The 113,323-nt window shown below is 42.5% G+C and overlaps 1 protein-coding gene and 1 long non-coding RNA gene across 5 annotated transcripts; one reads left to right on the forward strand and one right to left on the reverse strand.

Annotated features, from left to right (window-relative positions):
• Positions 1–2,978: 2,978 nt before the first annotated feature.
• Positions 2,979–85,431, reverse strand: RNF38 (ring finger protein 38). 4 transcript variants are annotated; one of them, XM_061364064.1, is made up of 12 exons: positions 84,921–85,431; positions 51,380–51,450; positions 32,844–33,037; positions 25,343–25,556; positions 23,715–23,882; positions 19,650–19,820; positions 17,684–17,845; positions 15,618–15,724; positions 14,199–14,283; positions 12,603–12,724; positions 11,033–11,132; positions 2,979–6,472 (listed from the first exon to the last, which is right to left on the reverse strand). In XM_061364064.1, exons 1-12 carry the CDS (start codon positions 85,429–85,431, stop codon positions 6,410–6,412), a joined length of 1,968 nt encoding a protein of 655 aa, XP_061220048.1. In that variant the 3' UTR covers positions 2,979–6,409. The 4 variants fall into 4 exon arrangements, with proteins under 4 accessions (XP_061220048.1, XP_061220051.1, XP_061220050.1 ...); XM_061364067.1 differs by lacking the exons at positions 51,380–51,450; positions 84,921–85,431 and adding an exon at positions 46,008–46,021; XM_061364066.1 differs by lacking the exons at positions 51,380–51,450; positions 84,921–85,431 and adding an exon at positions 45,996–46,021.
• A 1,509-nt stretch (positions 85,432–86,940) lies between these two features.
• Positions 86,941–90,729, forward strand: LOC133218032 (uncharacterized). The gene is made up of 2 exons (XR_009727038.1): positions 86,941–88,607; positions 88,938–90,729. It is a non-coding gene; the product is annotated as an uncharacterized LOC133218032 (long non-coding RNA).
• The last annotated feature ends 22,594 nt before the right edge of the window (positions 90,730–113,323 follow it).

Raw genomic sequence — 113,323 nt, forward strand, 5'->3', positions numbered from 1 at the left:
ACACTTCAGGGACTGTGATTCCACCACTGCCCTGGGCAGCCTGTTCCAATGCCTGACCACCCTTTTGGAGAAGAAATGGTTCCTAATACCCAGTTTAAACCTCTCCTGGAGGCCGTTTCCTCTTCTACTATCACTTGTTACTTGGGAGAAGAGACCACCCAACCAATTTTCTATCCATCTAATTCTCTACTCATCCAACCTGGATGCAATATTGTAGCAAACAGCGCTGAAAGCCTTGCCACGGTGGGGACAAAAGGCATCTCCATTCTCCCTCCAGGCATAAGCCCAGCTGCTTTGCCACAAAAAAGCATGGTAGAGGCAGATGCAGTCTGCATGATTTACATTTGGTAAATCCATGACAACAGCACCTCCTCTTTGATGTGCAAAGAAATATGTGTTTGGAGGAGTTGCTCCATAACCCTCCCAAAGTGAGCATGACCAACCTGTAGTTTCTTTGAGCATCAATCCAGTATTTTCTGAAGGCTGGTGGAAGGTTTGACATTCTCCAGCTGTTTGGGACCTCTCCCAGTCTGTGAGATTTCTAATTTGATAGGGAGCATTTTCATAAAAGGCAGCTCTCTAGGCACCCTCGGATGAAGCACATCTGGTCCAACGGATGGGTTATTGTGGTGGAGAAAACAGTAACATGAAAAGCCAGCTCTGTTTGGCAGTCTGAATATCTTGTTCTTACTTGGATTTCCCTGGAAATTGGCAGCACTGCATTTTGACTGTCCATATTTGAGATCATTACAGAAAGAAGCTCTCTCACCATAAAATCCCACTGCTCTGTTCAGGGGAAAGAGGAGGACCTCTTTGAAGACTTTGATATTGTACCAAAATCTGAACATCATTTTCCTGAGACCTCATTAAGGCCAACTCTTTGCAATCACAGGAAACAATGTCACATAAACCCTTTCATGAAGGAATTTAAGTTCTTAAAAGAGTTTCTTAATCTCACTAGTCTAGCTGGAAAGCTGTTTGGGACATTTTTTTCTAATTTGTCTCCTAAGCGCGCACGCACACACACACACACACACATATAACTTTTATCCATTTGCTTTTGGACGGACACTGTTCCTTAACTTACAGCACTCTTCTCCCTCTTTAATGTTCAGTCTCAGTAATTAATACATAATGATTTTTCTCTGTATTTATTCTGTTGAACTGGAGCACAAGGTTGCAGCTTTGGCTACACGTATGTTGGGTTCCCTATTGCTCATAGCATACAAGCTTCCTCCCAGTTTCAATTTGCATTGCTTGGCTGCAGATGGCCAGAACTGTGCATGTAATATTGAATACATACCATGACTTGGTAGACCATGAAAATACACAGAAAATAGACGCAGAATTTATGTGACATTCGCAGATCGTCAGTATTCAATCTATTTGCATGTTTTTATACCTTATCACATTTACCCTGCAAGAATCACCAGGATATGTCATACATTTAAGTTCACTACTAACCAGGAGGAGCTGTGGTACCCCTTTAGAAAGGCCTTACAGATTGATCTGGGTAGACCATAGAGCTGGGCAATCACTAACCATAGGCAATTTAACAAGGGAAAGTGCGAATTCTCCCCCTGGGATGGGGTAATCCTGGTTATACACAAAAACTGGGAAGTGTGAGCCTGGGAAGCAGCCCCATGGAAAGAGATGTGGGGTCTGGGTTGATGACAAATTGAATGTGAGTCAGCAGTGTGCCCTGGCAGCCAAAAGGGCAGCTGTACCCTGCGGTGCATCAAGCACAGCACAGCTAACTGGTTGATGGAGGTGACTGGCCACCCTGCATGGCACTGGTGTGGCCTCATCTCAAGTTCTGGGTACAGCTCTGTGTGCCTCAACAGAAGGACATCAAGGGCATGACTTTCAAGAAGCGGCTGAGGTCACCTGCTCTGTTCAGCTTAGAGAAGGTTAAGGGGTGACCTCATGGCAGTCTACAGCTTCCTCAAGAGGAGCAGCAGAGGAGCAGCTGCTGATCTGCTCTCTCTGGTGACCAGCAGTAGGAAACAAGGAGATAGAATGAAACTGCATCCAGGGAAGTTCAGACTGGAAATGAGGAACAGGCTCTTCACTGAGAGGGTGGTTGGTCACTGGAACAGGATCCCTGGGGAAGTGGTCCTAGCACCAAGCCTGTCACAACTCAAGGAGCATCTGAACAACATTCTCAGCCATATGACTTAGTTTTAGGTAGTCCTGAGAGAAGCGGGGAGTTGGGACTCAATTCCAACTTGAGCTATTCTAAACTATTCACCAGGAAGCCGTGCCAGTATCAGGGCCTTGCCAGTATCAGATGTAACCAGTCACCAGGCCTGTCATGTTTCATCATTGTCACTGAGGCTCTACAGGCATCACCGACACCAGTGGATCTTCAAATGGGTCTCAGGACCACCACCACCTGCTGTTGAGGAAACTGTGTAAATGAAAATCTTTTAAATAACTACATTTGTCAACATAATTTACATAATCTCATTGAAACCAAAACCAAACTTCTTGTTTCATCACCAGCCTTGTGTGGCCCTGGCTAATGAAACTTCCTACAATTCAGTTTCATCCTCAGGATGCCTTTTTTACCATTGTTATGGCATTGCAATGTGTAACACATGCATCTTCAGCTGAAAGACAGCACAAATAGTAAGTCTAAGGAGTGCCTCCATTCCTGCATGTTTCCTTTTGACTAGTAATATCTTGAGAAAGCCGATGGTTTAGGCAAGACTTTGAGTTCTATGAACTAGTTTTTTCATACTTTCAACAGTATGTCACAACATGTTTTATGGTTTTCTTAATGATCTCCCAAAGAGGATTAAAAAGGTCTGTCCTACACTATGATTAAAGTGGCAAAACTTCCCCGTCACGTGTCTCTGGCCAATACCTAGAGTTGTACGATCATGCACAGACAATAAGAGCAAAGAGAGGAAACACCTCTCATTGCACCATGAGAGTGCACCTCTTCCTAAGAGAAAGAACAGGACAGAGCTGTGTTAAGTGTACATCACACATTTATTACTGAACAACTCTCTCAACTCTGAAATTGGGCACAGGGATTAAAAATAATTCATTGCACTACCTAGTAAAGCATTACTAGTAACTCTCATAAAAAATGTACAAATTTTGTTAAAAATTTATCAAGCCTTCAAATGATTTGGTTACAGATATTTATAATACATTTAAAACTACATGTTAAATGATACAATAGCATATGATTTAAAGAAAACCCTTGACAAAATACAATTCCAACAAAACCCATAAGCGATCATTATCATCAGCAAATCTGAAACACACGTAGGAAAATGAGGTAACAATGTACCAAAGGAAAACAACAAAGCTTTTACAAAGGCCCAAAGATAACTCAGTCAAAAATGTGTTGTCTACAGTTAAAAAAGTTGGTAAATCTCATCCCAAAAATTACACAATGCAGTAACAGCTGTGAAATCACATTCAAGAGCCTGTACAAAATTGCATACAACAAAAAGGCTTTATTTCTTTTTTTTGTAAAGCCACAAAATGAGACATTGGAATTATCTGTAGGCCTTGATATCTACCAGAATGTCAAACTGGCAGTTTATGAAAAAAAAACAACCCCACAGCAGTGACAACGTGATAAAGCAAACATGTTACAGTTTTTCTCGTTTTCATTGGGAAGAAAGAGTCAGCTGATGGCAGAAAGGCAACAAACACCAGAACAGTGTTGCTGAGTTTGGGGGCTGCCAGGCACGGTGTCAGGCTGCGGCACCGCACACAGATGTGTGCAGCACCTGGATGCGCACCCCCTCCCTCAGTAGCAGGAGGACGCGGCCGTCACTTCCTGCGCTGTCCTGAACATCCCCATGTGCTGCCGCTCGCACACACCAGCCACAAGAACCAAGTCCACAAGCATCTGCAGGAGTCCCACACAAACCACAGGACCCTTCCAGGAGAGATGAGCCATGAGAGTGCAATGATTTATTTCAGGGCTTTACCAGCTTGGACCCTCCATCTCCCACCCCCTCACAGGGTTTTAATGGGGAACGAGGGACATCACACACCAGGATTTCTCCAATTCCAGAGAAAGGACCACTTTCCCTTGGCCTCAGAAAAATGTGTCTTGTTCATCTGTATCTAGCTTAGAAGAAGTGGCCTCTTTCCATGCTTTGAACTGACTACAGAGCACAGCCGTGATATGCTGAAATCTGTACACACAGAACTTTCTCTTTTATGGTTCTATAAAAAAGCCTAAGTTTTGTAAGACATACGTGGCTTATGCTTCTTAAACATGATTTTATATTTGTTAAAAAAATAAATTCTATTACATGTAATTTAACCTGCTATGTGTTACTGTGAAAAGCCTGTTCTTTAACTCCACTGCAGTAGGGGAGAAATTCTAATACTCTGAAGTTCACATAACAGTGTTTTTATTTATTTAGTGTTTTTAAGTATGGACAGGTATGGAAAGACTCATTGGTTCTGAGAATTACCTGCATAACTAAACAAAAGGAAGAGCATCTGAAACAGGGCAAAATTGTGCTTTCACTTTATCTGCACCAAGAGCCGTGGCTGGTCTGTAGAATCTTCAAAGAGGGATATCAGCATGGAGAAAATCCAATGTTGTTCGAATTATAACTAATACTAAAGCATAGCAGCATAAAAAAGCATGAGAAATGATCAAGAATGGATGTAAAGCTGAGTCTGGCAGCAAGATGCAGCAATATTGCTGATTGTGCCACTTGCAGTGCTGCAACCCAAGCAATGACACTATATTTAGGAGAAGAATTTTGTCATAAAAAGTGCATCCTTTGAGTAGCTACGGTATAGGCAGACCTAAATATTTTGCTAGAACATATTGATGATGTTCACAGTCTGAATGTTATAAAGAAAGCTCTTATATTTTTCTGCAATAGCTCAAAAAAAGGTTATTCAGAGCACCTGAACAGAAGTTATCACCTCCTGTTCCACAGCACTGTTCTAGAAGGTGCTGTTCCAATCTTCTCCTACAGTAGAGTGCTTTGGAAACTTGATTGCAAAAATGAAGGGAGGTCCTTCTTCACAGTACACTCACGCGTGAAATAAGGAAGGGCAGGAAGCAGCATCATGGCAACTGAATTTTGCAACTAGTGACCAAAACCCATCTTCTCCTGTAGTACAATGAAAGAAATAAGAATTTCTGCTTCTCTGAGAAAATGCTAAAAAAGTTCTATTTTATTCACAAAGTTGCAGAAATAAAACTCTAACCTTTTACAAGTTATTTTAGTTTTATACAAACTCCCTTGTAAATTGCAATGAATGTATGCAATTAAAGCCAATGTTTATAAGCTAAAAGATTATGTTCTTAGCAAGTACAATGGCCAAAAGTGAAGAGCTGTTGTGTAAGACCCTCAGTCCTTTCTGCTTCCTTTCATGGAGGAAGCACGTAACTGGCAAACCCAGCTGGAAAAATTTAAAAAGATAAAAGCATTGATATTCATATTAGCAACTGAAAGTATTAATATTGCTAAATGATTTGTGCGATATTGCAACTTTATATTGATAAAATAACTTGTAAATAAGCCGTTTAAAAATCCAGACTTTTAAATGTACGTTAATAACCCCAAGGTCACTCATGTATGAACAATCACTGCGCTCTTTAGTGGTACACATTTAAAGCCTCCAATGAAGGGGAAGCATAACAGCTGTTGGAGTAGTAGGTAGAAAGGTCTTTATACCTGTAAGTACATTGGAGAGGAAATACTAAATGTCTGTAATTGCTGCACCCATCGCATTCAGTGTGCAACTGCAAACACAAGGAAAGGAACCAGTGTACAGTACTAGTACTGTTTAAATAACACACAAGATTATACATTGCAGCATAATTATTACTACACACATACGTTCTCAGTACATGCTGGTATATAGGTTCTCAGACACACGTGCACACTCAGACACAAGCATGCACCACGCACCCTCTCACAAGCAAACACACGTTCGCACCATTCATTCCCACTCACAGTATCTGAAGGCTCTATATAAGGTAGATTGCTATATGGTCTGGAGCTACCACTTTTTTTTTTTCTTTTTTTTTTTTTTCCTCATTTTTTTTTATACAAAAGCACATGCTAAAAGATCACATCCACAGTAATCTCGCAGCAACACTCAGAATGATCACACAAAAACCAGGGAATGTTAGTGCACACACAAAAGTAAGCTAAAAAACCCAACCAACCAAACAAACCCAAAAATAAAAATCTTTGGAGTTCCACTCACTCTGTTAGTATAACAATCCCATAACTGTGAAGACTAGTTATAAGCTTTATAATTGATTAAGTCACACAGTGCAAAGTAAGGTCCATTGACCCTTTTGTGTAAAGGGCAGGATGGAAGCCATATGGGTAAGTTCAATAGATAGTTCGTATATACATGTGACAGGAACACCCAAACCAGGTTTGTGCTCTTAGATTAGTCACTCTGAATCACGGTGCACTTCTGAAGCATCAGCTCTACAAATCGGGCAGGTCCGATTTGCCTGCAAAAGCAGAAACAGAAGAAGGTTTACTGCACTGGCACACACTATTGGGGTGATCTGTACATGACACTGACATCTGTGAGCACTGAAAAGCTACTCAAGAGTACGCAAAACAACAGCATGATTAAGGTATGATGAAGTTTGCCAATTCAGAATTGTGAGTACAAAAAAAAAGGGCCTTTTATCTTTAAAGCAAAACTGCAAATGAGGCTTCATGTAAGTGATGGTGAGTTTATTCATGAAGATTCTTAGTTACAGTATATTGCAATCAGGTGGATGCAACTCAGAAGATTACTATGTCCTGCAGAGAAACCCATCAAAACCAGACTTGGGGTGCAAATCAGTGTCTTATATAAGGGTGTCACACTGTCACAAGCTCTAGCGATCAAGGATCACATCTCTTCATACCCTGCTCATTCAGTTATTCTCATAGAAACACACCACATAGACTTGCTCAAAGCTGGAAGAAGACCAGGGGAAAAGTGAAAGGGTTTTGGCAAAGAGAGAGGGAAGGGGAAGAAGGAGGAGGGAGACGACGACCTGATGGAACAGGTATTCAGATAATACACACCATGAGGGCTAAACTGAGCAAAGCACTCACTGAAAATAACGTCCTGTGACCCCTTTACTTTTATAGCTTGCTTAAAATGATAAGGAAAAGAAGAAGTAGCATTCCTTAAACTACAGGGAAAGTATTTCTGCCTTTTCATTCCCCTTTTCAAATAAAGGCTAATTTCATTTTACCAAATGGTGAGAAAAAGCCCTAAATAAATATGTAACATATTTGATAAAACATTTCCTTAGTGAAGGGCTGAGTGAAGAGAACTATACCCTGTCCCAAATCCCGTATTTTTATAGTTCCCAGAACTGCAGGACTAACCACTGTCAACTCCATTTTTCTTCCAACATGGCCAAAGTTTTCAGTGAAGATACAAGTGAGGGCATCAGAAACGTGACTCTGCAAGCCAGACTTCAGAAACCACTGTCACAAACCTCAAACCCAAACAATAAATTCCAATAAAAGTAACATGTTATTACTGAAAACCATTATTTAATGATGCAAGTTAAAATGAGGGCATATTTTTGAATGTCAATTACTACTGTTATTATTGTTCTACAGTTTATATCGCAGTTACTACTTCTTATTTTCTGTAAAGCATGAACTCGAGAATCGATTCAAAATTCTTTTCTGGCTCTTTCACTAGCACTTCTGAAATTACTTGAGGATGATGCCATTCCTTGGTCACCACTTTGTGTTCACATTATCCCCAATATAATGCAGCTAATATAACTTTTCAAATAGAAAGGCATGTTCTTCAAAATTCAATGGAGTAATGAATCATGAGGTATTTGCTTAGATAAATAATAAAGCATCCACCACTCGTAGCATGAAACAGAGCATTCAGTGGGAGTAATGTCCTGACAGGAACTGACAGAAATAAATCCACTGTGGCAAGGTAAAACGACAGACACTGCAGCACTGCCTGTTGAATAACTTAAGATCCTACATGAACACTGGGTTTAAATATAGCTGCATTCTGGTGCCTTTCATGGACCTTATTTCCTCTTTCTGGCATTTAACATGACTCTTTGGTGCAAAAAGAGGAGTAAGATGGACATAATACTGTTATATTGACCTTCTAACTAGCCATTCTGCCAGGCAACTTTATTTTTATACTGCAAGAAGAGAGCTGCACAATGAATTAACCCAGTTAATTATAAAAACATGGCTAAAGTGAACCACATGTACAATAATGAATCTGTAGGGCTACTGGAATGCTCTAAAAAGCACTGCACTACTTTGGTGTTACTGTCTTTTTCCCATATATATGTACAGCATTTCCTAGGATGTGAAATACAAAGGCAAGTTGTCTTTGTTCTCTGGTTTTAAACCCTCAGGGTGATGACAGGTCAAGTTATCAAGCTGTCCTTTTGAATGACTAACCCTTACTTTACAAAAACCAGATTTCTGGTGCATTTATAGCTAATTAAAGGATTTAGGATACTAACAAATAACTAAAGGCTGTGAAATTTAACAGCTGACAGTATTTTGAAAAGCAAAAGGATAACCTCCCTCTTGTTCATTCTGTTTCCTCCACTGTATTACATCTTCTCTCACAAGTCTTTACCCTTGCTTTGGAAAGCGTAAATTAAAGTGCACTTAATGCACTGTGGAAGAGTATCGTCTCTCAGTTGCTCACATTACCTAAGAAGGTGGTACTCTTCACAGGGCAGATCAAACTTTTTTATGCATCAACAAGCCACACACTTAATTGTAAGCAAGTTTAGACATAAGCTGTAACTAAAATAGGCTGGTGTTACAAGTAATTTGTTATAATCTACAAAGCAAAATAATCTTTATTTCTATACACCATCTTCGTACCAATGTACCTAAACCATACATTGTAAATATACTGCCTCAGCAATCTTACGCTACAATGCTTTAATCTTGTCTAGCTTACCTTGCATCCAGCTCTGGTACACATGTTGCCAAGGCAGGCAGTTTTAGATGGGTATAATTGCACCCATTTAGATTTAGATTGTGTATTATTAAACTCATTGTTCCACCTAGCTGACACTAACAGTCTTTCACAGAATCACAGACTGGTTTGGGTTGGAAGGGATCTTAAAAGCTCACCCAGTTCCAACCACCTGCCATGGGCAGGGACACCTTCCACTACACCAGATTGCTCCAAGCCCCATCCAACCTGGCCTTGAACACTGCCAGGGATGGGGCAGCCACAGCTTCTCCAGGCAACCTGTGCCAGGGCCTCACCACCCTCACAGGGAAGAACTTCTGCCAAGAGCTCATCTCAATCTCCCCTCTGTCAGGTTAAAGCCATTCCTCCTTATCTTGTCACTACAGGCCCTTGTCAAAAGCCCCTCTTCAACTTTTATTGCTGGCCCCTGTAGGCACCGGGAGCTGCTCTAAGGTCCTCCCCAGAGCCTTCTCCAGGCTGAACCAGCCCAGCTCTCTCAGCCTGTCTCCAGAGCAGAGCTGCTCCAGCCCTCACAGCATATCTGTGGCCTCCTCTGGACTCGCTCCAACAGCCCCACGTCCCTCTTGTGGTGTTGGTCCAGAGCTGGATGCAAGACTGCAGGTGGGGTGTCTCCCCAGCATGCAGCAGATGGGGGAGAATCCCCTCCCTCAACCTGCTGCTCAATCTCTGGGGATGCTGCCCAGCACATGGAGGGGGTTCTGGGCTCAAGCACACACAGAAGCCAAGTCATGGGGAGCTTCTCATTGACCAACGCACCCAAGTCCTTCTCCTCAGGGCTACTCCATTCAGTTTGCCCCAGCCTGTGTTTGTGCTTGTGACTGCCCTGACCCAGGGGGAGGACCTTACACTTGGCCTTGTTGAACATCCTTCTGCCCTCTGTAGGCCTCTTTTTTATGATGCGTTTTCTTCAGCAGCTCTTTGTTCCTCCACACAAGCCTCCTGGTGTTCTTGCCCAACTTCCTCCTTCTCAGGATACATTGCTCCTGAGCTTGGAGGACTTGATTCTTGAATACTGATGCACTTGCTCAGGTTCCTCTTCCATTTTATATCCCAGTCTTTAAAATCCTTCTCATATTTGATATATTGTTAGCCAAAAGAATGCTGTCAATATTAACTTGGTTTTTTTTCATTCCCTGCATATTTTAGTGTATGTCCAAGATATGTGTTTTCTGGCTTTTATGAAATCATAAAGGCAAGCGTTTTTCTAAAACAACAAACACTATTTGTCATTCTCTAGGGACTGTATCTTGTATTAACATAGGATCATCACAGTTGCAAATGTTCTACACAACAAACTACACAGAGGTTAAACTAAAGATGAACAGATTAAAATACCAGAAAAAGATGATGCAAGATGAGAATCAATACCTTGCTGAGAGTAGATCTAGCTAACACAGCTTGTAGAGATGTCCATGTATCATCATGACCGTGTTTGTATTTCCTTTTCTTTGCACCATCTGTGCTGCTCCTATTTTCTCTCCCCTCCTGCTTGGTTGCCCTGGTTCTAGATCTTTTCCACTCAACACTCTCGTGGAAGGTTACGTCATAGTTTTGTAATGCTGTAATTTCTATTTGTATAAATTGCATTTCTATATGTATGTATATATGAATAACACATACACTCATAACACATTTGCCCCAGCACGTAACATTAATAACAAAACGGAGGAGGAAGGTATTAGTGTTCATTTTATGATTTTTGCTATGCAGAATATGTAAAACAGTTTCTGTGACGATGGTGGATGATGGTGGCTCTAATTCATAATTCCTATACTATGTTACTGTGCTGTGCAAATTACTGTGCTGTGCAAATAGAAAACAAAAAGATCAAAGAAAATAATTCTCTTCATATTCATTCTTCCTTGAGCCAAAGATTATAAATAAGCATTCTTCACCAATTGTTATAAAAAGATCATAAGTAGACAGTGCTTCCACCCTGTTGGCATTTCTAGCCTAAGCATTGGAAAATTGAATCAAGATAAAGTGTAACAGCAAAATACCCTCCTTTGAACACAAAATTCCGGTCCCATAGGGATTTATTTGTTTATTTTTTCCTTACCTTCAGCCATTTATCAACACACTTGGCATGGAATTCATGGTTACAGGGTAAGACTCGAAGTAGCTGCCTTGACTCAAAATCACACATGCACACCACACACCTAAAAAAGACAAAGTTCAAATGTATCTTGTGAGAACAACAAATGTATGTTCCACAAAACCTTACAGGTATTGTGACATGGGTAGCTAGTTACCTGCATCTGTGGTTAACGAAGTGTAGTGACCATGTAAACTGAGAATTCCTTTATTCTATTTCCCTTCCTTCCCCTGTGCTTTCAAACCACAAATCAAATATTCCTGCTCGTAAGAGCACACAACCAATACAACAAACATGTAATCAAAATTCAAATGGCAGAGATAATGATCTATCAAGTTCACCCCTACTGATACTAGTAAGTCACACTGAGAGTCACTGAAACTGGAAAATGAAACTGGGCCCCTTGCTACAAGAGAGACAAACACTGAGGTGCTGGATCAGGTACAGAGAAGGGCAACGGAGCTGGTCAATGGCCTGGAGCACAAGTCTGATGAGGAATGGCTGAGGGAACTTGGGGGGGGGGGGGGGGGGGGTTAGTCTGGGGAAGAAAAGGCTCAGGGGAGACCTTATCGCTCTCTACAACTGCCTGAAAGGAGGACGGAGCCAAGAGGCTGCTGGTCTCTTCTTCCAAGGAAAAAGTGACAGAACAGGAGGAAATGGCCTCACGCTGCACCAAGGGAGGTTTAGACTGGATATTAGGCACAATTTCTTCCCCAAAAAGGGTGGTCAGGTATTGGAGCAGGCTGCCGAGGGCAGTGGTGGAATCACCATTCCTGGAAGTGTTCACAAACCATGTAGATGAGGCCCCCAAGTGACATGGTTTAGTGGTGACCTTGGCAGTGCTGGGGAATGGTTGGACTTGATGATCTTAAAGGTCTTTTCCAACCTAAACAATTCTATGATTCTATTTTAACGTACACTAATTTCCAGGTGACATGTCTAGTATGCTGAACAGAAACTGTGACATTTGTATTTTATTTTAAATCCCAAGGAATTAAAACTGAAACACAGCTAATAATGTGAGACTATATAGAGGTTTTAAAGTAAGGATAAATAGTATCTGATCTGAAAGCAATCCAAGAAAAAAAAATTAAACTGCTTACTAACACAGAATCATAGAATCATAGAATTGTTAGGGCTGGAAAGGACCTTAAGATCATCCAGTTCCAACACCCTGTCACAGGTAGGAACACATTCCACTACACCAGGTTGCCCTAAGCCCCATCCAGCCTGGTGTTGAACATTTCTAGGGATGGGGCAGCCCTGGGCAACCTGTGCCAGGGCCTCATCACCCTCACAGAGAAGAATCTCTTCCTTATATCTAACCTGAACTTCACCTGTTTAAGTCTGAACCCATTAACCCTTGTCCTGCCACTACAGTCCCCGATGAAGATTCCCTTTCCAGCACCCATGTAGGCCGCCTTCAGATACTGGAATGCTGCTTGTAAGGCCCTTCTGGCTTAGCTGAGGCTGCAAAAAAAAGAAAACATAGCCACCTGAATTATAGACCTTTGAAAGAGATGAAGGTACTTACAACGTCTGTTCTGACTGGTGGTTGTTTGGATTGAACCTGTAGGATGGAAGCTGTTCAATATCTGCCTTTGTCAATCCCCGTGGTTTGGCTTCTCCTAGACGTTCTGCCAAATTCAGAAGCGCCTGCAAAACAGAGAAAGTGCACATTTAAACATCTGCTGCTTAGACAGGCGCTGGTCCAGCCGCGGCTGCCTCACGACCTCAGCTGATAGCAAAGAACAGCCGTCTATCAAGAAATGTCAAGAACCTTACTTCTCCCCTACAACTCAAGCCCCATGGAAAGTCTTTCAGCCATCTGAACTGTGTAAGATGTTCTCTTTGTGATTTCAAAACCTCCAGGACTCAAATTCCAATTAATCCTGTAGCTGGAAGCACAGCTTGGGAAATGCTTTGGTTTTGAAGCACCCCCCACCCTGCTATGAAATTAATTGTGCTGATAACCAGAAAAAGTGAGCACATTTTCTTCCTAAGAATATGTGAGTCTGGTCTTGTGAGAGAAACAAAGAATTTAATGGGACAGGTTCTGATTCCCACTTTGTGTCTTGGGCTACTGAAATGAAATAGGGAGATTTTATCCTGAATCTGGAAAACAAATACATGCCATCAAACTTTAAGCAATTTTTTTTACTTTATGTTCATTGTCTATAAGCCAACCATTGCTACGAAAAGCCTCTTATGTAAATAATTTGCACTCTGTCATGTATGTAACTTGTCCTCCTTCACAAGGGACCTAGGAAAAATATCATAAATGTGATGGAGAACAAGGCACAGAAAAGTTAAAAAGATTTGGTGAAAACTGCAGATGGTAGTGATCACAAACAAATTCCTACTACTGACAAACCTAGGGTCCCAGTCCTTCGAAATAAGATGCTGCTTCTTCTGAGCTAGCACAGAAGTTATTACAGAAGTGCTCATCGTTAAACTGAAAATGTGCAACTACACAGAGCTCTTAACGGGAGCAAAGAGATGCAAAATTAAGGGTGGTGACAACTGTCCAAAGATAAATCCAATAGAATCCAGTAGCCTCAGAACCAGCGAAGACACAACAGCTGTAACTGCCCCATAATTACCGAGGATATTGAAGAGGATTCTACATCTATAGATGTGAATCAGTGTACCCTTCTGAGGGACAAGAAGGAAAGTCATTAAGGCAGTTTTGCAAACATTGCATTTATATTAATCAATCCATGACATCGACACCATCTGTATTAATACTATGATGCACAGTTACATACTTAAAATCAGTAAGTTACCCTGTTCTTTTGAAAATGCTTCACTTCTATTTGGTACTTAAAATCAACTAAGACTTAAAAGTAGAAGAGTAACACGTAGTACATAAAAGCTGAGCTGTTTGAGGATTGCTAGCCTGGAATGGTAAATTCTGGGGAAGAGCAACCGGCGAAAAATAAAGCTAAGCATTTCTAATACCCAGTATTGCAAAAAAACCTGAAAGGATTGTTTTTTTGATTTTGTTTTCACAGTCACTGTACTTATTTGAAAGACAAAAGTAGGATTAAAACACAAATAATAGTGCAACTTTATGTATTGCTTTAGTCAACACTGTTTCATTAAAGGTAGTTGTAGTTCGCACACCAACCTCATAGTTTTCTACCTCTCCATCTTCCACATCCAACTCAAAGCTGAAAGCTGGTCCAACCGCAGGTGGCACTGGAAGCATTGACCTACCATGAGAGCAAACAATGAAAAGATTCAGCAACTTGATGAAGCAATGCACAGAAACATCTGGCAGAGGTAAGGTTACCTTACTGATCCCTCTCAAATAAGCAAGTTCTTAGAAACGGTAAAAATGTTAAGTTTGAAGTGAATAATAGACAAGCAAGAGTCAAAGGAAAAAGCTAATTCTGCCACTTTTTGATACTGGGAGTACTGCCTTTTTACTTGCATACATGTTTCAGATGATACTTCTAACCGGGCTCAGAGTTATTACAGAACACTAGCCTCTTGATTATAATACATTATGGAGAGCTAAACCTGACAATTAATTGACATTCTGGCTTTAAATACACTTTATTTCTTTAAATGGATAAAATACCAACAAAGAAAAGGAATTCTAAGTTTACTTAGCTCTTCAGTAAAAAAGCCCTGAAACTTCTGTAAGCCTAAAAACACACAATGAAGATAAACAGCATATCCTACTGGACCAACTTCCATACTAAAGGCAAGCACAAATTCACCTCACATGCTTCTGGTTAAAGCAGAATTACTTCAGAGAGAGGCTAGAGATGTATTTTCCTGTGTTTTACTTTAATCTTATTTTTATTCAACAAGTGTTTCTACCACTGAGGATAGTATTGTGGGTCAAAATTTAATGCACAGACGTATAAATCACAAATTCACAGCACTAAAATATACTAAAATGCCACTGAACTCATCAGGAATTACTGTGCCACAACATTTCATACTTATTTCCAGAACAGAAGACAGTAATAAATACCATGTTATATACCCAAATTTCTCCCTTCCCCCTCTTCCTCTCCCCACCCCAAGAATCTACCGTAACACACTATGATTAATTCCTAAATGTTAATTCTCCTGAAATTTTTCCAGGAATGCCTAATCAGAGGTAGAGCAGAAATTCAACAGCTCTAAAAGATCAGCAGTTTAGCCTAATTGGAACACAACACAGAAAGCTTTCAGCCTTGTATTTCATAATTAAGAACCAAACCAAAAGATTTATCTTGTAAGTGAAGGATCCTAGGAATTTATTCTACAGTCTAACCATGCCTCTGTAACAGAGTATCAAAGAATGAAGTTTTGAAACGTGCTGAAGATTGTACAAAGAGTTCAGAAACAAAGAGGCTGGTGTGCCTCAAAAAAAGGGTGAATGTTATTTGAAACAGACTGAAGAACTATATACAAATGGAAGTTTTCCTCCTCTCTGGGACAGCTGAACTTTGCCTGCTTCTGGTAGAGTCTAACCATAGAACACCCCAAGACTTGGTGGAAGTCAAGTGATTTAATAGCCTACATGTAAGGAAATATACTTTGAACTTACAGCACGTAAGGTAATAGGCTGGGATGGTAAGGGTGTGGTGGTAGTGGCTGCTGTGTTCGGTATCTGGTGCGCCCTGTGAGCCTTCGAGGCATGAACGGTGGGTAAGGCTGCAAGAAAGAAGACAATAATCTTCAAATGGAACCTGTGGAACTGGAACTTGTGTCCAGTTCTGGGCTTGCCAGCACACAACAGACATGGACATACTAGGGAGGGTTTAACAAAGGGTGACTAAGATAGGACCGGAACATCTCATGTATGAGAGCTGCAACTGTTCAGCCTGGTGAAAACAAGGTTCAGGGGGATCTCATCAATGTGTACAAGTAACTGAAGGGAGGGTGCAAAGAAGACAGAGCCAGGCTCTTCAGTGGTGCCCAGTGACAAGACCAGAGGCAATGGGCACAAACTGAAACAGAGGAGGCTCCATCAGGAAACATTTACTGCCCACTGAGTGGTGGAGTCTCCTTCTTTGGAGACCTTCAAAAGTTGCCTTGGGCAACCAGCTTTATGTGACCCTGCTTGAGCAGGGAGGTTGGACCAGATGACCTTCAGACGTCTCTTCCAACCTCAACCAGTCTTTGAGTCTGTGATTCAACGTTTTGTTTTCTTAATCACGAAATAAAATGAAACTTGAATATTGAAATCCACTTTCAATAAAGCATTATTAAAAAAATCCAGCCTTTGCTCAAATAATAAAAAATCTCAGCCTCAGTTTGAAACAATGCTCACAAAACATACAATCATGCCATTCCATATGAAAAAGTGGTAATTCCCAAACCCTAGCTAGATCTTGTGTGACAGTCCACATGCAGGCTGGTTTAGGAAACAGGGCTTGAACTGCTGACTCCCATCTAAATATAAAAGCCCAGGTTTTAGATCTGGTGCTGTTCCACAGACTTGTGCATGACTGGCTGAGTAAATATATCTTTAAAAAGATTTTCAAAAATCCTCTTAAAAAAACCCAAACCAACCCCTTAACTGTTATGCAGTGGTGTATATTTACATTTATGTTACAGAAGGGCTGAAGACTTTCAAGTATACAACGAGAGTTTAATCAGTAGAATGTCTGCAGCTGGACAACACCTAAAGAGACAGTCAAGCCTAAAGCTTCAATGTACTATTTCCGTGGATAAATCAGTGCTTTTTTTTGCCATACTTTTTTTCATTTCATTTCATTTTCATAAGCTCTTTACCTGTAAATTGAAGTTTTTGTTGTAAGTGCTAAAAATTCCTTGCATTACCTACTAATATGGGGACATGCAAGCCTCACACCAACCAAAATGTTTGTGATCAGACTGTAATTCATCTAGAAAAAAGGTTGAATAAAATACAAGCAGTTTATGAAAGTTTTTAAGTGCTTTTGTCTCCAGAGTGGCTCACAATGACTGAAAACTTCACTGAAAATCTGTACACCTTTAGTTTAACAGTGAGCTAAATATTTAATGGTAGAGACTTACTTGAACCTTTATGAGGACTGCAGCAAGCATCTAAGCAGGTTCAGTGATTTCAAAACCACTTAATTAAAGAGAAGCTATCTGTATATCCTGTAGCCATGAGGCCTAAATTTCATTCTCACTTAGAATTTTAAATCACAATATGCCTTAAAACCTTTTGTCAACTTAATGCACTGGTCAACTTAATGCACTCTACATTATGGAAGCACTCTGTACCAAACACTTTGAAGAAGAGCGATTTCTAAAGCACTCTGGCTTCCCTGACTTGTGGAAACTCAACATACAATGAACAATTAGCTAGAAGTGACAGCAGCTTTTCTAAACTCCACTAATTAGCTTCTGCAGTAGAAGTCCTGGTTTGTGTGGCAGCATGGAATGTTTTCTAAATAACTGCTATGACAATCTGCAGGTAATATCAGTAATCATGTGCTGGTGTCATTAAGTTACCCCTGACTTGATTAAAACAGCTTAAAGTAAATACCACGCTACGCAGCTATAGCCAATAACAGAATACACTGCAAGAAATGCCACTTTTGAACAAAATGTACCATAGAATAAACATCAAGCGTGTCAATGCAGCATGAACAATAATGTAACATAGAAAACAATACTTACAACACCAAATGACACCTCCTGGTGTAAGGGATCATGGGTTAGGAATTGGAGAGGAGCTGAAGGAGGCAATGTTGGTGGATGGGCTGAAGGAGGGTATGTAAAACCTCCTACAGGAAGATGTTCTCCAAGCAGTTCCACTTCATTTTCTATCCTTTGAAGTGGCTAAAAGAAAAAAAAGGAGCGGCTTTCTTGCAATAAGATGCTTTTTTTTTCCTGAGTAGAAAACTGCAATCCTAGATGTATATTCTGAGCTGCTGTGGTCAATATTATAAGGCAATAAATAAATGAATGAAATGTACAGGTATAATTGTACTCGGTTTCACATAGTAACTCTGTGGACAATTCCTGTGTCATTAACACTACCAAAAAGCAAAGACAACAGTACACATTTGATGTAAATTCACCTTTTTGAGCTAGCCATGCTTATAGACCAGGAATTTATGCAAGCTAGCAAATACAGGAGTGGCTGTAATTTCCTGTGTCTTGTATTTTTCAGGAAAAATATTTGCTCTACTTCTTGCCAGTCTGCTCTCACTGTACAACTATGTGAGAGGAAAAAATAAACAACCATAGACAAGAACTGAAAATGTGCCAAAAATCTGAAAAGTGGAGAGGAAACATGGCATGTCCAGTGGATTAAACTGCTGATGATATTGAACAATCAAGCAAAGGCTTTTCTAGGAGGATCATGCAAGCAGCACTACCAAGAACATGCAGTCCAGAGGTTTCAGAAGTGTGAGATTCCAGTTCAGTACTGTAATCTAGTCAACTATAGTACATCAGACAGGACCAAAAGCACTCAGGAAATAATTAAGAATTGTCAATGTTTCATTAATACACCTTTCTCTTCCCGACACTGATTTCCACCATTTCAAGAAATGAAGCTAAGAAAGCCCAACCAAAGGAATATTCTGTTTCCCTGAGATGCAAAGCAAGCTTTAAACACAAGGTACTCTTGAACCATTAAGAAACAAGTGTTTTGCCAGAGCTAAAAGTTGACAGGCAAGCCTAGTCAGTAACCTAAGTAAGCAACCCAAGCTAAAACCTGAGTTAAACCCCATGCATTTTCTAAAGAAAAGTCTTACAAAGATTACCACTGAAAACTGTATTTTCCCAGCTGTTCTCCCATCATCACAACACAGTGATTATCACCCTAACAACACCTGAGGCATGGCATGCAGAAGTCTCAGCAGATGAATGACAAAGAAGCTGTTCTCTATTTCTGTCTTAGTGAAATACTGGCATCTTCTAGTCAAGAGGAGCAAATAAATGGACATGAGTATACAGAGAACCTCACAGCAAGAGCTGTAGGCCACAACTGAAAGTCTGATCACCACAAAATCTAAAACAGAGTCACATTTTCTCATATTTGTCTTTAACACTAAGCCAAGTCTGCTTAATCAAAGGCATCAGTAACTCTCATAAGTGGAAAAAGGGGACAAAAAGAAAAAAAAAACAAAACAAAAAGGGAAAGGGATACTGAAGGCTTTTTAATGTCTGGACAACCCAAGGTCATAATGTTATAGGAAAAGCACTGATCATTTAAAAATTAACTGAGAATACAGAAAAAGCATGGAATGAAAGCAACATTCTGTGCTTCCATCTCTCTCTCTGCTAAGCTTTTCGCTGAGACCACCACTGCACTACACGGCCTCCTCTGGGATCTCTTCTGCTTCCTGGGAAAGAAATATTCAAAGGAGTAGTTGGTAAAGCACATATATATCCTTTTAATAGAAGTAAACACCTATGGAGAAACAGCTGATGAAATCTGCACAGAAACACTGTGAACTTTAAAACTGTTTTTTCCATCTTCACACCAAGTCGTTACAGACTTCCTAAGGATGCACAAGTACAAAACCCCATTACTTTAAACAAAATCCTTCTGTTTCCTCACCCACGTATTGGCACTATTTGCCCAACCCGTCCTACCAGTTGTACAGAGAGATGGGTAAGAAGCTTTACTTACCGACCGTGACTGCTGTGCTTGGAAAGGAACAAACTGTCCTGGAGGAGGCAAGTGAGGAGGGTGGTGTGGAGAGATGTGAGGAGGATGCAATAGGAATGGGTCACTAGAAATGAGGGGCGGAAATGCTGCATATGGTACAGGTAGGTGCTGGACTGAGCACGCCTGAAGCATCTGAAACAAAATGAAAACAATGTATTTTTGTCTCTAGCACAAACATCCCCTATAGAACATTCTTTATTCTGTACAAGATACCACTAAAACAAAGCAATTCTCTTGCCTCCCTGGAAAAGCCTCCACTGCATACTTAAATAGTAACTCATTCAAATACCCAGTGACTACTGCAGAACGGACTCTGGAAATACCAAAGTGTGACACCTGCTAGGTGCAAAGTAACTGCCCCTTCTGAGAAGGTACAGTGGGAATTACAATTTTCAATACTCCAAGATTACAGAGACTTGTAAGTGATGAGCAGATACATTTGTCCTAGCCAATTTCATTTTCCTCATATATTTCAAGATGACATGCCAAAGCAATGGCCTTGCAACCATGTTAAGCTCTTTACGGAGCTGAGAGACTCCCAACTGCCATGACTGTGCTTTAAAAGCTCTGCTGCCCCATACACTAAGAATAATTCCTAGGATCTGCTCAGTTCTGTACTTTGAGGTGAACCCCATGATCTGAAGGCAGCTCCCTAAGTGACAGCTACTGTGGGAAATAGCCCTTTTTCTTTCCTCTTTGACATTCCTCACAAAAGAAACTTTGGGCACTGAAGTCTGAACACTAAATGATGAAGGCACTGCAAGGGGCAGAAACAGCATCCTCTTTTTCTTGCTTTTTGATCCATTATCAGCATGTCAGGCATTAATAAGACACCTGTTATCAAAACTTATGAAGAGAACCCAGCACTGACCTGTCATTTTTTCTTTTTAGTAATGTCACACAAAATATATCGTGTATACTGACTGTAATGGCATAAAATGGTAGAGACATAATTTAAAATCAGATTAAAGTAGTAGAGGTGGAACTATCACCTCAATTCACTGTGAATCACACATAAATCCTTACATGCATTGAAAGAGTTGCAGGTTAATTTAATCTGACTACTGTTGTTTCTTAGATGCTGACTGTTCTTCGTCCTCAGTTACTAAGTCATTTTTCTAAAAAAGGAACACAACAGGCAAGTGCTTCTGTTATTAAAACACATTTTTTTATTGTATTTAATTAACTGAACTTTTCTCTGAAATAGCTGAAGATAAAGTTGCAGGTAGAACACCACATAGTGTTTTTTAAAACAGAAGGCACTTTGAGGAACATACTAAAATATGTTGCATCCCAAGATTCTGTATGGTGAAGACCACCACCACAGCTCAAACATACGTTTGGAATGACCTGTGCTATGACCATGGCACTGCTTAAGTTTGAGCAAATGACACTGCGTTATCTTTGAAGTGTAAAAAGATTAAAACTCCTTGTTTATTTATCCAGGGTTTTGTAAAACTTGTGCTGTTTGAACACAAGTGTTAAAGAAGTGTTAAAACTGACAACGGTTTATCATGAATGACGTTTGTTTACTTTATAGTTATATATGCAGAGAGAGAGACATATTGTTGAAGTAACAAACAGATACTGGGAAGTTCACAGATGAAGCTGATGAGCAAGTTGACATGCTGAAGGACAGGGCTGCCTTTCAGATGGACTTCTATAAGCTGGAGAAACTGGCTGACAGGAACCATGTGAAGTTCAAACGCAAATGTGAAGTCTGGCACTGGAAGAGAGTAAATCCATGGAGCAGGATATTTTGAGAGTGGTGGGTGAGCAGATTTGCAGGAACATAGGTTGAGTTCTCGTGGACATGTCAGCAGAAGAACACAATAGCCACAGCGTACTCCTGCAGGCCTGCTGCGTGCTTAGCAGGGTTACCAGCAATGTTAAACGGTGGGTCCAGTGAAGTGATTCCACCCCTCCACTGAGACCTTGTGAAACTGTATCTCAAGTCCTGAGCTCAGTTTTGGCCTCCCCAGTGCCAAAAAAAGGCACTAACATACTGAAATAAGTCCACTGAAACAGCACCATGATGCCCACAAACTTGGAACACACTGCATAAAAGAGGCTGCAGAACTCATTTGTTTTGCTTTAGAAAGAGAAAAAGGAGCAAAGACTTTACCACTGCCTTCAGCTATTTCATGACAGCAGATATGCATACCCTGCATACCCTGCACCTCAGAGAGGGACCAAGGACCAGTGCAACCAAGCTGCAGCAAAGGAAATTCAACCAGATATACAAAAGAGAATCTTCATCACAAGGGTAGTCCAACACTGGAGCTGAGGCTTTAGAGGAGTTGTGAATTCTCCATCCTTGGAAACTAGTTCTGCTCTCAACAGGTGACCTTCAGAGCCCCTCCTAACTTACATTATTCATCAATTCTGTGACGTAATAGAAGCAAGCATAGAGTCTGTCTGCTGATCCTACACAAACTCAACCTTAATTCTGTATATTCACTTGTACATCATCCATTCTCTCAACACACTTGATTAACTGTTGTACATTCAGTCCAAACAACCTGGTTAGAGCTTTACTCCTGTGTATTAAATATTACTCCTGTGTACTAAATATTAAAGGACAGCTGCATTGCTGAATTCTAAAACGTTTTACGAATTACACAGGTAATATACCTGTTCAAAGCAGGGGGTAAGATTATTAGTGTCTGTTGTTTGTATTTCTCTAAGACCCAGAGTAATTTTAGCTTTTTCTCTGCTGTTGCTATTTAGGACATGTTGCTTTCTTTCCTTTCTGAATTTATTATGCAAGTACTGTTCTAATCTCTGTGTAGAAATCTCTGAGACTGCTTTGCTCCACTACCACCACCACTGAACAGAAGAAAACTGTTGTCTCTGTCATTCTGCCTCAGGGAGTTCTTCTCCCATTTGAAAAGTAAGGGAAAATATTGTCCACAAATACTCCAGACTGGCCAGCAGTATGCTGCAGACCTTGTTGTCTGCAATAGACATTGCAGGGGTTAAATGACACTCATGTGGATAAATGTCACCCAGTCAGGATGACTGCACATTACATTCACTCTTCAATGAGCAGCTTACAGAAATAGGTGATCCCATCAATGGCTCTGTTACAATGTCACAGGCTTGTTCATGCCCCCAGGTCACAAAGCACGCAACAGGAAAACTTCACTGCTGGCAAATACACAGCTGGCAGAGATGAGTGTTTATATCAACACTGTAAACAGTGACTGGACACTATATATAGTATTTATGTATGATATTACAGATTTATGTTAGAAAAAGGAGGGGGAGAGGGGAAGCAAGCCTTCCAGTAGGTTCTGCAACCTTCATTTGTACTGCTGAAACTTCTCAAGGTACACTCTTCATCTCTGTGCCTGATAACAGTTACTGGTGACATTTCCACAGAATGGTAGCATCAGAATGCTATGACCTGGAAAGAGGTTACCTCTGAGTTGATACATAAAAAATCCTGAGAAAACACTTCAAATTATCTCAAATTTAAATATGGCAAATTATCCAGTTAAGGCATTTTATTTTATTCCCAGAGCAGCACAGAGACACATCATTATTAAAGGAAATTTAAATTTTAATTCATTTTATGGGAGCATTTTGAGTAACAGAAGAGCCATTCTCAGCTTTAAAGTCGTCTCTTTCAGGATCTTACTACTTCTCAGAAAAAAAACGACTTTCGAATATCAGACCTTTTTGTATATACCCAATTCCCTGAACAAGGTCTCTAAGGTAAGATTTTTTTTCTAGGTAAGCTGCCTAATATAAGCCTTAGAATCCTTCCTCTTACTATCTGAAAGAATGCGAAATAGCTGCTGCTAAGAAGTCATTTCATAAACTACCATTTAGTTTGAATTAAAAACATCAGGACTCTATCCTATAAACAGTCATACTGTATAAACACAGTGAGTAAGTACCATATGCTTACCAGCTCTAAGGCCACTGCAATTTACCACAGGGGGACAAAATGGCTATTTCCAACACAATTAAAGTCACACAAAGGTCTAAGATTAAACATAATGACAGAGACCCACTTACTGGGGGAGACACACTGCAAACTGGAAGGTGCTGCCCACTGAAAACCACTGAGCAGCCTGGGACCTGCTGCGTGCTGCAGGCTGGGATGTGCTGGCCTGTGCAAAGAGGTATCCCATGTGGAGCCACCGTAGTCACTGTGTACGAGACAGGAACTGTGCCCTGATGGATCTGCAGCAACAGGAGAAAAAGCGTTTTAACGACTCACTGTAAACTCTTAACAGTGTTGTACAGTATACAGCGCAATGTGAGGTGCCATTCTGAAACATAATAATAAAAAATGACCTCTCAAAATGGTTCTGTCCCTGACATATAAAACATCACCATGAAAGACCTCAGTCAGCCTGGAAACACTACCTGATCATGGATGGTGCCTGGAAGTTAGAGAAGGTGGGATGGAAAAACAGTTTAGCCTGATCATGATATGAACTTGCTGCATAAAGGAAGAACACAGTTTGAGTTTTTGAAATGCTGCAGCAGTAAAATCGTTCATCAACATGTAAGGCTGTGAGATGGCTTGAATGGAGTCAGCTTCGAATCTTGCACTTGGTCCCAAACACAAATGCTTCCCTACTGAGATATGCTCTGCACGCATAATCAAACACACCTGCACTGAAGGCAAACCAGCTTTTAAGCAGGGCTGTTGAAGTCACATTCCAAGCACACGCAGTTTGGGAAGTGGATGTCCAGATAACCAGTTCTAGTTCCCAGATCATGACTGTAGCAATTAACATACTTTTGCTGCTGATGATTTGATGATTTAACAAACAACAAAGGTTACCTCAACAGAATCAAGGAATCAGCTAGGTTGGAAAAGACTTTTAAGATCATCAAGCCCAACCATTAACCTAACACTGCCAAGTCCACCACTAAACCATGACACTAAGGGCCACATCTGCAGGTCTTAAATTCCTCCAGGGATGATGATTCCACCAATTCTGAGGCAGCTTGCTCCAATGGCTGACAGCCCTTCGGTGAGGAAAATGAAGAAATATCTTCCTGATACCCAGCCTAAACCTCCCGTGGCACAGCTTGAGGCTGTTTCTTCTTGTCCTATCCCTTGTTCCTTGGGAGAAGAGACCAGACACCTCCTGGCTCCATCTTCCTTTCAGGTAGTTGTAGAGAGCAATAAAGTCCTCCCTGGGCCTCCTCTTCTCTAGAGTAAACGCCCCCAATTCCCTCAGCTGTTCCTCTTCAGACTTGTGCTCCAGGCCCTCCACAAGCTCCGTTGCCCTTCCCTGTACCTGCTCCAGCACTTCCTGTAGTGAGGAGCACAAAACTTCTATTACAGGTTCTCCATTACAGAATTTTATGCCAACTGCTATTGCAGAGAAAAATTAATTATTTTCTGAACCAACCACGTATCTCATTTGTCATGGAATTTAAGGAGTTGATTAGGCTTGGACAGCTAATTTAGTTATGCAACAATATTATCATGAGCTTTGCTATTGTGTAGACAACCCATTACATGCATCAGAAATTTTACTTCTAAATACTGTATTTTAGCTATTTAAACACTACTAAACTAAGGAAAGGTATTTCATGTGAAATGGAATACATTCTTAACTATTATATCACACCTTTATTGCATTAACTTAGCTTCAGAACCCTCTGTTCTCTGGAACTCTCACCTGATCATGAATGTCAACCATCACCGCATTCTGCTGTGGTGGGTGAGCTGCTGGGTGCAACAGACGAGGAGATACATTCGGTGGGCGAAAGGCTCGAGGCTCTTCTATTGCCTGCTGCTGCCCATAAGAGAGATGGTGATAGTTTTCATCCTGGCTAATGGAATTATGTCTAGACAAACGATCCCTCCTTGTTCTCTGACGTCGAACTGGAGGACTGGAAATGCATTAAAAAATTAGAGATTATATAAATGACACAAATCCTTCTTAATAACTAAACCCACAAGAGAATGAAGACCTTTTTTTTTTTTTTTTACACTGAAGGATTTTACTGAACAGGTTTATTAGATTGGAATAAAATTTCTTAATGACAAAACTACTAAAAGCCTTAGAGATGACATTTTTTTCAGCATAGAAGTGCTTAGTGGAGGATGGCTTAATGCTGTAAATGATATCAGCAGGACAACTTTTATGTAAATAGTAACCTGTTAAAAAAAAATAAAAGGGCACTTGAATTGACAAAACGTGCTCAAAAGTCAAAACAACAAAATTTCAAGACATTTCTGTGAATTCATTCTAGGTGAAAAGCCTTCATTACATGATCACAGAATTCCACAGGGTCCTTGCTCCACCTAGGGCATGGAATGGTTGCTCATTTACTGATGATGACAAAGCAGCAGACTGAAGAAACAAATACATTTTCTAGCTCTCACTGGTCATTACACGATTGAGTGCCTCATATAGTTTTGTCCAGATGATCCCAAGAAATTGTGACTGTGGTAATCTTTCAGAGTGGAGAACAGTCATGTAGATGGATTTAGACCAGAGCATCCACTTCTGAGCAACTGATCTACAGGTATAGGATTTAATTATATATTCTATTATGATGTACGTAATTGTGTGTGTATTCTGAGCAGAGCTGCTGCTATCTTAAACTTAAGACTCCTGAGACCAGCAGCTCAGTTTCAACACTCAGAATAATGATGCACACAAAAGTACCAAACTCACTATGAGATGTTCTTATCAAGTCACGTCTCAGTTATTTGGAAAGGGGAAGAACTGAAAGCACAAAACCCACCCTCCATTACTTTCAATACGTGCCTTCCCATCTCCACAACACATACAATACAGGTCCCAGAGGCTACAGCCAATTAAAGAAAGCTACATAGGACAAATGGTTTTCCACTTTTGTAACAGGCTGAAGGAACCAAACTTCACTGAAGAAAGGAGGGAGGAAGAAGAAAGAAAGGAGGACAGGTATCTGGAGATGTGATCTTGTCTTCTTCAACAGTATGTGGAAGAGAAAACAACAGTTTTCACTCTCACTATTCCCATAACTATTATAAAAAACAAAATCAAACCGAACCCCTGAAACCTGTTGGTAAATCCCAGACATTATTAAGTCCAACTTTCATGCTGCGTGGAACAGATACCCTCTGTGGAAGGAGAGCATATTACTAGCTATTCAGATGCTACTCTGACTAGGTGATGTCTCAAGGCACTGTTCTGCTCTATTTGACAGGGATGTATGTTATGCCATTATTGCCTTTCTGAGAACTGACAAAAATGCTCATTCACAGCAGGTCTGACAGAAGGCATAACATCAGATTGACACAGGCCATTCTTAAAATAAACGAACAACAAATGTGTAGTCTTTCTATCTTCATGAATTACCATGAACATACAAGCTGTGCTTTCTTCTAAGCACCAAAAAGCCACATTTAACCTTACTAACATACGTGCTTTAATCTCAGTCTCCTTTCCCACACTTTTTCTTACACTCTCCATCTCTGTACTACTGACACACGTGCTATATTCTCATTAGATGAAACTGGTATATAAGATTTCTAACCACACAGCTATTAACGCAAAAAAGATGTTCTACTTTTTTGAGTATTAAGGTTGCTTTAAAGTTGCTATTTCCTGCTATGAAACAGAAATGCTTTGAATACTTTAGCATAAAATGTCTATGCAAGGACTTTTGTTTGGAAAAGCTGCAGGGGTAGAGGGAAGTTACAAAAAACAGACCCAATGCTTTGCAAGGAGTAGAAGTTCTCTAACTGCCCCCAGCACTTAGACCAGGCAGCTTTTCTCATAAAATTATTCCTACTGCTGTCTTTCCTCAAGTCTGGCTTTAGAATCATAGAATCATAGAATAGTTAGGGTTGGAAAGGACCTTAAGATCATCAAGTTCCAACCCCCCTGCCATGGGCAGAGACACCTCGCTCTAAACTGTTTTACTCAAGGCCTCGTCCAACCTGGCCTTGAACACTGTCAGGGATGGAGCATTCACAACCTCCCTGGGCAACCCATTCCAGTGCCTCACCACCCTAATACGAAAGAATTTCCTCCTTATATCCAATCTAAACTTCCCCTGTTTAAGTTTTAACCCATTACCCCTTGTCCTGTCACTACAGTCCCTAATGAAGAGTCCATCCCCAGCATCCCTATAGGCCCCCTTGAGATACTGGAAGGCTGCTATGAGGTCTCCACGCAGCCTTCTCTTCTCCAGGCTGAACAGCCCCAACTTTCTCAGACGATCTTCATATGGGAGGTGCTCCAGTCCCCTGATCATCCTTGTGGCCCTCCTCTGGACTTGGTCGAACAGTTGCACGTCCTTTTTATGTTGAGGACACCAGAACTGCACACAATACTCCAAGTGAGGTCTCATGGGAGCAGAATAAAGGGGCAGGATCACCTCCTTTGACCTGCTTGTCACGATCCTTTTGATGCAGCCCAGGATACGGTTGGCTCTCTGGGCTGCAAGCGCACACTGCCGGCTCATGTTCATTTTCTCATCGGCCAGCACCCCCAAGTCCTTCTCCGAAAGGGCTGCTCTGAATCTCTTCTCTGCCCAACCTGTAGCTGTGCCTGGGATTGCTCCGACCCAGGTGTAGGACCTTGCACTTGGCATGGTTAAACTTCATGAGATTGTCATCAGCCCACCTCACAAGCGTGTCAAGGTCCCTCTGGATGGCATTCCTTCACTCCAGCGTATCAACAGAACCACACAGCTTGGTGTAATCGGCAAACTTGCTGAGGGCGCACTCAATCCCACTGTCCATGTCAGCGACGAAGATGTTAAACAAGACCGGTCCCAACACTGATCCCTGAGGGACACCACTCGTAACTGGTCTCCAGCCGGACATCGAGCCATTGACCACAACTCTTTGTGTGCGGACATCCATCCAGTTCTTTATCCACTGAGTGGTCCATCCATCAAATTGATGTCTCTCCAATTTAGAGACAAGAATGTCATGTGGGACAGTGTTGAATGCTATACACAAGTCCAGGTAGATGACATCAACTGCTTTACCACTGTCCATCAGTTCTGTAGCCCCATCATAGAAGGCCACCAAATTGGTCAGGCAGGATTTCCCCTTGGTGAAGCTATGCTGGCTGTCACCAAGCACCTTGTTGTTTTTCATGTGCCTTAGCATGCCTTCCAGGAAAATCTGCTCCAAGGTTTTGCCAGGCACAGAGGTGAGACTGACTGGTCTGTAATTGCCTGGGTCATCCATTTTCCCCTTCTTGAAAATGGGGGTTATATTTCCCTTTTTCCAGTCGTTTGGAACTTCACCTGACTGCCATGATTTTTCAAATATGATGGCCAGCGGCTTAGCAACTTCATTTGCCAGCTCCTTCAGGACCCGCGGATGGATTTCATCAGGACCCATGGACTTGTGCACGTTCAGATTTTTAAGATGGTCTCGAACCAATTCCTTTCCTACAGTGGGCCCAAGGTCTTCATTCTCACAATCCCTGTGTCTGCCTTCCAAGACTTGGGTGGCGCAGTACTTTCCTATGAACCCACAATGATGAGGAAGCAGCGAGCAAAAGCTGGGATTACTTCTGGAGTGCGAGAAGGATCCTCTTGAAAAAAGCAAATGTATTTTTACTTTTGGGGTTTGTTTGGGTTTTTTGTTGTTGTTGTTTGTTTCTTTTTCCCTTGCAGAATTATAAAGAAACTATACTTTTAATTCAGAAAAATTCAGAGCATCCAGATACATAGCTCTACAAGCTTCCTGAATGATTGGAAACTACTCCAGTAGAACTGTCAAGACACGGGACTAAAAATATTACTTAACGTAAGTAAATTACTTGTGCTTGAAGTCCTTAATACCCACAAAAACCTTAGCCTCCAATTTTACATGCACAGTACAAACATGGTAAATGTTTGGTTAAAACAAAGAGACAGGATGGAAGTGGTGGAAAAGTGCAAGCATTCCTACCCTGAGGCAAGAAGAGCCATCTAAAGGTACCCAGAACTGCAGGGTTAGTGTTTGCACATCTTAGCATTTCCTGACAAGGGTCATTTCTTTGCAGCAACATAGTCTTAAAACTCCTTTAGTTCAGAATTACATTCAAGACAAGGAGGAAAGGAAGCACAGAAAAAGGTGAGGCACAGCAATGGCACAGATTTCCCCATTTCACAATGACTAATAAAGGTAAGTTGGAAGGGCCTCCTCTGTTTCATACAGGCATGAATTATGCTTTTACATTCATAATTTACCCATATCATAAGTAGTTCCACAAAAATAATATTACTTCTGAAAATTCATACCAGAAGCCGACTTTTCTAAACACAGTGTTTATTTGCTTAAAAAGAATCTGAAAAAAAAAAAAAAAAACCCACAACGAATTTGGGCACTTTTGTGCTAGCCACAGTACAAACCCCCTAACACAAAGAGATAATGTCTGAGTAGTAACACAGACAATGAAAAAAATCCACGATAAAAACCAGCACAGCCTGTGATGACCAACAGGAGTGAACTGGTAGGACAAGAATTAATGCTGGTGATGTTGGGTCAGAGTGATCTCCACACCACATAACACGGCAAAACTTTTCTTTACACGTGCCCTAGTCTGTTCCCTTGAGCTGAATGACCATGAACAACTGGAGTGCACTTTTCATCTTACCTTCATCTGAGAAACTCATAAGACCAGTCTGTGATGGAAGGAGAAAAAACAAAGCAGAGAAAAGGGGAAACTGGCTTCAAAAGCACACCTCATCTAAAGCATTAACAACAGATGCACTCACAAGGATCTCAAGGAATCATGATCTGTTTCATGACAATCATTATTAGTTCTTATATGGCCCCAGAGCATTCTAAGACTCAAAAAGACTCCTGGAAAACAAGAGTTACATATGTGTTGTTTTCCTTATCGATCTTCTTCCAGGAGAGGAGACTGGCTGTGGTACTATCCTGGAACTGACCTAGAGCCAACTCAGATGCGACAGTGCAAGCAAGCTAAAACATGCCCTGATAAAGCGCAGGGGACCATTCATCTTCTGTGCATCTCATTCTTATCCTCCATCCCACAGTACATCCAAACTGTCCAGATTCAGCTGTTTGGCATTTAGCTCGTTATGCACTATATTTACTCTGCAGGAGACATTAATGAATATTGCAAAGAAATTTATGTAGGCTGGATGGACATCAAAAAAGGTCAAATACAGCACGTATTTGTTCATCTCAGTTCAAACCATTTTAAGGTTAAAACTACTGTGGATTGAATTTAGTTTGCCAATGACACCAAGCTGTGTGGTTCGGTTGATACGCTGGAGGGAAGGAATGCCATCCAGAGGGACCTTGACACGCTTGGGTGGGCTGATGCCTATCTCATGAAGTTTAACCATGACAAGTGCAAGGTCCTACACCTGGGTCGGAGCAATCCCAGGCACAGCTACAGGTTGGGCAGAGAAGAGATTCAGAGCAGCCCTTTCGGAGAAGGACTTGGGGGTGCTGGCCGATGAGAAAATGAACATGAGCCGGCAGTCTGCGCTTGCAGCCCAGAAAGCCAACCGTATCCTGGGCTGCATCAAAAGGAGAGTGACCAGCAGGTCAAAGGAGGTGATCCTGCCCCTCTACTCTGCTCTCATGAGACCTCACACTTGGAGTATTGTGTGCAGTTCTGGTTTCCTCAACATAAAAAGGACATGGGACTGTTGGACCAAGTCCAGAGGAGGGCCACGAGGATGATCAGGGGATTGGAGCACCTTCCGTATGAAGACAGGCTGAGAAAGTTGGGGCTGTTCAGCCTGGAGAAGAGAAGGCTGCGTGGAGACCTCATAGCAGCCTTCCAGTATCTCAAGGGGGCCTATAGGGATGCTGGGGAGGGACTCTTCATTAGGGACTGTTGTGACAGGACAAGGGGTAATGGGTTAAAACTTAAAACAGGGGAAGTTTAGATTGGGTATAAGGAGGAAATTATTTCCTGTTAGGGTGGGGAGGCACTGGAATGGGTTGCCCAGGGAGGTTGTGAATGCTCCATCCCTGGCAGTGTTCAAGGCCAGGCTGGACAGAGCTTCAGGTGGCATGGTTTAGTGTGAGGTGTCCCTGCCCATGGCAGGGGGGTTGGAACTAGATGATCTTAAAGTCATTTCCAACCCTAACTATTGTATGATACTATTATATTCTATAATTCTATAAATGCCCCTGCAGAGCATCCCTATATTAAACTGCACAGAAGGCCTGATCTTCTGTCTTCACAATAACCCTGCCAGTTCACAATTTAACCTTTTTCTGATGTCTGACAAGCTGCTTCAAGAGCTGTGTATTTTGAATGACACTCACTGAAAGCTTTCAGACTCATGGACTTGAAGCAAAGATAAAAAAAACAGCAAGTTTTAAGGTCTCTTGCCTCAAAACCATCCCTGACTGATCATGATTGACAAATCTGATTTGGAAATCAGAAGAAAACCAGTTATATATTTCTTAGGTCTAGTATTCCATATTCATGAAGAAGCACAGACACTTTATAATTTTGTACAGACCAAGCCACAACATTTCTCAGAAGTAAAACAGAGCAATGGTGTGTTTTAACTTTGATTAGATGACCCAGTATTTTTGAGGCAGAATATGAGACAACGAAAACTTGTGTTTTGGGTTACTATTTTAACTAGAATAGTAAAGAAGTCTGTTGTTTTAAGCTTTCCTATACTATTAGCCATCCAGGCTCCAGTTCACCCTGGCCATCCACATCCACTGGAACTTCTTTGATAACCTCTGATTAGACGAGGCTATTGAGAGCCACAGGCTAAAACCAGCATGAAAATCTAACTCCCATTATATATATGTGAGTCACTCACCCCAGAAATAACACTGTGTTAACCTCCCCACCCAGCATCCCTCATTTTTGTTTAGATTGTTCGTATATATGGGAACAATTGTGAGTGTAGTGAAAATCACAGTACTGCATCAACAGCTCTGAATATCTTTAGAAGTACCCGATGAGAAGTTTTTTCTTGCACTTTTCTAAAGTGCAGAGTGAATCAGGCTCATGATTAAAAATGTTAATGACCACTCCCTTCCTGGAGTTGACTATTCACACCAATCACACTTCCAGTAACTTTTCAGCTACATCTAACAATTTACAGTTCAAAGGAAGTGTTAATGTGTTTATCAGCTGTGATTTAGTCAGTGCTGCCTGAAGTACACCTCCCTTGAGCTGAAATCAGGAAGAGTAGGAAATTGCTCCCCAGTCTACACAGCTTGCTTACCTCCTCCTGTTTCGTGCCGGTGTGTTGCATCGTTCCCCTGAGAAGTGGTGTTGGCTGGGCCGAGCCAAAGGCGGCTGCCTGTTTGGTGCCATCTCCCATGGTCGCATTGGTGGTGACGAAGCTGGTGATGCTGCTGAATAGTCAAAGACTGAATGGGAAAGGCGCTGGCGCTTTGGACTAGGACTGTCTTCGCTCTATGCCAGTTAAAAACAAACAAAACAAAACTAAACCCACCTCCGGATGAGTGAATTACAGTCCACATTTCAGTATTGCTTTGCAGCTAGCATCAGGAGTGACTTACTGAAGACTGCACTAAATCACCATAAAATTTAACACCCTCAAGAAGTTGCCTATTTATTATTTTTATAACACAAATTGGTGATGACTCCCTAACCCCTAAAAGGATTACTACTAAATCTATTTTAGCAGCATTACAAGATAAAAATTCTAACATCTATGCAAAACTACGTAAGAGAGGAGAGTAACATGAAGAAAATAAGGCATACCCTATTTTGCATCCTCTTCTACCATAGCATTTATAGGCTACAGAAGCATGAAAAAAATATACAGTCTTCAAAACAGTGCAATCTGTACATGTCAGTGAGCAGATATCATGCAGATCTTGCATTCTGTATTGCTTCCCTCTCCTTTCAGGTCTGTACTTAAAGAGAGTTCATACAGACATCTGTATTTATTTTACAGAGTTAAAATAGTACCGCAGCCTATTTTAACTCTGCTATCTCAGTACAGTGGTGTTTCATGCTTCTACTTACTCATTAAAAGTACTTACACATAACCGAAAAATAAAATAATGATCGATCTGTGGCTAAGTCTGTGTGCCTCACTAGAATTCTGCAGGCACTGGACAGTGCCTGAAATTTTCAGTGCTAGTAATACGAGTAATGGGCATCGGTCTCAGCTCTTTTCTCCTCCGTATCTTCACAACTGCCCTCACCACCGAAATTGCTCGCAGTTTCCATATCTGGGCTTTTGCTTATATGGACGACTTCCCCCTCTACCACCCAAGCTCTAAGTACCTTTCTACAGTTAGCCACGTCGTCTGCAATTTTCTTCAAGCAATAGGAGTCTGTATCAACTATGGTAAACATACTCCTTCTCCTGTTCATGAAATCAAGTATTTGGGTTATCTGATTAAAGACAGAACTGTAGGAATTCCAGAAGATCAGCGATGAAGACTCATAAAGTAATCAAGAAGATCCAATTAGGATCTCCTCCATGTCATATTCTCAGTTGGTTCTGAACACAACCACCTCTCCCCTTCACTACTGAATCATCAAATAGAACTGTCATTCTTCTCAAAAGATCCTACAGATGTCTCTGAATCCAGCAGCAAATGCAGTAAACGTCCCTGCCCTTCAACCCACTATTCTGTCAAAATTATCACACACCATGCTGTTAATAAGCATAAATGAAAATACAGAAAAATACGAGTTCTACCCAGGAGCTCAACAACTGAACACACAAGAACTAAAAACAACACCTGAACTTCCACAGTGGATCCATCCTCGAGTCCAAACATTACAAAATTCTCTGACAGAACACTCCATCAGCACGCCAGATCATGGTATTCTCCTGCTCTCCAACATGTCCACTCAACCCACCACTTCTATTTCAGCCCACCACAGCACTATTTCAATTAACCAAAATGACCCCAGACATCTGATGCACAGAAAACTGAACTTGCCTGCAATGGCTTTATGTTCCTAACCTGTCCCCTCAGAGCCCAGTAACACACAGGTTGCTAAAGGTCGTATTTCAGATTTACTTGTAGACCAGTCTATGGACATCTTCTGGTTTTTGGCTCTACATGGGCTGATCATCTTCTGAATACTCTCAGTTGCTTCTTGGTAAGTTACCACTGACATACATATAATTGTCAATTTTCTTTCCAAGGCAAGCATGATCTTCTTTACCACCTGAAAGTTTTGTCCAGGTGTTTTAATGGAAAAAGGTATTTTTCTTCTCTTTTGACTTGTGGACATTTTAACTAAATTCCAGTCCTTTTCAAATACTTTAACAGAAATCGTAGCTTTCCCTTACTATACCTTATCTCAAGCAATCACTAGTAAAGCTTCCTCCCGACTTCCTGTGCACCTCCTCACTGGCAAAGCACGAGTGACTGAAAAGTCCTTGATCAGGGTAAGTGTTATGTAGCAGGAACCAAAACATCGCTGTGTTACGAGCATTGTTCTCAGACTAAATCTGTAACACAGCATTGCACCAGCTACTAGGAAGGAGAAAAATAACTGTTAGATCTACCCTGCAGCCCACAAAGACCTTTATAATATAAGGAACAGAAAAGGGTAAAAAAGAAGAAGCAACCCCAACAAAAGCATAAAGTAAGCAGGGGTGTCATTTTTAATTCTACATCTATTAGATAGATGTAGAACTATCAACATATTTTTAAGGAAACAGGCTGACAGTGGATGCATCTGCTTGTGGCTCAATCTCTTTTGAACTCCTTGACTAACTGCACTTGAATTTTTTTAGAGGAAAATAGTTCAAGAGGAATGTGTGCACACGAAGGTTCCGCAAAGTACATATCCAACCGAAGCATGACTTTTCCCTCAGGTGTTCAGCATCACAAAACTGGAAGAGATCTCTGACAAGTGCCTTGCGAGCAAAACTACTGTGAAAGTATGTGTTTTGTGAGATTTCAGAGAATGTCACCAGCGGAAATCGTAAGGGAACTGTGCAACATTTGTTCTGCTATTCAGAGGTGCTTAACTCTGCTATTCAGAGCTGCTTATTTAATCTGTTTCACTGATGTGACAGAATGAGTTAGAGAGGAGGATGATTTGTGGCACAAGTTGGAGCTTTCAGGATGGGAGTTTTTATATCCTGATGATTTAAGTCCACTCAAAAAGAAACATAAGTCATAAACCCACAGCTAAATAAGGTACACTGGGGTCTTGGAAGTGCAAAAGGAAAAGTCAGAGGAAGGAAACACCAGGTTTAGTGAAGCTGGCTTTAAATAAAACACCAATATAACAAAAGGACCACTGCTGTCTTGTCACATTCCAGAGGTGTCCTCGACTGGGGATCTTCCACTGCTACTGCCCCAATTTAAACCTGACACCTTTCCCTCCCTGCCCTAATACACCCTGCCCTGCAGAAAACAGTTTACTTTGGAGAAGCAGTTCTTGAACAATCTTTCCCTTTTGTTCGTGGAGTGTACCACTTCAAAGACAGTGGAGATGCAAACTGCTAAGCAGTTAGCCTTTATCATCACTCCAAATCACTCACACAGCTCTTGCAAACCCCATAATAAGAGTAATTGCCCTCCGCAGTAAGCAACACTAGTTTTACTCAAAATTGTTTCCCATTAGAAAGCAAATAAAGATAAAATAATTTTTGAAAATGCATGTAAGTATAGATTTAAAATGTAATTGTCTTTTTTTTTTTTGTACTGAAAAAGAAGTAACCTGAAACTAAGCCAGATTTATCTGCAAACAATGTGAAAAAAATCCAACACAAGCCTAAACTCAAGTAAGATTTGGTGATTTATTTTAGTTCTTATTAAGAGATCAATTCACATGTGATGATTCTAGCAAGGTAATACTAGAATGTGGGAAAGCATAGGGAGCTAATGACAGATATACGCTGTAGAATTTAAGATTTGTTTTCATGTCATCTTCAACAAGCATGCTCAACAAACGTGGAGTATCTACTATTGCCAGTATCATTTTGCAATCTATGGTCATTAAGTTCAATAGTTTATTCTGGTCATTAAGTTCAATATTTTATTTGTGCAGTATGATACTTCCAGTAATGACAGCAGCTCCACAAATCTCCAAACCACTCTATTTGCATCTTGCTAATATTCAAAACATTCTCTGGGATTACTGCTGCTTATCACAGCTACTGTGCTATGTATTTTTCTCCTGCCCAGCAGACATCAAGAGTAGAATATCTGGCAGCTACCAAGATTATTGTATGGAGCTTTTAATAAACAAGGTAAAAGTACTGCCTTATTTTAGGTACTAATTCAACAAAAAGAGCATGATGAACAGAAACATGGATTACTTCATCTTTAAAGGCAACTATGTCAGAACAAAGGCATCAGACTACTGCTAGTAAAAGAAGCAACTTATGCCAAGATGCTAAACCCTACAATCTCATCCACAAATGTCATCCTGTCACAAGCATCCCCAGTATTCTGCCCTGTTTTCATCTGTGTGCTGTATAAACTCTCACAGTGTAATGGTAACAAAGGTGATTAAACAGTATGCCTGCTTGTAAAATACCCTTTAAAGGAAACATATTAATAAATAATTAGAAAATAGTTTGTTAAACCTCTGTATATGTTTCTTTCATTTGCGAAAGACTATATATTTTCACCAACACAACACCCTTTGAGGTGTTTCTTTTCCATTCTCCCTTTCCAATCAAATTATAAAGACTGCATACACAGACACACACACACAGACAATCAACCATCACAGAAGGGAATTATTACCAAAACAGTTGCTGACCAGATCTGAAAATCACTCTTCTCTCCAACCCTTTTTGCATGTTTTCACTTAATGGTCCTGGCAAGCACAAGAAGAAACTACTCCATACCCTGTTGTGGTTTAAGTCCAGCCAGTAACTTAGCACCACACAGCTGCTTCCTCAGCCCCTTCTACTCTCTCCCCAGGCTGGGATAAAGAGGAGAATCAGAAGAACATAAACCCCACAGGTTGAGATAAGAATAGTCCAATAACTAAACTACTAGTACTAATGAGGTAAATAACAAGGGGAGAGAATATAAAACTAAGAAGCAAAAGGAAAAAACAACAATCAACACAAGTGATGCACAACACAATTGCTTACCACCTGCCGACCAATACCCAACCCGACTCAAGCAGCGATCTGGGCCTTCCGGGTGACTCCCCCCAGCCCATACACTGGGCATGATGTGCTGTGGTATGGAATACCCCTTTGGCTAGTTTGGGTCAGGTGTCCTGCCTCTGCTCTCTCCTGGCTTTCTTGTGTCCCTCCTCACTCACAGAGCATGAGAGGCTGAAAAGTCCTTGCCCAGGGTAAGTGCTACTGAGCAAGAACTAAACCTTATCAGTGTGTTATCAGCATTGTTTCTCTGACTAAATCCATAACACAGCACTGCATCAGCTACTAGGGAGGAGAAAAATAACTATTACAGCTGAACCCAGGAGATACCCTCAATTTCAAATGTAGGGGACAAACTACATCCACCCACAGTCCACAAAGACCTTTGTAATGTAAGTAAACTAATACTCAGAATTTTAAAGCATAGGCTTTTCCTTAGATGTTTTTACACAGTAAGCACAGTCTGATGGATATACCTCACCTGCCAGGGTGACTGGAAATCTGCAGCTGCATGCTTCCTCTTACTGAATGCATGTAACTGCATGAAAGGGCAATTATTTTTCCTATGAAACATGGGATTAATAAACATTTTCAAATGTTACTATAGGTATATCTAATGGACTAGTAAACAGAGCATTTCGCACATTGCACCTGCAAACAATCTATGCAGTCCCAACAACAGCGACCTGATTTCCACTCCACTAAAGCTCTGATCATACCTACAATAGCAGCACATTCTTGGGTTGAACAGTTGCATCCAAATGCAGTGGCTTACTCACAGGCCAGGACTAAGCTCAGTTAAACTACATAATACAGCTCAGGTCTAGTAAGGTCTGGAAGAGCTGTGTCCCAGGACACTAGAAGCAAGACAAAAGTCAGTACGTGACTGGATGGAGTTATCAAGGCCCAGAGAGTCTTCTAAGTCTCATTCCATCTCACCCCAGAAACCAGCAGAGGCAGAAGTCTAACTTAGGTCTGACATTACAAGATGAGTTTACAGGCGAGTTCACTGCAGACCTGCATTTAACCGACCTGTTGTTCTTGGAAGTGCAGTGTAATTGAGATTTTTTGTGAGGAGGTGCCTCCACAACTCAGCATGTCCTGGCAACATGGCTCTTCCAGTGTCCCACCATTCACCTAACCTGTCATTAGTAGTATGAAGAAGTATGACAGATGTCATCTCTTCACCAGTCTGTCCCTCACAAAACCTCAAGAACCCATCAACTAGTTCCAACAGAAAACAGTCAATGTCTAAAAAAACCAAACCAACAACCTATTCTGACACCTGACAACAACCTATTCTGACAACTGGGAAAAAGTTCAGTGTTTGGTAAAGAAGGAAGAGAGAAGCAGCTATTCCCACTGAGGAAAACGTACACGAACCTCAACTGTTATATACTGTAATAAACATTCTCACTGAGCAGTCAGGATGTAAAAATGTACACACAAAAAAAATTTACATGCAATTATACATTAATGCAGGATGGGTATCACAGACAGAGCTCTGGTCTCTACTGTAATATATATATCAGAGAAATGGAAGCACAATCAAGCTGCAGAGAACACTGGAGCCTGGTTTCCAAACATGTTTTACTTCTACTGCAAGAATGGCAGCAGGGTATTTCCACAGTTACTGCACATTAATGCTCCTGTTAAAGTCCTCTACATAAAACTTAGGTGTGGTTGGACTTGATGATCTTAAAAGTCTCTTCGAAAGAGAGAAAATTTACAGTATTTGGTAAAAGGAACACAATTTGTAAAATACCCATGGCATAAAGAGGATGCAAGTCCATTTAATTTTTTGTGTTTCAGAGATACAATGGTATGTATCAATTAGACTGCTCCTGTACCTAACCACTGTAGCAACCCCACTTACCAGTAGCCTTTCTGAGCTGTCCCTTATTCACTAATGTTCAATGGGATTAATTCATCATTGACTGATGGCAAGCACAATAGACAATGTTGTTCTTCAGCAATCAGAACTGACAATGAATCCTCCAGACAACATGTTTTTGCAAAAGACCTTAGGCATGTGATTGCAAATCGCATACCAATAGCATACACCATCTTCCATCAAATGTACCTCTTAATTTTATTTATGATCAGAACACACTAATAACCTGAATACTGAATTTGCTGTTTATTTGGCATCAGGCTGACAAGCCATTCCCAAGGTTTTCTCTGTGTTAGTTCCTTCTGACATGCAATTCCCATTTAATCCAGTGTTTAGGATACGGAAGAAACAAACATTTACTAAACCTATCCTGTTCAAGTTTCCCACAGTGTTTTCAACAATCTTAAGAATTTGATTGTTAGGCAACAATTTCTTGTAAAAAATGCTGGAATACTTATCTGCTGCATGTGAATTTAAAACACAGAAAACCATTAAAAAGGTGTAAAAATCTCAGCATCCTATGTGGCACACTCATCAGCAAGAAGAAAACAAGCAAACTGTGTTTAGTAGTACTACACCTTCCTCATTTTCAAGTTCCACTGCTCATACAAAAAGGTCAGGGCAAGCCACAATGCATATATAATATCTGAAACATCTAATTTCCTAAAACTGAAGTGAGTTTAAGACTCAAGGAAACACCCTGCCATCTCAAAGTTATTCAAATAGAACCTGAGCACTACTTGCTACTGCTTACAGCATTTGCAGCATGCAAACAAGAACCCGTTGAAATGTGAAAAGAATTTAAAATAGTTTTTCATAAAAATGAATTAAAGCCATTTCAATGCTGCTAAATTATATATATATAAAAAAGACAGTAAATACTTATTTTTGTATCACATCAAGGTGATTTTTTCCAGATACGGATCATTACCTCTCAAACACCAAACAAACTTCAATAAGGGAAAAACCCCTCAGCTATACCACCCTCTCTACTAAAGAGCAAAGCTGTTGTAAAACTATTAGTTTTATTTTAAAATCCCACTTTATGGACTCAGTTTTGAAGTGAACTTTGTCTGTGGTGTGGGTGATAGTAAATGAAAAGAGCATTCCTGCAGCTGTTTCCTGCAGTTAACATGCTCTGTGGTAGTAAGCAAAACCCGTCACATATGTTTAGTGTATTTTTAAGCCTTCTTACTTAAACCAAGAAAGGTTAAAAGTTATGCAACAAATAGTACTAGTATCCAATCAAATTTATTTTTCTATTCTCAGTTTATCATTTCCTACCACTTCAAGCTGTCTACCAAGATCTGAGTTAAAGTGTCCATGTTTTGACACCAATACCCCTAACACAATACAGAAAATACCATTTCAGGTGATGGTGCCAACAGTCCTGAATTCCTGTTTTGGTATGTAAATAGAACAGAAGGTTAAGTTTTAAATTAAAATCATGCTTTTCTGTTTATAGAAAACAGGCTAATTTCCCCATATACAAGGCTGAAACACATTAAATTCAGCACATGTACCATTCAAATATGTTCATCACTATGAAGAAATTACTTCAAATGTTATAAAATATAGTGAAATACTGATAAAATGATGCCGGGGCAAGAGGAAATAGGTGACATCAAGACAAGGTGTTCAGATAAATCCAGACTTCAAAGAAATCAAGTTTTCAATTTTGTTCTTTCAGCTGATGGGGCGAAGAATCTCAAGAGAAGTCCAGCCCAACGATGTCTTCATGCCAACATATAGTTTCCATGTACAGTGTGTATCCACTATTGATTTTTTCATTGAGGCACGTGAAACTAAAATAACGGCATATCAACCCAGACAGGGTAATTAAGACAGTTATAAAACAAATCACACTCCACTTAAAAGAATTTGTTCCCCATATTAGACTATGTATGTGTGCATATAAGCATGCACACAGGCTTGGGGAAGAGGGGCTGCAGGGCGGCTCAGTGGAAAGAGACCTGGGGGATGCTGACTGATGGAGCTAAACATGAGCCAGCTTGTGCCGAGGCACCCAAGGCAGCCAACAGCATCCTGGCCTGTATCAGCAATTGTGTGGCCAGCAGGAAGCAGGGCAGTGATGATCCCCCTGTGAGGGTGAGGCTGCACCTCAAATCCTGTATTCAGGATCCAAGACATCAAAGTGCTGGAGCAGGTCCAGAGAAGGGCAATGGAGCTGGTGAAGGGCCTGGAGCACAAGTCTGATAAAGAATGGCTGAGGGAACTGGGGGCATTTACTCTAAAGAGGAGGCCCAGGGGGGACCTTACAGCTCTCTACAACTATCTGAAAGGAAGAAGGAACCAGGAGGTGGCTGGCCTCTTCTTCCAAGGAACAAACAATAGGACAAGAGGAAACGGCTTCAAGCTGTGCCAGGGGAGGAGGTTTATGCTAGATATTAGGGGCAATTTCTTCCCAAGAGGGGTGGTCAGGCACTGGAACAGGCTGCCCACAACAGTGGTGGAATCACCGTCCCTGGAAGTGTTCACAAACTGTCCAGATGAGGCCCTTAGTGACATGGTTTAGTGGTGGCCTTGGCAGTGCTGGGGTAATGGCTGGACTTCATGATTTTAATGGTCTTTTCCTACCTAAATGATTCTGTGATTCTTTTTTAAGCTCATTACATTTAGACTAAAGTACAAAGATCAGTGTCTATAGACCTATTGTATTGTCTACTCTTTTATATGGGTCTGAATCATGGGTCATCTACCGTCATCACCTGCGACTCCTCGAACGCTTTCATCAGCGCTGACTCCGTACAATTCTAAACATCCATTGGACTGACTATGTGTCTAATGTCACTGTCCTCAAACAGGCAGGGTGACCAGCATCGAGGCCATATTGCTGAAATTGCAGCTGCGCTGGGCAGGGCACATCTCTAGGATGAAGGATCACCGCCTCCCCAAGATCGTGATTTGTGGTGAACTTGCCACCGGTAGACGCAAGAGAGGTGCCCCAAAGAAGAGATATAAGGACTCCCTGAAACAATACCTTAGCCTTGGCTATATTGACTACCGTCAGTGGTCCACCTTGGCCTCCAATCGGGAGACTTGGAGGCACACCATACATAATGCTGCTGACTCCTTTGAGAGCTCACTCCTTTGAGAACTAGTCTCGAGGAGAAAAGACAATGCAGAAAGAATCGCGCCCCACCTGTACCACCCAAGAAGACCTTCTGTTGTGATTTTCGTAGCGGATTTGCCTATCCCACAGTGGCCTTCTTAGTCATCAGTGCACTTGTAGTAAGCGTGGGTAAAGCCCTTCCCAAATCTTTGCTCGCGAAGTCAAGCCATGATGATCATGATGATGATGACATATTACAGAGTAATTGTTTTACATCTACATGGGCCATTTCATTTTTAGCAACAGTTCATATAAGTTTAGGAGAAATCCATCTCCTGAAGCTCTTACAAAAACTGCGAGACAGAGCATCTGTTCTCAGAAGCACCCTAAGTAAGATATGCCATGCTCTCATCGTAGTTCACACAATGATTTAACTCTTACTGCAGTGTGAAATAACAGTCTGGCCACTTCTGTCAGGAGCCAACAGACCTGGTGGGAGGGCAGAGCACAAGGCAAAGGTAAGAGGCCCTGCAGAGAGAATAGGGTTGAGTTAATACAATTGCTGAATTTGCTAAGGACAGAGGTGTTCACAGATTTTGGAGACAAGAACAAAATTGCAAGACTGATGAAAGGGCTTCCTAAAAAGAAAGCAAGTAAAAGTAGCACCACTCACATGAAGCATCACACTTCTGAGGTTGTGGAAATCACAGAAAGCAATGTTATTGCAAATGAACCAGGAAGTAAGGAGATCTAGGACTGCAAACTCGAAATGTGCTTACCAAGGACCAGAAACTGTGGACATTGAAGAGATAAATATTCTATTTTCCTTATAAAGTAATAGTAAAGGTCATTTTATGACTGGACTGCCTACAGATGACACTAGGTGAGGCAGATTTATGGTGTGCAACTATTTTTCTACCAGATGAGGCACAGTTCCACTGCAAGCAAACTGACTGGTCAGCAACTGGCAAAATACTCAAGGTGCAAAAGGGTTTCCTTTCCTTCTTTTCCCTTTCCAAGGTTTTTATAGAGCTGCTGCTTTTAGCATTTTACTGCTGCTAACACCAAAAAAGCTCTGACTTTTGCTATTTTAACAAACAGAAATCAGTAGACAGCACCAAAAAGCAAAGGAAGTTTCCTTGACCTTTCAAGAGCTGAGTAAAAGAGGAACCTGTACACTCAATTGTGGCTAAAGAGTAAAACCCATGAAAACCACCCTGTAAAATCAGAGACCTAGATAAGCCTTGCCCACACGAGAATTTAAATAAGCTGTATTAGATTATTTGATATAGCTGCTTACGTAGAAAAGAAACCATGAGCTGTACCTCCACGTGAAATGGTTAAGTCAAACGTGTACCTTTCCAGAAGTTTCAATAATCCATCCTCCACGTTTAAAATCTCTCTGACTAAAAACAGGAAAAAGGAAATTCCACATCATACCTGCCGCCTTATTTCCACCTTTCAAATCCCTTAGGGGCATGGGGTAGTGAAGTTACACACAAGGATGAAGAAAACCTTTAGAAGCCTAAGAACTGCTCTGTACAAGCTCTCATTAGATTCACCAGCAACTTAAACCATGTACGCTTCCACAGACAAACAAGTATGACAGCTTTAAAATTCAACATGAGTATTTAAGTTTGAATTCAACACAAGCCCTGAAAAAATAACTTGTCTTCCTTAAATGGACCATTTTTTATACTCTAATAAGAATTTGCACAGAAACCATGCAATTTTTTCCAGACATTCTTACTAAAGAGTTGAAAAATAATTTGACTTAATCAAAAACAACTTCAAATCATAAATCCTCTTAATAAACCACACTGAAAAAAAATACATTTTTGAACACTTCCCATATGAAAGCAGGCTGAGAAAGTTGGGGCTGTTCATCCTGCAGAAGAGAAGGCTGCGTGGAGACCTCATAACAGCCTTTCAGTATCTGAAGGGGGCCTATAAGGATGCTGAAGAAGGGACTCTTCATCAGGGACTGACGAAGAGTGACAGGACAAGGGATAATGGATTAAAACTTCAACAGGGGAAATTCAGGTTATATGTAAGGAAGAAGTTCTTTACTGTGAGAGTGGTGAGGCACTGGCATAGGCTGCCCAGAGAAGCTGTGGCTGCCTCATCCCTGTTAGTTTTCAAGGCCAGGTTGTACAGGACTTGGAGCAATCTGGTCTAGCAGAAGGTGTCCCTGCCCATGGCAGGGGATTGGAACTGGATAAGCTTAAGGTTTTTTCCAACCCAAACCAGTCTGTGATTCTGTGATTCTATATTTAGTTAAGTTGATGAACATCACAAATTACAAGAGCACTGATGTCACTGCCACTCATATCAGCTTCCATGCCAAAACTGTGTTTTCAACTTGCAACTTTAATTTAGCATTTATCATATTTTTACTTGTGAATGAGATACAAATCAAATAAAATTTTTACCTGCTCTGTAATTCAGAGATGACAAAGTAAGTTCCACACAGGAGGATTTTGAGACCCCCAGTTTATAAGCCCTTTTTATTTATATACCACTTCTTGCAATTGTGACTCAACATGGACTATCCGCTTCTAGCAATTCCCTGGAAACCTTCTTCACATTGCTATTCTATGCATGCATAAGGGTTTTTTTCCCTAGAGATTTGGTGGTTAAGGAAGATCAGTAACATTATCAACCCTCACCAGCCATTAAATCTGTTATGACATGTATTTGCTCTCCTGTCTCATACCCAATTTTTAACAACCGCACTCTCCTTTCTCTTACAGATCAGTACCCAGAAATAGGAACAGCTATGCAAGAATAAGAATGAACTCATATATAGTGAAAGATACTAACAGAACACCCTGAACACGTTGGCTAAAATCAATGTTTCACAGAATAGCATTAACAGACTGATTTAGGTTGGAAGTGGCAGTAAAACTCATTCAGTTCTAACTACCTGCCATAGGCAGGGACACCTTCCACTAGACGAGGTTGCTCCAAGCCCTGTCCAACCTGGCCTTGAACACTGCCAGGGATGGGGCAGCCACAGCTTCTCTGGGCAACCTGTGCCAGGGCCTCACCACCCTCACAGGGAGGAACTTCCTTAAGTCCAACCTGCTTCAGTTTGAATCCATCACCCCTTGTACTGTCACAACAGTCTGCAGTTGGCTCCAAGTCTACCTCTGCCCGCAACCCATTAACCGATTTTAACAGGACCAAACGCTCACGTCCTCAAATCGAGGCCTCGCCCACCCCTGGCCGCCCCCGGGCGCACGGTCCTCTCGCCCCTCAGCTTCACCAATGGCGGCCCGGCAGAGCCAGTTACGGCGGGAAGCCCGGCGGGAAGGTCCCGCCGCCCAGCTACCCCCGCCGGTACCTGCGGACTCGGAGTCCGGGCTGGAGGACCACGCTCCCTCCGCCACCGCCAACTTCTCAGCTGGCCCCCAGTTCCCGCTACGGCCCCGCTGAGCGGGCCGGGCCCCGCCCCCGCCTCGGGCCTGCCCCGCCCCCGATCGCTGCCGGAAGGGCCGTCGTGGCTGCCAATCGCATTGCGCACTACCCGCGCGCCGCCACCGCCCGCCATATCCCGTATGACCGGGGGGGCGGTGGCTGCCCCGCACGCATCGAACGTACCGGGGGCGTGGTGACACCACCCCCCGGCTGGCCCAGCCCCACCCTCCGCGCGTCGCGTCCTTTGTTCGCAACGGAAGAGGGGGAAGGAGCTACAGCCCTCCTACGCCATTGCGGCACACGGAAGTGGAGCGGGCTGCCAACAAGCGAACGGGCGGGCGCCCCGGAAACGTTAGGTTTCCAGAAACCGCACGCCCCCGCGTCGCCTGCCACTGCGCAGGCGCGGGTTCCGCCCACTTTTGGTTTCGGTTTGCTGTGGCTGCTGTTGAGCGCGTTCTGCCACCGGCACGGAGCGGAGCGAATGGCAGCAGATCGTGGGGATGCAGCACACACCGAGCGAGAGGGAGCGAGCCAGCGAGGGAACACGGTCCACGGGGTAGTCGTGGTTCGGTAGCACGCGCTGCCGCCACAGGCAAGGGGTACTGGGGTGGGGATAGGAGTGGGCCCGAAGCGTCCCAACAGCGGCCGCGTCTCGGCTCCGGGCGTTCCTGACGCGCACAAACGGCGACAGTGAGAAAAAAAATGATCAATAGAACCCACAGGAGCAACGTCCACCGGCGAAATGTGATGAGCCCGTTGCGAGTGCCTCCGGGAGGCTGGTGGTGGTGCGAACACGGGAGGTACCGCGGAACCGGTTCGCTCGAGCTACTCCTTAAAGAAGACAAAATTACAGAATCAACTGGGTTCATCAAATCCAGCCTTTTCCCAGCACTGCCAAGGCCACCGCTAATATGTCACTAAGGACCTCGTCTACACGGTGTGTGAACACTTCCAGGAACGGTGATTACACCGCTGCCCTGGGGAGCCTGCTCCAATGCCTGACCACCCTTTTGGGGAAGAAATTGTTCCTAATATCCAGTCTAAACCTCCCCTGGTGCAGCTTGAGGCCATTTCCTCCTGTTCTGTCACTTTTTCCTTGGGAGAAGAGACCAGCCACCTCCTGGTTCCATCCTCCTTTCAGGCAGTTGTAGAGAGCGATAAAGTGCCCCTTGAGCCTTCTCTTCTCCAGACTAAACCCCCCCAGTTCCCTCAGCCATTCCTCATCACACTTGTGCTCCAGGCCCTTCACCAGCTCCGTTGCCCTTCTCTGGACCTGCTCCAGCACCTCAATGTCTCTCTTGTAGTGAGGGGATCAGAAGTCAAGGTGCACAGGAGTCAAGGTGCACCCTCGCCAGGGCCGTGTAATGCATTGGAGATATCACCACCCCAACTGTTTTCATGTTTTGAACCCATCTCCACTCCCTGTACTTCAGTCTAATTAATGTTTCCCCAAATCTGATCCAGGAAACCAAAATAAACCATGTGCTGTTGATCGGTGGTTGGCCAGGCTGGACAGGGCTTGGCGCAACCTGGTCTAGTGGAAGGTGTCCCTGCCCATGGCAGGGGTTTGGAACTGGATGACCTTTAAGGTCCATTGCAACCCAAACCATGATTCCATGATAGAAAGAATTCATGCTCCAAAAGAGACAATTCACCAGGCATGGAAGTAGTGTAAAATCACTGAATTATATCCCTGTATCTGCCACCTGTGAAATGAAAATGAAAAAAAGAATATATAAAGCTGCTCTGAAAGAATGGGCAGAATTAACTGAAACTAAGGGGTGGGAAGATGAGGTACACCAAGAGGAATTAGTACTGTCCTAACTGGACAGGAAGATTTTTTTTTCAGTTTTGAAATTGGAGGGGGCAAAAAAAACTAGTACTGCCATTTTTCAATGTGGTGTACATCACACAGGGTTCATTTAGTCTTCACATACAAGTAAGTATGAAGGACCTTAATATACCTGAATTCCTGAATCATTTTGAGTTCAGCTGTGGATGAGTCTGCTACACTTATCCCACCTGACCCTACACCATCTGAAGAGAAAAACAATGTGGATTTTTTTTCTTTTTAGGATTAAACTTGTAAAATACTTCTCCTCTTGTGGAAAAAAAGCCCCCAAAACAAAACCAAACAACCCAAACCAAACAGAAAACTAACCATCTCTTTAAAAGGTTGGCATCCCTCTGCATTATAGACTGAAGACTGGATGTCCATCAAGACAGGGAAAAGAACATAAGCTTAAAAACAAGATGTTACTGAAGAGATGGAAGATGACTGAGAAACTTAAAGGTTAGATATAGTGAATCAAAACATGTAGTTCTGTATTTGGGTCGTAAGTAGCAAGCAAAATGAAATTCCCTACATATTATAAAAAAGTGAATCTAATAGGAGTAATACTAGAAAAGTAAAATGAATGAAATAAAAAAGGAGTAAAGCAAGCTAAATATTTGGAAATAATAGTAATAATTGAAACAAAAAGAAAAAAAAATCCAGTGGATTGCTTCCATGATGCTTTTATTTTTTCATTATTGCTGGGCTGTCAATTTGGGTTTTAACTGCATGAGAAATAAGGAATAGATAATTTGATAAGACCTCTGAGATGTCCCAAGACTAGTTATGAGTTGCATCTTTGGAGTTTCTTTTCAAATTGAGCTAGCACCCTTTAATGGAAGTACAATACTGGTGAAACGATCACCCAAAGGACAAAAAGTATTTTTAAAGCTACATAAACTGAGTAAGATTGAAAGGCTCTGCAGCATAATATATGTGTACCTATCTCTCTATTTAACATTAGTAGGAAAATATTGCTCAGGCTTTAAAGGAGAATAATATTCCAAGGAGTGCTATTTCCTTGTTACAAATACCTTTCTTCTAAATGCTGTACTCCATAAAGAAATTTATTCAGTTCTGTTATTTAATATTTAAAAATGACAACTCCAACTTTAATTATTTAATTATTTTAAAAATAATAGGTATTAAACATATACATGTTTATACTTTAAAGAAAAATAATAAAAAAAAGTAAATGCGAAAAAAACGGTCCTCGGAGTAATGCACTGAGGCTTAAAGGTTGCCACCTCCAAAGCAACAGTTATTTAAAGATGTATGTCAGTCACAGTCACTTTGCAACACAAAGTAAAATGGGAAATGTACTCTGCATCTGAGCTAAACTAGATCTCATGAAACAAGAGGCAAAACACTGGTTTTGGTGCTACAAAATGAAACAGGTACTTAGGTACCAATGTAGCTCTCAATGGCACACATTTTTTATTACAGTGAGGCTGCACATGAAAAACCTTACAATTTCATTTCCTGCTGGTGTCACTGGACATGAATTCAAGATTCTCATATGCCAAGTCAACAAAATTAAGTAATTGAGGAGGAAGCCTGGGAATTGTTTTCATTCAGATTGCAGCATTCCTTTACCATGTGTGATGTACAACTTATCATGCTGCAGCAAAGGAAACAAAGACTGAGCTTGTGGAGAACTTACTGTACATGCAGATTGCCAGTCAAATACTATAATTTTTCTAGGATGTAGAAATGACTATCCATTACAGAGATTATCTCTGTAATGCAAGAACTGGTTACACATGTTCAAGCACAGATTTATTTCACTGAAACGTGTATTTACCAAACAAAGATGTGTCAAACGATTTAGAAGGCACATTTTTCATATGTTTCTAGAATGAATACAAAAAAGTCCAATTAATAAGAATTTTAACATAAATTAAATCCTGCATTTTATCTTTAAGTGATATTCCTACCAAAATCAGCAATACCAATGAGAAAAATTGTTTTCTCTTCTGAAATTTAAGCCAAGTAATTTAAACCGCCCCTGCTTAATCCCTCCTCCCAAACCTATGAAGGATCTAAAAAATGGAATTTCCAAACTTAAAACAGTTTTAATTGCTCCAATATGAATAAAACTAAGGGAAGACAATCAGCCTAACACAGAGGTGATCTTCCATGTAATAACAGGAAAGAAAAGCATTACAATGGAATGGCAGTGTGAAGCTGGTGCACAGGATGGCTCTGAAATGGAATTTCCCCCACCTGCTCCTCACCCAAGAATATTCCAGGAGCAGAATGCACAAGGAGCAAAAATCAAAGTGAAGAACACCACTGAAAACTGTTAACCAGTTAATCAACTGGAAACTTAAAATAGTTTTGACATGTTCTAGGCAGCCTGCTTGACCAATATCTGTAGGTTAAACTAGGCCTCAAATCTAAGATGGCACCTAAAAATTAAAAAAAAAAAAAAGGGCATGGTGGGGGGTAGGTAAAAAATAGTGTGAGGGGGCAAAAACCATAAAGCCATAGAGCAGTAAAAGAAACTTGCACTGAAAACAAATCTAGCACTAGTATAAGCTGGAACAACTATAAAATTAACTTACTCCAAAATTTCAAAACACAAGGCTTTGCGCACTTATCAAGGTGCTGCCATGCAGGTTGTGTTCCCAAGAGAGGTCATTTAAAATTTGACTCATACATGCCTTTTTCGAGGCACGTCAAGCCCAAAAGTTTAATACAAAGTGTCATACTTGTAAATATGTTGAATTAATGTTAATCAATTTGCATTATTTATGCACAGTAAAGCTTAAGGTAAAACAATCAGCAATAACAAGAATATGAAAGCATGTCTCACATGCAGTTCAGCATCAGACCTTTTCCTCTCTGTATGCCACACTTAACGCCACTGATCCAAGTATCACTGAACATTCAATATCCAGCACTCTGCTAACCCAATTCAAGCTAATCTGAGAATGTGTCACAGAAAAGGTTATGAGAACACTTGCACACCACTACACAGGTTGGTGTTTTAGGGCTGCAGCACTGAACAGAAGCTTCCTGGCTGTAAAACCTTACGTACCCAACTCCAAAAGAGGAAAATACAGCTGCTGCAAAGAGGCTTTGAGCACTTAGCTAGCCTCTACCTCTGAAGCCAGAACTCACTAGACATCCTGCCTTACTTAAAAATCAGAAAAAAAAAAAAAAAACACTGTTCTTTATTAACTGAGGGTGTCAGTATGGCACATCACAAATGTTTAGAACAGCAAAGGATACAAGCAAAAAGAACAATACAGTACTAGAAGAAAAACTTCTCCTTAACTGACTAAAAGACTGTCCTGAGTAAAATATGTATCTTACTAGGTTAGAGACAGTTCAGACAGTATCTCTGAAAACTGACTTCTACATCTACAAAACAAAGAGTCTTTGTCTAGTAAAAGCAACACATTAAAAAAAACTAATTGATATGCATCTTGTGAAGGAAACATACATGTAATCCTCACCTTGTCACTGTCATCATTACAAATGTGATCTTGATGGATTGAGTGGCACTGAAACGATGTACCAATGCTACCTACAAAAGAGGGGGGGAGGGGAAAAAAAACATTAAAATAACCCCAATTCCCATGAACACACAAAAAAAATAAAGACCAATTTAGTAAACATTCTTTTTTTTCCACACACAGAAGAGAGATTTAGTTGCCAAACAGTTACATCTGACAAGTCATGCACTGAATTCGGGTAACAGGCTAAGACCAGAGAGACGTGTTGCACAGTGTGCCATTTTTACATTATTTTTTCTAAATATTTAAACAGAATAGAATTAGAACGAGTTCATCAATCCAAAATAAATATATGCAGTGAAGTACATATGAATACATATAAATAAGGAGAAACTGCACACATCATGTTTAGGTGATACAGTCCTGTACCAGATCCCTGCAGCCCTGGTTAGCCACAAAACAGCAGTTTCTTTCCAGTGACACGTTTAAGAGTGAGTGGAAAAATCCAAGGTCAGTGTAGAAAAATTTTAATTATATCTGGTTTGTCTGTAGTGTAATTTCTGCCTGCTTAAGGCCTTTCCACAGGTTTTGTTTGGTTTTGTTTTTGTTTTTTTTTTTTTTTTTTGCCTAGGGAAAGAAGAACAGCACACCTTTAAAAAGGTTTGAGATTTTGTCCAAGGAGGGAGACGAACTAAAGTTTGAGTGTATCCATGCAGTTTCCCAAACACATTTACAGAACTCTCAATCCTACTGTAAAGTTTTATTTAATGTGCTGTTTCCTTGCTCAAAGTATAGGAGTGGAGTAACTGCTATGGTTGAATTTGTGCTTCCCTAAGATGACTCCTTGCAAATACTGAGCAAATCAACTTTTAAAAAGCAAGAAGAGTCTCATTTGTAAAGTTACACCATTTCATGATTTTTCCTTACAGAAGATCTACCTAGAACTTCACAGTTTCTTGTGGTCCTTCTGTTATAATTTTGAAATGAGCTCCATAAATTTGCTTCTTTCTGACCTACCACTACAGAAAAAAAGTTGCCATAGGAGTCATTGACTGTGGCTCTATTGGCTTGAACAGCAGCAGAACTTGTGCTGTGTATTTTTGTAGGAAGGGAGAGCAAGAGGTATCACTACACAGTTGAAGTTTCAAGTTGAAAAGTTTAAAGATGAAAAGGAAAAACAGGTCCAGTTTAAGACTGTTCAAAACATGCAAAGTTCCCTTCCCATTTAATTTAGGCTTATGCAAAACACAAGTGTTTTCACTAGGAATACTCCATGAGCTTTCTGGAAATTGGAACTGATTGCACCCCAAGGCAAGCTAAAAAAACCCAAAGAGAACACGATGTTAAGGATAAGGCTTGACAACTTTCTGCCCATTACACCTGAGGCAGCACTACTGTAAAATATGGCCTCTTGGATTAGTCCAAGATAAAAAAGATAGGCATCAAATAATGAATATAACAAAATTCTGTCAAATTATGACAAATATATATAAGCTTGTTTTGGGCATCTGTGTATTTAGATAATGAAAGAAATTTCCAGAGGTAGTAAAAAACCTATACCTAACCTCAACATTACCTAAAACTTTTTCTCCACCAAATTAAACCACAAATGTGGAACTTAAAGGCTACATCATAGGCTCTACAGATAGGCTTTTGAAGAACTGCAATCACATACACAATCACAACAATAAGTTGGCTTTGATCTAGCTATAGTGGATACCCAGCTGCAATAGTACAGCTTTCAGTTCATAACACAAGGTGGGACCCCTGAGCAGCCCATGAGGTTTTGTGTTGCCATAGCTTCAATTCCAACAATATCCACATTACCAAGAGAAAAATATAGCTTGGATTTTATCAGCATGTTTCAATCACACTTGACTGTTCTATAAACACAGACAACCAAATGCAGTTAGCAGAAGATATCTCAGTACTTTCTTTTGATATGATCCTTTTAAACAGGGTATTGCATGGTCTTCACACCATTTTCATTTAACTTCTGGTCAGCTACTAATACCCTATAGTCAAATGGCAAGATGTAAGAGATAACCCCTGAACTGCCAAAAATAAAGATTTTACTACACACATCCTGACTACCCTGAAGCAGTTGCCTGGCTGATCTCACCAGCAACCTCACCAAAGGCAGTCTTGGAAAAGGGTTTCTTTGAAAGACAGTGCTTGAAAGGGTCCAGCAGAGGTATGAGCTCCAGGCACACTGACACAGACTATGACCAGCTAAAGTCCCTGCTCCACAGCAATGCAATCTGTAACACCGAGTTGTGCAGCCAGGAAATCCTGTAGCATTTGCCTGAGTTTTTAAATTTGATTTTATTTTTTTAAAATACACTTTTCAGTAATTGAGTTACCATGTTTTTAAAGCATTTCCTTTACGAGAAACAGGTTACACTTAGACAAACCTGAAGAAAGGTAAAACACTTCTCACTCACCTGCAAAAGAAAGATCAACAGACAGAATCTGGAGGATTCAAACCAAAGATTCAATCACCAGTTCTCAACTGTGGCTTACCAGGAAAACGATGCTGGAGGACTGAAAGGAACTAGAACTATAAGCCAATTTACACTGCCCTGACTGTAGAGAGTGGATAAAAATTTGGTCAAACTACCTTTGAATTCTTTTGTATTAGAAATACAAACTGGACTGCTAACTCCAGGAACTGTCCACAGAATGGCCATCACAATAGTGGTGGCAATAGAATAGGTATTACATTACCTAGATAGAATACATCTATGTACCATTATTTTTCTTGTGATTGCAAATAAGAAGCTTGTATTATGAGCTTACGATGTTTCCTTACCTCATAAACAGCTTTGGCCTGGCTATTGCCTTTCTCCATCTGCATTAACTTTAGCAGCTCTATCTTTTCTAGTGAAAAGTTGGAACAACTAAACTTCGGGTGGACTCATAACCCACAGCCTCGTCCCCTTCATAGCAGTTTTACACATGGAGAGGGCACTGCTTGGTAACCAACCAGCTTCACTGTGCAAGGTCCAGATTTTGAAAGGGTTTGCACATTTTTAAGTGAAGCATTTATCTGTGAGGAAATCTGAGTCACTCCCAACACTGAAGTGCTGATGGATCCATCTGAACGTCCATCAGAAACATTCTTTCCCATGTACCCTAGATTTGCAGCTAAAGCCAGGAATCAAGTAAAACTTCTGGGGATTTTTCCTCAACTAACAATGCAGTATTACTGGATAAGCAAGGGCTTTCAATGAGCATATTAAGGTTTTTTGCCAAATTATAAAATAATTTCCATGCCAGGATTGATATGCATAAGCTATACTAACCAGCATGCCTACAGCAAATAATCAGAGTCAGGCTTCAAATAAAATGAATATCCCTTCCAACATTTAAAGAATTATTGAAATTAAAGGTGTTACAGAATTCATGTTGGCTTTTACAAATTCTGTTTATATGCACTGTGAAAAATTACTGCATGAGAAACACTTTTGGAACATTCTTCAACATTCAACTTTGCTGCTTTAATAAAAATAAATATTGAAACACATCAGAAGTCAGTCATCACTATTAGCTCTTTTCATCTCAAATATCACTCAAATTCTATTTTGGATTCCACACAAGTGCAAAACTAGTATTTTAAAATTTGTATTTTTGTATCTTTACAGCACACATACAAAAGTAAGGAATGTTTTCCATAAGCTTACTGACAGCTGTGTGCTCTGCTCACAGGGGATCAGTTTCTCCTGCTCGTTGAAGGAGCAATTCAGCAAGAAGTCACCCAGGGAAAAACTTTACAGCAGCAAAAAAACTGTCACGCAATCTGATTAACACAGAAATGCTATAACCCATAAACACAGTAACACTGTTTTACTGGAACTCCCAGTACTCAAAATATCAAAGAGATAAAGTGTAACTGATAAGACTGCACAGCAAAATGTCCTAGCAGGTTGTGAAGTCTGGTTCATACTAGCAAGACATAAGCAGAGAAAAAACAACTATATAAAGCAGTAAGGTAAAAAAAAAAGTGTCAAATAAGCTATTTAATCATTCGGAAGTCACTTTCCATCCTGAGGATAAACACTATGATCTGAGACTAAGCAGCACTCTTCCTGAAGTGATACTAGATAGAAGTTCTAAGCTGTTACTATAAGGCCATTCTAAGAAAATGCTGCCACAATGATGCATGCATTAACAGTTATTTACTATACCCTTTCCCACCACAGCATCTTAGATTTCAATCAAGGCCTACTTTAAAATAGAAATTTAAAAGCCATTTATTCAATTTGGATACAATATGACACTGTTTATAACATCATTCCCCCTCACTTTGCCACTCCAGAGTAAACCTTCTATCATAAGTGTTTAATACACATTAATATACACTAATTAATGTACATCAATATACACTGTTTATAAATAGAAGTTGTTCAAAGATAGGTTTGATTAAAGGATAGAGTTAGAACATTCCCCTCTGTTATTTTCCTATCCTTCTGCCTCTGATGAACTGAGTTCATAAAAATCACACTGTTCCTGGGTATCTCATGTAAGTGTGAAACATGGAAGACAACCAGTAAATAGTAGAGACCATTTAGGAAGTTTGCAACTACAAGACCTGTGTCACAAGACTGCTCAAACAGTCCCAGGGAAATTCACAGGGTTTACATTCAATAGGACACAAGCCAATTTCAAAGAATCACAGACTGGTTTGGATTGGGACATTAAAGTTCATCCAGTTCCACCCCCTGCCATGGGCAGGGACACCTTTCACCAGAGCAGGCTGCTCCAAGTCCAGTACAACCTAGCCTTGAACACTGCCAGAGATGGGGTGGCCACAGCCTCTCCACAATATCCACAAATGGACAACTTGTTCCAGTGTTTCTCTGCCTCCATCTTGAAAACTTTCTTCCTTATATTCCTAAATCTATCCTGTTTCAGGTTAAACCATTGCCCCTTGTCCTGCCATTACAGGCCTTGGTAAAGAGCCTCTATTCATCTGTCTTAAAATCCCCTCTGAATACTGAAAGAGCACAAGAAGGTCTCCCTGGAGCCTTCTCTTCCCCAGGCTGAATCAGCCCAGCTCTCAGCCTGTCTCCAGATCAGAGCTGCTCCAGCCCTCACAGCACCTCCACGGCCTCTGGACTCACTCCAACAGCTTCACGTCCCTCTTGTGTTGTTTCCCCAGACACAGGACATGCAGGGGTTCTGGGCTCAAGCACGCACTGTGGGTCTTGGGGAGCTTCTCCTCACCCAACACCCCAGTTAAGGTCCCTCTGGATGGCATCCATTCCTGCAAGCCTATCAATCAACTGCACCACTCAGCTAGGTGCCATGCACAAACTTGCTCAATCCTTCTATGTCACTGATGAAGATATTAAATAGTACTGGTCCCAGTACGGACCCTGGAGGACACCACTCTTTACTGGTTTCCATGTGGGCACCGAGCTCTTTGGACATGGACACCCTGCCAATTCCTTATCCCTCTAAGAGGCTATCCACCATATCTGCATCTCACCAATTCAGAAGCAAGAATGTTGTGTTATCTCTGGACATCAAACCATTGACTGCAACTCTTTGGATGTGGTGATTCAGTCAATTCCTTATCCAGTGAATAGTCCATCAAGCACATATGTCTCCAAATTAGAGGCAAGGATGATGTGTGGGACCATATCAAAGGCCTTACAGTCAAGGCAAATGACATCAGTTGCTCCTCCCTTATCCACCAACACAACTGCTCCATTGTAGAAGGCCACAAGATTAGTTAGGCATGATTTGCGCTCAGTGAAGCCATGCTAGCTGCCTCTAATCACCTTCCTGTCTTCCATATGATCTAACATAGCTTCCTGGAGGATCTGTTCCATGATCTTACTGGGATGATGGGTCAGTAGTTCCAAGGGTCCTTCTTTTTACCCTGTTTAAAAGGGTATTTGCAAAAGGAAGCCAAGAAAGAGAAGTGCCCATGGGATTACTGATAAAAAATACTTGAACCTGAACAATCTCAACTGCTCCCTGGACATACAGAAATGCCTCCTAACAAATATGACAACCTTTGTGTAGGTAAGGGAGTAATTTTCCAATAACCTGCTGTCCTGGGTTTAGCAGTAGCAGTCATTTTTATCCTTCTTGGTAGCTGGTGCAGTGCTGTGTTTTGACTTTCGGGCTGGGAGCAGAGCTGATAAAAATGATGTTTTGGTTTGGCCAAGGACTTGTTCAGGACCAGTTCATGTTTCTTAAGGGGTGATGTACCTACACATTTTGCAGACAACTTCAATGCTGTCGGGGACAAGCTCGACAGATTCCCAAGAGCTGATTCTCAGTGGCAGTTAGGTACTTGAACCAAATGAACAGCAGAAGAATCAGTTCCTCCTGTCTGAGCAGTCATTCTCCTGAGATCTTCTCTTGTAACAAAATCATTCTTATTTTCTGAAGAACTGACATCAACTTAAACTGCTACTTGAAACATGCTACCTCTGTGGCTACACAATAAAACCTTTCTTCCTCTTAGCTGTTGTACTACAGGACTCTTATGAGACTTAGCTACACAGAGACAGAGGTTGATACTGTAAGACAGAGATTAAAGAGAAACATTTCATTTTCTGTTCTCTCCTTTGCTGTGCAGTAAGATTCAGAGTCCTACTGGAATTATCTCTGATATGTATTAAAAGGAATTAATAATATCTTAACAAACTAACAGGATCCTAATTTTTTGCATTAGAACTGCAAGACACTGACATTATTACAAACACACTCTGAAGAGCATCTTCAGTTCATGGTGTCTGGCTCCGGCGACAGCTCTGCTTGGGGTCAGCGCACAGTCTCCTCCAGGAAGTTCAGTATCTACTAGAAAGAAGAAAACTTTCTTCCTGTTCTTGTCATCTTACAAAAGGAGGCTAACAGCAATATCATAAGCCCAAAGATACCCAAATACAGTTACTTAATAGCATATGCAAATAGTTATAGGAGGAAAGAAAAGTATTTCAGTAACTCAAGGCTGACTTTTGCTGAAAGTAAATAAACCCTACAAAAAAATTAACCTGGCGACCACAAAGTTTCTTTTAAAAAAAAAAACAACAAACAAACAAACAAAAAAAACCCACAAAACCTTTAACTTTTACTACAATTCAGATTTTATCATCAGTTGTGCGGGAGCTGAAGCAAGAGATACAGAAAAAAAAACAACAGGACAACTACATCAAAATCCAGGTATGAGCAGACCAGAGCTCATGGATACCCTTAATGCTGCTCTGTTTCCATCCTTACTGGACTTTGTAGTGATGGTTTTGAAGATTTGGCTGTCTTGAGTTTCTGAGCCTCCTGAATGTAAATTGTCTTTCAAAAGCTACCTGAAATGTCAAGCCATTTATTTTTCTCTATTAGTAAACAGACTATCAAACTGATTTTCTTGAAATTCATCTTCTCCTGAGAATCATATTTAGACTCTGAAAACGCAATGACTGCTTATGCAAACTGCCTAGCAACTTCTTTTTGGATGCAATGGCTTAAACTGACTGTCACCATTACAATACAAACTTGTCATCATTACAACAAAAAACAGTCACAGAAGCACAACTTTAAAATGTTAAACTTTAAACTGTGGCTTGTTGACTGCTCCCTGTTCCTGTATAACATCACCCACCAAACCCAGCACTAGTAGCACAAAGACTTCTTTTGCTTGTTTGAAATAAAAGCATTAAAGCTCCCTCACAGCCCAGCCTGGAAAAAAGAAGGCTTCAGTGGTAAAAACGCTGCTGATGCTGTCTGACTCATGTAGCCTTTAACACAGATAGGAAACAACAATGATTTACAATCAACTTTTTCTACTTTCATACTTCTATCAAGAAACAGTGAAATCCTGGAACCAGAATTTTAAATACACCTCAAGTTTATTTTACTTTTTATTTTCTCTGCATGTTCCATCTACCCATAAAGCAAAAGGTAACCATGGGGCACTGTCATGGAACTGACCCTGTAGATACCTATTTGAAACAGGATCAATTCTGAAGGCATGGTTAAAGGTGTACAATCAAATCATTTCTAGGAAATTATTGTCTCCAACACAAGACAAATGGAGCTGCTGAAGAGAGTCCAGAGGCGGCCATGGAGATGCTGCAAGGGCTGGAGCAGCTCTGCTCTGGAGACAGGCTGAGAGCTGGGCTGGTTCAGCCTGGAGAAGAGAAGGCTCCTTAAGGGGAGACCTTAGTGCAGCTCCAGTGCCTAAAGGGGCTACAAGAAACATGGAGAGGGGCTTTTGACAAGCGCCTGTAGGGACAGGACAAGGGACAGAAAACAAAGCACCTGCAAATGCTTCTTTCACGAAACATGTGTAGCACAGGGTTTGTCTGTTAACACTCCCAGGGTTGTTCCTCTTGGCACTACAAACAAACCAAAACATGTAGTAAAATTAGGATTCTTAAGGCTTATACTGGACAGATTTATTACACATTAGGCTGCTACCAAACAACTGAACTAAAATCCTAACTGTATCACAGCAAGCTCCCTTTTTTTCTCTTTTTAAACATTTGTGTGTAACTATACCCACCTGTAGGATAGCTTGTAAAACCTGGGGCCTGCCTGGGGACAGAGCACAGTGAGACACTAATTATAACTTTATTACTTTACCCATCAGCTTTGAAAGGACAGGACAACATATATAAACATAAACTTCTTAAAAAAACCCCAAAACCAAACAAAACCATACACAATACTTTGCTTCAAAAGCAAACCTGGGTTAAAGATAACTTTCATACATGAGACTGAAGAGTCTTTACTGGCAAAATATACTTTTGCCAACATAAATTGACTCAGGGCTGGGGACTTATTTTCCTGGTCCTATCGGTGAATTCACACTGGCTACACTCTGTCGGACAACACCCCTACAACTCCCTACAGAAAGGTCTTGTTGATAGTCCTGTTCCAGCTATTTGTCCACAACCTTGACTTTAAGCTTCAGACGAGGTCCACCTGCACTGCTATGTAACTGCAGAAGCCAGGAAGCAAAACCAGAATTAGATGCAAAGCCTAGAGCTACAACTGTCTAGTAAATGCCTGCTAAATGGGCCTCTGTCCAAAACACCCTGTTCCAAAGTCACTGACAAATAGAGACTTCCTGTCAATCACCTGCCTGGATCACTGGGGTCATTGTGCGATGTCTGCAGCAGGAGCTGCCAAAGCTGCAACTCCCATCTTTTCCAGCTATGACGAACTCTATGTGCACACTCTGTGTGTTTACAGGGAAGCATTAAAGTGTATTAAAATGGGTATAAAGTAAATTCCCAAGATACTCTCTTGACGTCAGTTTTACTGTCAGTTAACAGTAAGCATGCAAGTAGAACTTTAATGCTGTGTACGTACAATGGGAATAAATTAGATCACATTACTGAATTAATAACCCAGCAGTTATACAAACAAAAACATAGCTGTAGGAACCACAAACACTAGCCAAATCCACAAAACCTTCACTACCTGGGCTCGTTCACATCAGAATGAAATAATGTCTTTAAATTAAAACAGAAACAAAGAAACCAAACAGTAATATTTTCCTGGGCCCTGGCCAGGAATGCCAAGATCTATTGCCTGCAGTGTATTTTCACCACAAAATAATAAATTCTGCCATGGATCAGGTTATAGTGGAAACAGAAATTTTTAACCATAGTGCTAGTAATGGGAACAGCTTTAAACAGGCTTCATGAAACTATTAATTCCATTTCGAGTTCAGTAACCATTTTTCCTCTGCTCCTTTTCTTGAACAGTTGGAAAAAAACCCCACAAACCTCTAAACACCAAAAATAACAAACAAACCCCCCCAAACTAAAACGACTTAGAAAAATTTTGGGGAGGGAGGTATCAGTGGATTTGAAGGGCAGAAGGTAGCCAGTGTGAATGGATGCAGGACATCACGCTTTCCGTTTATCTCTTTTCACAGTAACGTCACCAAAAGCACTATTTTTTTTTTTTTTGTTAAATCACTTTTTAACTCGTATCATCTGCAATTGGAAAGAGAGATTTTGTCCTATAGTTACATGAAGAATTGGCAGTGGAAAGTAAAGTACTCAGAGTGACAGGAAAAAGAGGCACTTCAGCAGCTGAAGGGGCACCTGTCTAAAGTGCACATGCATCTCCCTGATGTTAGGTACTGGACAGACGAACCTGGGGTGGTGCACAGCTGAACAGTTCTGCTATTTACTAGCAGGAAAGTACTAATCAAGGGTATCAAAATCACTGGCAACGTTGGTCAGTGACTATAACATCAGGGAGATCAAGGTCCTGATGGCAGAGAAGGCGGCGAGAAATAGAGGATGGGCCATGGGCATTAGGACAGCCAGGTTCAATGAGCAGTAGGTGAGACCATTGAAAGCAGCAGTGAAGGGTCACAAGAAAGCTGAGTTCTTCAAGAACAGTCTGCATGCATGGGAACAGTTCAGCCCAATACTCAGGACGTAAAGCAGAATTGAGAGCAGCCCAGCCATGAAAGGAATTCATGGTGGAACTTCACTGCCAAAGGGCAGCAAAAACGTGGAAGCAAGATGAGGTTACAAGGAGGAATTTATAAACACTTCTTGGGCATGCAAGAAAGACAAAGCTCAGCTACAGTAGGACCTGCAAACAGAAGAATAACAAGAAGAGCTTTTACTGCTACATTAACAGTAAATGACTGAACAAGCAAAATGTGGACAACTACTTAATGGAATATGTGACCTAGTGACAAGAGAAACAGATGAGGAAGAGGTACTCAATGTCTCTGCTTTGTCTTTCACCAGCAAGATCATCTAATGTCTGTTCTTAAGGACAGGGTACAAGAAGGGAAAGGATGGCTGTTAGCTGATGATGATGTAGTCAGAAACTGCTTAACAGAACTTGACCCATACAAGTCAATGGGATCAGAACTACTGCATCCACAGGTATTGAGATAAGCAGTGCCACAGTAAGGGTGCTTAATCTCACATCTGAAGTACTGTGGAGATAAGGAAGCTCCACGATGACTACAAGAAATAAAATGTTGCACCAATCTAAACAGGCCAAAAGGATAGTTTGGGGAACTGCACGACAGATGGTCAGCCTCACTTCCATCCTAAGTGTAATCGTGGGAAAAGAGTTCTCTTTGAGCATGTTTCTGAACTTACAAGGGGAAAGGTGACTGTACATCCAACATTTGCTCCTGCAGTCCTCACTCTACTGCTACTCAGCTGTAAAAAAAGTTAATATGAGACCTCACAAGCGTACCTGTACCTGTTGGCAAAAGAAATGAAGAAACTCACAAATGAAGGGATGAGAGAGGAAGATAAAGGGGAGTCAAAAGCACATTCCTCTAAATTAGAAACTTCCACTTAAAGAGCTGCCAATGAAAGCACAGCTCCAGATCATAAAGCTTACATCCAACCAGAACACTTTTTTTTTAAGCAAATCCAATAGAATAGCAATGACACAAATGAGAAATGTCCAGGAGAGACTATTTTTAGAGATATAAGTATTACCACAAGCTTAAAAACAAGAACAACAGAAAAACGTCCATTACAAGGTCAGATAAATCTCACGTATTCAGAAAACACTCTTTTACTTGTTTCCTAGGATTTAAGGAGTGGTAGTGTCTGAATGGTTACTTTTGGTTTGGTTTGCTGTTTCTTCATTTGTTTTATATATCCCTGAAAGATCCATTATTAGTGTCTATATGATCAGTTCTATTGGCATTACCTCCTCTTCCTATCCCAAATGTGCTGTACTTTTCCCTTTCCTTCTGCCCCACTTTTGGAACACTCAACTCTACATTAAGGCACAGGTATTCCCACCGCTCTATGCCTTCCTCCCTGATGAAATGAACTCCAGCAGTGACCAGCTAACCGAGTAGAAGAGTAAAACCTTCATGAGTACCTGCTAGGCAGCTGTGTTCCTAACCCCAACTTTGGCAAGAGAATTGTACCTACTGGCAACTGGAAGGTCTTTTCTTTCTGCCAAAACCTGAGCATCTTTCTGACCATGACGCCCTTCAACCCAGGAAATCAAAACAATTAATTCTGCTTCACTTGTTCTTAGCCAGTCAAGCTTACAAGCTGTATGGACTGTGTGCCACATGGCCAGCAGGCAAGTCAGCAGCACACAGAGTCTATATGGGCACAGTAGAGCAAACCCACAACCATCCGACTTCCACTAGGGAGGTAAAAATTCAGGTGGCTGTCAACAATAAACATTTGCTCCTGTAGTCCTCACTCTACTGCTAGTCAGCAGTAAAAAATACGGGACTTCACAAGCGTACCTGTTCCTGTGGGTGAAAGAAAAGACAGCTACAGTTTTTGCAGTTTCCCTTCAATGGTGAAGAATTAGAAGATAATCAATTAAAATAAATTCTTAAGCAACATTCACAGAAGACAGAAAACCAGTCGTATGACAAAGACCTACCTACTTGTTTGAACAATATAGAAAAATAACAGCAATATTTAAAGGAAAAACATAAATAATAAGGCATTTGCCTACTTCTTTAACTGGCAATTATGAAATTAAAATAAAACTACAGTAGGTACTTCCAGTTAATTTTCTATGGATGTATAACAGGGGTTTAACTACACTGTGGCATTCACTTATGATGCTTCCCTGAGAAGGCAGAAACATTGTTTGAAATAAAAAAATGTCAGTGGACATCTTTTATTTATTTATTTTTTAAATGACGCGCACTTTGAAATCAGCAATACCTATAAAAATGCACACCAGTCAGCTAAGCCACAGAAAAACCGTCAAGGAGTCTTTCTACTGAGGACTACCTCCATTACAGCACAGGGTGCCAGTTGTAGGGGCACTACCACATCACTCACCACCATTAAACCATCATCCCAACATCCTTGCCAGGCAGGCTCTGCAGTTACAGCTGACAGGTTGCCAGCCACAGCCTGGCAGCTCTGACAGACAAGCAGCCAGGTAAAAGGTTTCTGCCTCATCCCCTCCTGCACACGGACAGATTAATAACTCAGCACTTCCCAAAGGCTCTAGAAAGGCAGTGGGAAGTGCTGCCAATCCAATGGGAAGCGCTGCCAATCTATGGAGGCCACCTCTGAGCTTCTCCCGCCCCAGCCCCTTCCAGGTTTCCCTGTGCTGTCACATTTCTGCCCACACTCCTTACAAGACAACTTTGCAATCAAGTTTTTAATACCGAGCGCTTGTCACAGTGTTATACTCCATTACTGAAACAAGAATTCACATACACACAAGCTGCCATTACCAAAGTACTACATTAAAACTGAAACCAAGACAGCAGTTAAAGCTTTTTTAGTTTTTAAGGTGGATTTCAATAGCATTAACACAACAGGCAGCACAAATAACCTAACTGCATAGAAGGTTTTTGGTCTGTACAAATACTAACAAAGCTGACTTCACTTGTACTTTGTATGACATCCTGTATGTCCCTTGGATGGAAGGAATAGACAAGTTTGAAACAGAAAATCTGAAAACTCAAAAAATCAGGGCAGAATCTAGTTACATAAAAGGCAGAGACATAAATCAACTTAGTCTGCTGCAGAAATTTATGATGGAAACATGTCACCAAGTAGTAAGCTTAGATAATAGTTTGAAAGTCAGTGATTAGACAAGGAACTGCCTCTGAAGATTTAGGGAAGACAAATGAGCAGAAAAAGCAAAAGGTTGAGGGACGTAAGTCATGCAGGGCAACTCTGCGTAAGTTCTAAAAGAAATTATCCAGGAGGAACATCACTGATATAGGAGGCATTGGAAAACTCACAGTGTCTCTGCTATGAAGATTATAACAATTCTATTATTAACAAAATAACAAAAATTATAACAAATTATAACAATGTATGGGATAATCGCACACTACGGTATTTAACCTGCAGTTTCCTACAAGGTGCTTTAAGGGTTAAGCCTTTACAGGGACAAGCAGCTGCTGGTATTGCTCACAGGAGAAAAATGGCAGAAAAGGTCAGGTAATTGCCTTAACACTGAGAAATGTTCATTAAAGAGTCTTTTCTTGTCCAGAAACAAGAAACAGAAAAGCTGTCCAGTGTCTGTATGGCTATAGCAAAAATAAAACCACTGCACAGAAGTTTCTGGAGCATTCCTGGAAGCTCGCCCTTTGAACATGCAGTGCGTCCATACCACACATACTGTTTTAGCTGCTCAATTTCCTTTCTTAACTCCAAATGTGCCAGAATTCTTTGCTACTGCAACTAGATCTGCTATCCCACCCCAAACTAGTGCGAAAGTGTCCATTTCTCTCACTGCAGTGCTTTTAAAATTATTTCTTTCACTCATCTTTCAGCCTGAGGACTACTGAATACCAGAGGCATATGGCCAAATAAGACAAGATTGATAACACGAAGTTAAACATCCAGCCAGTAATCTAGGCCAACAAGCATGGTAATGGCAATTCACATCTCACTGAAAACTTTCTTATACTACAAAGCATTAATGCTGTCCAGTCAGGACACTTCAGCTACCCCATCAAACACTCATTTCTTGGGTTGGACAGCAAGCAGGTGCCATTTATCAGAAGCTTGGAACTCCAGTGAAAGCTTATTTGGGAAACAGTGATGTGGTTACCACACTGATTTAAGTACAGCAACTCCCCAGGGTCTATCCTTTTGCCTTTGCTCTTCCCACCAGCTCAACTGCAAATGCAAGATACAAATTCTGGTCTCCAGCACTTTCACTACTGCAAAAGCCCTCAAGGGCTCAGACCATTAACCTTCTGTGACAGTGCCCCAGTGAGAAGCCACTATATTCAGAGGAACATTGTCAGAAGAACATGGTTTACTCTGCCACTGAAAAGCAAAGTTCTTGGAGCAGGGACACTGACCACAGTGTTCCACTACCACCTTCAGTTACATTCAGGAGATTTTCCTCAATAGCACTGTTTAAACCTTATCCAAGAAATGTGCACAGCTCTCAGGATAATTAAGGCATGGAGAGGATTCTTTCGTTCTCTGTTTAAAAGACAAACAAAACAGATGCGAGACATACTTTTTGGTATTGCTAATTTCAAGGAAGCAGCAAGTTGATTTAGTTAGTGGCCAGAACCTAAACTTATCAAGCACATGCAAGAGAACAAGCTAAAACTGGAATACAGCAAACAGCTGGAAGCACTCCTTTCAGCAGAACAATAGGCTTGTGCAGGCAGTTTAAGATCTTCTCATCTCCATCCAACTCTAGTGAATTACAGCTTTGTACACTCTGCCTTGATAACAAGATTATCTCTCCAAGAATGATATGGACAAGAGATGATCCCAGCAGCAGAACAGAGCAGACATTCCCAGAAAGCAGGGGAAGGAGATTCATAAATCATTCTGAAGAAGCAGAGAGGGTTACTATAAAAGCTTCCTAATTATTCACAGCAATTAAAATCCAGGCTATTGATAAGAAATTAATTACCATTTTAGAGACAGAAAATGGTTTAGGTAATTTCTTAAGGGTCCAGAGAAGGGCAATGGAGCTGGTAAAGGGCCTGATGAGGAACAGCTGAGGGAACTGGGGGTGTTTATGTCTGGAGGAGGCTCAGGGGGGACTTATTGTTCTCTACAACTACCCGAAAGGAAGATGGAACCAGGAGATGGCTGATCTCTTCTCCCAAGGAACAAGCAATAGACAAGAGGAAACAGCCTCAAGCTGTGCCAGGGGAGGTTTAGACTGGATATTAGGGACAATTTCTTCCCTGAAAGGGTGGTGAGCCATTGGAACAGGCTGCCCAAGGCAGTGGTGGAACCACCATTCCTGGAAGTGTTCACACTGTAGATGGGTCCTTAGTGACATGGTTTAATGGTGGACTTGGCAGCCCTGGGGGAATGGTTGGACTGATGATCATGAAGGTCTTTTACAACCTGATTTGATTCTGTGATTCTATAAATAAAATCAGGAAGAGGGACAAAGTGTACATTCAAGTAGATAAAAAGGGGAGCAAGAAGAGAGAATCGCAAGTGAAGTCAGAGAGAGCTGCCTTCGCTGCAGACCTCTGTCCCTCTCCCCAGGGCATCCCCGGAACATCTCTGGGAGATGCAGCACACTGCCAGCAGAGCATATGAGGGAGACATGACCCATCCAGCTCCATGGTGATGTGCAACATGCTGAATGAATTGTAGGCAGAACTGTCTGACTAAGGAGTGCCCATCCTCATCTGTCTAGCACAGCTCTGCAATATTAGACAAAGGAATCATCATTTTAGATCAGCAAAAGACATGACCTGGGGTCAAATGAAAGATAAATAAAACTTATGAATTATGACATGTTTAACAACAGCGAGTGACAAAGCAATGTGAAATTCAGTGCCAGTAACTACAAAAGATCCCAGACAAGGAGAAAAATAATCCCAACTACACTTGTGGACCAAGAGCTTCCTTTTGCTTCCCCGCTTTTAAATGGAAATGGTCTCTGTAAATCTTCTGATAGAATTAGCAGAAAAGGGCTACAGAACAAGGCTGAAAACTCCATACACTTGGGGTTTGCTACTACCTTAAAACTGCAGTCTTCAGAGCCTGTAATTAGTCACAGAATTGTGATAAAGTAGAGCAGGGGCAGGGGAAGACAATATATAGACCTGGACTCTTCGGCATAGAAATTAGGCAACAGAGTATCACGAACGCCACAGAGAAGGTGCACAAAGAAACATTACTCACTGCCTCAAAAAAAAAAGCCCAATCCACTGAACACCATGTACTTGATAGAGCTTCCAGCTCAGAAAGTCCCTGACCAAGACTTCCTGAAGGCTGGGTAATACAATGGGAAGAATTACTTGGTCTGTGTCCCACTCAAACCCCATTCAAGAGTAGCAACGGGTACAATCTAGACTGCCCTAGGACTCACCCATATCTAACAATATGAGAACAGTTTGTCTCAAGATCACCCTTAAGCTTCCACGAACATCCCTCCAGGCTTTTAAGTCCAGCTGTACTAGACTAGGTTTTGGAAAGCAATCCAGTACTTTTGTGTGTCCTCAGTAAGCTGCAAGGCCGAACAGGCACATCCCCTGCAGGACCAACAGCAGACCCTCTCTCAGCATAGGAAACCCATCAGCAATCCCTGTGTATCTCACTGGGCACAAGTAGTCTTCCACAGCCCCAGCAGTCCTATAGCAGACTGGCAAGCACCTGAATGGGACAAAAGAAACATCCTGACACAAGGTCGGATGCTTTCTCTATCTATATGACATATGATCTATATAACACTTTCCCCCCTCAAGCTGAAAGCAGTCCTGCTTCATTACTGTCCTGGGTTCAGCAGTTATCAGTCATTTTTTTCTCCTTCTTAGTAGCTGGTGCAGTGCTGTGGTTTTGACTTTTGGCCTGGGAACGGTGCTGATAGCACTGTTTTTAGTTACTGCTCAAATGTTTAGTCTGACCAAGGACTTTCTGAGCCTCATGCTCTGCCAGGGAGGAGGGGAAGCCGGGAGGAAGCAGAGACAGGACACCTGACCCAAACTGACCAAGGAAGTATTCCACACCACAGCACGTCATGCCCAGGATGTAACTGAAAGTTACCCAGAAGGGCTGGTGAACTGCGGGGTTGGAAGAGGTATCAGTTGGTGCTAGGTCAGGCAGGGGTGGGGTGAGTTATCGGTTGGCTGGTGCTGAGGTGTCCTATTCTCTTCCGTTGTTATTTCCTTTATCATTACTATTATTGGTGGTAGCAGTAGTGATTTGTTTTATACCTTAGTTACTAAACTGTTCTTATCTCAACCCATGGGAGTTGCATTCTTTTTGATTCTCCTCTCCGTCCCTCCAGGAGTAGGGGGAGGGAGGAAGGGGGGAAGTGAGTGAACGAGCTGCGTGGCTGGGTTTAAACCATGACAATTACCGATTTTTGTTTTGTACTATCCACTTGCAGCACTTACAAAACACAGCCTCCCCAAGCACAACAGCAACGCAAGTTAAAAAGATTCTGCCCCATAAGGCAATACAGCATGGCACCTTACTTGCCAGTTCAGAAGCCAGTGAACATGACCAAGGGTCAGATACTCATCTCTAGGAGGATATGATGACTGAGGAGAGTCTGAACCTTCTTCAGATTGATTAACACTAAGCAGATGGTAGATCATTCTGTGCTCAGGTATCTGGAAACTGAAATTACAGAAAGGAACAGCATGTAATGTTAGGTCTGGAGAAGTTCTGAGAGAGGAAAATAGTAAAGAAAATATTGTATACATCCCCTGTAAATTATACCTTTGTTTCTCTTCTTGATCAAGATATCCAGAGGTGATGAATGGTAAGATAAGTTGGAATACAGGGGAAGATTATTAGGAGTTTGGATCTGAGTACCAAGGAAATAAACAAGGGTATGTACATCTGAGACTAAACGTTAGGGAAAAAAGGAACTGGAGAGAACACCTCCCAATCATAAGCTCAATTTGGGGACTGTTTAATATTCAGAAAGAGTCCCACTTCTGCCAATACTGAGATCTTAGGAGTTCAAAGTATGCTTTAACAAGAACCCAACACAAAGGAGCAACTAAAGTAAGTGCTCTAAGTGCAGGCAATCTTTCAGAAGCCATAAAAGACTAGAAGACCCTGCTTCATGCTCCTATATAGGACTACTGTCCTATGTCTAGATCTCCTTTCCAGAGCTACATTGAGAGAGAAAAGCACAATCCAGATTTTATAACTCAAGTACTGTCCTGGGTTTAGCAGTGGCAGTCATTTTTCTCTTTCTTGGTAGCTGGTGCAGTGCTGTGTTTTGACTTTAGGGCTGGGAACAAAGCTGATAAAAATGATGTTTTGGTTTGGCCAAGGACTTTGTGAGCCTCATGCTCTGCCAGGGAGGAGGGAAGTTGGGAGGAAGCAGAGACAGGACACCTGACCCAAACTGACCAAGAGGTATTCCATACCACAGCACGTTATGCACAGGATGTACCAGAGAGTTACCCGGAAGGGCTAGGTGGACTGGAAGGTTGGAGGAGGTATCGGTCGGTGCTTGGTTGGGCTGGGGGGGGCGAGTTATCGGTCGCCTGGTGATGAGGTGTTGTATTCTCTTTCCTTGTTATTTCCTTTATCATTATTATTATTGGTGGTAGCAGTAGTGATTTGTGTTATACCTTAGTTACTAAACTGTTCTTATCTCAACCCTTAGGAGTTGCATTCTTTTTGATTCTCCTCTCCGTCCCTCCAGGAGTAGGGGGAGGGCAAGAAGGGGGGGGAGTGGCTGAACAAGCTGTCTGGCTGGGGTTAAACCATGACAAGTACTATCAGCAGTCTGCTTCAAAAAGCTATTTAACATTAGTTCTCCAACAGCCAAATGACTAGGCCATGCTCTGGATTTCTAGACACAGATCCTCACTTGTCTAGCTGCCAGTGTTTTCTACATTATTTTCTTAACCAAAGCAGCAACTTTCCCAGTTTTTACAGGGAATTGTCTCTCTCCAATAATGGCAACTGTACTAGAAACCTTATGAGAATGAACTCTTAAGTTGAAAATAACTGTGATGGTAAAATGTTTTTAATGAACAGTTCAGTTGGGGAAAAAAAAGAAAAAGAATAGGAAGATGTTCTGCAGGACAGGGTTAACACAATTCTGTGAAATGATAATATGCTTTTAGGTAATTCAGCTTTTCTGCTTTTTACTCGGAAAGAAAGAGAACCTAGCTAGTGTTCATTGTGTGGCTCGAATACTGTTTATATTGTATTTGCCTGCTTGTTATCAAACACAAGGCAAGAAGCACCAAACGTTACTAAAACTGTCAGCACAGGAGGAAAGGGTTAGGGAGGAAGAATCACCTCCCTCACAATGAGAGGCCTCTTGCTTCAGTCTCCTGATTAGCGATGATTATCAAAAGTGCAGGTATGGAAATGAAGCTGTTCTTTGATTCATGAACGAACCAAACCACATAAACAAAAGTAAAGTTCAAAGAAGTATCTGCACATTGAGGCCATTGCAGCTGAGAGTTTTTTCATTCACTTTGCATCACCATAGAGCTGCACACAACAGAAAATAAAACCTTTTTCTTTCTGAAATACCAAATAATTCCTCTTTTTCTCCCCCTTCCATTTTCCCAGGTATGTATTCTTCATCGTTATTGCTCTTTTTATTGTTATATCCACAAGTTTGCTTTATAAACAGCCAAAAATATAAATAAATCAATGCCATAACTATTTATTTTCTTTCACAAAGCACTTGTTTACTGTGTGGGTCTGCCTGAAATTTAACCTGTATGGCCTAATAGCCCCTTAAATACTACAAAAATAAATTGCTAACAGAACAGCGTCAGCTCCCTTCACAGTGTTTACTTCAGGTACAGGCTAATTTATCTGCTACTTAACTGCCAATTTCTTATGATTCTCTTTAAGAAACGACAAAGCCTTCCTCCAGTCAGAAGCTATTTACACAGAAACAGGGCTAGAAGAACACACATGACAGCTTTACCCAGAACACCAGCTTCATATTTGGGTGGGAATTGTATGACCTGGGGTGTTTATATACCTCAGGTTTTTGCTCTTTGCCTACTTTCTGCTATGCTTATAATCTATATTACTGACGGGATTCTTAGTTGTACTCCTTTCCCTCAAAAATACTACAGAAGATCAATGCTTTAATAGACTCACCACATCATAAATACTAGCTAGGGAGAGACTAACAGAAAGTGATGAAAATATGTCGTGGTTTAAGCCCAGCTGGTAATTAAGAACCACGCTGGGCATGATGTGCTGTGGTATGGAATACTGCTTTGGCTAGGTTGGGTCAGGTGTCCTGTCTCTGCTTCCTCCCAGCTTCTTGTGCCCATCCTCACTGGCAGATCATGAGACTAAAACTCCTTGATCGGAATAAGCATTACTTAGCAACAACTAAAAACATCGGTGTTACCAGTGGTGTTCCCAGGCTGAAAGTCAAAACCACAGCACTGCACCAGCTACTAAGGAGAAAAATGACTACTACAGCTGAACCAGGACAGTATCCACTCCTTATTCCATACAATTCACATCATGCTCAGATTCCATATTTTAAAACGTACTGTTGCTTTTTGTCTTATATATATATATGCATATATATACACACACATATATATACACATCTCCTATATATACATATATATACACACATACACAAGAAGAGAGAGATCATTCCTTAGTCCATGGATCAACCCCTATAAAGTTGCTGAATTCATCCAGTCCACTATGTCGGCCTCCATCTCTTGTAACAGTCTTTCAGAGCAGGAGAGATGGTGTACAGTGTTGGACTGTTGCCTGCTGATAACACCAAGGAACTTGTCTGGTCACTGCTGAGCTCGTCTAGTTTCCCATTCCCGTTTCATTCTTTGTTGGGGTGATGATCAGAGGGAAGTCAGGGTCAGTTGATGGTGACATGAGAACAGTTCTGCTGCTGCTGGCTTTTCCCATGACTTTATTCTCCACTGATGATCATGACAGCACATTTCTTCTTTTTAAAGCCCAGAGTGGTAGGGATGTGCATCCAGCTGATGGGCTATAAAAATGTTATATACCAGGCAACAGCATATAATTGAGTTCATTGGCTGTTTTCTGAATCCCCTTGAGGGACACACAGGATTTCCCCATCTTCTCCCATCACCCACCAAGTAAATCTGGGTCCCTGGGCAAAAGCAATCCCACGAGTGGGTTCGCCTCTACCTGAAGGAGGAATAACGCAGACTGTCTTCCACAGCAAATTCTTCATGTGCACCACAGGAACTTTATCCCATTCTACAGTACGTGAAAGCTCTGACTGGGCTGGGCCAGCCCTGTTGGCAGATCCGCTGGTGTTGACCAACCAGGCGGCCTTTGGAAAGTGTGTATCCCAATGTTTGAAAGTCCCACCACCCATTGCTCTCGGTGTAGTTTTTAACAGCCCATTCTACCATTCGATTTTCACAGGGGCTGGTGCATGGTAGGGGACATGATATACCCACTCAATGCCATGATCTTTGGCCCAAGTGTCTATAAGGTTGTTCCAGAAATGAGTCCAATTGTCTGACTCAGTTCTCTCTGGGATGCTGTGTCACCACAAAATCTGTTTCTCAAGGCCCAGGGTAGTTTTCCGGGCAGTGGCGTGGGGCACAGCGTAAGTTTCCAGCCATCCTGTGGTTGCTTCCACCATGGTAAGCACATGGTGCTTGCCTTGGCAGGTTGGTGGGAGTGTGATATAATCAGTCTGCCAGGCCTCCCCATATTTGTACTTCAGCCATTGTCCTCCACACCAAAGAGGCTTTAACCACTTGGCTTGCTTAACTGCAGCAGGTTTCACACTCATGAATAACGTGGGCAATAGTGTCCATTGTTAAGTCCACCCCTCGATCACGAGCCCATCTGTATGTTGCATCTCTGCCTGATGGCCTGAAGTGTCATGGGCCCACCAGGCCAAAAATAATTCACCCTTATGTTGTCAATCTAAGTATGTCCGAGCCACTTCAATCTTAGCAGCTTTATCCACTTGTTCATTGTCCTGGTGTTCCTCAGTGGCCCGACTCTTGGGTATATGAGCATCTACATGGTGTACCTTCACCACCAGGTTCTACACCCAGGCAGCGATATCTTGCCACAGTGCAGCAGCCCAACAACCTCTGTGTTGCCAGTTGCTCTCCCCCCATTGCTGCAACCACTCCCAGAGGGCACTTGCCACCATCCATAAGTCAGTATAATGTACTGGCCACTTTTCTCATTCAGCAATGTCCAAGGCCAGCTGGATTGCTTTCAACTCTGCAAACTGACTTGACTCACCCTCCCCTTCAGCAGTTTCTGCAACTTGTCGCTGGGGACTCCATACAGCTGCCTTCCCTCTCCGACGCTTCCAAAGCACTGGAGGGGTCCAGTGGACTAGATACTTGCCCATACTGTCCCACACACCCTGCCACTCATGGCTGTCCAGCCTCGGGGAAAATCTCCTGGTCCTCCTATACTGTTGTTTAACCCTAGACAAGATCTGAGCCAGACCCTGCTTAGTTTCTGAGATCAGATAAGATCAGGCATTTTCAGGGTGGTCACACCATAGGCAAATCATAGAGAGCACATGCAGCAGCAAGCTGGCTCCCAGCAAGAGCAGCAGGGTGCTTTCAAGGGCACTGAAATGATATTTAGGATCTTTAATTCTTCCAGAATCTACTTCCACTGTAAACAGCCTGGTGGGGGAGAAGAGGGTGTGAGGGAACATCTCCTCCATAGGCTGACCCCCCCCGCAGGAAGGAAAAAGAAAGATGTATAATTGTTAAAAATTCCCATTACATGCCTCCCACACTATACAGGCGATGACCACACTGAGGATGCATACCAGCCCGCCTTCATGATCAATAAGTCTGTTGTATTACAAGTCATTACCATGAAGTACAGTGAAACAATAACCTTAGCCCAGGCCCCAAAGCCAATTAACACTAAAACAGCAAATACTGGCTGCAAGTAAGATATGACATGCTGAAACTCTGAGACCAAGCACAACAACTCCAAGAGCAAATAAATCAACATTGTATTGAGTGACTATTAATCCAAAACAATGAATGCTTGTCACAAATATGATTAGACACACTCTGGTCAGATCTATCATTATCTCAACCCTTCGTGCCCCACGTTGGGCACCATAAAGAACTGTTGTGGTTTAAGCCCAGCTGGTAACCCAGAACCATGCAGCCGCTCACTCACTCCCCCCACCACTTCCTCCACCCGCTCCCAGAGGGATGAGGAGGAGAATCGAAAGAATGTAACTCCCACAGGGTGAGATAAGAGCAGTCCAGTAGCTAAGGTATAACACAAACCACTACTGCTACCACCAGTAATAATAATGATAAGGGAAATAGCAAGGGGAGAGAATACAATTGCTCTTTACCTGATGACTGATACCCAGCCTGACCTGAGCAGAGATCTGGGCCTTCTGGGTAACTCCCAGGTACTTCTGCTTAACTGAACCCAGGTCAAAATACATCAGTGAGTATCTTTTATATTTTCTTATTTGTAGATATTTTACTCACATACTCTACAAGCTTAGAAAAAACCCACCCACTACTGAACAACACATCTCAATTCATTTATCTGGCATCTTTTGAGAAAGCATACCAAGCATGACAGCAAAGACAAGACTCAACACCCCCTACACCTCTAAGAATGAACAAATAAAAACTAAAATTGAAATGCGCACTTCTGCCTTTCAGAAGAAAACAGATCGCTTGTACATCAACCAGCAAGCAAATAATTTAGGAAGAAAGACTGAAAGGCAGAAATGTGACTTTGCATTCAGCACACCTTTAAATACAGCTATTGGTGTTTTACCCAAAGCTATTTATACACAAAACACCCATCACATAAAGCTTTCCTGGGGAAGAAGCATGTTAAGATAATCATGTAAAAAAAAATCAAGATCGGGACAAAAAAAATCCCGAGACACAGGTGACTCCAGTATACCTAAGCAAACTTGAGTTCCTACCACCACTTCTGACCATCTACAACTAACACAGTTCCACTGTTACTTCTCCATTTACCCTGCCTGCAGCAGGCACCCCCAAGGGTAATATGCCCATGACAGTGTCAAAGAGAACTATTCAGGTGAAGAGAGACTGCTGGAGGTAATACAATCACCCTGCTCAGACCACGCCAATATACAGCACCTTGACTGGTTAAGATTTGAGTCCTTTCCAAAGCTATAGATACCATAATGTCTCCAGGTGTTTGCTTCAGCGTTTGATCACCTCAAGAGTGAAAAAAAATTTTTCTTCATGTTTTCCAGCCTGAGCCATATTCACAGTCCCTTGCTGTAGCAGCACACAGGAGTCTGGCTCTATGTTTTCTGCATCCTCCCACAAGAGAAAGGAAGACAGCGCTGAGATCCCTCTGAAGCCCTCTCTTCACCAGGCTCTGCAACCACAGTTTCTTCCACCTCTTCTCACAGGTGATGCGCTCCAGCCCCTACATCATCCTGGTGTCCTCAAGGGAGCACAGTCCGCTAAGTACCTGCCTTTCCAGCAGTGCTGCGCCCACCCATCCAGTCACCAGCCTGACCTTTCACGCTCAGTCATCCTGCCTCAGTGCAAACCTGCCTGGGTCGAATGCCATCAGGCCCCAGTTCTCTGGGATGTCAAGGTCCCTCTAATAGTAGAGCTGTACCCAGCATATCAACTGGTCCCCACATCACAGTGTTACCTGCAAACTAGATGGAGGATCACTACTTCACCAGAAACATGTTCAGTAACGGGGGTTTTGATGCTGACACCATCCCAGCCACTGTCATCCCACTATTTTTACCACTTTCACAGCTCTTCCCCAATTCTTCATGTTCACTATGTCCTTTATAAAGACGCAGCCAAAACACAACAAATCACTGAAGCTGTTTTTCCTCAATGTTCAAGTTCTTTATTATTGGTACTTTCTGTACCTCACTGCATAAAAGCAGGACCAGTAAGATTTAAATCCCATCCCCTCTTTTCTTCCCCCCACCAAAGAAAACATCCATTTTTCCACACTAGGAGTTAACCAGTGCATTATGAATTTAGACTGGCTAAACATTTTCTCCTGAGAACTCCATTGCAGGTTTCAGGATGTAACTGACTCTACTGCTCAACCATCCTCATTCAGGATGACCAAGTCTTCCCACCCTCACACTGATTTCAAATTACGAAGAGAAAAATGAATTCATATAACATTTTATCAACCCAAAATTGTTGCAGGTTACTGGTTTAAAGAAAGATTTATAGACACAACTTCTATGGCTAAGCATCATGGGTGACTGACCAGTTACAGCCAGCAAGTGGAAGATGCTACAGGTACAAGAGACTGATAGTGTTTTAAAAATGAATTTAGTGAAAAAAAATGTAAAAAAAAGAAAAGAATTCTGGATGCGTCTCCCTGAGTTTTTTCAGTTCAGCTCAACATACAGCCATGACGAACATCAAATATATCTTGGATTCCACTTTCTTGAAATAGGCCGCTGCAGCACACATCACCATTTGCTGCTTCGCTTCTTCACAATCACAGTCATAGATTTCTGTAAATTGAACACACTTCTCTGTCAAGCCTCCAAAAATCATAAGGGATGTCTGAAACTGCTCACAAATCTAACCTGCATCCAACCTCCTAAATCAATTGCAATAGCAGTTTTCAGATCGTATCACACAGTTTCCAGATCATATCACACAAGCAGCAATCCTGCCCCAAAACGCACACAAACCGCAAGGATCATAGACTCCCAGGGTTTCTGAGCCAAAACGCTCAACAACCTACTATTACATCTGCACAAAAGTTCTTTCTAAAAGCTGTTGCTTACTCCTGGTGCCATGTCAACTTACAAACAGGGAAAAAGTGATGCCATGCGGAAGATCTATGTAGAAAGTCTGCACACGCTAAAAACAGGCATATGGTATGTTTTTAAGGAGAATGAAAACATCACTTTAAAATGGCAACCTGTAGGCAGGGAAGAAAAGTCCATCACAGTTCAGATCCTGCAGATACTGGCACACGCACCTAATGAAAGGAGAAGTATCTATGCCTAAAACCCAAATCTTTGTAGAGCAAGAGCCCGAGCAGATAGCAAATATAAATCTCTAATATTTCTACTTTGAAATCTGAACAAACACGACGTGCAAAGCAGAGAAACATGAAGAGGTGTGCTGAAAAAAACATGCAGCAAATGTTTCCAAACTGTTATGCTGTAGTTTCTTACTGCAGGTTCAGTCATATAGCACTGTTCCACCTCTTCTCCAGCAGACCCAACTGTTCCATATACCAGCCATCCTTTGTGGTTTAATTGTCACTCCTCAGGCTCTCATACAAACAGAAGCCATGCGAATAAACACTGTGTATGGCTTTTAGCAATTTGTAAACAATTTCAGGGTAGTCCTAACAGGTAGCTTTCCAGGTATACATATTATGAAGCAAATTAATAAGATTGACAGAATTCATACTTTATTCTTCAACATACAGACTGGCAGAAAATATATCAGATAACTAACAACATTCCTCCCACTCCTTCCAAAAAAAATGTGCCCTGAATCAGTAGCACTACTGGGAAAAGCCAAAATCCCTCATTCATAAAGGGCAGAGAAAACAATCACAAAAACCCTTTCACAGTGTAAGCAATGCTCTTTTGATACTGGCTGCATACCCTGGTGCTACAGTTGTGTACATTATACAGAAGAACAATTCAGTGAAAGACTTTTTTGTGGTAAGTTTTTCTGGTTGACTGGATTTTAAGGGTTTGGAGTTTGGGGGAGGGGAAGGAAGGTGTGTTTTGTTTGGGGTTTCTTGTTTTGGTTTTGTTGCTGTTTTTCAATTAAAGTGATGCAGTATGTCTCTTTAAGACTACCATTTGCCATTTGTGATTTTCCCAGAAGCTGGTGACCAACCCGAGTGCCAAGAGCTTTGAGCTCTGAAATTCTACAGTGTTTAATCAAAGGCTGGTTATTTTGACAGCCCATGCCCAAGAAAACCACACCAGCTGCTCAAAAATTCAGTAACCAACACAGAGTATTGGTGTGGATGGAGAACCCCAGTCATTACAACAGAAACAACAGAAACATTTTGACACACTTTACCATCAACAGACTGATCACAGATGTTAGTTTTTCATACATCATGGCTGCAAAGGGCTTGGCATGAGAGGGAAGATGCATAAGCTCAACCTAAACACGATGCCAGGGATAATGGGAAAAGCAGTCGCTGGAGCTGAGAGCTGGGAAGCCAAGCTCCCAACTGAGAAAAACCTAAGGAAGGGTGTTTTAAGAATGAATACTTGAAGCACATGTGTGCAATTGAGAAGCTCAGGAAACAAAACCTCTGTACACTGTCTTTGCTTTAAACACTTCTGAAAACACCAATGACTTAACTATTTCAAAACCCACTTCCTGCATCTTTCCCTGAATAAAGCAAAGTATTACACATTACACATCAAATAATTTCCAGAAGGAAGCTTTAAGTCATCAGGGAACAACAGCAGCATTTTTCACCTCAAGAATGGGGAATTCTAACCACTGAGCACTTACTGTACCTTTGCATACACAAAGAAGGAAAAAACAATTTAGAACAAGCATAGAAAAATGCAACAAGAAGGTGTTTAAAACTATAAATAGCACAAAAAAAAAAAAAAACCAACACCAAAAAACCCAAAACACAATAAAACAAACAAAACCCAGAAAAACAAAAGTGGGAGAAAGCACCAACATCATACGAGAATAGTCATTCAAAGGTAGCTCCCACTGCAAACTTCACACAATGTTCTATGACATTTTGGTACTCTACCTTCTCGTTAACTCACCCACATCTAGCATCACATTAACATGGACAACTCTGAAGTTTAGATGACACATCTCCACCTGAACTTCAGCTATGCAGCAGATGCCATGCAAGAGACCACTCAGAATACCTGAAGTGCAAGAATTAAGCAAAAAAGCTGCAATGCTATTAGCTGGAAAAGATTCAAAGCTGATCTTTCTTAGAAAAAAAACACCATAGGTCAAAGATCCTATGCACCTGTGGATTTCATTTTGCCAAGATAATTTGGAGGTGAAAAAAACCCTGCTATATAAGCAGTAAAAACTAAATATAAAAAGTAAAGAAACAAAATCCACCACTTTTTTTTTCTAATTGAGCACAGCTTTTGCCAAGAATTTGCAATATTTAGAACCATATCTACTAGTATTCTCTAAAGCAGTTTCTCATTTTAACCTTTTTGTGACAAGGCAAACATACTTCTCACAATGTATTGAGAAGGGTGTTGACTTTTCAGTCCCTACACCCACCTGAAAGCACGGGTGAAGCAGTGAGAGCACAAAATCCGCTGTGCTGCCTAACTTTTTTTCTGCAGTAATTTCATCCTGGAAAGAAATACCTTAAGGCTCAAATAGCACATGTAATGTGGCTGAGATGCCAACTTGGGATGGATATGAAAATGCAAATGTTGTAGCACTGCCATCAAATACAGAAAATCATGCAGGCATAAGAAGAAACTGTTACGACATGAACAAAGCTAATACACATGCAAACACATACAGGTGTATTCCTGTAATTTTATGTGACATTCCTTTTCTTTGAACAGAGGCTGTACTGCATATTGAATCACCAATCACCTGTTACTAGTTACTTTAACTGAGATGAGATCATCAGCTTCAAAACCAGACGAACTCCAACCAAAAACTGTACCAGACGTCAGACCGAAACTGCTTTTCAGCTGCAATGCCTGTGGAGTGACACCAGTAGAAAAATGTCAACACACACTCACATCTAACACCTTTCCTCTTAATGAAAATTAATCTCTATCCCATTTTTTAGGCAATTAACAACTTTGAGCAAGGCAGTAGCTAACAAAGGACGTGTGAGTTTTCCAACCAAATCGATTTCCAGCTATCTTACAGCTCTGTATTATGTTCTTCTCTGTAGCTCCCTAAACTCAGAGTCCTTCTGGCAGCTGAAGGGTCAGTTCCAGTAGGTTATCCACTTTGAATCAATGGATACTGAGAATACTCAGTGTCTTGATGGATTAGAACAAAAGGATAGTTCAGATTATTTCACAAGCAGATGTTGCAAAGCAGAGCATATGTTTCAAAATTGTATGCTTATCTCTGGTCTTCTTCCTATTATTAAACTGAAATTTGTAGTGTAGAGACAATTTAAGCTTTTTCATTCCTGTGCTCCTGCACATTCTACATTTGAAATATGCAGGTATATACAAGGATAAAGTTGCTCACACTGTAAAAACTAATTAAAAGATCTGCACATCAGTTTCATTTTATTAATTTTCCTTAAAATATATTTATCTCAATCTCACATTACCTGTAAACCCTTACATCAGCATGGGGAAATATCAACGTCTGCTAGTATTCACTTCAGATAGTTGGTGGTTGCGCTCAAAAAAGATACCTCCAAAGTAACTTCATACAATACATTTATGGCATAGAACAATTTCAGGCCATAATATTATTGTTTCCAGTTCATATAGGCACAAGTTAATTTAGCAAAGAAAGTCAAAATGAAATAAAAGAATAGTCACTGACTAAAAGATTAGTCACTGAGAATGACTAAAGTGAACGTACATTATCTGAAAGTAATTGTTATGGAAGTACATTTGCATTCATTTCCCAAATTAATCCCAGAAATATGCAATTTATGTCTTTTCTAGCTAACTTCTTGAATGTATGTCTGCTAATGTTAATTCCATTACTACAATCTATTCAGAGTACAACTAATTTAAGCAGGAAACTAAGCCTTCTATCTTCCTTTATAATTCAACACTACCAAAACCATCACACTAACATTATAACAAATTATTCTGAAATACTAAAGGTAATTACAATCTTCCAAGACAGATCAGTTCTACCCAACAAACACACACAGTAACAGGTTTACAATATTGTGGTAACTCTAACCAAGAAGCAACACCAAGCCACTTCTTTACTTAGGAACATTGTACTTTAATCAATTCAAATCAAGGTGCTACAACTATTTTTCACTTTGGGTTGCTTATTTTTGTTTGGTTTTCATCTGTCAAAACCAATTGCAACTCTTCAAAATCATCCACATGCTGAAATGTGCTTCACTTGTTCTGACTAAGAAGTTGTCTTTCCATCTTGCTTTATTTTACACAGTTATAAAGCTGTGAAAGCATCACCATGACATAAATCAGAGACCTTGTATCTAGCTCCAGGCACACCAGAATTAAGTATGACACTCACTGTAAGTGCTTTCCAGTTTGAGAACAAACCAGACATACCATGCATAGGTGGTATAAGTACACACAGCTCCTAAAGGCACAAAAGCTTACACGTGCTCATATGATCATACAGGGATTTTTCCTACTTGTATTTCAGCTGCTTAGTGTGTACAGCATTAGGCAGCATTGCTATGAATTCAAACAGGTTTTTACCGCACTTAACACACTTGTACTGTCTTCACAAGAAAGTCCATCCCCCCACAGCCTGCAGTTGTGCATGTTTGAAAACTGGCACTGACCCTTTCATCAGCAGCCTCTCCAAACTGAACAACTTCTGAGATGCCTACAGTCACCTGACTCACAAAGCACCTCCCATTACTCTTCCCCACAATGGTTTCTGATGGGACTTGGCCTCATGTGCATCTTACACAATAATCTTTAAGTCACTCCAACTAAAGATTCTGCCACCTAAGGAGGGCAAGCAAAATTGACTAAATTTAACAAAGTTAACTGGATGACATCCAGAAAGCTCATACGCATAAAAGTTGCACCCATCAGCTATATGCACCACACCAGTAATGTTAAGTACACACAGCTTTCAAAAGACATTTTTCCTTTCCAAATGCTGCAGAACCTGAGAATGTTAATACAGACCTTACCAAAAAGACAAACCAGCCATCACTAAATATTTTTCTGCTGGGGCGGGGGAATAGTAAACCTTCTCCCATCTTTGCATATAAATTACAGTAATTTCACTAACCCTTAATGTTTCAAGACCAGACCACAGTACAGATTTGTATCAAAAAATAATATATTAGGACTAGCAATAGGAGAGTATCACTTTCAAGAGCACAACCAAGAGGATGCTCAGCAAAAGAACCCAAGTTCAGCCCTGACACCAGTGTCCAATGCAATATTTCTTACTCTGGTGGCAAATATTTGAATGAAACAGGTAGACTTTCACAAAATCAGAATAACTATCTTTGGAGAAAAACAAATACACTTCTCGTCTGCAATTTAGAAATCTTCTGCATTTGTCTGTAAATTATGACATTATCTCAAAAGGACCAGAGATCATACTTCCTGAAGATACTTTCTATATTTTTGAGATCATGGCTGACAACAAACTACTGCTAATGTACTACAAATCTGCTACTGTGGCTTAAGTATATCATACAACTCCATCATTAACTCAGGCACCTGCGAGGGATGTTTTGAGCAAACTGGTTCTGACTACACCAGTTAACAATGTTAAGAGCACAGAACTTTTAAGCATGGGATCTGTTCTAGGGAACACCAAAACTTAAGGACAAACCTCTTCCCTTTTTGCAGAGTAAAAAGGTCATAATTTCCTAAGTAAGGTCCTTGCAGTAAGGTCCTTGCATACCACCTAGGCCTGTGGTGAATTCACTGTATGATAAGCGTATATGAAAAGTTCCTTTTCTCACCAGGATTTTCCAGATCATGGGAGATACACAAGCTTTAATCTCCCAGCAGTAGCATACCAGGTCAATTTGTCTATAAGATTATTAAGAGCCTGGGAAGGTTAGAAGTTTTGAGGCCATGCTTTAGGATAATGTTATCACCTACACGCCAAGCAATTAAAAGGGAAAAAGCAAAAAAAAAAAAAAATTGAAATATAGTTTTATCAGGTAAAACCTCCACGTCTAGATGACATATATTGGAAGCATATCTTTCTCCTCTATATTTTACTTAGAAGGCCCAGACAGCAGGATGGGTGAGACTGATATTCCCCTTATGCTGCGTGGTCACAGCAAACAGCAAAAGCTATTTTTGAGCCATGTAATGCAATTCAAAGGTAAAAATTCAAGTTTTTCCTCAACTTCCTACATGGCAATCAAAGATTTAATATGCTGCCAACCACAGATTTCAAAGGGACTTGTCTATTAAACCTACTTCATTTCAGAGCAAAATTTCCATCAGTATAAACACGAATACTACAAACACCTGTAAATCATCCCAGCCAGTCCCCATGTCATGAGCACGGCCAAAAATATGTTCTAAGGGGAGAATAATCAGATACCTTATTTATCCACCCTCTAGGACCAGAGAATGTCTGGTTTTCTGTCATTCTCCCACAGCAATTCCTAATTCCTGACTTCATACACACACAAGAACCGTTTCCTGGCTGCAGTTCACAAAATGTTTAGGCCCCAGTCCCGAAACACCTAAGGCTCTCGTTTAAATTTTAGCATGTGGGAACCTCCCCAGCAGTCCCGAACGAGTTCTGGCGTCTGACAACGAGCACGTAAGCCCAGGCACTGCAACCCCAGTCCTTAAAACATCGAAGCTCCAGGACAGGAAAAACAGAAAGACTCTGGTTCAGAGTCTCCGGCTCAGGGAGACCCAGCTGCGGGTTACACCTGATAGGGAACTCAGGAACACGCGGGCCCCAAAGGCATCCACCGGGGTTCCCACAGAGGCACCCCAACTTCCAAGGCACGTCGGAGCTCCGCGCAGGAACCGGAGGTGACATGCCGCTGTGCACGCTATTTCCGCAGGTACCGCAGCGAGGGGCAGCGCCTGGTTCAGGGACAGGGACCCCAAAACCCCCTTTCGGGAGTTCAGCCCCGCGGGCTGGCTGCAGGCCGGCGGCCGCTGCACGAAGAAGAGCAGGACGGGCGAGGCTGGACAGGCCCCGGCGCTGCCATGGGCGTACCACGGGCCAGGCCCGAGGCGCGGCGGCACCAGCGGCGGGGCAGCGCTGGAGGCGGGGAGGGGACCTGAGGCGACACCCGCAGCCCCGCGCTTCACAACGCCGAGCCCGGCCGACCGGAGGCCTCGGCTCCCCGCTGCTGACGGGCGACACGCGGCCTGTGGGCTGCTGCCCTGCGACCTGCCCAGCTCGGTCCCGCAGCTACCGGACCCCACCCGGGTATGGGTCACCCTGCGGCACGGCCGCGGTTCCGGGCGCTGCCGCGGACAACTCGAAGGCCCCTCAGCCCGGCGGCAGCGGACACCCGGGACTGAACCATCCTCCGGGGCCCTTCGCGCTCACCTGGTGGTGGGCCCCTGGCGCCCGGGGCGGCGCGGGGTGTGCCGTGTCCGGCGGAGCTGCCCCGGCCCTGGCTGCGCGCTCCTGGCTCTGGCGGGTTCGGCCCGTGCGGGAGCGACGGCGGGCAGAGCGCGGGGGGCGGCTGTAAGCGACCAGAGCCGCCGCTCATGGCGAGCCCGGGGAAGCCGAAGCTAGTGCGGGGCTGGGGGGGCGGCAGGAGGAGGGAGGCGGCCGAGGGGGAGGTGGCTGCAGCGACCTCAGCAGCGGCGGAGGAGGTGGTGGAGGAGGCGGGGGGCGGCGGAGGGGAGGAGGAGAAGGCAGGCAGGAAGGGGGCGGTGGAAGAAGCCGCGCATCGGCGGTGCCAGCCCGCCTCACCGGGCTTTTGGAGGGGTGGCCGCTCGCCGCAGTTCTTCCCGCTGCGCGGAGCGCCACCGCGGTCCCGCTGGCTGGCGGGGGACAGGCAGCGGGCTTCGGACTGAGCCCCACGGGGCGCTGGGCGGGCAGCTACCTGCATCGCTCCTCGCTGCGGGACCGGTTACAGCCCGCGGGGAGACATCGACAGCGCCTGGACCGGCAGTGGGAGCGGGCGCCGAGCCATCCTGGGGGAGACGCGACCTCAGCCGTCCGGCTCGCAGCCCAGGAGGCAGTCCTGCCCCGCCTGCTTCCTTTGCCCGGGCCCAGCGGGCGGGAGTGCTGAGCGCTCAGCCTCCCCCAGGCCGCTCGCCCCCTGCACAGCGCTGCACGGAAGCAGCGGTACAGAGACAGGGTGAGCCGGGGCTCACGCCGCGATCGGCTGAGTCCCGGGGGGGCCTCAGCCCGCCCCAGGCAGACCCAGACCCTGTGCGCAGAGCCCGGAGTCATCCTCGCGTTGCGCTGCCGGGGGTCATGCTGCGGGCCCTTGGGCGCTGGGGCCTCACCGCCCTCCCCACCTGCGCCGCGCTGAGCACCGCCGTGCTCCGATGACACCGACCGACCGCTGGAGCGGGCAAAGGCCGCATCTGCTGGGCGTGCGGGCCTCTGTAGGGATTGCGCCGGGGCGGGCTCCGGTGCGAGCAGAAAGTCGGAGCTGTCGATAAACGCCTGAATTTGCCACTGGAATTGCGGTTTATGAGGTTGGTGTCAGGTAAGCGCCGTTCAAGCGAATCCAATGGCATGAGGAGGTGCTGGGAACGCGGCTAAGGGTTTCTCTCAAAGCAGTGGAAATGCCGCTGGGCGAGCGAATGGCTCTGCTGGGGTGAAAGTTGCGCTTACCGAGCTGGGCCTGCGGGGTTTGGCTTTCGGGAAGAGCAAAAAGCGGCAAGATCTATACATGCATCACCAAACAAAAAAAAAACCAAAACTGCTGCTTGGCAAGATCTGATAGCTGGGGGGATGTGCTTGCTGTCATCGATACAGCAGTAATCCTGCGAGATCGAAATAGAATCATAGAATAGTTAGGGTTGGAAAGGACCTGAAGATCATCAAGTTCCAACCCCCCTGCCATGGGCTCTAAACCATATCACCCAAGGCCTCGTCCAACCTGGCCTTGAGTACTGCCAGGGATGGAGCATTCACAACCTCCCTGGGCAACCTATTCCAGTGCCTCACCACTCTAACAGGAAAAAATTTCCTCCTTATATCCAATCTAAACTTCCCATTTAAGTTTGAACCCATTACCCCTTGTCCTGTCACTACAGTCCCTAATGAAGAGTCCATCCCCAGCATCCCTATAGGCCCCCTTCAGATTGAGTATTCTTCCCGTACCACACGGCACTTTCTCCTGCGCAACGCTGTGAGTGGAAAAGGTTTCTTCATATCCTGCCTTTGTCAGCATTACTCCGCTGTGCCACCCTTTCCCCTCTCTCCTTAATGTCACTGATGGAGGCTTTCAGCTGTGGTGGGACAAGGTGATCATGACCCCGCAGAGGCCAGCACCTTGGGGACTTGTTTCTCAGTGCTGACATGGTTCATTGTCCCAGCAGTTATATCCCAGCTGCTCAAATCCTTCCTCGACGTGTTTTCTTAAAGTCCACAGAGTCAGCCCCAAACCAGGAAACAACTACAACAGCTCCTGCCTTGTTATGTGTTGGATGGATGTTGGGTGACAGAAGCTCCCCATGACAGTGTGTGCTTGAGCCCAGAACCCCCCTGTGTGCTGGGCTGCATCCCCAAGGCTTGAGCAACAGGTCAAGGGAGGGGATTCTCCCCCTCTGCTGCTCTCTGGGGAGACCCCCACGTGCAGTCCTGTGTCCAGCTTTGGGGCAGCAACACAAGAGGGACTTGGAGCTGTTGGAGCAAGTCCAGAGGAGGCCACAGTGATGCTGTGAGGGCTGGAGCAGCTCTGCTCTGGAGACAGGCTGAGAGAGCTGGGCTGGTTCAGCCTTGGGAAGAGAAGGCTCCAGAGAGATCTTAGTGCAGGTCCCAGTGCATAAAGGGGCCAACAAGAAAGCTGGAGAGGGGTTCTAGTTGAAACTAGATGAGCTTTAAAGGTAGCTTCCAACCTAGACCATTCTGTGATTCTATTATGATCCTGTGGAACACGAAGGTCTGAAGTTCTTTCTAATCATGTCTTCTGTATCACCTTTCCAGTGTATCTGCAGGTCTTTCAGATTGCTTCTGTAGAGTAAGCACATGCAAGCATGAAAGCACATGCAGCTGCATGAAGATCCTGGCAATGCACAGATGGCAGAAGGATGAACAGAGTCACTGTTGCTTTGTGATGATTCATTTTTCACTTACTTCCTAGAGGGAAATTGCTTTAAAACTGCTGCCATACTGAAGTTACTTCATGAGATTGCACTGTGGCACAGACTTCCTTTTTTTTGTGAGACCTCCAAAACTTTGCATATTTGAATATTGGAGTATTTTATACTACAGGGAAAGGTGTGAAAATGGCATCAGTCCTTCAACTAAGACAATATTTTAATTTTTCTGCACCTTGATTGTCTTCCAGAAATAAACAAAGAACACATATTTCTGCAGTATGAAGCTACTTCAACTCTTAATGCAGTATGCACTCCAGACTAAAGGCTGGCTGGCTGCAGCTGTGCAGACAGTTTACCTTGACAGTTCTTGTGCATTGCTCTTCATTTACTTCTGAAGCTGAGGAGTTCCCTTTTTCCTGTTGGTTCTAAATTTAAATCAAGATAAATTTTCAAGATAATATCATTAGAAGAACAGATCCATGTGTCCTTTAACTCTAATAGGACAAGAAGAGGTGATGCCTTTAGCCTAATACCTTGTTAGGGTAATTACCACCTTTGGCAAACCATCAAGCTTTTGGTCATATACAGAAAGCCTTCTTCAGGTATGCTTAAAGTCTTCAGGTACTTAAAGACAAGGTTTTCTCTTTTTAAGGTTTAAAACAACTGGTATCTTAACTCATTTTCCAAACCAGAAACATACGGATGTCCAGAATTGAATTCATTGATGGTTTACATGAAAAGGGGAAAAGTTATAACAAGTGGGGTTTGTCTTTCTCTCTTCTCTCTTCTTCTTCCTCTCTCTTCTTTTTTTTTTTTTTATTTATTTGCTTGTTTTTTCTTTTTTATCTATTGTGTCTTTTGTTTTGTTTTAAAGTCCATGAATTTGTAATACTGCAATGATTGGAAAGCTACTGCACTCAAAATTGTAGAGCTTTTTTTTTTCAGGTGGATTCAGACCTCACTGTTTTGAGTCAGAATGATCACTACAAGAACATCTGACACTGATGTAAGCTCTTTTGCAGATCAGGACTGCTTGTTTCTTCAAATCTCATAACTAATTCTGCATAAAAAACAACACAGAATTTGAGTCTAGATTTCCGTATCTACAAGTGGTCTGCCAGGATCAGTCAGAACCAGATTCTTGGTTGTTACCATATTCCTGTGTTGAAAAGAGGTATATCGTTACATTAAAAATAGAGTAGGTTAAACTCCTACTTCCAAGGCACCTCTTAAAAACTGGCAACAGCTGAAGTGTTTAATGGTTTGTGAGCCAGACTTTGCAATGGGATGATTTTAGCCCTTAATCCTTCATTACCTCTTGTTTTGTACCCCTCAGTGCTGCTGAAATGCCTGATTATGAGAGGGACATGTAGAAGAGATCTACTGGAAGCAAGACTGATGAGATGGCAGTTAGTGGGAAAAAATAATTCAGGAGGGAGTTGTGTCAGATTTTTTAAAAGATGCCTCTCTCATCAGAAAGCAGATAAATGTACTTCAGAAGGCAAATAAACAGCAAATTTCTTGTACAGAAAAAAATGCGTATCCAGCTTCCTGCAGACAGAAATCTGTTTTTTAAGTAGTTGAGAAGCACATATGAAATCAGCAGTGTGTAAACCCTTTCTTGTTGAGTGCAGTACTTGTGGAGTATGAGATATTTCCACTGGCACTAATATCACAACTGCTGCGTTTTCCATGTCCACAGCTGTCTGCTCCTTACTGCAGGCATAGCCTAAATAGCCATTTGTGAGTTGGAGGCCAGTCCTGCCAAATGCTGAGTTTCTGCTGTAGGAGTCACTGGCTTAGTATCTGGCTACGGACTGATCTGCAGGGACTAAGGCAAGTCTGATGTTGAAGCTGCCACTGTGATGAGTGATGGGATATCTTTACAGTGAGGGTGGTAAAACAGGCACGGGTTGCCCAGAGAGGTGGTAGATGCACCATCTCTGGAAACATGCAAGGTGAGGCTGGATGTGGCTCTGGGCAACCTGATCTAGTTGAAAATGTCCCTGCTCGTTGCAGAGTGGTTGGACTAGGTGACCTTTGAAGGCCCCTTCCAACCTAAACTGTTCTATGATACTATGATTGTGAACCTTATTGAAGAATGAGAAATGCAAAAGGCAGGATTTCAATACATGCTTCTATGAGTGTAGACTATTAGGGAGGGATTGGATCCATCATAGAGGCAGAAGAATCTTTGGCAGCAGGCTGGCCAATTTGGTGAGATGGGCTTTAAACTGAAGGACTTGGGGTGGTGGGGAGAGAGGGAGGCTGTCCAGAGCGTCAATGCTCACACCAATGCTTCCTCCTGGGGAGTAGGTCTAGCTAACCAGTGCAGGGATAGGTGTTGCTTGATTGCCTATGAAGGTAAGGATTTTGAGGCTAACTGTATTAAGGGTGTTTATGGTGAATCTTACACCCTTTCTAAGGAACCTAATTGTGAAATTATAAATTAAGCACCCATTGCTTTTAGGAACTCCACAGAATATACCTTGTGCAGCACTTTGAACACAAGCCTATTCCGTCTGCTGTAACTTTCAGGTGTATTAGACCCAGAGACCCCTCAACTGTATTCTGTCAGCATGTGGAGAGAATTACACAGCCAAGTATGCAATAGTTTAAGTGTCCTGTGCCTTACCTAACTTCTCAGCAGTTCTCTCCATGAAAAGCCCTGTTTTGTAAAATTATTCCCAAAGCAAGATACTTCTTACAGCTTGATTAAAGAAGGTTGGAAAGGATGCTAAATTAGGGACTCCCTCACTGCCTGCCTTGCTTCAGATACGATGTGTATTGTAATTTGTTTTTGACTGATATGCATTTCCCTCCTGGCCAGCACAGCCCTTCTTTATCTCTCAGAATAGTAGATTTTCTGGATGAATTATGTTAAACCAGTGCCTCTTTGCCTGAGGCAGTTGAAGTTACTGTCAACATGTTGACGAAGTTACTGGTCTACTTTTCCACTGAGCCCCTTCAAAGCCACTCAGCAGATGAATGAGACACATTGGAGGACTCCAGCTATTCAGTTAGTAACTGAACCAAAATGTTATTTGTGATTTTACCAGCAGTTCTTGTGAACAGCATTATTTGATAGTCACTGGTGTGGAAAGACATTAAACAGTTCTCATCCCTCAGATGATTGTTGAAAGTCTTGATTTACACCAGCCTAGAGTGAAGGACGAGGTGTTGTTACAATTTTATGACTACAGCTCTGCAGAACTGGGGAGGATGTGTGATTGTGGGAGGGGTTTTGTGTCTGAATGCCTAGTATATCTAGGCAGTGTGGAACAAATAAACATCAATAAGCATATACCTCTTTGGGGACTCTGAAGGCAGATCGCCTGTTCCAGTGATGCATAAGATATCAAAAGAGAGTCCAGAATGGCTGCAGTGGGTGGAAGATTTTTCATAAAGATGAAGGAGCATTGATGAAAGCAAGGAGAGGTTTAGAGCTGTCTGTGAGGATTGATGAGGGGGAGGAGAACTCAGATGGTGTTTCACCTTTCAACTAAGGCATTAGCAAGGAAGAGGGAAATGCAAGGACTGGTGAATTCACGAGCCACGGTCGTGTGGGACAGGATCACAGCTGTGGTTCCCTATCTGGGAGCTTGGGTGAAAACCTAACATCAGCCTAAAAGTGACCAGCAGCCCCTGCATTTCATTCCTTGTGTCTGACATGCAATAGGAAGATCTTTCCTGAACCCAGGAAAGAGGAAGGCCCTAAAACTCACTGTGACCATAGGTATATGCTAGGATATTGGCTGGAAAGTCAGGGTGATGTGCCCAAGATGATATAAGAAGCATGTAGCCAAGATAGAAGGAAGAGCCAAGTTCCCTAAGTCCCATCTAGTGAATGCTTGATAATGCCTTCCATTCTACAAGCCTCAGTGTACCTGACTGCAGGTGTGAATGTCATAAGCTTGATACTGGGAAAATATCTGGAATGAAGCCAGACAGCCAGTGCTTCAAGAAGAGAAATTTTAGGAAATCTTCTATGGCTGGATCAAATAAGCCACGACCTAGAGCTGCTGCTGTGTTGCTTCCCTGAAGGTCAGGTAAATGCAAGACTTCATGCTGGGTTTCCAGAATTTCCCAGTCACAATCGTCACCCCCTACCCCAGTTCCTCCTACCATTCAGAATGATTTATAACATGGAGCAATAGGGAGCCTGTGGTACTTGACAAGTATTCTTGCAAAGACAAAATCTCTCTCGTGTATGACCCTAGCAAGCCAACTAAATGCCACCTTTACATCTGCTCCTCTGATCAAACCCGTAGAGCTTATTGGAGATATGCGTAAGACCGTATGCAGTCCTGTCCCTTTTCTTGGAGGAGCTGCACAGCAAACCTGGCAATAATAAGGTGTATGCTCGCTACGTGTATACATGTACATATGCATAAACTTATACATGTGCATATATGCACATACCAATACACACAGGAGCATATTTGGAGAAAACAACTTCTGGGTATACAGAAACTTCATGAACTCCTCTGTAAATATGATGGCAGTCCTTTTTTCTTAAAAACTGCTTTTGACTGTGAGCTATCATGTTCACCACTAATTGATCACAAATTCTACTCTGCTTATTGCTGCTTTCTAGCTCCTCATTAAGGATGGCCTGAGCAGCCTAGTACTGTTTCCTGCAAAAATGCAGATTCCAAATCTGTGCTGCTGGCTGTCCTAATCCTAAGAACCCTAATGTTTTTCATCCTTTCAGCACATAAAAGAACACCAATCATGTGAGTGACTGCTGTTAGAGATTTCATTTTGAAGATGTGGCTGCTTACTCCCTCGCCTTCTCCTTTCCTCCGTTCAGGCCAAGCAACATAAGATTCTGATTTACTAATGAGAAACTGGAAGTCATTGAACAGCAGTCCTCACATGACAGATATAAGTCTTCCATTTCGGAAGCAGGACTGCATTTTAGCTGTTGGAACATTACAGGAGTAAAGAAGTCAAAATAACAGGAAAAGCTTTATGAAGAAAGTTTTAATTTATGTTTTGTTCATTCATTATTATTATAGATGAAAGATGGTGAAAATACATTGCCTTGTGTTTAAATTAGGTTAAATTTATATAATGGCATATCACACTTCAAGCCCAGCAAAAAGTTTACAATCTTGAATGCATTAATGCTCTGTAAAACATACAGACAGCACAATTAAAACCCCAGCCTCATTAGAATTCCAGCCTCTCCTGGCCTTTCTGAGAGCAGAAGAAACTCCTGTGTGTAACCATAAGAAAGTGTAAGCGCACTTGGAATTAAAAAGTCACAACTAATCACTAGAAAATGATGGTTTCAGAGGAATGTATTTAGAATATTATTTAGAACAAGCAAGTTACTAATGCTGTAAACCACCTCCATATCACCGTTAAAATATTTCTCTGAGTTTCTGTGCAGTAGATGGTGGGCTGCATGTGCCTGTTTTTTAATTAAGTTTAAAGACATTCTCACAGCAGCAAACTGTAGAAATGACACCAGCAGCATCACAGTGATTTTTGACAGTGATCCTGTATAGGATCACAGGTCCTACAACTGGGTCAGAGTAATTGCAGGCACAGCTACAGGTTGGGCAGAGAAGAGATTCAGAGCAGCCCTGCAGAGAAGGACTTGGGGGTGTTGGTCGATGAGAAAATGAACATGAGCCAGCTTCAGTGTGTGCTTGCAGCCCAGAAAGCCAACTGTATCCTGGGCTGCATCAAAAGGAGCGTGACCTGGCCCTCTACTCTGCTCTCCTGAGACCTCACCTGGAGTATCGTGTGCAGCTCTGGTGTCCTCAACATAAAAAGGACATGAAGGTGTTGGAGCAAGTGCAGAGGAGGGCCACGAGGATGATAAGGGGACTGGAGCACCTCCCATATGAAGACAGGCTGAGAAAGTTTGGGCTGTTCAGCCTGGAGAAGAGAAGAGAAGGCTGCGTGGAGACCTCATAGCAGCCTTCCAGTATGTGAAAGGGGGCCTATAGGGATGCTGGGGATGGACTCTTCATTAGGGACTGTAGTGCTAGGACAAGGGGTAACAGGTTAAAACTTGAACAGGGGAAGTTTAGATTGGATATAAGGAGGAAATTCTTTACTGTGAGGGTGGTGAGGCACCAGAATGAGTTTTCCAGGGAAGTTTTGAATACTCTATACCTGGGGGTGTTCAAAGCCAGGTTGGACAGAGCCTTGGGTGGCATGGTTTAGTGTGAGGTGTCCCTGCCCATGGCAGGAGGGTTGGAACTAGATGATCTTAAGGTCCTTTCCAACCCTAACTGTTCTATGATCCTGTGATTTACGCTGATCCGTAATGTAGGGGCATAGTTCAAAATGTTTGTTGTCAATCAGATAGTCATTCATGGAGGAGAAGAAATTGCACAGGCAGAGTATCACTTACTAAGATGAAAACTTGTTTCATGCATTAAGCATAAGTGCTCACCTTCTAGAAGTAAAATTAAGATCAAAGACTACTTAATAAACTATATATATATAAATTCAGACTTTCACTTTCCTCTTAAAATAAGGGAAAAGAGGATAATAGATAGTAGATATACTTTCAAAACAACACAAAATGACTTCATGTGGTTTATTCTGTTTTGACTTGTGCCTTGCTAGAAAGGTCCACAGATATCAGAACCCTGCTTAGCAAACAGCTGTTCCATTTATAAAGTCATCATAGCTACATCTAAAGTAATACACCACAGGGCAGGCAGTAATCAAAAATTTGTGCTTATTCCAGGAAAATGCAGTAAAATCTAATATGGATAAATGCTAATTTGTTATCAGGTTGTTGAATAATTGCCCTGCAATGGAATGATCATCTAGACACAGCTTATCTTCAAATTTGATAGCAAACAACTCTGAATACAGGAATAAAATTACAAGCATATCCAAGTAGAAATCTCAATAGAAAATGAAATGCATGAGTAAAATGATCAGCCCAAAAGGTGGCGGCATGGTAGTTCTTCCTGGCATCATCAAAATTAATGAAGAGGAAAATGCAGAGGAACAGAGGTAAATTCAGATGCTATCAGAAAGAGCTGAGCTGTATGCATGGACATTGCTATTTCCTATAAATAGCAGTGAGCCAAAATCTGGAGTGTTTGCTTACAGAATTTACCCTCAGTTGACCGGCAGAGGAGGATAGCCTCCATCATGAGCACAAGCACCAAAACGTATCAGATTACTTAGTTCTCATGTTTTGAATATGGGCACATCAGTTAAACTGATTTTCAGCCCTTCCTGTGCTTTGCAATTGATCCCAACTCACCTGCAAGCCATCCTTGTCTGACTGGAAGGTGCGGATACCCCCTCTTCTGGCCCTGATTCTGGAACCCTTTGGGTATACTGACTTTGCCTGGGATGAAGTTGATTTTCTTTGTCGCAGCTTGTATGTTGCTATGTTTTGTATTTGTGAGCAAAGGTGTTGATAATTGGTTTAGTTACTGCCAAGCAGTGCTTCCACAGCTCCAAGGCCCATGCTGTTTCTCACATTTTTCCAACTGTGAGCAGGCTGGGTATGCACAAGCAAGAAGCTGGGAGTGAGCACAGCTGGGATAGATGACCCCCGCTGACCAAAGGGATATTCCATGTCATATGTCTTCATGTTCAGGACTGAAAGCTGGGGGAAGAAGGAGGAGGGAACATTTGGAATCACACTGTTTGTCTTCTCAAGTAACTGTTGTGTGTGATGGAGCTCTGCTTTCCTGAGATAGCTGAACACCTACCTGACCACAGCAAGTGGTAAATTAATTCGTTGTTTTGTTTTGCTTGTGAGTGAGGCTTTTGCTTTACCTATTAAATGTCTTTATCTCAACCCATGAGTTTTCTCACTTTAACCCTTCTGATTTTCTCCCACATCCCTCTGGGTGGGAGTGAGCAAGGGGCTGTGTAGGGGTTAGCTGCCTGATGGGGTTAACCCATAGCAATCTGCCAACACTAAGCTCTGGCCATTGTATCTGAAGAGGGGGCTGTCTTTCAGATAAAACAGAAACTAAAAGCTGTTGGACACGGACATACGCTTTTTTCCTCATGTTGCTTATTTTAGCTTTTAAGGCAGCCCTATGGTTTCAGAGCAGATACTGTGACTGTTGTCTGCTGCCAGTTGTGGAACCACAGTGACAGTTTGGCAAACCATTGGTCTCTGGTTCTTCAAGCAACTTCAGGGTGTTTTCCTGGGTAAAAAAACATGTTCAAACTCCAAAGCAGCATTCTCTCTTGCTTCTCCTGGCAGAGAGTGGTACACGTTTGACATCTGCTTCACCCAGTCTTATTAGTTCAATTCCTTTGCCTGTGCAGGGGACCCTGAAGTCTAGCATGTGTGGCACAGTGATCTGCTGAACCTTTAGGCTGAGTATGAGAGTTAAAGAAAATTCCACAAGTAGCCTCATACACCTAATGAAATTGTCTACTCATGACTGACTGAGTGGGCTTTATACCCTCTCATTACATTTGTTCAAAAGTAAAAGATTTACCTGGAAATGCTTAATGCCTGCATGACTCAGGTATCAAAGTTCTGTTCCGGAAAAGTTGAGGGCCAGATCTTCAGAGGCAGATGTGTGCCAAGCTGTCATAGGTTTGAGCAGGAGTTAGGTACCACTGGCTAGGATTTCAAAAGTTGAATGCACAGCATTAAAATTAGACTTTTAGATCTAATTTTTAGCTCACAGGACTCTCTGAAATTCCATTTTCAAACTGAGAAAGTAATGTTCTACTTCTCTTTTCCACAGCTATCTATTAGGTTTCAGTATTTTGAAAACTGTATACCCATTTCAGCAAAAATATAGTTAAATGTTTACCATCACGAAGTCTTGCGTTAATGAGCTCTAAAAAATAGAACCAATAATGTTAATTAACATATTTAATGTTTTTAAACAGATCTAAATGTCAAGGCGTGATTAAACTGTTAGTAACAAAAGTCTTCAAAATAAACAGTGCTAAACTTTGGGAACAGGTCTTTAGCTCATCATCTTCATTACAAGTGCTGTCAGCCCATTACTGACCTTTCCTCTGTCCCTGAACAGAAGTACATTGGACTGTGCAATGGCCCTGTACATTCCTTTGGCAGCATTCAGAAGTACAGTGTAGTACTCGCTGTTATCCTGAGATTATAGATGAGGTTTTTATCCATAAACCTTACCCATCTCACATGATGGACCTACTCTGGCTGTGAACTGTGATTTCCCCAGCCCCCCCTGCCCTTTTAAAAATGCTTAAGCAACCATGTCTGTCAATTTTGGTCACAGTTACATAAAACCTCACTTTGCTTGCTAAAAATATGAAGTATTTGGTGCAAAATATTTCCATCTTCTTAATCAGCCCAGATACTTTACAACTTCAATGAACACAGGATATCTTTGTGGCATTCAGCTAGTCAACTGGCTGAAGAAGCTGTGCAAAGCATTCTGCACTCCATCACCTACACACTTCTTATTAAGGATCAGCTTTGACTGCACTGATAGAATTTCCCTTGGCACCAGGTACATCCCATTCAATTTATTTCCTTTTCTGGCTTCTGCCATGTTTTAAATACCTGATGGTGGTTACAGAAGGACACTGTGTGTGCTCGCCATTCCCAACACACAAAAAACTGTTGTGCCTCCCTTTGTGGACATGTGCGTCTCCTCAAATGGGATAGTTCAGTAAATGAAATGTTACTAAATGGGAGGCTGAATTTGAAATATTATCAAGCATATAGATACTCCTATAGATAGGAGTATGTAAAGCCATCATATGTTCCTTTATTGTGGTCAGAATTTAGCTGAACCATTTAGCCCTTTATGGCTACCTTTTCCTCATCAGTAGAATAGAAATACATTGTGTGTGCCTGTGAATTATACCTTACACAGCTCTTTTGAAGCCTCACCATTATTTGTCTGTGTGCTGTAGTAATAGAAACAAAGATGCTCAGTGCATGGCAATTCACAACCGCCTGTGGTTCATGGTAAGTGCAACCAATCAGAACACCAAAGACTGGGCTAAACCACAAACTTGTTTAACACAGTGTGCCTGGTAAGCTGAAGGTTTGCCTTGAGCAAAAAATAGTTGTGATTTGCCAGTGTTATACAGTAAATCAGTTCTTAGAATATATGTTGCCAATGCTGGTCTGTGTATTAGAAGTAGTACACAGAATGCAACAGCAAACTGCAAAGAGGGCTTAACGGTTGGAGCAGTGTTCTACCTGAGCCTAACATCACCCACAAGATAGCATGGCTACCTGGAATGCTCCTTCACTTCATTAGTGGTTACAATCATTCTACTGTCAGTATTCAGTGAAAAAAAAAAAAAAAAAAGTGGGATATTTTGGCTCAGATTTTAAACACTTGATTAACTTCAGAAGTATATTAAAATATTTCTCTGTCAATAGCTATATGGCAGTATTTTCACAGAAAATGTCTCAGCATAAAAGAACAACTGCAGCAAGTGCATATACAAATTAGGCATGCAGCAACACTTCTAGCTCACTTAAAATGCAGGTCCAGCACAATGTGTTTCTCTGTCTCCTGACATTCTTGGTGCAAAATGAAATGCAAACTGGTAGTTATCTTTATGAACTAATCCCCATTGTTCTTGTGTTCCCATTGCCATTACACTGTTTAACACTGGATGTCTGCAGAGCAGTCAGCTAGACATGGCTGCAGGTCTAGTCCTTTTTAAAAAAGGTATGAATGCTGCAGCATCTATACAAACATTATAGACCTGGGTGCGCCATCTGCCATCTATAATAACTAGGAAGTTCTCAGTTATAATGGTCTCCCATAGCTGTTGTGTGCTTTGAAAGAATATTGTGACACTTTTTGCTCTCACACTGGGGACGGAGCACCTTGCTAGACCGTATTCTTTCTGTGAGGGTGAGGAGATACGAATCACTTTCTTCCGGCAGCAATTGCATCGTGCTCCACAAGTGGAAAGCAATAAAGGCATGGAAACCATGGGTTTAAAGCCAGGTGTATGCCCAGCATGCATCAGGAATGTGTGTGAGCAGACACAGTGCTACAGTCAGCACTGGCATCCTTTCACAGTGCTAGGGCAGATGGTGTCACTCACAGGGAGTTTGCGACTTTGCCAGAAAGCTTTCAGAATGCTCTGAGAACTGGACTGACATTGCCTTTGCATGGGACAGAAGTTCCCAGCTTCTGTGTCAGTGCATGGACCCCATGGCAGATGGATGCCCTGTTTTCCAAAGATGTGCTGGCCAGACCTGCTTTGTCTTCAGCAGCCCATGGAATCTCACCATTTCCCGATGCTAGGCTCTAGGGTAGGTGGTCCTAACCAGAGTCTGTGGAATCATGTTAGTGTCTACATTTTCCTGCTTCCACAAGACTAAACTGTAAAAAAGCCTGTTAGTATTTTCTCTTGTATGCACTATACCTGCAAGTTGCCTCTGTTACTATATTGTTTTGCAATGATGGAAAGTTGTCACAGTGAACAAGCCAAACTGTGAACTCAGTAAGTTTGAAAGCATACACCTCCAGTTTGAAATATGAATTTATCTTTTTGTGAATATTGTGACCAAAACAAATTCTTTGGCTTTCTATGAGCTTCTCACTGATCCCCGTATCTGAAGTCTGATCTGAGAAATTCCATTTACAGTAATTTTTCTGATTTAGGTCACCTAACTATGAGAAAGACGTGGTCATAGCTCTAGTGTTCTCCACAATGAATTAATAACTCATATGTAAGTCATGTCACAGAAACTTTTTGGACAAGAAAATCTTTCCTTTCCAAAGGGAAAATAAAAAGATGCCTACAACTGAATCACATGCACCAAATGAATGAAAATCTTACTCCTCGAAAAGGTGATCTGGGGTTTGTTTCAGCTAAAGGTTCCACTTTAATGAAGTATCAGAACTTGGAATCTCATGCTACGATGGCATAGCAACCATTAACACCTACTGGAGAAGCTGATTCTTTCTTTAAAAGTGCTCTAGCTCCACAGGTATGTTTATCTGCCTGCATCAATCATTTATCTCCTGTATCAGTCAAAACCATTGCAGTCTACTTGTCATTTACAGTGATAACATTTCCAGACTCTGGTTTCTTATTTCTTCCTTGGTGGCTGCAACCCACACAGCAGAGCTCCCCTCTTCATCTGAATCACTGTGTTCAAAGTGCTTAGTGATATTTTCTAACCTCAGATACATGTGGGAAGCTGGTGAGGGTCCTGTTAGCTGTTCCTGACTTTATCCTTCTAATTGTTTTAACACTGAAGCTGGAAAGCCATGCAGATGCTACCTTGTTAGCCCTTTAAGCATTTTTACCAAATATGACTATGTTCCTCATATGCACTGCCTGTAGAAATTTTGCCCTTAGCATTTCCTGATTGGAATTGAGGGTGACTGTCATTGTGACTAGGTTAACCATCTGTATGGTCCCAGTTTCTGCCTCAGAGCATCTAAGGGTAAAGCAGACAGCATTTGCTGTGGAGCAGTCTGCCACCAAGTAACTGCATTTACTGCTGTCATTGTAGAAGGAGCAAGTGGTTTAAGCACTTCAGGTACTCACTCCTTCAGCTGCAGGACACATACACACCCTTAGAAACATAGGCTTACCAAGATATAATGTTTGGAGGCTAATATTGCCCACTCTGACCTACAGCCTCTGGTCTGTCCAGCATGTTTGAGACAGCAGATTTTAGCATGGCAATTTGTAACTCCTCTTTACTTTTCCCACCCCTCTGGCTGCTAGAGAGCAGCCCTATCTCAGCACAGCCCCACAGAGTCACCTTGCTGTGTTGTAGGGTGTGTACAAGTACCCCTGTTCCTAATACTAAACTTTGAGTCGTGTTCATGATGAGGACGTTTGGTCCTTTTCCCCACCTAGATGCCACCAGTTCTAGGGGTGTTAACAGGGTTTGCTTGGTTAAATGTCCTGGTTTCAGCTCTCATAGAGTTAATTTCTTCCTAGTAGCTGAAACAGTGCTCTGTTATGGATTTAATCTGATAATAATGCTGATAATACACTGATGTTTTGGTTGTTGCTCAGTAGCACTTACCCTAATCAGAGTTGTTCAGTCTCTTATGCTCTGCCATTGAGGAGGGGTACAAGGGAGCAGAGACAGGACACCTGACTAAACTAGCCAAAGGGGTATTCCATACCACAGCACATCATGCCCAGTATAGAAACTGTGGGGGAGTTACCCAGAAGGCCCATATTGGTGCCTGGGTCAGGCTGGGTATTGGTTGGCAAGTGGTGAGCAACTGTATTGTGCAGCACTTGTGTTTATTGGGTTGTTTTTTTTCCTTTCCTCTTTTAGTTTTATATTCTCTTGTTATTTCATTGCTATTATTATTATAATGTTATTTCCCTTATCATTGTTATTATTATTGCTCTTATCATTATATTGTCCTTTAGTTGTTGGACTGTTCTTATATCAACCTGCAGGTTTACATTCCTTGATTCTCCTTCCTATCCTGACGGGGAAGGGAGGAAGAGGAAGGGTGAGCAAGCAGCTGTGTGTGCTGAGCTGCTGGCTGTGTTTAAACCAGAAGAGTAGGCTATCCTAAGTGATCTCTACAAATGTGGGCATTGGTTGTGGTACGGGCCTCCAATTTTGATTCTAAGCACTTATTCCAGTTTTCTAGCTGTGTACATTGTGTTTTATGCAACTTTTTATCTTTTATAATTGTTTTTTTCTCCCTTTCATGCTTTGTTCTTATGTGTCTCCTTCTACATTCTCCACTACTGCTTGCAAGCAACTTCCTAACAGACAACACAAGCCTGTTTTAGCCTTCCCTTTCCTTTATTCAGCTTTTAAGAACATTTCAATTTTTCAGGTTCATCCCAAATATCAGTGGTGTCAGTGCAGTGTTTTTCTATCCATGAAAAATTCCACACAGGATTTTTTCCATACCACTTTTTCAAATTCATCACCTAGCTTTTTCCAGCCTTTGTTACGATTCATAATGATGTGTACCCTCTTTAATGGCAGTCGTATTATCTGCAGCTGGCCTTTTCACTGCCCCTCCTGCAGAGCACAAGTACCTCTATTAGGCGCTTTTTTGCTAATAAAACCTTAGTTCAGAAGTCCCAGAATTGCTGGAACATTATCAACACTATAGATAACATTCATCCTCAGGACTAACATGTCCATGGTGACAATTACTGCAATAATGCAGTACTCTCTGGCTAGGTTACTTTAGGTATTCCCTAAGCTTCATGGGCACATTGCCCTATCGCATCTCCTTTCAGTTGCAGGAGTTTGTTGGTCAGTCGCAGTGGAAATATGCTGAAAGCACAGATGAGGGTGGGCACCCCTGTGAACCCTTCTGTGCTGTGGACGCCTTCTCTTGCAGCAAGAGTCCGTGGTACGATGTCTGACCCAGCATGCTCTGCAGTATGGAGCAACTGGGGCTCTGTCCTCAATTTGTATGTGAAATGTTAGTAAAGCTTAATATCTTTGTTTCTTTCTTTTTTGATATAAACTAAATATAAATAGAAATTCGTGCTTCCCACATCCCAAGAGATATTCTTGCACATCCCTGGAGTTCATTTTGGTGCAAAGTGTTTCCATTGGTGAACATTATGAGAACTAATGTTCCCACTTTGGTTTACTTGTATATGACTTTGTGCAAACTAGGAAACCTCTCCAATTAAATGAAAGATCTCAGATATCTTAGAATCTAAGCTTGATTTTTATAAGAAGTCATGCTATTGTTTGTGGATCAATTGGTCCTGTCTTGACTGGTGAAATAACAACCCAGTCTGTGATTCAGCTGCAAAACCAGGACAGGACAACTGGAAGGGGTTTCTTATTGAGACAGTTCATTTCCAGATGTTTGATACTCTACTTTCTGGGTACCTAGTGTGTCTATTTTATCTAGTCTATCCCTGGATAAACTAATAATATGAATATTATATAAATGTTATATTAATATTAGTATTATTAATAATAGTAGTAATAATAAAGTTCATATCTGCTATAACTGTATGTAATTCCTAGTATTATTATCTTAAATCTGAGTTTGTATTAATAGAAGGCTGACCTTCTGCTACTCTGTTTTCCCCAACAGGTGTAGAAATAAAACCATTTCTGCCTGACCCGAATCCCCCAAATAAACTAAATATTCATTCATGACCACACAGAATCTCAGATTTTAATGCCAGAGTGGCGTATGGTGCAGTAAAGGCTAACTTTTTTTAAGAGAATCACAGGTGTCTTGCTAGAGAGATTCTAGTTTTGAAGTGACCAAGGTCTGGTGGCAAATTCAGTGTGTCAAGCTTTGATATGCCTGCCATGGAATTCCATGGAAGGTAGTCCTCATTCCCTAAATGTACCATTAGGGACTGTTTCAAAGTCAGTTAACATCAATGAGAAATTATTTGTATGAGACTATTTGCCAGTGACTATATGACTCTGGCTTGCTTCAGTCCTATTAAATAGAAATTCATACAGTAAACTCCTGTATTGTCCTGGTCAAAGCTTCTCCATTCAAACAGGATTTTGACAGGGATCACGGATTTCACAGAACACAGAGGTTCACACTTGGAAGGAAAACAAATTTGAGAGATCTTCTGGTGATCTATCTATCTATCTATCTATCTATCTATCTATCTATCTGTCTATCAGGGAACTGATAATAAAAATGTAGTGCTGCAGTATGCTCTTACTTCCCACACATTCCTCCACCTTTCTCCTTTCACCTTGAGTGCCATTACACTCACCATCATAATTGTTTTCCACACCTATTTACAGTCTAAATCGGTATCTTCCCCCCCACTTGTAAAAAGCAATAGACTGCTTGGTAATGTAGTACTGTTATTCCATGACCAGCCATAGAAAAGAGATATTTTGGAGCAGCTTGTCAGACTACAGACAAGGAGTGGGGGTTGGGGTCCGTTCATCACATGTTACCTCTGCCCCTCCTTCTTCCTCAGGGGAGGACTCCTTACTCTTCCCCTGCTCTGGCATGAGCAGCAAAAGGCTGCTCCAAAATGGGTCCCCCATGGATCACAAGTCCTGCACCAAACCTGCTCCAACATGCGCTTATCTCTCCACAGGGCCACAGGTCCTGCCAGGAGCCTGCTCCAGCACAGGCTGCTCATGGGGTCAGCCTCCTTCAGGCACATCCCCCTGCTTCAGTAGGGGATCCTCTGCTGGCTACAGGTGGAGATCTGCTCCACCATGCACCTCCATGGGCTGCAGGTGGGTGATCAGGGGACTGGAGCACCTCCCATATGAAGACAGGCTGAGAAAGTTGGGGCTGTTCAGCCTGGAGAAGAGAAGGCTGCATGGAGACCTCATAGCAGCCTTCCAGTATCTGAAGGGGGCATATAGGGATGCTGGGGGTGGACTATTCATTAGGGACTGTAGTGGTAAGATAAGGGATACTGGGTTAAAACTTAAACAGGGGAAGTTTAGATTGGATATAAGGAGGAAGTTCTTTACTGTGAGGGTGGTGAGGCACTGGAATGGGTTGCCCAGGAAAGTTGTGAATGCTCCATCCCTCGTGGTGTTCAAGGCCAGGCTGGACAGAGCCCTGAGTGACATGGTTTAGTGTGAGGTATCCCTGCCCATGGGAGGGGGGCTGGAGCTAGATGTTCTTAAGGTCCTTTCCAACCCTAACTATTCTAAGGTTCTATGATCTACTCCACCATTGACCTCCATGGGTGGCAGGTTGATATCTGCTCCCCTGTGGACCTCCACGGGCTGCAGGTGTTTAACTGCTCCACCATATACCTCCACGGACCGCCGGTGGATATCTGCTACATTGTGGACCTTCATGGGCGGCAGGGGACATCCTGCCTCACTGTGATCTGCACTGTGGGCTTCAGGGTATTATCTGCTCTGGTACCCAGACACTTTTCTCCTTCTTAGTTGCTGTTGTGCAGCAGCTGTTATCTTTTCCTTACTGTTTATCACAAAGGTGCTACCACCATCACTGATTGGCTCAGGTCTGTCTTGGTCATGACTGGCCTTTGCTCCATTTGGCATTGGGGAAGCTTCTAGCAGCTTCTTATAGAAGCTGCTCCTGTCATTACCAAAACCTTGCCTGTGCCTATGATTCTATGGTTCTAATCCAATGGACTAGGATAGTTTTATTTTTAAAGTGCGTGCCATTGTCATACTGCAAGGTAGAAGACAGAGGAGTATGAGAAAAACAGTGACTAAGCTCGGCCACTGTGGCAAGACTATCTGCTCTTCAACAATGATAAGCCTTCCCAAAGTCCAAAACCATTTCAAATCCAGAATGGAGAACATGCCACCCCTGGGGTGTTGGAGGGAGAGGTCTACACAATCAGTTTGCCACGTGGACCAGGGAATTTTACTACCTCTTAGGTTAGCAAAGATTTGGCCTTCCTTGTAAAGCTTTCTGTTTTCTGCACATATTTCACATCTGGATATCAAGGCACATGTTTGTCAAGTTTTAAGTGGCCACCCTGGTATGTGCTTAAGGAAATCACCTGTAGCAGTAAGTCCTAATGATGCATACAGCTAGTAGGCTAATGAGTTCCATTTAGTGGAATCAGGGTCCACAGCATATTAATTCAAGCTAGCCAGTAATCTTTGGCACTGTGTTCGGTCAGCTTCCTTAGTATTAGCTTTTTGGTGGGTGGATACATGTACTGCTTGAAGGGAAGAACATAAAGCTATTTTTTTATATTTTTAACTAATATGGACATCCTGAAATGTCTCTTTTTCCGATCTTCTCTACTAGTCATGTCATTGCCAGTTTTCCAAGTCACTGCATGGCTCCAGCCAATACAGCATAGCAGTCAGTATGGACTGTGTTGGCTCCAGTTTAAATACTGTCACTGCATATTATACCACCCTTACCCCTCAATATCTCTTATCATCACTTGGCCACATATTACAGTAAAAATGAGTCTTTTTATTGTTCTCAACTGGTTATTTTAGTAGGGAAATCAGGCTACTGTCTAGCTGCTGATTTCACTAGAATTGCTTGTTGTTTATATCGCTTTCTGTTTGCTTACGTATAACTTGGGTTTGCATGGCAAGGTTTGGGTAATGACAGGAGCTACAGGGGCAGCTTCCCCAATGCCAAATGGAGCAAAGGCCAGTCATGACCAAGACAGACCTGAGCCAATCAGTGATGGTGGTAGCACCTTTGTGATAAACAGTAAGGAAAAGATAACAGCTGCTGCACAACAGCAACTAAGAAGGAGAAAAGTGTCTGGGTACCAGAGCAGATAATACCCTGAAGCCCACAGTGCAGATCACAGTGAGGCAGGATGTCCCCTGCCGCCCATGAAGGTCCACAATGTAGCAGATATCCACCGGCGGTCCGTGGAGGTATATGGTGGAGCAGTTAAACACCTGCAGCCCGTGGAGGTCCACAGGGGAGCAGATATCAACCTGCCACCCATGGAGGTCAATGGTGGAGTAGATCATAGAACCTTAGAATAGTTAGGGTTGGAAAGGACCTTAAGAACATCTAGTTCCAGCCCCCCTCCCATGGGCAGGGACACCTCACACTAAACCATGTCACTCAGGGCTCTGTCCAGCCTGGCCTTGAACACCACGAGGGATGGAGCATTCACAACTTTCCTAGGCAACCCATTCCAGTGCCTCACCACCCTCACAGTAAAGAACTTCCTCCTTATATCCAATCTAAACTTCCCCTGTTTAAGTTTTAACCCATCACCCCTTGTCCTATCACTACTGTCCCTAATGAAGAGTCCACCCCCAGCATCCCTATAGGCCCCCTTCAGATACTGGAAGGCTGCTATGAGGTCTCCATGCAGCCTTCTCTTCTCCAGGCTGAACAGCCCCAACTTTCTCAGCCTGTCCTCATTCAGGAGGTGCTCCAGTGCCCTGATCATCATCGTGGCCCTCCTCTGCACTCGTTCCAACAGTTCTATGTCCTGATGCTCTGAATCTCTTCTTTGCCCAGCCTGTAGCTGTGCCTGGGATTGCTCCAACCCAGGCGTAGGACCTTGCACTTGTCATGGTTAAACTTCATGAGGTTGGCATCAGCCCACCTCACAAGCGTGTTGAGGTCCCTCTGGATGGCATCCCTTCCCTCCAGCGTATCAGCCGAACCACACAGCTTGGTGTCATCGGCAAACTTACTGAGGGTGCCCTTGATGGATTAGAGCTCCAGTACAAACTGGGGACAAGGAGAGACAACAAGTATTGTCAGTGTGGCTTTCTCAAATTTTTTTTTGACAGCAGAGTGTCACAGCTTGCTTTCACATGAAGGGGTGTTTAGTACATCTAGAATTTACTGCCCCATGGGTGGAAGCACAGCCCTACCATTTGTCATGGACTAATCCAAGCTGCACTGGAACAGGGTGACCCCCTTGAACATCTACCACACATCAATGACAGCATCATGTGGGGCAGCAAAGCAGTGCTAGGGGCAGCAGGATTTTGGGGTGGGATTTTGGAATTTGATGTCTAAGGAATTGCGTAGCAGGAAACCAAGACATCTGCATTCTTTCAGTGTTGAGAAAACAGCCAGAGGCAGCAATTAAAGCAGAGCAGGGATAATGAGCAGCAGGACATGTGGGCTGCCTGGAGAGGAACAGAATCTAGTGCTCCTCTTTCCTAGCTTCCTTTATGAGATGGGGATCTCCTCTGCATCATACCTGTGCTGATGGCCAAGGGTTATGTCTGCTTCCCTTGTGTTGCAGGTGTTTTAGTATCTGTACCTCTCAGTTGAGCCTGAAGCCTCAAATTTCCCTGCTGAACTCTGCCCCATGGGGGAGCTGTGTCCCCAGGACAAAGAGATTCTGGGCAGGGTCATCTCCCGTATGAAGACAGAAGGACATGAGAACAGGCGGATGAAGATCACTGCCTGTGGGAGCAGCCCCACTTCTGGAAGAGTTTCCTCATGCCCTCTCCCTGTGTGGCCAAGCCGGGAACTTCAGTCATAGAATCAGAGTCACAGAATTAGCTGGGTTGGAAAAGACCTTCAGAATCATCAAGTTCAACCATTGCCCCAGCACTGACAAGGTCACCACTAAACCATGTCACTGAGGGCTTCATCTACACAGTTTGTGAACACTTCCAGGGATGGTGATTCCACCGCTGCCCTGGGCAGCCTGTTCCAATGACTGAACACCCTTTTAGAGAAGAAATTGTTCCTAATATCCAGTCTAAACCTCTCCTGGCACAGCTTGAGGCTGTTTCCTCTTGTACTATTGTGTGTTCCTTGGGAGTAGAGACCAGCCCCCTCCTGGCTCCATCCTCCTTTCAGGTAGTTCTAGAGAGCAGTAAGGTCCCCCCTCAGCCTTCTCTTCTCCAGACTAAACACCCCCAGTTCCCTCAGCCGTTCCTCATCACACCTGTGCTCCAGCCCTGCACCAACCTCGTTGCCCTTCTCTGGACCCGCTCCAGCACCCCAATGTCTCTGTTGTAGTGAGGGGCCCAGAACTGAACACAGGGTTTGAGTTGCGGCCTCACCAGTGCCCAGTACAGGGGCATGATCACTGCCCTGGCCCTGCTGGCCACACTATTGGTGACAGAGGCCTGGATGCTGTTGGCCTTCTTGGCTGCCTGGGCATGAGCTGGCTCGTGTTCAGCTCTGTCTTTTCTGTCCCTTCCCCTGCAGCCCTATGCCAGCTTAGAGAGTGTCAGCATTTTTGGGCAGAGCATGCAGCCAATACCCCCACTTTAGCCCCTCCACGCTCCTGGGGACTGCACCGTCTGACTGCCCTATCAAGACTGAACAGGCTGAAAGAAGATAAAATATATTAAAAGACAACATTTTTGTTCTTGCATCAAAACATGTACAGATATATGTATATTTTAATTTTTGAAAACTGAATCAAAATTATTTGATGTTCAGATCTAACCTATTCCAGTTGGTGGAGACGTTAATGGGATGTTAAGATAAAGGAAGGAAAGGAAATACGAAACTGGAGATCCAAACTGAAATGACCACCAGCAGGCAAAACTATTTCTGTTTTTTCTTCTTTCTCTTGTTGAAATAACCAGAATGCCTCAACTCAGTAACAAGAAAGAGCTCGAATGATGAACACTCAGTTAACATGGAGCATCAATTAAAAAAAAAATAATAAAAATCACTATAGTTCCTGCTGTAGCTGCTCCGGGTTTGGTTAATGCGCTCATTTAAAAGCAGAAAACCCCGTTTTGCACATGAAGCAGCCTCGTACTTCAGCCGCTGGGTGGCACAAGGCTATATCAAGTGAAGAAATTGAAGCCGTGAAGGATGGATTCACAGCGCATTAGTAGCCCCCCGTTGAAATAACACAAAAGCTTGCAGCTCTAGTGATCTCAGAATAGTGTGTGTTTTCAGGAAGGCTTTGGGCTTTGCAGAATGGTGAGGAATGAGTAGAGCTGTGCCTAAGACATCCACAACCAGCCTGCAGCTTATTTGGTGGTGTGGGGAAGGACTCTGTCCTGCAGGTGAGATGGTGATTAACACTATGTTGGCTGTTCTGTGTGTCCTAAGCCCTCTGATAACACTGTATTACATATTCTGCAAGCAACAGCAATCAAATAAAAAGAACTCAGAAAAAACAAGTCAAGAAGCTTGACAGTCAACCTTAATTTGCTTGATTTCAGTTCAGTCTCACATTTTTAAAATAACCAAGGTATGATTCCACTATCATTTGCTCAAAGTTGAATCAGCAGAAATCAAAGTAAAAAAGAAAAAAAGGGAGTTTATGACCTTTGGAAGAATGGTTCCAAAACAGAGGACTGCAAAGATGTTTTGGTGTTATGCAGGGAGAAAACGAGAAGGGCCTTAATTTGACTACTGCAGAACTTAATTTGGCTACTGCAGTAAAAGCCAGTATAATACGTTTCTGTAAGTACATCCAGTGAGCTGGAAGGCAGAGATGGGGAACAGAACGATACTCTCATAATCCAATAGGAAGGGGTTAGGGACCTGCTACACAACTTAGACACACACTGGTCTATGTGGCTGTATAGGTTTCACCCAAGGGTACTGAGGGAGCTGGCAGATGTGCTCACAGAGCCACTTTCAATCATTTATCAGCTGACTAACCAGGGAGGTCCCGTTTGACAGGAAGTTACTATATCTGATGCTCACCTGCAAGAAGAGCTGGTAGAAGGAGCAGGGAACTACAGGGCTGTCAGTAAGACTTCAGGGCTAGGGAAGGTCATAGAGCAGACCTCAAGTGCCATCATATGGCACATACAGAACAACCAGGCAATCAGGTCCAGTCAACATTGGTTTAAGAAGGGCAGATCCCGTTTGATTAACCCGATCTCCTTCTGTTAGAAGCCGATCTGTTAAGTAGACGAGGGATTCTGTGGATGTTGTTTACCTGCTCTTTAGTAAAGCCTTTGGCACTGTTTCCCACAGCATTCTCTTGACAAACTCGTTGCTCATGGGTTGGATGGGTGCACTCTTCACTGGGTATAAAACTGGCTGGATGGCCAGGCCCAGAGAGTTGTGGTGAATCGTGTTAAACCCAGTTGGTGTCCTGTTATAAGTGGCATTCCCCAGGGCTTAGTACTAGCACCAGTTTTATTTAATATCTTTATCAATGAGCTGGATGAGAGGGTAAAAGTGCGTACTCAGTTTTCAGATGAGACGAAATTAGGCAAGGAGGGTTGATCTGCTTGAGGGTAGGAAGACTCTGGATCTGGAAAGTCTGGCTGAACAGGGAGATATTGCTTGAACTCAGGAAAGAAAAAAGAATTTATCACCTGTGGAAGAAAGGACAGTTACCCCCTGAAAAGTATAGGGATGTTTTTAGGTTATGTAGAGAGAAAGTTAGGCGAAGGCACAGACAGAACTAAATCTGGCCACTGCCATGCAAGATGGTAAAAAGTACTTTTACAAATATATTAGCAATAAAAGGAGGGCCAAGGAGAACCTCCTTTCTCTACCTGATACTAGGGGAAGCCTAGTGACTGGGGATGAGGAAGCTTAATGCTGGGTATCCTCAGGGTACTCAAGTTTCCTGAGTTGGATGGCAGAGATGGGGAGCTGACTGAAGTCCCCATAATCCAGGAAGAAATGGTTAGAGACCTCCTGCTCCACTTAGATGTATGCAAATCTGTGGGCTGGATGGGTTACAAGCAAGAGTGCTGAAGGAGCTGGCAGAGGAGCTTGCTCAGCTACTCTTCATCAGCTATCAACAGTCCTGGTCTAGTGGGCAGGTCCCAGAAGATTGGAGGTTGGCCAATGTGATGCCTCTCTAAAAAAAAAGGGCAGGAAGGAAGATCTTGGAAACTACAGCCTGTCAGCCTGACCTCAGTGCTAGGGAAGGTCATGGAGCAGATGATTCTGAGATCATAAGGCACGTGCAGGAAAATGGAGGGATCAGGCCCAGTCAGCATGGGTTCATGAAGGGCAGGTAATGGACCAGCCTGTTCTTCTGTGATAAGGTGACCTATCTGGTGGATAAGGGAAAAACTGTGGGCATTGTCTCTTTGGACCTTAGTAAAGTTTTTGTCACTTTCTTCCACAGTGTTCTCCTGGAGAAACTGGCTGTTCATAGCCTGGATAGGTGGATTCTTTCCTGGGTTGGAAACTGACTGGATGGCCAAGCCCAAAGAGCACTGGTAAATCTAGTTGGTGACCAGGGCTCGGTATTAGGGCCAGTGTTGTTTAATACCTTCACCGATGATCTGGATGAGGGGATCAAGTACACCCTCAGTAAATTTGCATATGACACCAAATTGGGCAGGAGTGTTGATCTGCTGGAGGACAGGAAAGCTCTGCAGAGGGATCTGGACAGCCTGGATCACAGACTGGTGCGAGGTTCAGCAAGGGAAAGTGCTGGGTCCTGCACTTGGGCCACAACAACCCCATGCAAAGCTCCAGGCTTGGGGAAGAGTGGCTGGAAAGCTGCTTGGCAGCAGAAGACCTGGAAGTGGTGACTGATGGAGCTGAACATGAGCCAGCTTGTGCCCAGACAGCCAAGAAGGCCAGCAGCATCCTGGCCTCTATCAGCAGTAGTGTGGCCAGAAGGGCCAGGGCAGTGATCATCCCCCTGCACTGGTGAGGTTGCATCTTGAATCCTCTGTTCAGTTCTGGGTCCATCACTACAGGAGAGACATTGAGCTGCTGGAGCGGGTCCAGAGAAGGGCAATGGAGCTGGTGAAGGGCCTGGAGCACAAGTGTGATGAGGAACGGCTGAGGGAACTGGCGGTGTTTAGTCTGGAGAAGGCTCAGGGGGGACCTTATCGCTCACTGCAACTGCCTGAAAGGAGGATGGAGACAGGAGGTGGCTGGTCTCTGCCCCAAGGAACAAGCAATAGGACAAGAGAAAACAGCTTCAAGCTGTGCCAGGGAGGCTTAACCTGGATATTAGGGCAAATTTGTTCCCTGAATGGTGGTCAGGCATTGGAACAGGCTGCCCAGGGCAGTGGTGGAATTACCATTCCTGGAAGTGTTCACAAACTGTGTAGACAAGGCCATCAGTGACATGGTTTAGTGGTAGCCTTGGCAGTGCTGGGGCAATGGTTGGACTTGATGATCTTGAAGGTCTTTCCCAACACAGCAGATTCTATGGTTCTATGATTCTAGCACAGGCATTTGGAGCACTTATGTAAGTGGTTGTTTTCTTCATGGAATTGCAGATGCTCCTTGGACTCTTTTACAGAAGGAAATAGATTTTACTCTCCTGAGTTGTGCAGATAATTTCTCTGACCCCTGGTAGGTGCAGCTCCAAAATCTCAATGATCAGCCTTGGATTAATCAGGGCTCCTTTGGCACACATTCCAGCAGACTGCAGCATCTCCTGAGGTGATATATATGATATCTTGCATTTATCACCAGTTTGGATAGGGGCCAGGCCTATTTCCTGTGTCATTTCCAGCTTCACCTGTTGTAAGGGCTGCTGTCGTTTGGTTCCCCACATAAATCAGTCTTACACAACCAATTATAGTGGTTTGGCTAGTTAATGTATCCAGGAATGTGCATTTGTCAGAATGCTACCATCCTGAGGGAATGCTTAAAAGTCTTTCTTGTTTTGTGGTAGCTTTGTGTCTGGGAACTGTCAGCAACAATAACTGCAATCCAGAGACCCTGAAAGACATACAGGCAGTGTTCAGATGGATCTTGTCACTGAACTAACTACAAGGTCTAAAGCACTCAGGTACACAGCAACTCTGAACTGTGGATATATGGCTCTCAGAGTAAGCTCAAGGTCTGACACAGGCAGTAACATGCTGCAGAAAATGGGATTGTAAATGGTCATCCCTTGCAACCTATGAACATCCTTTTAGTAGGACTCCTATTTGCTTCATTTCACACCAACAACTTTCTTTAGCTGCTATTCTTTCCTTCCTTCCTTTCTTCTTCTCTTCTTACTGGGGACTCCAGCAGGAAGTAACAAAAGGAAGCAATTTGTAGTGTTTTATATGGGATCATCTCAGATGATTAAAAAGGAAAGAATGTACAAAACCCAGTCGACTCTACTCTGTTCATTCCCTTCCTCCCTTGCTCAAACCAGGGGTGCAGATGTGTCTGCTTAATTTCTGTTTTGTTTTTCCCACAAGGAGCTAGTGCAGCAGTGTGTTGGGTAGCTTTGTTTGTTTATTCATTTAGTTATTTAAGCAAGTGTTAAGACCTTCCTTGTTCAGCTCAGGTACCAGCCTAGGTACAACCTGAGGACAACATGAGTGACTAAACAGCAGCAGAGGACCAACTCAGTACCCCAGATCATAGCTTAGCAGTGCAGCAGGTTGAATATGGAATCAGAGCTTGAGTGAAAGATGGCATTTGTAGCCTCCACCAACACTGTCATACAGTTATTTGTGTACCCAACTTGAGCCATGACAGCAAGAGAAAGGGCAAATCCTGAACCTCATTGGGATCACAAGGAGCAGCACATAAA

Source organism: Neopsephotus bourkii, unplaced genomic scaffold (assembly GCF_033783945.1).
Source record: "Neopsephotus bourkii isolate Nb327-2 ecotype Australia unplaced genomic scaffold, CSIRO-AGI_Nbou_v1 NB_1184, whole genome shotgun sequence".
NCBI lineage: Eukaryota > Metazoa > Chordata > Aves > Psittaciformes > Psittacidae > Neopsephotus > Neopsephotus bourkii.

Excerpts from the sequence above, each read along its gene's own strand:
- RNF38 (XM_061364064.1), bottom strand. The coding sequence starts at position 85,431 with ATGCAGGTAGCTGCCCGCCCAGCGCCCCGTGGGGCTCAGTCCGAAGCC. Across the intron at positions 23,883-25,342 it reads TGGTTGACATTCATGATCAG|ATCCATCAGGGCACAGTTCC; the intron begins GTGAGAGTTCCA and ends CTGTTGCTGCAG. Across the intron at positions 19,821-23,714 it reads TTTGCAGTGTGTCTCCCCCA|ATGCTTCAGGCGTGCTCAGT; the intron begins GTAAGTGGGTCT and ends ATTTTGTTTCAG.